This window comes from Mercenaria mercenaria, chromosome 3 (assembly GCF_021730395.1).
Source record: "Mercenaria mercenaria strain notata chromosome 3, MADL_Memer_1, whole genome shotgun sequence".
In the NCBI taxonomy this organism is placed as follows: domain Eukaryota; kingdom Metazoa; phylum Mollusca; class Bivalvia; order Venerida; family Veneridae; genus Mercenaria; species Mercenaria mercenaria.
The window spans coordinates 100,164,531-100,308,709 of NC_069363.1; the positions used below are offsets into that span (position 1 = coordinate 100,164,531).

Genomic DNA, 144,179 nt, shown 5'->3' on the forward strand with positions numbered 1-144,179 from the left:
AACATTTGTTGAAGGTTTTAATATTGCTCAATATAGGCCTACTAGAACTTTTCATTGAATCTATTGTTTTTATTAGCTCCCATTATGGCTCTAACTATAACAGTTCATGTGCAATAATAAAAGTAGTGCTTTTCTGACCATGTAAGTACTCAAAACATCTATTTGGAAAGCTGTTTCATCTGTTTATAAGATATCAAAATTTAAGCATTATGGATCTTTAAGATTAATATCACTTTAACTAGAAAAAAAAACAACAGAGTTCCCGTTCAATAACTTTACTTTGGACTGATGCATTAAATTTAAAGTTGGTCTATTGGTAGCTTTTACAAAATAATGAGAAAAAAAGCATAATTTGTATAATGGGCCAGAGGGGTCAAGTTCAAGGTTAGCATAGCGTAATAATTAATCTGCATACTTTGGAAACTCCACTGTGGTACAGTGGGCTAAAGCGCTTTAATTTGTAATGTTAAACCGACGGAATCGCTGTTTATATACCGGTCCGGACCTTCTAATTATTAACAAAAAAGGTCATTTCGATGCCATAGGGAAAAAGTCAATGTCACAGTAACTCTAAATAGAGAAAATGACTGTTGTCATCAAAATGGTGTTTTTCGGGTCATAACTTAAGGCCGACTTCTGTCACCAAAATTAGTGCATAGCAAGCTTATATTAAGAACTGGCTTCGAATTATATTTTGGGTAACTGTTACGAAAAAAAATAAAAAAAATATAATAATAATAAAAAAGGTCACAGAAATAAAAATAAATGGTTCCGTTCCAAAACCCTTTGTCAGGAATGAGATAACCTGTTTATTCTGCATACTTTCAAAAGTACACCTAAAACGTTGGCGTATTCTACCTTTCATGCTCTTGTAAATGTTGAATAGACTAGTAGTGGTTCAAATCCCGGTCCCAGCCTTACTTTTCTATAATGAAAAGAGCGATTTTGATTCCATAAGGTAAGGACTTTGTATATAGCAGACTTAATTGACGAACTAGCTTCGTCACTGTTATCAAAAATAGAAAAATATCCGCTCAGTATCTAAAGTTTTGATGAATCTTTTGTCAGCCAACTGTGTGTAGATTTCTATCGATACAAATGTTTTTATTGTGTTTGGGGTCACTTTGGGTCAAGGTCATTTTTATTAAAACAGAAAAAAAGAATCTACTTAATATGTTTGGTTTTGATATACCTACCGTCACCAAACTTGGTGTATAGAAAACTTTAAATGAGGCAGAGGTTAGGATGACTGTATTTCGGTTATTCGGGTCAAGGTCACCGTTACTAATATAAAGGAAGCGATTGCTGCAAACGTTGAAAACCTGGTTTCATGGCGTTGTCGCGTTTTATCACGTAATGTGCCTGCTGTTAATACAATTACATTTTAAATGCAGGAGAGCTAGACCGGTACAATATACTTTTGCATGGCAATACTGTCGTCGAAAGAGTGCCGAAGTTCCTGAAAGACTGTACATAATTATTGTTCCTACTTGTTTTGTATGGTAAACAATCAATAGTAAAAAAGAAGTTACAGACTACTTTAGAAATGAGTCGATAATGCATAGTTACTGACGTATGAGGCTCGAAATGTAGGTGCATTTGATGGATGAAGATGTCACACTTTACAACAGCAGTCCCTATTTAGATACGTTTGTAGCTCAGCATCTATCTTATTGACGTTATAGTGTTTTTTTATCTACCACCGGTCAATACTCCACCAACAAATTCGTGAAAATTACAGGTTTTCTAAGCTTTCCAGTTACCTCCCTTATGACCCTTATATTTTAAAAATCGCATTGGACTGTGTTAAAAGCATAACACGACCACATTTTTGACGCAACTGAGACGTCACTGGTGTAAAGATTTGTCAAATTCGATTAACTTCATTTGAGACACGGGCTGCACGTGCAAAATGACTTTTTCCAGCAATGTCGACATGTACGAAACTTCTGTCGCAAATCATTCATCGCACTTGAAAGTTAGTCGACAGACTAAAAGGAATACGTTAAAAACAGAATATCCTTGCTAAGAATGCCACGTTCAATGTTTGTTAAAAGACATAATAAATACAGATGGCAGTATAATTGATAGAGTAGAACTGGAAAGAAAAATTGGTACAAATGTTAATTTTCTTGCATTTGCAGCAATTCGAAATATTTTAAACAAACTTATCAAAACGGTAAAAATCAAACAAAAGCGGTACAAGTATTGAATGTTTATTTCCTATTATACCGCTGTACTTAAAAGCTATCTTAAACTCTAAGAAAGGAACGAATCATATATACAATATTCTTGTTAAAAACAGTGACATTCCTACTTGTCATGATAAATGGATGAATGTTTTTGAAATTCATAATTTGGAATGGGAAGTAATTCATGGCTGGGTTTTTGAAATTAGTAATGATCCTTACTTACAATGGCTGCAAACAAGAATTGTTCATCGAATTTTAGGAACAAACGTTTTGTTGTATAAAATGAAGATATCTAAAACAGAATTATGTTCTTTTTGCAAATCAGAAAAGGAAACTTTGCTTCATTTGCTCTGGGAGTGTATCCATATACAATCTTTACTTGGAGATGTTACGGATATAATTAAACGCTTTGATGTAACATTTTACCTAGATAATAAATCTTTTATTTTAGGATATACGAAAAAACAACAACTAACTTTTAACATTTTGAGTCTAGAAATAAAAAGATACATATTTTTGTGTAAACGACAAGAAATAATTCCATCACTGCAAGGGTTGTATAAGTACATTATAATGAACTGCGTATCTGTAGGTAGGTGAATATGACGTTTTGTCTTTTTTTTATATATTAGTAGTATATTTTTTGTACGAGTACTATATATGTGTTGAGGCTTCAGACCATAAACATAATTGCAGAATTATCTCCCAAGAACTTTGCCATTGCGGAATCTGTTTTTTCTATGTTTTTTTTTTATATCTTACATTTAACTCATTTGTATATGTGTATTTGTAAGGTTAGCATGGGATGGTTCCCCTACCCATGTCTAACCATGTGACGGGGAGAATAAACGGGGTTACCCATTGGGGCCTCAGACGAAAAGAAAAATTGCCACTTTTAAGGCACGATCATTTATTTATTTATTTATTTGGGTTTTACGGCGCACAAACACAGTATCAACGCCATCAGAACATTGGCATGGTTGACGCCGACATGTCGTGAAATTGCACGGCGTATGTGCTGTTCTCACCCGACAGTCATGAAATGGGTAAGGAGACATGATCAGACAGGGTCTATGAGTAATAGACCGCGCACACGCCATGAAAAAGTGACGTCGATATTGTTTAAAAAAGTAAAGAGGTATATATTAAGTGGTAACATTTCAATGACGCCTAGTATAATTCTCCCATACTGGCGGAGTACACAATATGAACGTTTGCGCTATTGTTTCATCCCGTTCTTTGATAAAGCTCGTTTCAAACAGAGCGACTTATATAACCTACTTTCCTGGGCAGTTGTTAGTCGGTGTGTTAATGGCGATATGTAGGTGGGCCTGAAATTTGCGCACGATTCTCTGTCTCATTAAGGAAAACATTAATGCCAATTAAAAGTAAAATTGCTTTATGCATGTCAAAGTTATGGCCTAACCATGCTCTAAAATGACCTTTGACCCCTAAGTGTGACCTTGACCTTTTAGACAATGGCTTTTGATTTGCATGCGACACTCGGGGTAAAGTTTTATGCCAAACGAAAATGAATTCTCCATGCTTGTCAAAGTAACGGCCAGGAAAAGTACTAAAAAGCCCTCTGACCCCTAAGACCTTGACGTTTGAGATTAAAATTGCACATGCAAACAGATATGCCAAATATAAAGAAAATGCTCCATGCATATCAAAGTTATTGTGTTATCTTTGACCACATGCCACCCCGCAGTGTGAATTTTGCCTTTGGGATAGGTACCTGTGGTTCAAACGCCCAAACTCTGTCTCACTGAAGTTAACATTCATGTCAAACAGAACTGCTCCTTGAATGTCGAAGTTTTTGCCTATTCAAGATCAGACCCCGTTGGCATTAGATTGTTTCACAAGTTTCTTTCGTATTTCTGTTCTGTGACCACAGCTAAATAAAGCTGGGACAGTTGAATTGTAAAATTCATTTTGGAGCCAACAAGTTGGTTCCCACTTTCAGGCACGTGTTTATTAAAAGCTTTAATTATAGACCTTTTCTCAGTTATTTCCTTAGCAACGGGAGACAATTTTCGCGCATGCGCACCCCACGTAGGGCAAAAAAACATGACCGCACAATATAAATTACGTTAGAGTTATACTGCATTTTAATATATTGGATCAATAACTAGTTTGTTTTATGGAAAATATCCACCGCAAGACAAAGGAAAGTATATGTATATCTTTGCAAGCCCACAGCTGATATGCGCATTATCATTGATGATTTTGGATTAATAAACTATTTTTCAGCAATTTTGATCTCAACAGATGTAGGTTAAGAAAAATGGAATAAAGTATTAATGAAGTTTTAGTTTTATTTCTTAACATGATCTCACAAAACTTATCGCCTGTCGCAATTAGCTTACATAATACTTGTAATATAATGAGAAGTCGAAGTTTAAAATAAAATGTACAACTTACAAAGTTCATCCTTTGATTTTGTATCCAATTATACCCCAAATGGGAATCAATTCATTCCGTATTCAAAAAATAATAATCATCTTAAAATTGTCATTTTTTATTTCTATCGATTCTTTGAATTTAAGTTTTTTCTGGCAATATCAAAGAAGTTAAGATGGTGAATGCAGCGGTCAGATTTAATGGGGGGGGGGGGGGGGGGGGGTTTGTAGCAGAGACAGGTATGAAATAGCATAGCAACCAATAGCTTGTGTAAAAAGGTCTATACCTATCTATCAGACACAATAGCAATATCAGACTTGCCTGCATTCATTTAAGAAATACGGAAGGAAAGCATAAGATACGTCAAATTTTAGGAATTTTAACCCGTGATAGATCAATGCGATTTCCTCCAAGTGGACTGCTGGAGCTGTAAATGAACCTAAAAGCAGACGACGGCTGTAAATCGTGACATCTTCATCCACCAATCTTACTGTAAGTTCAGATGGATCCACGACAGAAACAATTGTCCGTCTTTTTTCAAAATAGTTCCGGAACTTTTTTGCAGACTGCATACCACAAAAGAAATAAAGAGCGGATATATACCAAAGTTTAATTTTAGACCGCAGTCTTATCCACGACATGTCATGTTATAGTGAATATTTGAGACATTTTGTGAACGACTGGAAACAATAATTTGGGCCTTTGACCAAATAACAGGCATCTTTAGTTTTGAGTCTTGTGCATGCGACTTGTATGACATGACACTCTTAAAGTGAAATACTTCCCTGCCCATTATCAAACTGTGCGCCTGTGATAGTGTTGCCATTTTTTATTCTTTTTAAGTTTCATGAAATTGAAGTACCTTGGTGTAAAACATGTTTTTACTTAAAAGACTTTATGGCGATTCGGGTCACTACAAAATCTAGCAATTTTGACAAAATCAAGTACCATAACTCTTTGTGTTATATTAAATCAACTGGCGATACCGATTCTGTGTAGTTTGTTTCCATTCCTCAAGAAATGCGGCTTGTGTGTTTATAATTGGAAATACAGCAATTTTGACTAATTCATTAGTTACTGAAGTGATCTCGCACAATAGTTAACTCAAGAGGCATTTTGTGAGGCATATATATATTTAAAGTTCGCTCAAAAAGTGTGGCCTTTTATTTATTTATTTGGGTTTTACGGCGCACCAACACAGTATTGGTTATATGGCGCCAAACACGACTACAAATTTTGGTTCCACATCTCATTTTAAGTGCATGCAATGTAGTACAATAAATATTCTCTAAACTTATTCAAGGGTCAAAATTCATGTACAACAGACTTGTCCCAGATTTTGTGACGAAATACATTCTGCATAAAGTTTCAAAATAACTGCTCACGAAATGTGGCTTCTAAAAATACACGGGACATAACTCTGGTGTAACTGGAGCATCGTTGCTTATTTTCAAATTTGTGTCATTATACTTCTGTTTACATTTCATGCAGATTGTTCAAGATGTCAGGTCTACAATGTGTTAGAAGTAGCATTATTGACAGAAGGTTGGATTAAGATGGCCATTGGATGAAGGGATCTAAATAACTTATCCTGAAGTACTGTTCAGGCGACCTAATAATGATATTTCGATGCATTTTGTTTTACATGAATTACAACTTTGCTCATAAACTTCAGCAGAAAAAATAACAACACTCGTGTATGCTCATCATATCATATTTTATTTTTATCTTCTTAGTCTTAACAAGAAAGCATGTTTGCACTGTGTGGTGTCAGCAGGAAAATATTTGTCATAAAAGTCTAGAATATATTCTTCTGGTTTAAATCCGAATTTCTGATACAGTAACATGGCATTGTTGGTAGCGGAACAATGGAGAGTGACATCTTTCCCCATACATGTCTGCAAGAAATGTACAGATTATTATAACATATTTTTTGTAAATTATTGAAATAAAACAGTGAACAACAGCTGTTTGTACAACACATTAGCCTGTCATGATGGCCTGTTGGAGGTGTGTGTGTCAGTTTCAGTCACTTTGACATAAAATTTTGACCTTGTGACCACCCAAAATAATAGGGACCTAATAACTCTGTAAATATTGATGATAAGAAGCTAAAGGATCTCCAACTATTGAATTTCAAGACGTTTGAGCCATTCACCTGTGACCAAGTAGCACGCAAAACAGGGGTGGTCATTCACTCACCATAGACAAGTATTATTAAGTTTGCAGGTCATAGCTCCCATCATTTTGCAACCATAGATAAGAAACCACTATTTGACTCGAGGTCACTGGGATGCTTAGGTTAGCAACTGTCAAACTGTATAGGATGACAGCCTGTAGTCACCAGACAGCATCTTTTGTTTCTAGACTCGGTAAGGTAAAAGGTCATAAAAAAAGCTTTTGACGGGTGACTTTCCAAATGGTGCAGGAAGAACCCAGATGCTAAAGGGCATTACTTCAGATATGGGTAGACACCTGGGTAGAACCAGTGACGTTCAGGAAGCAAGTTGGATGGCATCCTCAAATGAAAGAATTCTACAACCAAAGTGAGGTTTCAAAACCCACAGCATTGAGTGGCAAATGATTCAAAAACAGCAACTTTAACCTCTAGATCATTAATTGAAATATTTCATGATATTTTTAACACATATGTTACCTGAATAAGATGATATAACATGAATGTTGCCATGTGAGCACGTCTCCATTCTGGATGTGTAAATATAAAGGAGATGTAAGCCTCATTCTGTTTTACGTCAGGTACCATAAATGCAAACCCTATCACAATTTTCCTACAAAAAAACAAACAAAATAAAGAATTCTCATTTGAAAAAAACTCCATCAAAATGCAAAGTATCTTGATTTGGCAGACACAACTATGTTTGCAGTAAAGTATATAGTTCATGAGCATAAAGACACTGATCAGAGGGATGCATATTACCACAAGTTCAACAGGATATGCTTCATTATGCATCATGAATAGAAGGCAGCTTTATAAAGTTACCAGAGGGCAGCATTGTATGTACCAATGTAGGTACCAACCTAAGACTGCTTGAAAGCTAAATAATCAAGTAACTAACTTGCTATATAAAGCCAAGTACAGTTCAACCTGTTTTAAGCAGTCACTCTTGGGAGCAAGTTAATTGATTTTACCAGCTGGTGGTTGCCTATAAAACTCAATTTGTTTAAATACTTAATGCCACAGATATGGCTTTGGACTGACAGACAGTCAATGTCAAAACTCATCTTTTCCACCTTTGGCGAGGGATAATTTGTGGACCTGAAAACATGACTGATTGCTAGAACAAGTTTGGCTACATACAATGTCCAGTTTCTCTGTAACAAGAACAAGCACCATAAACAACAAAGTCCCTACCTGTACAGAGCAACACAGCTGAAATCTGGATACTGCAGACATTCCGACACTGAAAATAGAAATTTTCTGCAACTGAGCCATTTCTAAATCAATTATGCAAACCAGGTCAGACATAATATTTAATTAATAGCACAATTTATTGATATTTCCAAAGCCTTAGGCGTTTGACTCTGATTTATACTCTGACTTACCATTACTGTTGTGGGTCTATACAGTTAATTAAGAATGTTGTTTCTTCAGTTCCTGTCAGAATACGTATGAGAATTGGAGAATAGAAGAATATTGCTTTTTTTATCTGCTGACACTAGAAGAAAGTTTATGAAACAACAAGAGGGCTGTAATGACTAGTTTCTACCATTCTTTGATGCTACCTGTGGGATTTCTCTTAGTAATAGCTATGTAATCTATATGTTAATTATGCATGAGTAAACATGTGCAAATTTAGTGTTAATTGTCATTAATCCATACATTTTTAATGATATATTTCTCTAATTTAGGATTTTATAACAAGCCAACTCATTTTTTCTAAACCAAAGTTTTGCTTAGTCATAGTCACTATTTTGGATAGGTTAGTCATTCTGAAATTTAACTGTGATACAACAGTAAGCCACAACACAACACAATATTAGAAAACCAAACATTTAATGCAAGGATAATAACCACATGCACTGTAGAAACACCTCACTGAAAAACAGACCTTTAACTATCAAAGCAAAATTTTCATTATAACAGCCTTTTGGAGCTTTCAATAGAATCACCTAGAAATATGTCTCATGAAATTCTAAAGACTGCTTTCTGAGATGATTGTCTCTGGGATACAGAAAAAATACTTCCCCACCCCTTCTGAGACAAAAAAAATCTCCCCTTAGAATTTTTTCTGTTATATCCAAATTTTCCATTCATTCCATTAAAGAGTTTATATTTGTGATACAGCAAATTGTATTTTTACAATTTTCCTTTTTTTACAATTTTAGAGCTTCTCTTTCGAACCATCTAAGAAGTCATATTGGAAACCATTCTTTTTCACTGCAGCCATGTTTATTTGCTAGGTCACACTGTGACCATTACCATGAAATCATCTAACCATTATCATGCTGGACACAACTGATTTTGCCTTTGCTAACAGTGCAGATCATGATTAGCCTGCACATCAGTGCAGTCTGATCAAGATCTGCAACTGTTCGCCATACAGTCAGTATCTTTTTGGTAAACACGCCTTTTAAACAGTTAATGGTACTATCCAAACTGAAAGATGAACAAGTTTGTTATAGAAATTTAGCAGGGTAAGGGTTAAATACTAATAACTTGATTCTGTTACAAAGCTGCAGAGTGAATGGTGATTTTGCGGAGAAGATGTTGGTTTGAGAAGGAATTGTTGAGATACAAGGGATCAAAAGTAACAAGAGGACCATGATGGTCCTGAATCGCTCACCTGTCCCCACATAACCAAATTTTGAACTGAGTATGACGTCGTTTTTTCTATTATTTGACATAGTGACCTAGTTTTTGACCAATTTTCATGAAGATCCATTGAAAAATATGGCCTCTAGAGAGGTCACAAGGTTTTTCTATTATTTGACCTAATGACCTAGTTTTTGAAGGCACGTGACCCAGTTCTGAATCTGACCTAGATATCATCAAGGTGAACATTCTCACCAACTTTCATGAAGATCTCATGAAAAATATGGCCTCTAAGAGAGGTCACAAGGTTTTTCTATTTTTATACCTACTGACCTAGTTTTTGCACACATGTGACACAGTTTCAAACTTTACCTAGATACATCAAGGCGAACATTCAAACTAATTTTCATGAAGATCCATTGAAAAATATGGCCTTTAGAGAGGTCAAAAGGATTTTTTTTAGACCTACTGACCTAGTTTTTGACCGCAGTTGATCCAGTTTCAAACTTGACCTAGATATCATCAAGATGAACATTCAGACCAACTTTCATACAGATCCCATGAAAAATATTGCCTCTAGAGTGGTCACAAGCAAAAGTTTACGGACACACGGACAAACAACCGACGCTGCGCGATCACAAAAGCTCACCTTGTCACTTTGTGACATGTGAGCTAAAAAAGGACAGATAAAAAAACACCTGATTCAGGTTGAATAGAAAAGAAGTTGTACACCTACCATCAATTCCTGGCCAGAAACATTCTCTGCACAGAGCATTTACCGAAGCTATATGTTGAGGTCTGACATAGCAATAGTCTATAGGAGGTAATGGCTCTGGTTTCCATGTTGGGTCGTTTCTGACATGTAAGAAAATTCAAGAAAACATTTTAATTATATTAATAAGTATTTAAAACATTAAAACTAATATATCAATAATCACAGTTCAAATGCGTTTTCTCTGTTGATAATACTAAACAAGAGGAGCATGATGGTCCTGAATCGCTCACCTGTCCCCATGTGACCCAGTTTTGAACTGAGTATGACGTCGTTTTTTCCTATTACTGGGGAAAATATTAACTTTTTTCAGCCAGGGGCCACCTGGGCCCCTAACTTTTAAAAACTAGGGGCCCAGACCAAAAGTTAGGGGCCCAGTTAATACAGTCAGGTATCTGTAGTGAAATATTGCATTTCAGGTTGCTCTCATACAAACTGGGTACATGTATGTTCAGTTGATTATCAACATTTACAGGGGATTAATTGATACAAGCTAATGCTTGTTTTATGTAACTGTACAATTGTATTTAATGGAAATTAAATCAAAACCTTTCAAAACTCAACAGGTTAAAATAAACATATTCAAAATACATTCAACATGTGACAGTGTTAAACTTTTCAACTTTAAATGTTTCTCAGGTCCCCCAACAGCAAAAACTGCAAATGAGACCATTATCAGTATTTTGCAACCAGAGCCTGTTTTCTTCCCATTTTTTGTTAATGTTCCTGGACCTTTTGTTTTTTTCATAATCTTGATAATATTTTCGCTTTTAAGCCGCCGTTTGTACTTGCTTTTCAGCGGGCTTAGTAACCCCATCAAGAAAATGGCACATTTTTTCCTCAGATTACTGGCTTCGCGTACATCACACATAGGGCGCCGCCATTACAAGGGAGATAACTCGCATCGGCGTGGTAAGTTCGTTCCAAAAAGCTAGCAGTTCATTGGCATCTCTACACGAGATGTGTAAATTAAGTTTGTGGTTCCGATAATAATGAAGCACATGCAACAGTGAAAACCGATGGCCACTTTTGCGAACCACGCTTTCAAATATTGCGCCACATTGGGAGGAAGCACTGCGCTGCACATGGGGTCACATGGCGTCGCAGTTTAAACGTGTCCGGTATAGACCGGTAAAACGGACTTTCTCTTGACAGACCTCCATTTTTAAATGGAGTCGACTATGTTTTCGAATGATTCATACTATTGCAATCCATTTCCCAGTAGACATAAACAATATATCCAGACAGAGCAACTCATTATATTCCTTTCAGTTCTCAAGAGAACTGTGAAAAAACGAAAAGAGGCAAAAAAACACCGAATTATGGAAAATTTTATTTTTTTCACCCTGGTCGCCTCCTGGGCCCCTAACTTGAGATTTTTAGGCGCCCAGCCGATTTTTTGGTCGCACTGGGCGACTGCTAATATTTTCCCCTGTATTACTTGACATAGCGACCTAGTTTCTGAGCTCATGTGACCCAGTTTTGAACTTGACCTAGATATCATCAATATAAAAACTCTGACCAATTTTCATGAAGGCAGTGGCTAGGGTTACGGTACCGTAATCCTAGCCTCCGATTCTAGAATTACGGAAGTTCCGTATTTCTAGACAACCCTACGAGAATAGGCTAGGATTACGGAAGTATTTAAGAGGAATCAAATATATATGTTAGGACATGCATAAATGATGTTGTTAACTTACTTGTTTCACTTAAAATAGCGATTTTTCATGTCTGCCATATTATTTCGTGTTATCGATCCGCCATTTTGGGTTAGTAAAATATAGATGGACAATTATTTATGCACTGTTGATGAATGATTATGAATGATAAAAGTTAAAATCTTCTTAATGAAAATAGTAATGTTTCAATGTTTACATAATTGTCCAACTATATCCGGGTTACATCACGAGGAGGTGCTCAGTTCATGGCCCATTTCTTTTTCTTTTCAATTTCCATAATAAATAATCGTTTTTTTTTTTTGTTTTTTTTTTTTTTAAATATTGTTGTAATTTTGTTTTTGTTTTCGAGTACGTTATTATTTCATAGTCGTGATTTTGCATTTTTTTTTCTTTCATTTTTAATTGTTCTTCTCTATTTTTTTTCTTTTCTCTTTCTTCTTTTACTAACCCAAAATGGCGGATCGATAACACGAAATAATACGACAGGCATAAAAAGTCGCTATTAAGTTTAAAACATCATTTACGCATGTCCTAATATATATATTTGACTCCTCTTAAATACTTCCGTAATCCTAGCCTATTCTCACAGGGTTGTCTAGAAATACGGAACTTCCGTAATCCTAGAATCGGAGGCTAGGATTACGGTACCGTAACCCTAGCCACTGCCTTTCATGAAGATCCATTGAAAAATATGGCCTCTAGAGAGGTCACAAGGTTTTTCTATTATTTGACCTAATGACCTAGTTTTGAAAGCACGTGACCCACCTTTGAACTTGACCTAGATATCATCAAGGTGAACATTCTCATAAATTTTCATGAAGATCTCATGAAAAATATGGCCTCTAGAGATGTCACAAGGTTTTTCTATTTTTAGATCTACAGACCTAGTTTTTGATGCAGTTGACCCAGTTTCAAACTTGACCTAGATATCATCAAGATGAGCATTCAGACCAACTTTCATACAGATCCCATGAAAAATATGGCCTCTAGAGAGGTCACAAGGTTTTTTTATTATTTGACCTACTGACCTAGCTTTTGACCGAACGTGACCCAGTTTCGAATATAACCTAGATATCATCAAGTTGAACATTCTGACTAACTTTCATAAAGATCCCATGAAAAATGTGACCTCTAGAGTGGTCACAAGCAAAAGTTTACTGACACACATAACCTAGTTTTTGACATCAGGTGACCCAGTTTCAAACTTTACCTAGATATCATCAAGGTGAACATTCTGACTAACTTTCATGAAGATCCATTCAAAAGTATGGCCTCTAGAGAGGTCACAAGGTTTTCTATTTTTAGACCTATTGACCTAGTTTTGGACCGCACATGACCCAGTTTCGAACTTGGCCTAGATATCACCAAGATGAACATTCTGACCAACTTTCATAAAGATCCCATGAAAAATGTGACCTCTAGAGTGGTCACAAGCAAAAGTTTACGCACGGATGGACAACAGACAACGGACGCTGCACGATCACAAAAGCTCACCTTGTCACTTTATGACATTGTGAGCTAAAAATGAACATATTTCTATTTCTGTGAACTATACTGTGAAATACCCAAGCATAAACATAACCAGAATATTCCCTGATCCATCAACCTTCCTTGGCCATCATATTTGAACACTATGTCAATAAGAGCTGTTTGTAAACCACATATAGGAGATAACCGAGTGTGAAAATTTTCAATCTCAAGAATACTATGACCATTTACTGACCACAGACAGTAACATTATGAAGGTTGACCATTGCAGGCCTAGGTTTTCTCATGCTATTTAAAGACACTATTCTAAATATCATAATCAAGGTCACACTGATCTAGACCCTTGGGTTGCTGACAACAAAGACATTAACTAACTTAAGGCCATCTCTTGAAAAAAGAAAACATAAAAAGAAGTTTGACTGCCCTAGGAAGCATTTTCTTTCTTTTTTTATTTATTTTGTTGGGTTTAACATTGCACTAACACAATTATAGGTCATATGGCGACTTTCAACTTTGATGGTGGAGGAAGACCTCAGGTGCCCCTCTGTGATCGAACCTACATCCATGAGGAGCAAGTGATTTGAAGTCAGCAGCCTTAACCACTTGGCCACAGAGGCCCCTTTCAATTAAAACAATGTCATGAAACATGTAAATTAAACATACTGCCCGTACGAAAAACTATGGCGGAATCCGCTCAGAATTAAAGCGTATTAAGGGCGTAATCCTGCTAAAATTGATATTCAAAGGCGGACTATAGGCGGACACGGATTATTCTAAAAATTACGCCTAACAGGAAGGCGGAATTTTTCTTAAATTCTGGTTAATGCTTTTCAAAAAAAAGGTGCATTCTCACTAGGCGTAATTCTCAGATAAAATAAGGGGAAATTTTGAACTTAGAAAAAATGGCTTTACTGAGATAAGGGGGAATTTCGGGAGGTGGTAATTGTATAATTATCAATTAATTTGAAATAGGATCACTGTAAGGGTCCAGTGAGTTTACTACATCCAGATGTTGTCACTTCTGTTTAGAGAGAAAGCACTTTCTGTAGGCATTTATACATGGGATGTTGTTAGTCAGGTAGACTAGACTAAGGAGTACATTATATATTTGTGGTAAGTTAGAATTTAAATAATTTACTTCTGTAATCCTTAAGAAATAGCAAATTAAAGTATAGAGAATTTAATGAACATCTTCCTGTTTTAACCAAATCACTATCTGTTAACTACTTACATTTCAAAAGTACATGTATAATGTATAGCATTTACAAAGTAGCAAACAATTTAAATAAGATTTCAATTCTAAATTAGTATTTAATTGTTATTATCTTAATTAGTATCATAATAATTGCCATAATTATAGACATTTATCACAAAAGTATGGCACTGGCAACACACCTACATTAATGATAATTTCAGTATAATAATCAGTAGTTCATGACATGTCCATGCTTATTTAGTGGAGGTTTAATTCTTTTTAAATCTTTCAAGAAATGTCTGTATTGTTGTGCATTTTCTTCAATAATTCTATCATTAAGCCACAGCTGATATATTTGTAAAATCGAAGCTCACAGTCTTTTTAATTGTATTTGGCAAAGCAAAATGAATCTAGTGAAATGTGAAAAGCTTCATGCTCAAGATAAATACTAAGGGTACTTTTTTATGTTTTACATAAGGCGGATTTTTTTCCGGTTAAGCTTTTCTGGGTATTTTTTTCCGCCTAAGCAGAGAATATCCTTAGACGGAATTTTTTCCTGCTTAAACATTTTTACGCCAATTTAGGCGGTTTCCGCCTTACTAACAGGAAAAAATTTGCATATTTCGAGCCCTATTCTCCCTAAGGTCTCCCTAAGGCTGATATTACGCTTAATAGCAACATAAGATGGAAACCGCCTTATTTTTCTGGGCGGTTTCCGCCTAAAGTATGGGCGTATTTTTTCGTACGGGAGAGAAAACATATTGATCTTGTAATAAGATAATTTATAAACTTAACATAAACAAATCTTTCCAACTGATTTCGCAATTAGAACAGCAACATTTTCATCATAGCTTTATATTTAAGTAAACACCATTTAATCAAAGCAAATACAATCTTGGAATGAATCAAGCAATATCAAAATGAAACCTAAACTGTAGTGTACATAACTCATGTAACTTGATTTGAGCAAACAGAAATTTGAAGATGTGTTTGTTTGATTTGTTATTAGACTATTAGTCCCATTTACCCAGGTCAGGTAGCATGACAACTTTCGAGCAAGAAGATTCCAGGTGATTTCTGGCAACAGCATGCACCTTGAAAGAAACACAAGCCTTCTGCATGACACTTCTGCTTAGTGAAGTAGTGACCTTCACTGTACGTACACATTTGCTACACTACTAGCAATGCTCAAGTAGTGAATTTCACTGTATGTACACATTTGCTCAAGTAGTGAACTTCACTGTATGTAAACATTTGCTACAGAAGTAGTGAACTTCACTGTATGTACACATTTGCTACTCTAGCATTGCTCAAGTAGTGAACTTCACTGTATGTACACTAGCAGTTATCAAGTAGTGAATTTCACTGTATGTACACATTTGCACAAGTAGTGATCTTCACTGTATGTACACATTTGCTACATCAGCAGTGCTCAAGCAGTTAACTTCACTGTATGTACACATTTGCTACATCAGCAGTGCTCAAGTAGTGAACTTCACTGTATGTACACATTTGCTACATTAGCAGTGCTCAAGCAGTTAACTTCACTGTATGTACACATTTGTTACTCTAGCAGTGCTCAAGTAGTGAACTTCACTGTATGTACACATTTGCTACTCTAGCAGTGCTCAAGTAGTGAACTTCACTGTATGTACACATTTGTTACTCTAGCAGTGCTCAAATAGTGGGACTTCACTGCACACATTTGTCACCCTAGTAGTGCTCAAGTAGTGAACTTCACTGTATGTACACATTTGTTACTCTAGCAGTGCTCAAATAGTGGGACTTCACTGCACACATTTGTCACCCTAGTAGTGCTCAAGTAGTGATCTTCACTGTATGTAAACATTTGTTACTCTAGTAGTGCTCAAGTAGTGAACTTCACTGTATGTACACATTTGTTACTCTAGCAGTGCTCAAATAGTGGACTTCACTGCACACATTTGTCACCCTAGTATTGCTCAAGTAGTGATCTTTACCGTATGTAAACATTTGTTACTCTAGTAGTGCTCAAGTAGTGAACTTCACTGTATGTACACATTTGCTACACTAGCAGTGCTCAAATAGTGGACTTCACTGCACACATTTGTCACCCTAGTAGTGCTCAAGTAGTGATCTTCACTGTATGTAAACATTTGTTACTCTAGTAGTGCTCAAGTAGTGAACTTCACTGTATGTACACATTTGCTACTCCAGTAGTGGACTTCACTGTATGTACACATTTGCTACTCTAGTAGTACTCAAGTAGTGAACTTCACTGTATGTACACATTTGCTACTCTAGTAGTGCTCAAACCAACAGCAGAGATTGACCCTGAACCACTTTTCTTCAAAGCCCTATACACATTTAACACTTTTGCTTGACTGAAAATATCTGTAAGTACATCTGTACTTATTTCTGTTTCATGCACAGACATTATTTACACCACCAGTAAATGTTCACTACTGAGAAACCTTTTTGAAATGATATACTGTCATTTCAAAATTCGATAGCCATTTGAAAAAAAGCATTAGATAGAAATAACCCATTTACAGACAAAATCAATTTAAATGTTTTCCATTTACCACCAGTTATATTTCTGGTGTCAACGTAGTTGTTATGTCACTAACCTGTGAGGATAAGCTTTTATCTCTGCCAATAATCTCATCTTCAATGGTCTTGACTCATAATCTCGCCAGATAAATGGCTTCAGAATTCTGTCAATCATTAATAATGCATGTAAATTGACATTGGTCTATATACTGTCAGGGGAACCATTAAAACTGTATTAGGTAAGAACATGAATTAATGATATAAACAAATTTGCTTGTAGCATGTAGACGTTATGCTGCAAATAAAGTAATGATTATTATTGTCAGAATGGAATTTTACTACCGTATATTCCCTTATTAATACAGCCGGGAGCGCTAAATTTTGCAGCAGGTGGGGCGTTTAAAAAAGAACCTAAAAACGTAACATATAATGAAAGGATTTTAACACTACCAAACTGCTGGTATTTTTTAATGAGCTAAATTAACTTAAATATGTAAATGTTTTCTTGAAAACAGGTAATGTATAAAGGGGAGAGCATTAAGAGGAGAATATAAGGAGGTAAAATATGGCATCATAACAAATAATTGTTTATGACTTTTATATGCTACAAACACGAGCCTTTAGGGCAGAAGGAAGCAAAATAATAAATACTGAACTAAAGTATGAAAGATTACTTGTATTTTATTGAAAAATGTATTTATAAATGATAGGAAACGTTATCAGAATATATTTTGAGCAAAATGCTAATTTACTGCAGTAACTCTGTCCCAATGCAAGCATTGCAATTGTAAACTTTAACCTAACTAAAGATGGTCTTCAAATGACCAATACAATTCCTATGAATCTCTACACAGATATATTGAAGTATTCTATGGTAACTTATCCGAAATCACATTGGTTAGAAAACATTTTCAAGTTCAGGAGAGAATTACATTCATCTATTTAGGAAGAAAAGTTGCTGAAGTAGTCCACGGCCATTCGTAATCCCGCTCGAAAATAGTTGAGAAATATAGCCACATATACCAAATTATTCCTTGGGCCAAGACAAAAATAATATGTATGTATCTCTTCTGGGGACCGCGACTGGATCCGGAAATGACGTCATCAATATGGCGACCGTTTACGAAAATAATACTACTGAATAATGATTGAAAATATTAGTAAAATTGCTTATAATATCGGATATGATGTTATTAAACAAGCCAATTGGGCATATCAAATATATTTTATTTGCACTTTCTCAGTAGAAAGTATATTTAAGTTATTTTAATTGTTTATTTTGTACCCCACCCACCTAATTTACAATGCATTTTTACATGTCGCTTCTACCTCTTGAAATAAAATATTTTCGACTAATCTTATGGCGTTGAATCTGAAATAAGATTATTTCCAAACGTTACAAGAAATATAACATACAATAAGGGAAATTGCGTTATTAATATCTGGTTTTAATCAGTACCTAGAAGGAAAGGATTTTATCGAAAATGCAATACAAATCAGTGTCGGCACAAATAATTGTCTATGCTGTTATTATTAGAACCTGTGCATATTACATGCATTGTTTGCAATTTTATTTAAACAAGATTTAAGTACGATCAAGACGACTATGCCGGTGGAAATTTAACAGATATTTTCTTAAAGTTAGATTCATAATAGTCGACTTAATTACTCAGAATTACTGGTTAATCATATGCATTCAAACTTGACATCAACACTGAAAGCGTTTTACTTAATTTGTCTTCAGCTCCGCGATAACAAAAGTATCTATAAACAATATTATTTATCAAACCTGCATTTAAACGTTTATTATGGGCTTTCCGAAATTATGTTTAGCTAATTGCAGGAGGAGGGGCATCAGGGGCAGGGAATAATCATTTCATTTTCTTTCTTTCATCATTCTTTTTCTGAAACTGAAAATATTTCTCAACAGATCCGATTTGTGATAAACTCTGATTCATGTTACTGCAACGCATCTTTGAACCGTAAAACTCTGCAGCAATGCATGTATAGGTTAGAACATGATAAATACATGAACTAAGTAAAGCCAATAGATAGAAAGCTTAAAACGTAAAATAAAGGAACGTAGTGCCGCAAAGCCTTGGAACGGTCAGTTGCAAAACAATGCTGGTGTGCTTAAACAGTAGTTTGGCAATAATGCCCACATTCTATATCTCCACCATATTCCCATGTTATAGAACATTATACGTTAACTCAATCCCCCGACTGCTGAGTGTCTTATTCACGCAAGGGAAACTTAGGGCACGCTATTAATTGAAACACATAAATGATCGAGTAAATATCTACATTAAATATGTAAATAGCCTCTGGTCCTTTAATATTATGAAGTTCGTTAAATATCATTATAATATAACTCAGCTTAAGCTGGAGCTAAAGGGCATCAGATTTTTTCACCTTTCTAAACCTCTCAGGAACAAACTTAGTCAAACCAAGTCTTTTATTATCTTGATTATTTGCGTTCTATACTTTCAAGGGATCTTCTTAAAGCTTTTAACAAATCATTTGCGCATGTTCTCCATGCCGTTACAGAAAGCAGAATACCAGCAGAACATTATTAAGGATCCGAAAGATTAGGAAAGTAGAAATATATCAAAGCCACTCAGTCCCAGTGGCTTTTAAGAACCACCAGTCATGGCGTGGTCCACCTCTTTCGTTGGTCACGATCAAAGAGGAAAGTGTAGCATCCAGCTGACAAAAGAATGAACACCGAATATGCAACATATCTCCAAATAAGAGGGGCAGAACCGCATATGATAAAATATTTCATCATTTGTGAAAATTTTCATTGAAATTGATAAATAACTACTGTTTTGATACACTTAGCAATAGAAGTGTTTTTAAATTGCTATTAAACTTAAAAAAAAATAACCCACACAAGTCTTAATTACAATCGTGAAATTTAGTAGAATATTCTTGCACTGGGTAATAGCAGTATATCTGCAAAAGGACATAATGATAACGTTCATTGAATTCTTGAAAATCGCTCTTGCAAATATATGAAGATTATATAAATGTTAAGGAAAGTGTATTTATTAAACGTCGCATTTAACCGACAAACAACATGACCTACAGCTGATTGTGACAAACTACGTATCTAGTCACAGATAGTTATCTAAGCTGATATATTGCAGAAGATTGTATGGGGAACATCCTCATCTGAATAGAGAAAAACTCCAGTAAATAAATTTGAAAGTGTAAATCAATTTAAGATATGGAGATATATCAATCCCAAGCGATGCAGTATTGTAGTCTTTGAATTGTTAGTTTCATTTAATAACTACACCTCCCTGACATAAAAAAAATGTCAACTATTCGAGCAACAACTGATTGTTTGTATTTGAAAACTTCATCAAGAATGCATTAATTATTTTTCATATAGTAGCCACACATAACTGTGTTTAACGTTTTCTAAATCATACGACAAGCTAGGCAGAAGTAGTTCTCGTGGATTACTTATTATCTCTCGAAAAACTGCATTCCCTTACCGGACATCGTTTAATAAGGAGATGCTTTGACAAACTGTCTCACAGGTTCACATGGAAATTATTTTTAGCAATGTTACAAGCAGAAAAATGCTTAACTGAAATTAAATACACAAGAAAAGGCGTTTAATTTAAGCAGTTCCTTTGTAATTCATTGGATTATTTGGTAAATAGGTATAAAGAGTAAAGGAATCATATGAAACGACGAAACAGCACACGCTGTAATTGCTGGATTTTAATTTTTCTGGGAATGTTTTTCAGAATCTGCATATACTTTGTCGCAATATATTTTTTCACATAAGGTAAATATCAGTTCGACATGAAGTTATACGATTTAATAAATTAGAAGTGGTACATGTATGAGAGGTTAAATTATCTATGAAACGAGCATAATCTAATTGTATATGCAATTAAGGAATCGAAAATCATATTGCTGATCATATATGCGAGCTTTACTTGAAAATACAAATGAAGGGATGTGATTAGTGACCAAATCCTGTTCATTGAAAGGACTCAAGGGGTAGTTTTTAGTATTATAAATTTTCTTCTGTAAAACGTAAATATACTGTAGCGCTAAACGACGATGACATCATAGACCACTAGTATGCTGGACAAAAACATTCTTAGAGAAATCTTCTGATGATTCCTTTCGTAGATGTCTTTAACTTAGTTTTACTGGGAAGTATGTATTAATTGATTGGATTTATCAGTTTCAATAGGAGGATCCATCAACCTTCCTTGGCCATCATATTTGAACACTATGTCAATAAGAGCTGTTTGTAAACCACATATAGGAGATAACCGAGTGTGAATAGCTTTGTAATCTATTTGTTAATTATGCATCATAACATGAGTAAACATGTGCAAATTTAGTTTTAATTGTTATTAATCCATACATTTTTAATGATATATTTCTCTAATTTAGGATTTTATAACAAGCCAACTCATTTTCTAAACCAAAGTTTTGCTTAGTCATAGTCACTATTTTGGATAGGTTAGTCATTCTGAAATTCAACTGTGATACAACAGTAAGCCACAACACAATATTAGAAAACCAAACATTTAATGCAAGGATAATAACCACATGGACTGTAGAAACACCTCACTGAAAAACAGACCTTTTACTATCAAAGCAAAGTTTTCATTATTACAGCCTTTTGGAGCTTTCAATAGGATCACCTAGAAAATATTATGTCTCATGAAATTCTAAAGACTGCTTTCTAAGAGGATGATTGTTTTCTGGGATATGGAAAAATATTTCCCCGCCCCTTCAGAGACAAAAAATCTCCCCTTAGAATTTTTTCTGTTATATCCAAATTTTCCATTCATTCCATTAACGAGTTTATATTTGTCATACAGCAAATTGTATTTTTACAATTTTCCTTTTTTTACAATTTTAGAGCTTCTCTTTCGAACCATCTAAGAAGGCATATTGGGAACCATTCTATTTCACTGCAGCCATGTTTCATTTGTTAGGTCACACTGTGACCATTACCATGAAATCATCTAACCATTACCATGCTGGACACAACTGATTTTGCCTTTGCTAACAGTGCAGATCATGATTAGCCTGCACATCAGTGCAGTCTGATCAAGATCTGCAACTGTTCGCCATACAGTCAGTATCTTTTTGGTAAACACGCCTTTAAACAGTTAATGGTACTATCCAAACTGAAAGATGAACAAGTTTGTTATAGAAATTTAGCAGGGTAAGGGTTAAATACTAATAACTTGATTCTGTTACAAAGCTGCAGAGTGAATGGTGATTTTGCGGAGAAGATGTTGGTTTGAGAAGGAATTGTTGAGATACAAGGGATCAAAAGTAACAAGAGGACCATGATGGTCCTGAATCGCTCACCTGTCCCCACATAACCAAATTTTGAACTGAGTATGACATCGTTTTTTCTATTATTTGACATAGTGACCTAGTTTTTGACCAATTTTCATGAAGATTCATTGAAAAATATGGCCTCTAGAGAGGGCACAAGGTTTTTCTATTATTTGACCTAATGACCTAGTTTTTGAAGGCACGTGACCCTGTTTTGAACTTGACCTAGATATCATCAAGGTGAACATTCTCACCAATTTTCATGAAGAGCTCATGAAAAATATGACCTCTAAGAGAGGTCACAAGGTTATTCTATTTTTATACCTACTGACCTAGTTTTGGACCGCATGTGACCCAGTTTCAAATTTTACCTAGATATCATCAAGGTGAACATTCAAACCAATTTTCATGAAGATCCATTGAAAAATATGGCCTCTAGAGAGGTCAAAAGGTTTTTTTTGTTTTTTTTAGACCTACTGACCTAGTTTTTGACCGAACGTGACCCAGTTTCGAACTGACCTAGATATCATCAAGATGAACATTCAGACCAACTTTCATATAGATCCCTTGAAAAATATGGCCTCTAGAGAGGTCACAAGGTTTCTTTATTATTTGACCTACTGACCTAGTTTTTGAGGGCAAGTAACCCAGTTTCGCACTTTACCTAGATATCATCAAGGTGAACATTCTAACTTTCATGAAGATCCATTGAAAAATATGGCCTCTAGAGAGGTCACAAGGTTTTTCTATTTTTAGACCTAGTGACCTAGTTTTGGACCGTACGTGACCCAGTTTCGAAGTTGACCTAGATATCATCAAGATAAACATTCTGACTAACTTTCATAAAGATCCCATGAAAAATGTGACCTCTAGAGTGGTCACAAGCAAAAGTTTACGGACACATGGATGCACGATGGATGCTGCGCGATCACAAAAGCTCACCTTGTCACTTTGTGACATGTGAGCTAAAAAAGGACAGATAAAAAAACACCTGATTCAGGTTGAATAGAAAAGAAGTTGTACACCCTACCATCAATTCCTGGCCAGAAACATTCTCTGCACAGAGCATTACCGAAGCTATATGTTGAGGTCTGACATAGCAATAGTCTATAGGAGGAATGCTCTGGTTTCCATGTTGGTCGTTTCTGACAGTAAGAAATTCAGAAAACATTTTAATTATATTAATAATATTTAAAACATTAAAACTAATATATCAATAATCACAGTTCAAATGCGTTTTCTCTGTTGATAATACTAAACAAGGAGCATGATGGTCCTGAATCGCTCACCTGTCCCCATGTGACCCAGGTTTGAACTGAGTATGATGTCGTTTTTTTCTATTATTTGACATAGTGACCTAGTTTTTGAGCTCATGTGACCCAGTTTTGAACTTGACCTAGATATCATCAAGATAAAAATTCTGACCAATTTTCATGAAGATCCATTGAAAAATATGGCCTCTTGAGAAGTCACAAGGTTTTTCTATTATTTGACCTAATGAACTAGTTTTTGAAAGCACTTGACCCAGTTTCGAACTTGACCTAGATATCATCAAGGTGAACATTCTCACCAATTTTCATGAAGATCTCATGAAAAATATGACCTCTAGAGAGGTCACAATGTTTTTCTATTTTTAGATCTACAGACCTAGTTTTTGACCCCAGTTGACCCAGTTTCAAACTTGACCTAGATATCATCAAGATGAACATTCAGACCACTTTCATACAATCCCATGAAAAATATGGCCTCTAGAGAGGTCACAAGTTTTATTATTTTGACTACGACCTAGTTTTTGACCGAACGTGACCCAGTTTTGAACTTAACCTAGATATCATCATGTTGAACATTCTAACTTTCATAAAGATCCCATGAAAAATGTGACCTCTAGAGTGGTCACAAGCAAAAGTTTATGGACACACATGACCTAGTTTTTGTTCGCAGGTGACCCAGTTTCAAATTTGTCCTAGATATCATCAAGGTGAACATTCTGACTAACCTTCATGAAGATCCATTCAATAGTATGGCCTCTAGAGAGGTCACAAGGTTTTCTATTTTTAGACCTACTGACCTAGTTTTGGACCGCACATGACCCAGTTTAGAACTTGGCCTAGATATCATCAAGATGAACATTCTGACTAACTTTCATAAAGATCCCATGAAAAATGTGACCTCTAAGAGTGGTCACAAGCAAAAGTTTACGCACGGACAGACGCACGGACGGACGACAGACGACAGACACTGCGCGATCACAAAAGATCACCTTGTCACTTTGTCACATGTGAGCTAAAAATGATCATATTTCAATTTCTATGAACTATACTGTGAAATACCCAAGCATAAACATTACCAGAATATTCCCTGATCCATCAACCTTCCTTGGCCATCATATTTGAACACTATGTCAATAAGAGCTGTTTGTAAACCACATATAGGAGATAACCGAGTGTGAAAATTTTCAATCTCAAGAATACTATGACTATTTACTGACCACAGACACTAACATTATGAAGGTTGACCAGCAGGCCTAGGTTTTCTCATGCTATTTAAAGACACTATTCTAAATATCATAATCAAGGTCACAGTGATCTAGACCCTTGGGTTGCTGACAACAAAGACATTAACTAACTTAAGGCCATCTCTTGAAAAAAGAAAACATAAAAAGAAGTTTGACTGCCCTAGGAAGCATTTTCTTTCTTTTTTTATTTATTTTGTTGGGTTTAACATTGCACTAACACAATTATAGGTCATATAGCGACTTTCAACTTGTGGAGGAAGACCTCAGGTGCCCCTCTGTGATCGAACCTACATCCATGAGGAGCAAGTGATTTGAAGTCAGCGGCCTTAACCACTCGGCCACAGAGGCCCCTTTCAATTAAAACAATGTCATGGAACATGTAAATTAAACATAGAGAAAACATATTGATCTTGTAATAAGATAATTTATAAACTTAACATAAACAAATCTTTCCAACTGATTTCGCAATTAGAACAGCAACATTTTCATCATAGCTTTATATTTAAGTAAACACCATTTAATCAAAGCAAATACAATCTTGGAATGAATCAAGCAATATCAAAATGAAACCTAAACTGTAGTGTACATAACTCATGTAACTTGATTTGAGCAAACAGAAATTTGAAGATGTGTTTGTTTGATTTGTTATTAGACTATTAGTCCCATTTACCCAGGTCAGGTAGCATGACAACTTTCGAGCAAGAAGATTCCAGGTGATTTCTGGCAACAGCATGCACCTTGAAAGAAACACAAGCCTTCAAACTTCACTATATGTGCACATTTGCTACGCTAGCAGTGCTCAAGTAGTGAACTTCACTGTATGTACACATTTGCTACTCTAGCAGTGCTCAAGTAGTGAACTTCACTGTATGTACACATTTGCTACACTAGCAGTGCTCAAGTAGTGAACTTCACTGTATGTACACATTTGCTACACTAGCAGTGCTCAAGTAGTGAACTTCACTGTATGTACACTAGCAGTTATCAAGTAGTGAACTTCACTGTATGTACACATTTGTTACTCTAGCAGTGCTCAAGTAGTTAACTTCACTGTATATACACATTTGCTACACTAGCAGTGCTCAAGTAGTGAACTTCACTGTATGTACACTAGCAGTTATCAAGTAGTGAATTTCACTGTATGTACACATTTGCACTAGTAGTGACCTTCACTGTATGTATACATTTGCTACATTAGCAGTGCTCAAGCAGTTAACTTCACTGTATGTACACATTTGTTACTCTAGCAGTGCTCAAGTAGTGAACTTCACTGTATATACACATTTGCTACACTAGCAGTGCTCAAATAGTGGACTTCACTGTATGTACACATTTGCTACACTAGCAGTGCTCAAATAGTGGACTTCACTGTACACATTTGTCACCCTAGTAGTGATCTTCACTGTATGTAAACATTTGTTACTGTAGTAGTGCTCAAGTAGTGAACTTCACTGTATGTACACATTTGCTACTCCAGTAGTGGACTTCACTGTATGTACACATTTGCTACTGTAGTAGTACTCAGGTAGTGAACTTCATTGTATGTACACATTTTCTTATCTAGTAGTGCTAAAACCAACAGCAGAGATTGACCCTGAATCACTTTTCTTCAAAGCCCTATACACATTAACACTTTTGCTTGACTGAAAATATCTGTAAGTACATCTGTACTTATTTCTGTTTCATGCACAGACATTATTTACACCACCAGTAACTGTTCACTACTGAGAAACCTTTTTGAAATGATATATTGTCATTTCATAATTTGATAGCCATTTGAAAAATAGCATTAGATAGAAATAACCCATTTACAGACAAAATCAATTTAAATGTTTTCCATTTACCACCAGTTATATTTCTGGTGTCGACGTAGTTTTTATGTCACTAACCTGTGAGGATAAGCTTTTATCTCCGCCAATAATCTCATCCTCAATGGTCTTGACTCGTAATCTCGCCGGATAAATGGCTTCAGAATTCTGTCAATCATTAATAATGCATGTAAATTGACATTGGTCTACATACTGTCAGGGGAACCATTAAAACTGTATTAGGTAAGAACATGAATTAATGATATAAACAAATTTGCTTGTAGCATGTAGACGCTATGCTGCAAATAAAGTAATGATTATTTTTGTCAGAATGGAATTTTACTACCGTATATTCCCTTATTAATACAGCCGGGAGCGCTAAATTTTGCAGCAGGTGGGGCGTTTAAAAAGGACCTAAAAACGTAACATATAATGAAAGGATTTTAACACTACCAAACTGCTGGTATTTTTTAATGAGCTAAATTAACTTAAATATGTAAATATTTTCTTGAAAACAGGTAATGTATAAAGGGGAGAGCATTAATAGGAGAATATAAGGAGGTAAAATATGGCATCATAACAAATAATTGTTTATGACTTTTATATGCTACAAACACGAGCCTTTAGGGCAGAAGGAAGCAAAATAATCAATACTGAACTAAAGTATGAAAGATTACTTGTATTTTATTGAAAAATGTATTTATAAATGATAGGAAACGTTATCAGAATATATTTTGAGCAAAATGCTAATTTACTGCAGTAACTTTGTCCCAATGCAAGCTTTGCAATTGTAAACTTTAACCTACAAACTAAAGATGGTCTTCAAATGACCAATACAATTCCTATGAATCTCTACACAGATATATTGAAGTATTCTATGGTAACTTATCCGAAATCACATTGGTTAGAAAACATTTTCAAGTTCAGGAGAGAATTACATTCACCTATTTAGGAAGAAAAGTTGCTGAAGAGGTTATTAACAATTCTGTAATGTCTATAAGCAACACTCACCTAGCTTTGTAAAGAATAAACACAACACTTTCTTCGAACATACAACACTCGTCCGACTTTGTAAAGACATCATACGATAATCATCTGGCAATGCCTACACAAAACGCTCACCTAGCTTTCTTAAAACTAAATACTAGACTTAATTGATTGTATAAGGACTATATACAACAACTAGCTTTGTAGACTAGAAACTTAACTGTGTAAGAACTACACACAATACCAACCAGGCTGTAAAAGGAATACATAAAACAGTCACTAGGCTGTGTACAGATCAACATAACACTTGACAGGCTGTGTAAGGGCTACAAACAACACTCATTGAACTGTGTAATATCTTGCTGTGTAAGGACTGGACACAACACTCACTTAACTGTGCCAAGACTATCCATCTGACTGTGTAAGGAGTTTACACAATACTAACCTGGCTGTATAAGGACTACATACACCACTCACCACACTGTGCAAGGACTGCACACAACACTCACCTGGTTGGGTGAGGACATAACACAACACTCAACTGCCTGGGCAAGGACAGCACATAACACCAACCTGACTGTGTAAAGGCTACACATGTCACAACACTCACCTGGTTATGTAAGGACTTAACACAACAGCCACCAGGCTGGGTAAGAACTGCACACAACACCAACCTGGCTGTGTAAAGGCTACACATGTCACAACACTCACCTGGCTAATCCACAAGATTTTGAATGGACTTCATGGAAAAGTCACCTTGATGAGTAAAACCTACATGCACCATTTGTTAAGACTTCATACAACAATATGTATGGACTATAGACTGTATGTAAAAACACTCACCTGGCTGTGTAAGGACTACACACAGTATGTAGTTGATCATCCTCATATCCAACAAGTCTGTTAAGGAATGAAGGTTGCTGATGTAGCTGTGCTCTTGAAAAGTTGCTTACATTTGTCTACAAAGAAAAGATCACATACTATCTAGCTTTAGCTGAAAACTCATTTAAATGTTTTGTTCGAGAATGACAGACTTGGTTTCAGCTCAAAATTTAAGGAATACATTGTATATCAAAATTTCATAAGGATAACAATGATATTGTGAGTACACTTATATTAATTCAAATAAAGGGGACCTTCATGACTGAGTGGTTAAGGCAGCTGACTTGAAATTACTTGCCCCTCAATGATGAGGGTTCAAATTATAGAATTCTTCATGTGAGGAAGCCATCAAGCTGGCATAAGGTCTGTGGTTCTAACCATGTTCACATTCATGCCTTAAAGAATGCCCGAATGGGAACTGGGGTCTTCCTCCTCCACTAAAAGTTCAAAAAGCCATAATATGATCTAAACTATGTGGTGTGATCTAAATCCATCAAAGATACAGGTTGTTAGCAGACATCCAAGCTCACAGCAAAAGATATAAAATTTCACAAGACCATGTTCTGGAAGTCTGTACATGCAGAGCGGGGTCAACCTTGACCATATGACCTTGCTTCTGACCAAATTTGCGGAACATCTTTTAAGAATGTCATCAATATTTTCTTTCTGTATTTTGCTGTGAGAGCCCAAAAATGCATTACCATTATAGAACAAATTTCAAGATAAGAAGTCATTTAAAAATGTATACAGGTTTAACTCTGGTGTCCTCTATAAAAAACCAAGCAGAACCATTTGAACAAATTTTGAGGAGGACCTTAGAATGATGCTACAGACAAAATTGATGATTATCCATCAGGTAGCTTATGAGAGGTGTATCTATTTTTAGCTTTTGTTGCCCCTAAAAGGGGTGAAGTGCTCCCATTTGAACAAGTTTGGGAGATGATGCCATAGACCAAATTTGATGAAGAACTAACAATCGTTTTATGAAAGATCTAAGTCATTTAAAGGTTGTTTTCAATTTTTAACTCCTGTGACCCCTAAAAGGACCAAACACACCTACATGAATTGGAGAGAACTTAACACTGATGCTACAAACCAGTAAAGCAGGAGGTATTGGAACAGCACTTGTGACTCGTCACAGGGAGCTAACAAAGAAAATTAAAGATTAAAATTTTTCTATTCAAAAGATTTTTTTATAATTCTAAACATATTAAACATTTCTGTATACCTGAAACTTGTCCAGGATTCTCATATCACCATGGTAACAATTTCCAGGATTGTTGATGAGCCTTTCCTGTAACAAAAAATACACTACACTTTAACTTCGGTAGGGGGATAAACCCGCAACCAAAAACAACAACAATGACTATAACATGCATACTTACCCTAACCTGTATTTTCAATAGTAAATGAAATGGAAAGGACTAAAATGAAATGTTTATGACCTTGCATACGAACTTGTTACCTTCTTTATTCCATTCCATTTGAAAAGACTGAAACAGAGGCCCAGCTATATATACTTTAATTGCAGACATGCCAGATAGTTATAACAATCCCTCTAATTCATTGTGACCTGACAAATGCACAACAAAATCAGTACATTATCCCCAACCCCTCTACTCAATCTGAATGAGAAAGACACAACAAAAAACAATTCTCCCTTTTTGGAGTGTTTGAAACTACACTCATCCATCACAATGAAGCAACAAGTGGCCGAAGGTCTATTTAATAGAAGTCAAGCTATGAAAATAAAGCAACTTGCTCACAGTATGGGTGATATAATAGGGTTATTATAATAGTAGCACTTTCTAAGATGCTGTATTTGGCTCTTGTGGATTTTGCCAGATCAGAACTCACACAAGCGCCGAGTGTGATCTGACCTTGCACAATCCAAGAGAGCCAAATACAAAATCCCAGACCTGGGAAATATGCACTCATTCTTTAGCAGAACAACACTGAGCTCCTGAACTCACACAATATTTCTACTACAGAATTTCTGCATATTTCTTGATAAAAAGCTAATAACTAACAAATAAACCATATTAATTTTAACACATTTCAACAAAATGTATACACCAGACATTAAGAACTAAATGAGGTCAAAACCCATATAAAATATCTTTCAAAAACCCATTTAGAATGCTTTCTTTTGATCATTAGTTCAAAAATATCTTTGTTGCTCTCCAACTTTTGAAATACTGTATTGTTATTTACAGAGTTACATTGCAAGAATTGCATGTCAACCAAGTCCCACTTATATAAAACATAATTTTCTGAAAATGTGTGAGTGACTTTAATACAGCTATAGACTTTCTTGTCATTGCACCTAAATCTGTGACCTGAACCAAAATATTATAAAAAGAAACTTCAAACTACGATCACTCACCATGTTTAAACCAAAGCACCTCTGTGATAATTTGTTCATTTCTGCATCCAAATCAAACTGGGGAACACCATGCTCTCTCTTCAACTGAAATTTGATATAGATGTTAATATCTTGTATTTCATAGGTACCTGTATGACATTTTTATTTATTTCGACAAGTGCAAATATTCAGAAGAAAGCTATTTAAACATAACTTATTAATGTAATTGCACTTTATACTGTATATAAATAATGTTTAGTAGCAGGAACTTGCTGCTATCTTAAGAGACTACCTAACTATTACATCTAGTAACACACCTGCAACTTCTGATTCAGGGGAGACAATAGCTAGTAGCTTTTTACATTAGCTGTACATCAGTTGTCTTTTCCTTGAGCAAAAGGGAATATAAATGTCTATTTTTAATTGCTTATGTCCATTCAGACAATGTTTGCAAGCAAAATATTTCAAACAGATTTAAATGGCAAAACATTGAAAACTTTTGTACTGGTAAATTCTCTGAAAACTGCAGACATTAAAGACTGACATAACTATATTAAAGGTTTAAGACTTACCTTACATTAGTCTATGGGGACAATGACTGAATATTCACCCAGTTCTGTTAACTGACAAAACTACTGCTTAATGACCAGGTTCTAATTTGGCTAACAAGGATAAATATACCAAACAAAGATTTACTACCAAACTTGAATACATAAAAAGACTTATACAACAAATCTGATATTCAAGTTCTTGTCTCACAGCTTTTGTTATCATACTGATTGTATCTAGCCCACACTAAAATAACAAGAGCTTGTCGAACACGAAATGCCCCTCTTGATGCATTCAGTAATTGCACAAGGAACAGAAATTATTTAGTCACTGTGCACGAAAGTTCTACAGTTCTTGGTCAAAATAACCTTGGCCTTTGACCTATTGACTTCAAAATCAATAGGGGTCATCTGCTGGTAATGATCAACCTTTCTATTAATTTTCGTGATCCTAGGCCCAACCATTCTTAAATTATCATCCAGAAACCATTAAAGTGTTCCTGGTCACAGTGACATTGACCTTTGGCCTACTGACCTCAAAATTAATAGGGATCATCTGCTAGTGATGAACAACCTCCCTATTAACTTTCATGATCCCAGACCCAAGCGTTTTTGAGTTATCATCCGGAAACCGTTTAACTGTTCCTGGTCACTGTGAACTTGACCTACTGACCTCAAAATCAATAGAAGTCATCTGCTAGTCATGACCAACCTCTCTATCAACTTTCATGATCCAATGCCCAAGCGTTCTTGAGATATCAGGAAACCATTTAACTGTACTGGGTCATTGTGACCTTGACCTTTGACCTACTGATCTCAAAATCAGTAGGGGTCATCTGCTGGTCATGATCAACCACCCTATCAACTTTCATGATCCTAGGCCCAAGTGTTCTTGAATTATCATCTGGAAACCGTTTAAATGTTCCGGGTCACTGTGACCTTGACCTTTAACCTACTGATTTCAAAATCAATAGGGTTCATCTGCTGGTCATGACCAACCACCCCATCAACTTTCATGATCCTAGGCCTAAGCGTTCTTGAGTTATCATCCGGAAACGGATTGGTCTACATACCGACCGACAGACATCTGCAAAACAATATACCCCTCCTTCGAAGGGGGCATAAAAATCTGTCGCATTATCTGTCTGAAATTGCATTTTATTTTTAACTAGTTGAGGTGTGGAGGTAATCTACAGTTTAAAGACCTACCTCCAGACCTTGAATTTTCTTTTTTAACCTGTCTAGATGTGAAGGTAATCTACAACACAAAGATGTACTATTTTACCTGCTTGACCTCGAGTTCTTTTCAACCAACTGAGGTGCCAAGGAAATCTAAAAGATCTACCACCTTACCTGCCAGACCTTGAGCATTCTTTTCAGCCTGTTGAGTGAGTGAGTTGGGATCTACCACTTTACCTACATGACCCTGAGTTCTCTTTTCAACCAACTGAGGTGCAGAGGGAATCCAAAGTATAAAGATCTACCATCTTACCTGTCTGACCTTGAGTTTTCTCTTTAGTCTGTTGAGATGTGGAGATAATCTACAGTATAAAGATCTGCAACCTTACCTGTCTGACCTTGAGTTTTCTTTTCAGCCTGTTGAGGTGTGGAGGTAATCTACAGGTCTCAGATGCGGCTTCCAATTTCTTCAGTAACTGCCTTTCTTCAAATGTACTCATCAACTGATATCTAAAACAAGACAAACACTCCTGTCAGTTTTTATGTACAGAAACAAGATTACATTCAAACCTCTGTGAAAGGCCTCCCCCTGAATAAAGACCATGATTATAAAACCTGCTTATAACGGCCACAATAAAAAGTATAAATTTACCTGTGTTGAGAGACCACATCTCAACACAAACCATGTTTTTTCATTTCCCAGAGATGATTGTTTCAGACAGTGTTGACTGTATTCAATGTGACATTTCTTTTAAAACAATCAACGAAAAAGGCTGAATATTGTTTCCATCAAAGAATTACACTGACTGCTTAATATTTAGCATGAAAAATGAAATGTCTAGCTCCTCTATACTAAAACAAAAGAGTAATATATTTGATGAAAGTCATTATCAAAGGTTCTTGAATAAACTCAGTAATAGAATGAAACTGTTTTGAAATTTATATGGATTTTCTGGAACAATACATAGTTTAATAAGTTTACACCACTTCATACAAATTTCATTTTCATCAAACAAGAATATGAATGAATTTTTTGTTGACTGCATAAAAAGTCTGAACGCCTTAAGTTAACTACACCTGATGACCGATTCCCAGACCCATGACCAGTACTAACACTTATGTATGGGATTATGAAGACTGTGGACAGATTCAGCTCTCCCATTGATTTGAACCAGCTATCTGCTGTTAGGAGTATGACACTCTACCCATAAATCAATGTACTTCATTACCAGTATGTCCCAGTTCTTAATCTCTGCACCTCCTTGAACATACTTACTGACATTTAGGAAGTACCACAGCTGTTGGTTGTTCCTCTGTCTCAAGTTTTCTCTTTCTTCTCCTTTCATGTTTTTCTCCTGTATCTCCATCCAACTGTGAATCCTCTACCTAGACAAGAAAATGTATAGTGCTACTGTAGGGTACAACAATAACAATTGTACAGAAAGTAAAGCATAATGCAGACATGGTCAGATTGTTCTACAGATATTGTATAGAACACTATCATTTAATGGACAGTATAATTACTAAAGAAAACTTTTGTAAACATTCTATAATTTGTGTTGAAACTATAATACTCTACACTTTTATTGAGATATTTCTTCTGACTATCTTATTGGTATAACTCACATCATATATGACTAGGGAAAACAACTCATATATAGAAACTAGGTTACATACATGGTTTGTAAAAATATTAAACTGAGTTTGTAAACCAATCATAAAATGCAACCCCGCCATTGGTCAATTTTAAAATTAAACCAAGAACCAACCAATCAGCTGCTGGTATTTGGAGACTGGTCCCCAAACTCACTTTAAAAAGGCTAAGTTATAGACCATTTGACCCATTTACAGGTCCTGTAGCTGATGAACATATACTATCAGTTAAAACTCAAATATTCCATCCTCTGTAACACAGTCAATTCAATCTATTATCTCAAGTTAACTTACCTCGGATGATGAGGAAGATACACTGTCACTTTCAGAATCCACTACAGATCTGGCAGTATCAATCTCACCTGTAATGTATTATCCTTCAGTTTAAAATGAAACTACATGTAAATCTGGACTTCCCTTTTCATTCAATGACAAACAGACAATGCTGCACACACTCAATCTTGCTTTCTCTTCTTGACATTTCCAAAGTCATGGGCCTATGTCATGTGGAAAAAGAGGACTGACCTTAAACAATGCAAAATACTTGTACTGCAGCAGTACAATGAACTTGTAAAGCACCACCTTAAAGATATTCTAACCACAAAAGTGGACCTGGCAGTGCTTCTTGTGAAAAAAGGAAGAAAAGCAATAAGATTTCCAAAAACCTAAAATAAATAATGTAAAATCATTAAATTACGCGGGCATGAAATTTCGTGCTTTTGGTCAAAACAGCAATTTAGTGGGGATATGAATTCATGGATTTCAACTTTTGAACATGAAATGAATGGGAATTTTACTTGTTTGTTGAGGTTAAATTTGGTGGATTGACTCAACCACGAAAATAAGTTCCCCACGAATATTAATTATTTCACAGTATGATCCAACAGAAAACCTTAAAATGCCAAAAAATATTTAAAAAGTGAAATTTTGTTACCTTGACTAGTGTTGCTGTCAATATTTCTAAAGAATGAAAAGTTTGCCTGGTTACTGCTGCTGTAGAGACTGTCTGGATTACTGGTATCCATGGATGTACTTCCTTGACAACTGTTGTCAAGGTTACTGTTGTCAAGATAACTACTCTCATCTGAAAATGAAAGATGCTCATTCCAGTAAGTGTGTGAACAATAGTCGATTCATTAATACAATACATATGCCTCTTTCAATCCTAAGAACACATTTTATAAATTTTAACCATCTAGCATTCATCAAATACTGTGAATGCTAGATATACCTACCAGAGGCAAGCTTTTAACCTTTTAAAGCTTTTAAATGACTGGAAAGTCATCTCTTTTGTATGTATGGCTTTAGGTAGTGGAAATGTAATGACATTCAGTATTATCAGGTGATTACGTATTCTCCTTTGGCAACTGCACATTACCTGGAGGCATTATAGCTGAACAAACATGGTTTTCCATAAAAAGTGGAAAATGCTGAAACTGCATATGAAGACTACATAATTTGCAATCATTTTCTAACCTCAACGATAAGAATCTTTGGTATTTCTGCCTTGGTTCACTGAACATTGATCATTTTTTTTAATCATTACCTTCTAGTTTTCTCATGAAAATTTAGCTGGGTCCCATTTTACCTATTTTCCTATCAGCAAGTAAGGTTCTGTTCTGGGATTAAAGTAACTTCAATAGCTTCAATCATGATGCATCCTTTGAAGCACTTGTTAAAGCTCAAGCTTGCACCATGGTAGAGCCATCAAAATATGAAAAATGTGCACTGTCAAATCTACGCTAATTGACAAATATTAATGTGATGCAATTTATCATGTCTACAAGCAAAATAACTTTGTTAAGAATTACCTATGGCAGACAGCATTTCCTGCACCGTTGGAGATTCTTCCATTCTGAAAGGGGAACCAGGAGGTGTAATGGTTCCCGGGTCAATCTCAAGGTCACTTTCATCAGCATCATGAGCTGCTGCATCATCAGACAACAGCAGGTTTGGTACTGTGGCTGTAAAGGAGTACTATCAGCAACAGATGGCTCACATTTCAATACCAATAAAGTCAGAAATCTAAAAGTACATTTGTATTTCATATAACTGTGTATAAATACTTATTTACAGTGCACAGGTTTTGGGAAGTTTTTTTTATTTTTTTTATTTAACATCGCACCGACACATGATAGGTCATATGGCGACTTTTCAGCTTTCATGGTGGAGGAAGACCCAAGGTGCCTCTCCGTGCATTATTTTATCATGAGTGGGCACCACCGACCTTCCGTAAGCCAGCTGGATGGCTTCCTCACATATAGAATTCAATGCCCCGAGTGAGGCTCGAACCCACATCAATGAGTGATTTGAAGTCAGCGACCTTAACCACTCGGCCACGGAAGCCCCGTTTTGGGAAGCAGTCTGATAGATTACTATGTCTTGAAACAATTACCATTAAAATTAAACTGTGTACAAGTTGTTAAAATTCGCCTTCTAAACATCATGTCAGCATCTTCCATTATTGAGAAATAAGCTTTTTCAAGTACCTTGAAACTGGAGATCTTTCTCTGTAAGATAGCTACTCTGTGAGATATTACTGCCTTCATCACTGCAGTCAGCTAATGACCCTGACCTTGAGGATACCATTGACCAACTGGATGTAACAGGTCCACTTGTAGTACCATCCATCAATAAGGTTCCTGAATCACCTGAAAAAAAGGCTTCTAATTTGTAGTTTGGGACTTCTGGAACTAAATAATTACAAAAATTTAAAGAGTATAACTTTTTCTTAAACCTTATAGGTTCTTTTCTTTGTTATAATCTTAACACAAGCCAAGGAAAGTATTCTTAAATTACCAATCAGAAACTGTTTTCAGCCACAAGGTCAATACAAACCTTCAACTTTGACCTACTGATCCCCAAAACTATACTGGTCCTGTATTGACCACAGTCAATCAACATATACAGTTTGATGCCTGTAAGCCATAGCATTCTTCAGTTATAGGTTTTCAGTTTCATTGTCACTCCGACCTTGACCTACTGACCCTAAAAACTAGGGGTCATCGACTGACCACAGGCAATTATCCTATAATGTTTGATACCTGTAGGCTTAAGTGTTCTTTATTCATCAAGCTGAAATAGACAGACAGATAATCAGACAGATGGTCTGACTATATGCCTCCGTGATGGGGTATAAAAATACTTCGACATTTAACACTGTTAACCTTACTTGGTACGGAAATGGCAAAGCATACAAGAAAATGCATGGAAGTAAGATTACTTTTAGAGAAAAGTCCTGTGAATGCTAAAAGTTTCTCTGGACGAGCCAAAGTTTTCTCCCTTGGATTGAGTGGTGTACTGCCATCCTTCTGCGCTACATACTGCACATGTTCTGATGAGTGACCTGATGACTGTGTATTTTCTGTAGACTGGGCTGAAGATTGAAGACAGTCTATGGACTGGTTCACCTGGGATTCAGTTTGACACTGTAAATTTTCAGCTGACTGGTTCAAAATTTGCGACTCATCTGCCTGACTTTTAGCTAATTTTGTTTTCCTTATCTCTTTTGCTTCCTGAGAAAAAGAAATGAATTAATCAGCATTGATACAAATTTATGCAAACCTGAAATGCATCAGATTAATATTTCTTGCACACCAGACTGGCGTTTCCAGTGATTTTACCCATGCCGGCAAAACCCATCTGGCACCCCCATGCCAGAAGACTCTCATGCTGTTAATGACAACTAGTGGTTCATGCACTGATAATATACTGTTTATGTAAAAATATGAAAAAAGCAGGTACCTTGATAGTTTCTCTCCGTTCCTTATAGTATATTTCTCGATTCAAAATATGTTAGTTTACCATAAGAACACAATGTTAAATTTCAATTACATTAATTGTTTTGAATTATTCTAATTTGGATTAATATTTGAATTTCTTTCAATGGCCATGTGATTTTCAAGGTCATGCGGTTTTTGTGACAGCAGTGATTACTGTAGTACTAGGGGAGATAATCACAGCTGACAGTTTGTCAATCATCATGAAGAGCATATGCCTCACCTGGAATTTGAACCTAGGAATTCTTTACTAAAAGTGTAATGCCCTACATTTTGAGCTAACAGGACAAGCAGAACTAAACTACAATCATAATATTCTATTTTGAGCATAGCTTAAAAGTGTGTCTCAGTGCAGACTATGTATAGCATACATCACTGAAAATGTTAAACTGTTTGATTTAAGTAGGTTTCAATGGCATGCTGAATAGATTACTGTACGAAAATTCTAGTCTTATATAAAAGAAAATATTTAACTTTTTAAATCATATGCTACACCTGGGATTTGAACCTACAACTTCCTGGTTGGAAGTGTTGTGTTTTACATATTGAGCTAACTTGATAGGCAGACCTACAGTAAGAGTAACATTTCATTCTGAGCAAAATTACTTAGGAGTATCTCAGTGAAACCTCATTTGAAAGACTGAAAACTGACTTAGTTATGATGCTATTCTAGAAGTTTATTGTATGAAGAAACTACTCTAATATAAAAGAAAATGTCTGACTTCTTAAGGTGACATATCAATGACATGATATGCTTTTTGAGGTGTTGTTAAATTCTAAGACAATAAACTGTGTCTTAAGGAGTAAACTCACTGTCAAAGTTGATCTTTTAGCTTTAAGTTCCATAGCTGCCTCTATAGATGTTTTACCCCTTCTACTTCTCAGACCTTCTTTTGGAGCATCCTTTGGGGTCGGGGAAATCTCTTTCTTCTTTACAGCTGGTTTGGTAACAGGTGTACCTGTTTAATAAAGTATTCATATCTTAGATTCATTTCAACAATTCATCACTATTTCTGTGAAAAGGTCTGTTCATCTGTGGGTCACTAAGAACCACTTATCTTCCACAAGACAGCTGGATGGGACTTCACATATAAAAAAGTTAAATGATTAGTATGGTTGTACCCACAGTGGAAAGGAGAATTAGTGACTGCTAGCAACCATTACTATTGTCAAATTTATTTGAGCTGTCAAAAAATGGACCCGGCTTTCATTATATTCTGTTCGAGCCTATATAAGATTAACATGAAAGCCGGGAACATGTTTTGACAGGTCCATTAAATAGTACAATACTTAGCCACAAATGACCAAACATGTAAGGTAGAGTAATGCCTGGGCATTATTCCTTGTTTTAAATCCACCAAAGAAGAATAGATCAGATCTGAAACATGATCTGATAATTTTTGAAGTACTTTTTCCTATATCACTCGTATAAGCAGTGACCCCAGGATGGGGCCTCTTTTCACCCTAGAGGCATTATTTGAACAATGTTGTTAGAGATCCACTAGCCAATATTACATACAAAGGTCTAGGCCTTGAACTTTCAGACAAGACAATTTCTATTTTTTATTTCTATATATGTCTAAAAAAAAAACTTGTGACCCCCAGGGCAGGGCCTCTGTTCATCCCAGGGGCATAATTTGAACAAATGTGGTAGAGGACCACTAGGCAAGGCAACATACCAAATATCAAAAACCTATGCCTTGCGGTTTCAGGCAAGAAGAGTTTTAAAGTTTATTCTTATAAATTAAGTCTATGTCAAACCTGAGAGCCCCTGGGTAGGGCCTCTTTTCACCCTTAGGGCATAATTTGAATGACTTTGGTACAGGACCACAAGGCACTGCAACACATGAAATATCATAAGCCTAGTCCTTGCAGTTTCAGATAAGAAGATTTTAAAGTTGTTTTCCTATATAAGTCTATGTAAAACTTGAGACAGGGTTCATACAGAATTATGTTACTCAATTTCTATGATATTTCCATGATCTTCAGTGATTTTCCATGATATGGTAAAGTATCGCTTTTACATAACATTATGGCAAATTATTGCATATAACTAAATATTAAATAGATTCACCACAATACAACGTGCGATACAATGTTTATGCAGAACTTACGTTTTGTGATATTTCTAATCAAGAAAACTAAGTCTGCAAGACAAAAATAATGAATGCAATCTTAAAACAAACAGTAGATCTTATGTAATTATTAAACAAACAGGAATAATGCTTTTTGCTGTTTTTTTTTCTTTCTTTTTCTTTCTTTCTTTTTTTTTTATTCGAATTCACTGCAAGTTTCTTCTAGTGCAAATCTGAATACATTTTCAATAAATGTCATTATACATTCATCATATTACTGAGCATACCGTTGATACTCGTGTAAAATGTGCTGGTTTATGACCTCCGGGACCACCCCTGAGTTGTGAGTGCGTAGTATTTACAGGTATAGATCTAAACCAATTTCCAACTTCAAAATAAGTTTCAGATTTTCACCATTTCGATAAAGGGAAACTACTCTCAGCGCTAACTCTAAGACTGCCGTTACATACCATAAAAGACTGAGTGTTTTTTTTTCCTTTAATAATTTTAATTTCATATAAAAATGTTATTTTGATGAAAGAAATATAAAAAAATCATAGATATGATACTAATTAAAGATGGAGGATTATCTCCAACCAAGATCAAATTGTGAACAACAAAACTGACATGAGGTGTCACGCTAATTGCCCATAATTGCTGGCCATTTAATAAACAGCAGATTGTGTTCTAAATTATATTTTCTCTCCCATTTTAATCTGTTTTCCTGTTTGCAGACCTTTCTAATTGTTGTTTTTGCACTTCAGTCGGTCTGACATCGTCTCTTAATCGTTTAAATTACTGTTACTCAGCATACATGCCTCGGGCAAATACAAAGCATATGTGTGAAGTCGCCGAGTGTCATATCTGCATATCCCGTGACAGTTAATTCAGGATGTCTCCTATTTTGACAAATGTTTGACGGGTAATGCAAAGGGGCGGTGCTGAAAGGGCGAAAGGGCGCTGAAGAAAGAAAAAGGGCGGCGATTCAGACAGAAAGGTGGCGCTAAAATGGAAGGGCATGGACGAACGAAATAGCCGTTAACAATTTCATTTTCGCTTGTATTCACTCCAGACTATTGGCAGGGAAAATATAAATAAAATTAGCGAAAATCACTTTTATTTTTATTTCAAAATCGGATCAGCGCTCCAGAGAACCAGGAAATAAAAAAATTCTGGCCCAATTTCAAGATTTTCCATGATCTATTTGGGATTTCCATGATATTTCCATTATAAAATCTATCTTTTCGAAATTCCATGAAATTTCCAGGTCTGTGCGAGCCCTGTGAGACCCTAGGGACTGGACCTCTTTTCACCCCAGGGTTATAATTTGAACAATATTGGTAGAGGACTACAAGGCAATGCTACATACCAAATATCAAAGGCCTAGGTCTCGTGATTTTAGACAAGAAGATTATTAAAGTTTTTTCCTATATTATATAAGTCTATGTAAAACTTGTGACCTCCGTGGCTGGGCCTTTTTTCACCCCAGGGTTTTAATTTGAACAAAGTTGGTAGAGAACCACAAGGTAATGCTACATACCAAATATCAAAGGCCTAGGTCTTGTGGTTTTAGACATCTGAAGAAGATATTTAAAGATTTTTCCTATATAAGTCTATGTAAAACTTGTGACCCCGGGATGGGGCCTCTTTTCACCCCAAGGGCATAATTTGAACAATCTTCATAGAGGACCATTAGATGACCAAAGGGGGGTAATTTGAATAACTTTGGTAGAGGACCACTAGATGATGCTACAGATATCAAAGATCTAGGCCCTGTGGTTTTGGACAAGAAGATTTTTCAAGTTTTTCATTTCGGTTGGGCAACCAGAGTTTTGCATGGAATTCAATTCTTTGAACAATTTTGGAAGCAGGCCATCCAAGGACTATTCCTGTGAAGTTTAATTCTGTCCAGTGGTTTTCAAGAAGAAGATATTTTAATAAAATGTTGACAGACACACGACGCACAACGGACATTGAACGGTCACAAAAGCTAACCATGAGCCTTTGGCTTGTCACAAAAGCTCACCATCAGCTCAAGTGAGCTAAAAACAAATTAATGTAAACCTCATTTTGCTGTTCAAAGCAAGTACATCCACATAGCAAGATACTACAATAATCTAACTGGGTATTTTAAAGCAGACTTTCATTACTAGGAATCTGCTAATATACATATAAAACAGTATACACTTTGAAATCAAACAGGATACTAATTCAGGTTTAATACATTTCAATGGTTTAATTACTTTGTAAACAATCAATGAATATACTTTGTTTATGAGGATTTGGAGGCTGCAATTCCTTCAGTCGCCACCACCCACTTTCCTTCAGTTCATTGGCACCAGACACAAAGATTGCTGGACATCCCTGGGATAACACACCAGCTACAGTACCATGCCATAGTGATGTCTTCTTTCTGTAACATCAATATAAATCAGATCACTTTAATACACAGAAATTATAAAAATAAAAATTTCATAGATCATTTGCAAATTGAAAACATTGTTGTGTTCCAGGCATACCTGAATGCCATATTTAGCTCAGTAACTGAGTGTAAACCTAGTGTTAAGTTGGTCGAAGGTCCAAAACCAAGCATAAACTCTTTTCACATACCCTTTACTTCATTCACTTCAATGTTGGCCAGACGTACTGGTCAGAATTCAAGCAAAGCATACAGGGAGCAGTAACACCATATACCCCACACACTCCTGTAGGAAGCTGTGGAATTAATGCCTGCTTCCAAAACAGAAAGTAAAATCACCATAATTATGGTTTAATTTGGACATACTCACCTCTGTGAAAAGTAAGAGGAGGAAAAGTCTAGTATTTCCATGAAATAATCGATTGACCACCCAGTCAGCTTGGTCTGTTAGTTCGGTAAGTTATTGTTAAGGTGGTAGTGGACTCAAATCCTGTGTTAGGCACACTTAAGGCACACACATTTTTACCTTACAGTGATTTAGTTACTTTTCAACACTCCTTTTATAAAAATTATGTAAGAGCAATTAATTTTGGGACTACTCTTTTATTTTCAATATCAGTTAATTGTATTTTTCATAAACAATTTATAAAGTAATGGAACATTATTTTTTGTTTAAAAGCTGGCCAATGTGAAAAACATTAAAAAAAAACTAATGCTCTTATTATTATAAAGGTAAGTAACAACTGACTTACACAATTACATGATATGTCAGAGTTACCTACCCTCTGTTAAAACAGAAAGAGGAAGTAAAACAAAAAATTCCAGAAACCTACAAACATAGAACAGGAAAAGATAAATTTGTCTTAAAAGGAAATAATTATTCAATTTGACAACTTCACACAAAAACAAAGGTATGCACTTTCACTATACACAAAGTAGAGTTGATTAATAAAAGAAATACAGTCTTATGCTTTAATATGTCCTGTTAAACATTTTAATCTTATTCAGTAAGAAAACACATTGGTAGTCCATGGCTACCAAGTAAACAAATGCCCTCTATTGTGACTCTTCTTCAACTGAAAGCTCAAGAGATTAATATAAGGGACCTTAAAAATATTTGCTGGAGTATTCTGCAAAATTCTATGAAATGATCAACTTAATTAATATATACTAAATTTGTAGGTTATTCTATTTTCAGAATGTTTCAAGCACCAGAATATACAAGAATTGTGTCAATGAGACTCTCGGAAGTCCTTGCTGATATAGGAGTGGATGAGAGAATTATACTGAAGACAAGAAGAACATTCCTGCTGGGAGAAACTATGAAAACAATTACAGCACAACTACATGATGCAAAAGGGTCACTCTACTATTTAGGCAGTCAGTGTGAAGGCTCAACAACACCGGGACTTGATTCAGATCTTGACCAACTTCTCTGTACTAATGATATAAATTTGATACAGGACTTTGCAGACTGGGAACCTGGTATGATAAATAAGTTGATGATCCATGATGAGACTGTATCACCTGGTTATTGTCTGCTACAATGTCTTAGAGATGATGCTCCTCTTCCATACAATCATGTACCTATCGGTAATAAACATTTCTGCAAAGACAGAACAGGAAGAATACTGGTAAAGAATACATCTATGTCTGCAACATTAGCTAAATCTTTTGAGGGTGGAGTAATACATGGTCCAGCATATGCAATAGAAGGACGGCATGGGTTATATGATTCTGATGTTGTTGGTGCTATCCACTGTAAATCATGGCCTCTACAAGCTAGACAATGGTTAGACCAGCAAGGTGTAGGTCAGTGGCCTTCGGATGACACGAAGAGATATTGTAGCAGTACTGGATGTTTTGTTGTTGCCGTTGGAAGCAAAGGCAGTGAAAATGAAGAGTTTGAATGGAGAGTATCAACATCTCTAGCTGAAAGGTGTCTAATGTTCAATCTCAGTATTACACAGATCCGCTGTTATGTCTTGATGAAGATGATATTAAAAAAATTCATCAAGCCACACTTCCAAAACACCATTTCAAGTTATATGTGTAAAACAGTTCTGTTCAAATGTATTGCAAATATACATTCCAATGTCTGGAGAGAAAATAATTTACTTGCTTGTCTATCATTGTGTATATTTGTCCTGTACAGCTGTATTTTGAATGAAAACTGTCTTCATTTTATCATACCTTGAAACAATTTGATGAGAGGACATATTTCTCATGAATCAAAACCTTACATTCTTGAAATTCTGCAGTATATTATAAACAGTGAAGGGAGAGCATTACTGGAGATTGAATGTGATGATCTTGGTGCAACGATTCAGAGGAAGTTGAGTTATTTGCACTCAGTCAAAGCAAATGCCATTATTTCAGGACATTTATTAAGATCAACTGCAGCATTTATTGATGGCAACATAATGGACTATCTAACTGGAATCAGAAACAGTAGTTATGAAGAAGGCATACAAACACTACTGATGTTTATTTTCAAACTAGTTAGTATATCTAAATACTGCCAAGGACTGGTCAAAAAAGCCTGCTGTCTTCTTGTACCACGTCTCTGTACAACAGTGGGATTTGTTCTAGTATCTCTCAACATTTGTTGGTATAATAATATACATGCCGAAGCTCTCTCCTGGATTTCACTGGGTCTGAACACAGATGTTGCATCTGGAAAACTGAAGCTAGCCTCCATGTTATACTGTATAGGGGATACTCAAAGAGCAGAACTTGTTCTCAGAGATATTGAAGGTAGCTGTGATCTAAACATTGTTGAGCCTATTTGTTCTTGTCATGATTTCATCTCTCAAGGTCTAAGACGAGGATTCTTGGCAGTAGCTGACAATCATAATGAAGAAGCTATACAGTATACTACAGCATTCTGTGTAAAATTTCTGCCATGTGAAATTAACTGTGTTCCACATGAACTAAGGCATGAAACGTTTAGATCTACACAAGAGGACCTGGCATTCAGAGGAGAAGATAACTGGATGGACTTGGCTGTGATAGATTCTCTCCCTTACCTCTACTTCCTACAATACAAGACATACAGCAATCTTGGGAGACAGGAAGATAAACAAAGAGCCCTTTCAAACCTTGTGAGATCAACTGATCAGGAACCAAACCTTGGACACAGGGAAACAGCCCTGAATATATTGGGACAGTGTATGGAACAAGAAGACCGAGCTGTAGATGCATTTCATTGTTATTTATTGTCCCTAAAACTAAGGGAGAGAAACAATGCTGCCAAGTTCCATATTTGTAGACTGCTTTCAACAATGGTAAATGCCAATTAGTTTTAAATGAGCAAAAACATTCTTTGAAACAATAAGTGGAAATTTCAAAATATTTGAATATGTAAGAGTTTAGTTTTAGTTTAATCATATTCTATTGTAAACATGTAACAGTAAATGTACATCAACACATGAATATACAGATATACAACAGTGAACCAACAGTACATCAAGACATATACTAGTAGTCTACAGTAGGTCAATATATAAGTAAAGGTGGTGACTTTGCAAGAATGAAAATACGAAATGGTTGGACCATATGTTTTACCAACATTAGAAATCAGTCCGTCCCTTGCTGTCTAATTTATACAATGCATTAGATTAAACTAGATTTAAATGTGTTACAGTCTGCATCGCCTAATTTGGTCCATTGATAGTTTAATGATATTATACATAAAGCCACAGAAAACTAGACTGTTTTTCATGTAAAACTATTCTCCCTCCATGTATCACACAGACATTGTAGAATGCCACAAAAAGGGGCAATAATTCCAGTAAAAACAAGTGAATGAAGTATTACCATGCAATACAAAGTCCCCTACTGGAATGCACCTAGTTTTTTCTACTGCAGTATAACATAATGAACTGGTATCTGTCAATGATGTATATAATAAACAATATTTTATTATATATACAGTCAATATGTTATAACAAAACACTTGGATTAAAATTTAAAATATAAAAACCTCCAGTTGTTTTCATATTGAATTTTTTTGGCCATTTATAAGAAAGTTACCATACAAGCTATTTATAGTCACAAGAAAGGAAAATTAATCCTGAAAAAAAATTCTATTGTAAGTCCACACAAAACTCTTTACCAGGTAGAGATAGGTCAAAATACACCTAAATATTCGATGTAACATGCATGTTGTACCACAGAAAAGTGGTCTCTATTTTTCCCTACAGCCAGTAATAAAAAAGAAACAATAATCTATTTATATTAAAACAACATACATGCCATATTTCCCGCCGGGAGACTTTTTCTCCCGTATTTTCAGTATATCTGAAAACCTCCTGTAAAAAAATTAATTAAAAAAAGAAGTCCTCTGTCGAAATCTTATGTCAGACCCAATGTAGACCTTTAGACAATACTTGAAATTCAATATCAGGTAGCCAGGAAATACTCTTCAAACATAATTTTGATAGTTGTTTATAATCCCGAGCTTAATTGTTTATCGAGTGATACACACCTGAGGCATTAATTGTCTTACCACCTACTGTCACCATCTGCAAACAATTAACCATTTAATCTGACCTGTAGGCAATTGTAAACATGTGCACGTGAAATTTTAGACTGATTCAATAACATCAAAGGCGCTGATCAGTAGTTTTCAAAACAATATGTAAACAAGTCTTAAATTACGCCAATTTACCGCCATCTGCAAAAGTGTACTTTCGTTTTTGCTGACCTCGATATTTATCCAGCCATCAGAGGATGAGACAAGTTAGTGCTAACACCGAGTTTATGTTTCTCAATTTAAATACTTGCACAACATGCAAAAAATCAACTAAGATTTAACACAAGAGCCGACGCGAGTAGGATAGCTCCCCTATCCTTTGAATAGTCGAACTAAAAATTGGTGAGTTAATGTCAGACTACACAGAATTTTGGACAAACATGAATTTGGATAAGTGAATTTTATGAAATAAATTGCAATTCATACTGCCCGAAGAATTGACTGCCATTCCTTTGTGATATTGTCATGTTGTAATAATTAACAGGAGAAGAATTCCCAGTTTAAATACATGTAGTTTTAATCTAAATATATGGACAATCCAGCAAAAGAAGGACTTTTTTTTTTTTGACAACTTCATTTCTGAAAAAAAAAAAGACTGCCCTTAAAAGACTAATTTGACCTGAAATCTCCTCAACCTTTTGAGTATTGTATACTTAAAAATGTCAAAATAATCACTCTCCCCAGATGCAGAAGCATCAAGGTATAAAGCAAAAACAAAGCAGTTCTTTTGGTTCTTTTACGTGCCCAACGTAAAGCATTGATACACCAGGGATAATTTTAAAAAGCTAAACCCCAGAGCTTCGAAACAAAGTGCTAATAATACCTGTAGGTGGTATTTTCGCTATACATTAGTATGTATGAAAGGAAATTGAAATTTAGTTATATATATAATGAAACTTAAGCATTTTAAAAAGCTTTTCAAAAGTTATAAAATAATATAAAACAACACTGTTTTTGATAAATGACCTTAATTAATTTTGAAATAAAAAGTTAAAAGAATAAAGAAATAAATATTCATGTTTTAAAAACATCTATTTAGTGAAAAAGACCATTAAAGGGAGATAATTAAAAATGGCAAACTATATAAAGGGATAATTTTATAGACTGAACAATTACTTTTGTTTAGAAAATGTTCCTGAAAATCGTTGAGGCAGAGTTAAGGCCAGACTGGAAGAAAGCCCTGTTGACCTTTGACCCCAAATAACTGTGACCTTGATCTTTCAGCCAAGGCTCAGGCTTTTGTGCATGACACGATGTCTCATCATGGGGATTATTTGTGCCAAGTGATATCAAAATCCCTTAATGAATGAGAGTTATGGACCGGACACGAAACAGCAGACCCTGTTCATGCCATGTTAACATTTGACTGCTAAGTGTGACCTTGACCTTTGAGCTAGGGGTCTGAAAGTTGTGCAAGACAAATCATCTTATTATGAGGTACATTTATGCCAAGTAATATTAAAATCCCTTCATGGATGGCAGAGTTATGGACCAGACATGAAATGTCATGTAATCATGGGGAACATTTGTGCCAAGTAATATTAAAATCCCTTGATGAATAACAGTTATAGACCGGACAGGAAACTGCACACGGAGGGAAGGACAGAATGACAGACAGACAGAATAGCGCATTCCTATAGTCCCCGAAACTGGTTTTCAACCAGTAGGGGACTAATAAATGAACCAAACATTCCAATTATTTATACAACTGGGCACTTACTTCTCCTCTTAAGTTTGCTGTAATTCCAACCAGTGGTACAGGCTGCTGTAAGGTTTGGTGGAAACCTGGCCAATGTTTCTTGGCCAATTGCAAAAATTTGAATAATTTTTGAAGAGGGTCAAAGAAAGAACTTTTCTGTGAAGTTATTATGAAATCTGGCTAGCAAATAATGATTTTATACATTAAAGGGAAAAGTGCCTATGCCCTCAAACAGCAATGTTTTTCGACAAATCAAATTAATTCAAACAATCTTGGTAAAGAATCACCAAAAGAAAATTTCTGTCAAATTATCTTGAAATCCAGTTAGTGGTTTCTGAGATTTAAAAAAGGTTTCCTTCCTATTGCCATGGGAACTAGAGTTCTCCATGGAGTAAATTTCTTTGAACAGTTTTGCTAGAAGACTATCAAACCATCCAGCACAAGTTTCATCAACTTCTGCCAAATGGTATCAGACGCGATGCTATTTGAAGGAAAGTACTGACAGACAGACAACTAGTTATCACCAATGCTCAACCCAAGCACATTGTCCTCTACCAAGTAACTAAAAACAAAACATTTCCATCAGATTTTATATAGATCCTAGTATAAAATTATGCCTGTTAACAAGGGTTTCTTACAATTTGACTAATTGACTTAGTTTTGATTCCAGATGGCCAATTTTCAAAACTGACATATACTTTTGAAGACAAACATTTTGACCAGGTTTCATATAGATTAATTAGAAAATATGACCTCTAAAGTGTTAACCAGGTTATTCCATAATTTTACCTAGCTTTTGATCCATATTAGAAAGAATCAAACTTTACCTAGATTTTATGAAGTTATCGATCAGAAACTAATCAGAGATGTAAGATTTTTTTTCATTGTAAAAATGTTGTTGAAAATCATTATATATTAGTATTTAATTTGTATAGAACATTTTAGAGAAAAATACAGACCTATAAGGTTCTATAAAAAACTATGCATTCAAAAGCTCAATACTTTGTTGTCCTTCAAATATGCAAATATTATAAGAAATATTGCTATATATATTTTTTTAATTTACATTTGTGTGAGTCTGGGACAGTTTAATATGTGTGTTATATAATGTTTTACGGATTTCATGGACAAGCGTATCTTGTATATATATATATATAATAAGTGTTAGAAATTATATACAAACCTATTTTCTCAAAAATCAAATGTATTTTACTGATATGAATGATATAATTACTTACCGTATATTGCTATATACATTTTTTTAATTTACATTTGTGTGAGTCTGGGACAATTTAATATGAGTGTTGTAGGACGTTTTACAGATTTCATGGACAAGCATATTTTGTATATAAATAATAAAAGTGTAAGAAATTATATACAAGCCTATTTTCTCAAAAAACAAATATGTTTTACCGATATGGATAATATAATTACTTAACATTAACTCCAATATCTCTTATATCTAATAATTGTTGTTTGTAAATGTTTGTATGTGAATAAATGTTTAATGAAGCATAGGCCTAAATAATAGTGAAGATTTGATTTAATTACCTCTCTAAAATCTTCATAAATAAATAAATATATCGAGAAATAAAAAGCAATAACAGTATTTATTTATGCTTCTGACTGGCTTCATGATCATGATAACCCTAACTTGAAGGAATTAAAAACATTTTTATTTACCTATCTACTTACACATAACAGATGGGCAGGTAATGGACAAACTTCATTTAAATTTCAGCCATTTTGTAAGGAGTCCAATCAGAAATCATGTTATATCACTCTACTTGTTTCTGTTTAAGGTATCGCCACAGTCACAAGTCAGTATCAGTTCATATTTTCAGGCCGAGTATTTTTCTCTTGAAAATTGCACTAAAGCCTTAACAGCTGGTCAAATTATCATCAACATAAGAAGCATATGATGATTTATTGTACATATGCTGCTTGTAAAATGTCTGAGTCTCGTTTAGACCAAAAGTTTACCCCAAAATATTGAAATTTTATGTGCAGTCAAACTCCAATATAAAAAATATTACAAAGACAAAATTTAGTTAATTTCATAGTACAATATGTATACTGCAAACTCATATGGATTTTTGTCGAAATTATTCCTGGTTATTGCATTAGACACAAAAAGACAACCCCATGTAAATTTAATTTAAAATGTTGTTTGTACATGCATTACTGACCACAGGTAGCCAGGTAAACCTATACATAATCCTATAATATCACCTGTTTATATACATGTAAATTATGTCTGAACAGATAACACAAATTGGATAAATTGATGGTGTTGGGATTTTTGTGTATAATTCAGTAATCAGGTAAAATTTCAAAATAATTTCTGAAGACTTTATTCTTCATGGTCTGCTTTACAATTGGCTGTAATTATCTTTGAAATGTATTGAATATATATTGAGTTTGACTGCACGTAAAATTGCAAAATTTTGTTGTAGAAAAATATCGAATAAAGGTATAATACAGGTAGTGAAATGCACATCCTTTTACTTGCATATATTCACATAGATATTTAAAACATAATTATGACAAATTTATTGACTTTATTGTTACCACTTAGTCATCTTTTATTTTTATGAAAATTTGCATATAAAATTTTGAGTCAAATGGCCGCCACTGTAGGCGATGCCTTAATCTAATGCTGTTCTTCAATCTTTTCTCCTAAAAACCCTCAAACCCATGTTTTTTCGTGCCTAATAAACCTACCTTTGAGATCCAAAGAAAGTAGTCCAGTGATTGTCAATGAATGTACAGATATGTTCCTTCCATCTGAAATATCCACACATTCCTGACCCCGCCAGCTGTAGATTGTACAATGTTAGGTGGACTACTTGCACCCTAGATAAATATATAAACATCTTCTTAGAGGTACAGTGAAATCATTAATATTCATGGGAGACTAATTTTCGTGGTTTTCGTTGTAGAGTCAATTCACAAAATTTAATTCAAATGAAGAAGTAAAACGCCCATTCATGTTCAAAAGTTAATCCAAGAATTCATATCCCAAAGATATTGCCATTTTTACCAAAACCACGAAATTTCAATTCCACGAAATTAAATGATTTTACAGTATGTCACAACAGTGTCTGAACAATGTTTGTATAGTTTTTGTACCTAGATTTCCTAGGTTTTAAGCCACCAGCACAGTTTACTGGTATGTTGCACCACGACTTTCCAGCTTGACTGGTGGAGGATGATAGGTACTCCTTCAGGCATTCGTTCTTGCACAGGCTTTTACCTGGGTGCAAGCAACAACCATCAAGTCAACTGGATGGCTTCTTCACAAGACTACATACACCCAAAGCGAGATTTAAAAGTGTTCAGTGACAAGTGATTCAAAGCAAGCAATCTTAACCACTTATACATGTAGCTATTGAGATTCATCTGTATACAATTTTGAATTTGTATTTGTATACAATAGCCCTGCTACCAAGATACCTTTTCAACAAAATGCTGGACTGCTTGTTATAAAGTCTGTGCAAAGAGCTATAAAAATAAATAGATCGGTAACTTGAAAGGCATATAGAGCAAATCTCGCCAAAAAACGTGACAACTGAATGAGATCTCGTTTACCAAGAGTGACACGTTCTCCACGCGCCATTTTGTATGCAAAAGCAATTATTCAGCGGTAAATTAATTATCACCGTATGACCATGCTTCTTTTGATGGTAAGAAACGTGTACTTTGTGTCTTAAGACTATTTCACATTAAACTAATGTTGTTTTAGAAGCTAACATGTATTTTAGATGTAGTTTCAAAGGTACAAATTGTAACTCCATGCTCGCTGATGTTTGTTTTTACTAAGATAACATCGATTCACGCTCTGACACGAGATCACGCGAGATTACAGCCAGTTGCCATTATGTGTATTTTATACTTCTTTGGTCTGTGGTACAAGTTTAAAGTTAACTGACTAGATATTTTGAGGTTTTTTGTCTACACACTTAAACTGATATGAAAAGCACTGAACAAGAGGTCAGTGGAAAATTTTCAAATTCTGAGTTGAAATATTGAATAAAATGTTGACAGCAAACAAAATTTTTTCGAAAAATTAATGCTGAAAAACACACCACAAAATATACTTTAAATGAGATACTTCACATTCTTTACATTTTGACTAGGACTCGGGGACAATTACTCGGTTTATTGGATCCGATTCAATTACTAGAAGAAACCGATTTCAATTTTGCAAAACCGCTGATTGCTCTCAAACAATAAACATCACGAATTGAACCTTATCTTTATAAACATTTCTTTGAGCGGCACAAAGACCCGCAGTATTTTTCCGCTAAAACACATTGAACATAGTCAATTTAGTGTGTCTATTTATATTCTTGAATTGTAAGATGTTATGTTTTGATGACAAGCCACAATTACATTATATCATGTTATTTTAAGTTACCATTGGAGCCTCATCCGTGTTAGTTCTTCCTCGCCACCTCCACACATCTCACATTTGAAACGATACAGATAGTCTCCCTTTAATGCTGATGCTGGACCACTCTTCAAACATTCTGAAATTGTTTGATATTAAACATGCATTAAGCAAAAAAATAATTGTTTAAAAATACAGTCGACATTGTATTAAGAAACTACCCAAGGGAATGCTAAATTTACAAGCGTACTATCACAGATCTAAACCTAAATCAACATAAACAAAAAATTATTGGTAAAACTGATGGATGCTGGCAGACGTGCAGGTTGATTATGATCTACACTGGTTGCAAAGGCAGAAACAGTTGTGTCCAGCATAAGGGTTAAAAGCCCAAAAAGTGGAATTCACTGTCTGGGCACATATAGTTTACAGATGTTGAATAATCAAAAGGCAAACATTCAGTGAAAAATCATCCAACCGGAACATAAAGACAACTCCTCCAGGGTGTGAAGCTTCCAGATGAAATTCTGGTGAATTCTAGCTAATGGTTGCTGAGAAATACTCTTGATAAGAAATGTTACTACAGTAAAGCTTCCTATGAAGTTTGGCTAAATTTCAACCAGTGCTTAGGCCAAAATTAAAAATATGTTTGTTTTGTCGTAAACCCCAGTCCCGGGGTTAAACTGTTCAACGAGGACCTAAAATGTGGTTGTTGCAATGTTCTTATTGCTCGAGTTTTGGGGGTAAATGTTCAGGATGACCGACACCACTGGCTTAATTAATTTAAGGAAAAGCCAGATTCCTTATAAAGCCACTTTCTGGGCTATTTTAAAGTTAATATAATGCCAAGTGCTGTAATAATAAGTTTAATTATTATAACACCACTTAGATTATAAATTGGAGAAAATCAACACATGTAGTAGAATTAAATGAAGACACATGAGTAAGTCCAGTTTTATAAATCTATTAAATCAAAAGCACTCTCATAACCACACATTTACAACTACAAAGATCTAAATTATGTCTACAAATAAGCTTCTACAATTACTATATACACCAATTATGCAATTTAGTTCCTTTAAAAATATGTCAAAATTATCAGAAAAGTCCAAATAAAATTAATGTATGTAAATTCCAATAATTTTCTTAAGCAAATGAACTAAACTCCAAATTTCTAGTTATTCCCCAATAAAAAATAAAGTCCAAAGTTCCTAAAATTGGCTCCAAATTTTCAATAATTTCCTAACTAAGAGAAGTGTTTAATCCAAAAGTGTAAACTAGAAGAGCCCAGAAATAACTGATAAGCCCATATTTATAGAGAAGCACCAAAAATGCTGCAATCTGATTGGTCAATGACATTTTCCCAAATATGTAAAACTTTTCTCACCAAATGCAAGAAACAGAATAAATGTCATCAAAAACCAATTACATAAACACAAACTAGAAGAAAAACTGCACCTTATCAGTATATTTCAAATTACAAATAAGGCTTTAAAAGCACTTAAATCAAGTGTCAAAGAGTGGACACACAAATTCTCCCAAAGATATCCAATATGGCTGCCAAAATCAGTCTTCACATCTAAGGGCCATTTTTAAAGGATTACAACAGAACAAAGAGCTATAAAATAAATAGATTGGCAACTTGAAAGGCATATAGAGCAAATCTCGCCAACCTCCCGTGACAAAAAAACGAGATCTCGTTACCGGAAGTGGCGCTTTCTCCACGCGCCATTTTGTATGCGAAAGCAATTATTCATCGGTAAAATAATTATCACCGTATGACCACGCTTCTTTCGACGGCAAAAAAAACCCCTGTACTTCGTGTCTTAAGACCATTTCTCATTAAACTAATTTTGTTTTAGAAGCTAACATATATTTTAAATGTAGTTTTAAAGGTACAAATTGTAACTGCATGCTCGCCGATGTTTGTTTTTAGTAAGATAACGCCGAATCACGCTCTGACACGAGCTCACGCGAGATTACAGCCAGTTGCCATTCTGTGTATTTTATACTTCTTTGAACAGAACAAGGATTCTAAAAAATCTACAAAATTTCACATAACTAAAAATTAATATCATTGACATGACAGTAAAGTTTCAGACCTGAACAATATCTCTAAATATTGTTAATAAATATTTTCATTGGTCAGCTCTAGTCTGTAAGAAGTGGACTAGCAAAAATGTAAGCAAAGTAGATTTTTCATAATTACTTTAAAGCTACATAATGTCATGTCCTCAAACTTTACATAAATGTTAAGACATATATTTACAATATATTGAAAGTGGATATACCATGGCAAAATATAAAATATGTATTTAGCATTTAATGGTTTCTGCTGATAAACTTTCTCAAAGTCGGGAGTTTTTTAGGTATATTTTTGGGAATAACTCGAACAATATTTATTCAATCAGGTTCAAATTTTCAGCAAAGCTCCGTCTTAATGTATTCTTTAATATATGATAAAAGAACATGGTAACGTAAACTATTTATTCAGATATTTACAAAAAGCAAAATACTTCTGAGCCAAAACCCAGGTTTACCACACAGCTCCGCCCTTTGGAAAGAATGCATTTGACCAAAATGCATTCCATTCCGGCCTCGGAATGTCACATGCAACATTTATGTAATACTGAGGTTTTGGCAAAAATACAGTATTTATAAATTGCATGAAACTAGCAATAATCGACATCACACAAATATTAGCAATATGCTATCAGCTGGTTATACTCCATATCAGCTGAAATAATTCTTACTCCTTACACCAGTATCTCGCAAAACAAATGGCACCATTGCCATGACGTACACCTTAAAATGTACTTGTACTGAATAATTTGTATTTCACAATAAAAATCATTAAATCTCAAACCAAAATAATGAACAAATGAACATAATCAAGTATAAATGTACTTTTACCATATGTAACATAATGAGCACCTGCAGACTTACAAAGTATTACCAATCTACTGACAAACTTCAAACAATATAGAGACAGGTAAGTGTTCAACCTGGCAATCTAAATATTGAATGATCAGTCACAAACTTGACATACACAGAAATGCATAACTTTTGAATGCATTAATTTAAGTGATATCAAAAATACCAAACAGTAATATCTTTAAGAATCACATCTCTAACCATATTGCATCAAAAGTATTTATATTTTACACAGTATATAACTGTTGGGTACACTATGAATGCAAGATAGAAATACTCAAAATAGCCTTTCATACAAATCAGAAGTAATCCAGTCCACCAGTGAACGGTGCAATGGTAAATCCTAGCTCAATTCCTTTGAACGGTACCATGTTTAATCCAGAATCAGCAGGCAGGTGGTCTTCTCAACAAATCCCAGCAAAACCTACAAACTCATTAACAAAAAAGTTAATAACAGTTGGCTAGACAGTCTTTAAAAATAGACACACCCAATCCATCACAAATAGAAATAGCAAAAAATACTCAATAAAGTTCAAAGTCCAATAAAACCATAGTTGAACTTTATAAAGAGTCTTAATTTTAGTTAATTAGTCTGACTGATCTGAAAAGTTCTGTCCCATTTGCAACACAAAATTAAACTTCTGATGTCTTCAACTTCACACACCAATAGCTCTCAAAGTCTTGGAAGTTTATGGATTCCAGCCATCAAATCTGTTGATATTTTTCCTACATGGAAACATCATATAAAATGTTACATGGTCTTAGCTGTCTAAATAGCACACATCTGAATAGACAGCACAGTTCTGCAATTCTGGTCCTATAGCATCAAGTTTATATTTACACATATTTACAAAAGAAGTCACTGTCTTCAGCAAAATTCATCATATATGGCTATAATGAAATAGTCAAATATAGATGGAAACATGTTAAATTAACATTTATAGTCACAAAGTCTTTTTGATGAGTTGGTCAAAAGTTGTCTCCTCTGCTTGTCACGATCCTTATTAGATGGTGACCTATACTTCATTGTTGGTATGCTTGAGCTTGAAGTTTTGTTCTTTTCACTTTCCTCGATTCTTGAAAGGGAAGTTGTTAAGTCTGTGCAAAATGTTGATAACACACTTTTGCATTGATTGTACTCCGTCATAAAGTCCTCTCCCTGGCGCCCAACATGAGTACTTTTAGTGTTATTTCTAGAGCGACGCAGCGGGGCGCCCCGCCCTGCCCTTTTTTACTGCCGCCACGCTGCCCGTAAAATGTGCCCTGTTGCCTTTGATCTTATGCTAAATCCCGCCAAATTCCCTGTTGAAATGCCTCGACGATTTTTGATCAGCAAATTACGTCACGGCGAGTGCACACAGGTAATGAGAATCAATGAAGTGTTAAAACAAATTGATAAAGAGTATGGATCCTGTGAAATGTCAAAAAAGCGTGCGTAAGCTGCCAGCTGATTACCGAGCACGTGAAAAGTGCCCTAGATTTCTTTGGGCAAAATTTAAATTAGACCGTCGTTTAGTATATCAAGTATATATCAGTGCAGTTTGATTCTACTGTAATTTAAACTAGAAAATGCACACATTTTAATGATAATCGAAAGTAAAAGAAAGTTTAGAATGTCCGTTCACGAGTCTTATTACTCCCGATGTCATATGCAATTTTTCCATATTTCCTTCAAAAAAGCTGACAGTCCGTGTATTTTAATTGATGAGAAACATCAAAATATGTGGAACTATCTCTTGTTTACCCAAGTGGGTCATTTAAACTGAGTAAAAACTACTTTCAGACAACATTCCGAAAGTGTACCAGTATCCGGATAGTATATTTTGGATATGCGATTTAGTAAACTTTAACCTTACTGTAATAGCACTTTTCTGTTAATGAAATATTGATGAAAGACCTGGTAAATACATTAGGACTTTTGATAATTATCAGTTCACAATGTGACCTGAAACAGGCCTTTAACTATGTTGTTTACAACATGATCTTGGTTTCAAGATTAAGCTTATATTAAGGCCATCCACTATTTCACATTCATATGAATAAGCTGACATTCTTGGTGACATTTTTAAGAGAAAGGCTTGAATGGTTTAACCTATACTATAAAGTAAGTAAAAAGCCTTTGTAAACTTTGTTACTAGTTTTGGGAAGATTTAGCACTTTATTCTGTGACATTTCTTTTAAGTGTGCAATAAAGATAAATGGAATACATACATGTATTAACTATAGACATCTAGAAATGCAACTACTGCTATGGTAACCTTCACATCTAAAAGGGCACCCTGCCCCTTTCGGACAGCACCCTGCCCCTTTTTGGCAGCACCCTGCCCTTTTTGAGCTCTAGAAATAACACTAACTTTTCCCCATGAAACGAGTTGTATGAAACGAGTTGTATTTTTCTTACAGGTCTCAAACCATGTAATCATCTCTACAGCTTGATAAATGTCCCTAGGTTTCTTTGTAAGGACATCGTAAGCCAGTCTTTGGTCTGGAAGTCCTCTTAGAAAGTGTTCCACAGCAAGTTGTTTGTATATTTGAAATCCAATCATCCCTGGATATGCCCTTGCCATAAGCTGATTTACCCTTGCACTGTATTGTTGAAGTGTCTCAGAAGGGTGTTTTTGAATACTGTACAAATTAATCCTATGGATTTCTGGCACCGCACTCTGCCCAAAACGAGTTGTTAGAGCCTCAACGAGTGTCTGTGTGTTTTCAGGTAGAGGCAAATTTCACAGCATCACCTTTCAAGGCCAAGATTAACTGTAATCTATATTGTTCATCTGTCCATGCATAGTATTTAGAAAACCGTTGTAGCTGCCATAAGAAAGCCTCAAAATAACCTTGCTTCCCATTGTAGGTAGGTAGTCTGTATCTGGATTCATAAAAATCTCCTTCATACTGGTTCAGGTAGCTTGGAGTGTGATTCCAATCTTGGTCACAATTTCTCATTTTGAAATTAATTCCTACATACATTCCAGAATTAAAGTCAGTATTCATTCTAGAATCCATCCTTATGTCACTTATTAAATCCATTTTAGAATCACCATGTCTACAGATTCTACTCCAAAGCCTTAACTTTTTATTACTTGTCTCAGAATTGTGGAAATATTCTGGAGTGTGATTCCTATCTTAAGTCACAATTTCCTATACTGGTATCAGTTTCAACATAACATCCCAGAATAACTGTTAAAATCCATTCTAGAATCAACTTTAAATCACTTTATTACATACTTTCATGAATCACTTTGTCTACTCCATTAAATGATATATAGCTTTTCTGTACATTAGATACAGATTTTTAGCCTTTGTCACAAAATTTGGGTTTTAAATCCTCTTTCGATGTAAGTATCCCACAATTATGATAATCCACTTTAGAAAGCTGAAGAAAGAGCATCTATGGGATTAATTATAACATTTAACTTAGTAAAATACATGGAAAAATGTAGCAGACGCACCGATGCTGTGCTCCCCTGCCCTTAACTCTAAGGTTTAAAGAAAATGTAGCAGGCACACCGATGCCGTGCTCCCCTGCACTTAACACTAGATTAGTAATGATCGCAGGTGCACTGATAACGTGCTCCCCTGCTCTTAACACTAAAGTTAGGAAAAAATGTTGCAGGAGCAAAGACTAAGAGCTCAACTGCATCTACAACAAAAGTTATGAAAGAAATGTACAGGCGCACCGATGCCGTGCTCCCCTGCCCTTAACTCTAAGGTTTAAAAAACGTTGCAGGCGCACCGATGCCGTGCTCCCCTGCTCTTAACTCTAAGGTTTAAAAAACGTTGCAGGCGCACCGATGCCGTGCTCCCCTGCATCTAACAAAGTTTGAAAAATGTAGCAGGCGCACCGATGCCGTGCTCCCCTGCTCTTAACTCTAAGGTTTAAAGTAGGTGGCAGGCGCACCGATGCCGTGCTCCCCTGCCCTTAACCCTAAGATTAAAAAATGTAGCAGGCGCACCGATGCCGTGCTCCCCTGCTCTTAACACTAAGGTTAGGAAAAAATGTTGCAGGAGCAAAGACTAAAGGCTCAACTGCATTTACAACTAAAGTTAGGAAAAATTGTAGCAGGCGCACCGATGCTGTGCTCCCCTGCCCTTAACTCTAAGGTTTAAAAAATGTTGCAGGCGCACCAATGCCGTGCTCCCCTGCTCTTAACTCTAAGGTTTAAAAAATGTTGCAGGCGCACCAATGCCATGGTCCCCTGCTCTTAACTCTAAAGTTTAAAATATGTTGCAGGCGCATCGATGCCGTGCTCCCCTGCTCTTAACTCTAAGGTTTAAAAAATGTTGCAGGCGCACCGATGCCGCGCTCCCCTGCACTTAACACTAAGTCTGAAAAATTGTGGCAGGCGCACCGATGCCGTGCTCCCCTGCCCTTAACACTATGATAGGATTTGGGAATTCAGAAAAAGTGAATGACCTGATTTAATAATCACAGGCCCAATCACCCAACTGAAGATTTGTATAGCAATAGAGGAAAGCCTAGTTCATTCACAGGCCTTCCACACACTATCACCACAAGAAAGAAGGAGTTGTGATGCAATAAGCGATAGAAGAAAGCCTAGTGTATAATACAGGTCTTCCCTACTATCACCTATGTTTCAAAGATAAAAGTATAATCCAGAGGTCCTGTTGAACTGCTGAGGTCCGATTCTTAAAAATGATTCCTGCAGTATGAATTATTTCCAAATAATATTCCTGTATGAAATCCCACTTCTGACACCAATTTTGTCGTAAACCCCAGTCCCGGGGTTAAATTGTTCAACGAGGACCTAAAATGTGGTTGTTGCAATGTTCTTATTGCTCGAGTTTTGGGGGTAAATTTTCAGGATGACCGACACCACTGGCTTAATTAATTTAAGGAAAAGCCAGATTCCTTATAAAGCCACTTTCTGGGCTATTTTGAAGTTAATATAATGCCAAGTGCTGTAATAATAAGTTTAATTATTATAACACCACTTAGATTATAAATTGGAGAAAATCAACACATGTAGTAGAATTAAATGAAGACACATGAGTAAGTCCAGTTTTATAAATCTATTAAATCAAAAGTACTCTCATAACCACACATTTACAACTACAAAGATCTAAATTATGTCTACAAATAAGCTTCTGCAATTACTATATACACCAATTATGCAATTTAGTTCCTTTAAAAATATGTCAAAATTATCAGAAAAGTCCAAATAAAATTAATGTATGTAAATCCCAGTAATTTTCTTAAGCAAATGAATTAAACTCCAAATTTCTAGTTATTCCCCAATAAAAAATAAAGTCCAAAGTTCCTAAAATTGGCTCCAAATTTTCAATAATTTCCTAACTAAGAGAAGTGTTTAATCCAAAAGTGTAAACTAGAAGAGCCCAGAAATAACTGATAAGCCCATATTTATAGAGAAGCACCAAAAATGCTGCAATCTGATTGGTCAATGACATTTTCCCAAATATGTAAAACTTTTCTCACCAAATGCAAGAAACAGAATAAATGTCATCAAAAACCAATTACATAAACACAAACTAGAAGAAAAACTGCACCTTATCAGTATATTTCAAATTACAAATAAGGCTTTAAAAGCACTTAAATCAAGTGTCAAAGAGTGGACACACAAATTCTCCCAAAGATATCCAATATGGCTGCCAAAATCAGTCTTCACATCTAAGGGCCATTTTTAAAGGATTACAACAGAACAAGGATTCTAAAAAATCTACAAAATTTCACATAACTAAAAATTAATATCATTGACATGACAGTAAAGTTTCAGACCTGAACAATATCTCTAAATATTGTTAATAAATATTTTCATTGGTCAGCTCTAGTCTGTAAGAAGTGGACTAGCAAAAATGTAAGCAAAGTAGATTTTTCATAATTACTTTAAAGCTACATAATGTCATGTCCTCAAACTTAACATAAATGTTAAGACATATATTTACAATATATTGAAAGTGGATATACCATGGCAAAATATAAAATATGTATTTAGCATTTAATGGTTTCTGCTGATAAACTTTCTCGAAGTCGGGAGTTTTTTAGGTATATTTTTGGGAATAACTCGAACAATATTTACTCAATCAGGTTCAAATTTTCAGCAAAGCTCCGTCTTAATGTATTCTTTAATATATGATAAAAGAACATGGTAACGTAAACTATTTATTCAGATATTTACAAAAAGCAAAATACTTCTGAGCCAAAACCCAGGTTTACCCAAAGAAGTATAAAATACACAGAATGGCAACTGGCTGTAATCTCGCGTGAGCTCGTGTCAGAGCGTGATTCGGCATTATCTTACTAAAAACAAACATCGGCGAGCATGGAGTTACAATTTGTACCTTTAAAACTACATTTAAAATACATGTTAGCTTCTAAAACAAAATTAGTTTAATGTGAAATGGTCTTAAGACACGAAGTACACGTTTTTTTTTGCCATCGAAAGAAGCGTGGTCATACGGTGATAATTATTTTACCGATGAATAATTGCTTTCGCATACAAAATGGCGCGTGGAGAAAGCACCACTTTCGGTAAACGAGATCTCGTTTTTTTGTCACGGGAGGTTGGCGAGATTTGCTCTATATGCCTTTCAAGTTGCCAATCTATTTATTTTTATAGCTCTTTGGTTTACCACAGTTTGCTGTCTACCTACCTACCCACATAAAATGCTGCGCCCCAAAGTTTTTATTGGACATTATGCTGGTCAAATGTTTTTTTTTTAAGTTGTGATATGACAAGTGCCGCATATATTTTAAGTAAGTAAAATAATAAGTAAGAATGTTTAAATTGTATTATTTAATTTCATTATTTTATACAACATACATATGTAGATTTGTCTTATTTGTACAGAAGAAATATTCTGTAAGAAACGATCATATATCTACTGGTAAAAGTATAAGCCCCCACAAGAAAAAAAAAATTGCCTACCTACCTACATTTGTACCCAACTTTAATAAGTGTCGGGAGACAGCAAACAAGGACTTTTTTTAAATGTGGCCTTAATCATGAAAAATACCCCGGACAAGAAGTGTACACTGTACTACATGCATAAACTTCTATTGAGTAATCAAAGTGAAAAATCATCCGACCAAAATATGGTGACATGCCCAATCTCCTTTTGATAGTGAAGCTTCCAATGATGTTTCCCCCAATTCCAACCAGTGGTAATAGAGAAATACTCCTGACCAGAATTATACTGTAGTATACTACTGTCAAATAATCAAAGGGCAATAACTCTTTGAAAAATCATCGACAGAAACACCAAGACAATATATGTATCTCCTAATTGTGAAGCTTCACATGAAGTTTCACTAAATTTCAACTAGCGGTTGAGAAATACTCCTGAGAGAAATTTTACAGTAGTATACTACAGTTGAACAATCAAAGGGCAATAACCCATTAAACAAGAGCTGTCTGTAAATTTAGACCTCATGCTATTTTTCATAATGAGAGTCTTTGGGAAAATCATAACTTTCGTAACATTTTTGCGAATAGAAATTTTTCTACAATGTAGATTTTGATGAAGCATATATATCATGACCTATACAGCGATGAAATAAAATGTATAGGTCAGTGTGTATTTTTGAGATATGTGATCATGATTAAAGTGAACCAAATATTTCATGCTGATTTTGAGACATTATTTGGAATTATTTAATGTGTCATAGGTTTTAATAACATATTTTGACTTTAGAAATATAGTAACAGTGCCATTTTAATAAATTTACGCACAGGTTGTCATTAATTCCTAAAATGATGTTCATTTACGTACGCCGAATCAAGGCTTTATTCTACATTTTCCGGATAAATGAAGTTACGCCATCACTTCCGGTTAAACTTTATCAAACGTGCAGAATTACCTAAATTCCAATAAGTGGTTGATGAGAAAAACTCCAGACACTTATTTATCACATATCAACGAGTACTAAATAAAATTCATAATTTAACCACAAGATGATTACCTTCATGAAACTTTCTTTTACATTTCTCACAGGAGAAGTAGTATGTACTTGTAATGTCTGGTATTCCACAGTAACAATGTCCAGCAGCCTCTGCAGACATCTAGAATGCAAATATTCGTAGCATAAAAATAACAGCATGCATGTGAGGCATGTAAAATCAGAGCTAGGAAGACACAGTTAGGAGTTCATGGGTCAGTTGTACAGATATTTATTGGGTACAACACCCATGAATTAGTTTGCAGTTCAGTTTCAATTCAGCATTCAAGTTTTTGCTTCTTTTTCTCTCTTGGCTTGCACTGGTTTCACACTCACTATCGAATCCAATAGAATATTCAATATACCTATTACTATGTTTTAGGGAATCATTTTTTGCTGGTTTAAAGAATTGCTAGAGCGCTTGTTTACTTTTTACATTTTAGAAAGAGACGTACATATTTGTTGTTTCCTCTGCACCAGAAGTTGATATTTTAGATCAACACTGCTTTAAACTACACTATCTTACCATCAAAATCATTTCCTATCTATTTGATTTACGCACACTTTGAGTGTATAATATAGTTTTTTCTAGGTTTATATAGTACCATTCAATGTGGGAGAATGAATGCCGACCGTGCTCTGTTACGTAAAGCATCCAGACAATTCAGATTTTGTTAATGCTAGTAAAAAGTCATTGCGTGCATCTGACATCTACATCTGTATGTGATGGTGTCAAATTTGAACATTGTATCATGGTGCGCAAGAATAAAAGATAAATGAAAAGTGAAGTATGAAAAGGCTCGGAAAAGTGCAATATCTAGTAAAAGTAAGGAAGTAAAAGTAAAAGATTGCCCAGTTGTAATATTCCTTAAAATTCTATATACACTCAGTCAAGCTTGCCTAGCGCTATTAGGGAAGTGTCCCCGCCAGCACAGCTCAGGAGTTATATTTTTGGAAGTAAACCACAACTGGAGGAAACTCCCTGACCCCATGCTATTTAGCAGGCTGGCCACATTGCCCTATCGGGCTTAAAAGCCAAATCGAGCTATTATTGCCTGATCGGGCTTAATTTTATGAAAAGAAGTGTGAAATTATGCCCATATCACACAGGTTACAGAATGACTTGACGGCAATTCTTCAAAGTCCTGAACTTTGTACATTTTGATTACCGGTGAATAAGTGCATTTATGAAAAAAATATCTTGTTTGATGTGCAGCTATACTTGAAAATTACTTTTTTATGCATATAAACATATAACAACTAGCCAAAACAACGTTATCTTTGCAAATCCTGTATCCATTCACTCATTTGTTTCAGGAGGCCGCCGTCTTGTCTTCCGGGTTATGTTACAAAAATTGCAACTATTGTAAAAACTTATATGCATATATCGTCAGCATCCTTTTGTTTCACTAACTGGTACGGACTGTGCCAAAAATATTTACTGTAATTAACATTAACTTTGAAGCCGATGAGTCTGACAGGTTTGACCATTTTATGCGAGTTTGCTGGTTAAACTGAACGATAGTTAAATAAATGTAGACATATTTTTTTTATGAAATAAACTATAGCATTAAGAACCCGTTTTGTTGTATATCTAAACCCCAATAACTTTCTCTTATTGATTGTGTATGTCCCATGAATTTCGTGCATTTTCAACATATAATTCTTGTTATGTTATTAATTATAGACGTCATTTCAAGGTTGTATTTCAAAGAGAGACATTTTTCAATATGGCATCTAAAGCAAGTCCCCAACCAGGCTGTTACAATTTCTGAACCAACATGTAATTACCTTTATCTGTTTAGTGTTGAAGACCAAGGAGACTTATTAACTTAGAATGTCCGTCTGTTTGTCATGTTTTGCTTTTTATCAAATTCACATGAGACTTTGAATGTAGGGAAATTATCAAGTGGACTGGACATGACATTGTGTATATTGTTATGAGTTTCATGTGCGATCATTTAGTTCTGTCCAATTTTTAAAACATATAGGATTTTTCTTTAGATAATTTAAGGGGGAGAAGTGCCATTTGATGATGACATTATTTTCTTTAAATTTACTCCTTTTGCAATGTTATTGAATGATTATTTATGAAATATATTTTTCATCTATTTCATCTATGGGACCCCCACACCCAATCCAACATCAACAAGCTCGAGAAAGTCCAAAGGAGGGCACTCAGGGCAGCCCGGTTCTGTACTGGTGACTACAGACACACCAGTAGCGTTACCGCCATGATGCAGGAGTTGAACTAGGAGACACTAGAATCCCTTTGTCAACAAACCAAGGCAGTAATGATGTACCGGGTCATCAATCACTTGGTGGACATCCGAGCCCATTTACTGGTTCCACACACCAGAGGCCATGCAAACAGAATGAGATTCCTACAGCCTTTCACCCATGTAAACGCATTCAAGTACTCGTTTTTCCCTTCCGGAATCCAAATTTGGAACAGGCTTCCAGAAGAGGTATTGTCAGCCCCGAACCTAGATGTCTTCAAGACCAGGATGGGCAGGCTACACATGTAACTCTGGAGCAGAATGTTTTTATCCTGTTTTTAGATGCACTGATTTTCCCTTCACACATGTACATACTCATAATTATGCTCCAGAGGAGTCCAGCACATTATCCGGAAGAAGAAGAAATACCCTATTAAAAATATGCAGTCCAATATTTTTTATGTAGACTGTAGAAATTATGCAAACAAAAGGATGCTGATGATATATGCATTTTACAATATAGGTGGCAAATTTGATAACATAACCCGGAAGTCAAGTTGGCGGCCTAGTGAAAAAATTGAGTGAATTGGTTCAGCATTTGCACAGATATCATTGTTTAGGCTGGTTGTTATATGTTTATTTGCATAAAAAGGTGATTTTCAAGCATAGATGCACATCAAACAAGACATTTTTGAAAGATTTTATTTCATAAATTTTATGTACTATTTAGTCAAAATGTACCAAGTTTCATAATATTAAGCCATCGGGCAATAACAGCTCAATTTGGCTTTTACGCATTGGTTGAGAGGGCTAAGACGCTTTCCTACGGAGGTGAAGGCCCCTGGTTCGAATCCTGGCTACTCCCATTGCGGTGTGTCCTTGGGCAAGGCACTTTATCATGATTGCCTCTGTCGACCCAGCTATAAATGGGTACCAGCAAATTGCTGGGGGTGAGGTATAATTGGTTTTAACTGTTCTTAATATAGGGTCATAAAACTTACCTTTACCTTAAGCCCGATCAGGCAATGTGACCAGCCTGTTAAGAAGGGTTTGGTAGATAATATATTCATATTAAACATTATCTAGCAAATTCGACAAAATAAGTATGAAAAGAGGTGCCAAAAAATTGGGGACGAAATGACAAATTTGAAATCGTCATGGAGGATGAATGACCAAAATGGGGACGTGTTGACTATGGTAGTACAGAACGAGTTGACTGTAAATCCCATAGGGGTTTTGCTCATGCCTAGGTCCAGGCCCTACCCTATGTTTTTCTTATAGGGTAGGTCCTGGACCTAGGCATGAGCACAGACACTGGGGTCTGGAACACCAAACCCCTCCAGCCCAAACCACTATGCATCTGTATATATTTTTATGATCATCATGGTATATCCAGGCACAGACTTTAATCACACGAGCAATGTTAAACTTATTTAAACTAATTTGAAAATATATAGAATCTCCCGCTAGCTTAAAAATACACAAGATATAAATGTTCGCCAGAAATATCTCGCACACCCACCTTGAAAAATCGTCCCATGTTTACTATTTATGCAACTTTCCTATAGAATTTTGGTGTTCTTTAATACAATACATTTTTTTCTTCACGATGATGTTCATGATAATACTTGATCTTCACTGCTGTCAACAAAATACGCGAGAAATATTACAATTGTGAAAAGTTTTGTTCCATTTACAAAATCTTTTGACTACGTAAGCTGTGGCTTCCGGCTTCGTACGATAAATAAACATCGCGTAATGAATGTGGGAACCAGCTGGTTCCAGTATTCACTGCGCGAAAAATATTTACCATACGAAGCCGGCAGCCATAGTTGACGTAGTCGAAAGATTTTGTAAATGGAGTGAATTTTTTGACAATTGCAGAATTGCTCGCGTATTCTGTTGACAGCACTGAAAATCCAGTACTATCGTGAATATCATCTTGCAGAAAAATATGTACTGTACAGAAGAACATCAAAATTCTATGGGAAAGTTGCATAAATAGTAAACATGAGATGATTTTTCAAGGTGGGTGTGTGAGATATTTCTGGCGAACATACTATCCTTCGATCATCTGTTTTGACGCTCATGAGTTTTGACGCCCTTATTTATTTTGCGGTCAAATAGGTATAAGTGACCCTTTATGATGCCAAATTACACACGTTTGCAAAGCAGGCAATATTTTACCTTGCTCAAATAAAACATTAATGCATTCGACAGATTTACAGTAAGATTATATTATTTTTTCGTACTTTGGTGTATTTTTATGTCTTTATAATAATGCAAAAATCTCCAATCCTTTAAAAACCTAATTCTTACAGAAGCAACTGGTCAGGAATTCAGATCTTGGTTTTCTCTTTCACCCAGCTATTTTTCAGTCACAAGACAGTTCTTTGACTGAAATTTTGAATAAATTTTAGATTTTTCACTCTCCTGTACCCTATACACCTTGTATCATTTGAAAACATTAAATTAATTTAATTGAATATGGTTTTGCTGCTCTTTGGCAAATCTTGTTGTAAATAAAGAAGGTCATGCTTCTAATAAGTTTTCACTGAAAGTACCAAAGTTAGAGCTGTTAAAAAGGGTTATATATTTTTGTGTCCTCACTGTTTTGATAATGAATGACTGCTATTAACAATATGTAAAGTGAATAAAAAAGATCACATTTTACAAAGAAATAGTAAAAAGGTCACTTAAAAAGATTAATATTAATTTGTTTATTGTCCTTTTAAGTTTCAGGTCTCGACTGCATTCACATAGAAATATACCAGCCAAATATGATTTTGGTCATATAGGCTCCAGAAAAGTGAAGTTTTGGTTAAGAGAGCCAGCCAATCAAAAGGCGTCATTTCTCATGAGCCTTAAAAATATGGATGCCTCGATGGTCAGTCAGCAATAATACAAATATTGACACCTTTTTGCCCACAGAATTCACAAAACAAGAATAAAATAAAGGGAGACATGCCATAGTTTATAACAACACTATTTATTTGTTTAATTTATCTATATTACTAATGAAATATATGTTAGACTGCTTAAAGGCGTCAAAACTAATGACTCTAGGATATATCTTGTGTATTTTTAAGCTAGTGAGAGATTATATATATTTTCAAATTAGTTTAAATAAGTTTAACATTGCTCGTGTGATTAAAGTCTGTGCCTGGATATACCATGATAATCATAAAAATATATACAGATGTGTAGTGGTTTGGGCTGGAGGGGTTGGGTATTCCAGAGCCCAAGTGTCTGTGGGCATGAGCCGAACCCCTGTGGTAAATCCTGCATGCATGGAACCCCAACGTGCATTTGCAAAATTTAGTCTATGCTTTATAAAAACTTGAATATATTCGAGGTCACAATCAAGTGCATTAAGAACAATATTTCTGTAGTTTCTAGGCAATGAAATGTCTTGGAATATTAAACGAAGCTTACTTTCACTTCGCGTCTGTACAGTTCGTCTAATTCTCGTACAGAATACGGTATAGTTTCCGGGTGTCTTACTGGGGTCATACACGACTAAAAGTTAATTATTATTATTAGGTAGCAAGGTACACTTAGATGCGAAAATTTTGGGCACGGACGGTCTTACATGTAGCGAGTCGCAATATTGCACTTCCCCTATGAGCAAAATTTGGTTGGCTATTTTATAAATTGCGTGCATGTTTTGTGCTTTTAATTAATGGCAAGATCAGGATTCTCATACAAGAATAAAGAAAGTTATCAAAGCGAAAGGTTTACATCATCCATGAAAAATAGCGTGCCAAAATCATCAATTTTGCACCTTTTGAACAGCCTACAATGATCCCGCTGCAAGAACACTGTCCAATTTTACTGCATTTCTTAATTTAATAGTCCTTACTGAACGTCAGGACATAAACGGAATGGGGGCCTATCCAGCTCGTTTTTTTCGGAAAATAACGAAAATGTTCCTGAGTATCAATCAACAAGCACAGAACCCTTCCGTGAATTGAATTTTTCCGCGAAATGGTGTCTCATTGATCATACAAAGCTACCAGCAGTTAGTTTTCCAACTGACACCAGAATTTTACATGTATCGGCTGTATATATTTTCTAAAGAATTAATAATCATTATCTCTCACCTTAATTTACATGCATCCAAAATCACGATGTTCTCTTTATAACAAATATTGACGGGGGCCAAAATTCGAAAGTGTACCCTGCTACCTTAAGATTTTTCAGTTCATGAACAAAAGAGGGTTTTACTTGTTCTGAACTTTTATATGTCTTTCGCCAATTCAACCAAATAAAAATGTTTTCAATAGCATGAAAAGAAGTCTGTATGAGAGACTTTAAACTTGCCCACCCCTAATGCACAAATTTAGCCAAAATTTACAAATCGTCGCTACGAGACAAAGAACGTACAATACATCCGTTTTTACCATTTTCTGACATGATTTAACGTATTTTGTCATTAGGAATGATATAAGGGCAATTCTGCACCATTTTGCGAAAATAAAATGTCTCCACCCCTTATTTGCTTATTTCATGGGGTCCCCACCGTCCGACCATCCCCCTAATTGACGAACTGCATAGCTGGTGGGCCAAATATGCGCTGTGTGGGTTAATAACGATAAAAATGATGTTTTCACTGTACCAGAACCTTGTTACTGGAGCTGAGTATATATTGACTTTTATGCTTTTATGTGTCCTCACCGTAACATTTTTGAGCTGCTGTGTCGTCAGGTAGCGTTTTAAGTGCCCAGAAAGTTTGGAATATCGAAGAGATGGTTCTGAACTACTTGAAACCGCACAAATTTAAGAGTTCTTTCAAAATTTAATTTTGGCAGATTTTCCTTAAGGTAGCAAGGTACACTTACATGCGAAAATTTTGGACACGGACGGTCTTACATGTAGCGAGTCGCAATATTGCACTTCCCCTATGAGCAAAATTTGGTTGGCTATTTTATAAATTGCGTGCATGTTTTGTGCTTTTAATTAATGGCAAGATCAGGATTCTCATACAAGAATAAAGAAAGTTATCAAAGCGAAAGGTTTACATCATCCATGAAAAATAGCGTGCCAAAATCATCAATTTTGCACCTTTTGAACAGCCTACAATGATCCCGCTGCAAGAACACTGTCCAATCTTACTGCATTTCTTAATTTAATAGTCCTTACTGAACGTCAGGACATAAACGGAATGGGGGCCTATCCAGCTCGTTTTTTCGGAAAATAACGAAAATGTTCCTGAGTATCAATCAACAAGCACAGAACCCTTCCGTGAATTGAATTTTTCCGCGAAATGGTGTCTCATTGATCATACAAAGCTACCAGCAGTTAGTTTTCCAACTGACACCAGAATTTTACATGTATCGGCTGTATATATTTTCTAAAGAATTAATAATCATTATCTCTCACCTTAATTTACATGCATCCAAAATCACGATGTTCTCTTTATAACAAATATTGACGGGGGCCAAAATTCGAAAGTGTACCCTGCTACCTTATACCAGATTTGTAGAGCGCCCTTTTCACATGGAATATACGTTCAAAGGCGCTTACAATTAAACATGTGACACATCGCAGATATGTAGGAAAATAACAAAACATGACATATGCAATCACAAAACTGAAACTGAACAATTTGATTAAACGCCTTTTTTAAAAATAATATATTCAATGGCGTTGTACATAATAATAAAAATAATAGTTATTACAACAATATCATAAATGAACAATGATAATATTTACAGCCTTATTGTAACAAACACCCATGACCGCACCCCACCCTTGGGATCGTTTTACCCCTATTGCCAATACCAGTGCTTTAAACATCTGGTACGCCCAGTCGACGGCCTGCATATAGTGGTTCAACCTCCCGGTAAATGGTGCCATCATGTACTGTATTAGATAGAAATACCACACACTTCAAGTGAAACTCAAGTCTTGCGAAAAACACACACATAGAACGTCATAACCCTTAAAATGTGACATGATGAAATAAAAGCTGGATTGTCAATTTTGTTAATTACATGATGAATTGTACAGTTAAGAGATCTTCGTCAGCGACGAATGACTTGCTGTAGTTCTGTATTACAAAAATAACAATGGCATATTTATTATGGGTAGAAACACTCACAGTTGGTATCTATGTGTTGTAGAAAATTTTGAAAAGGTGTGTTTTGAGAGCTCTTTTGAATGAATTAAGTGATGAATCTTTTCTGAGATTGTAAGGGATAGAGTTCCATATTTTTGCGGCGGCAACCCTGAAACTTCTATCCCCGTAGGTAACCAGTCGACTTTTTTTGTGGCACAAGGGTTGTTGCTGCACTTGCTGACCTCAGATTTCTAGTCGGCACGTACACCTCCAGTAAGTCTCTCATATACACCGGCGACTGTCCATGCAAGGCCTTGAATGTTTGAATGAGAATTTTGTATTTGATTCTTTCTTGTATTTGAAGCCAATGAAGATCTTTAAGGATAGGTGTTATATGTTCAAAACGGGTTGTTTTCGTAATAAGACGTGCAGCTGTGTTTTGGACATTTTGCAGTTTGCTCGTTGTTGATAATCTAATCGTGAGGTCACAAGCGAGTTTATCAGGGGTTTTGTGGCTTCAGTTGTCAAATATGGTCGAATATGACCAACGTGTCGTATTTGGCCGTAGCATGTTCGAGTCACAGAGTTAACATGATGGTCCATGTGCATGTTCGAATCAAGCGTAGCACCAAGGTTTCGAACAGTTTTTGATGGTCTTATGCTCGATTCGCCAACTTTCAGTTCTAGATTTTCGACATGTTTGGAGTGTTTTTGACTCGAAAAAAGACTTACGTCAGTTTTGTCTGCATTCAATTTTAACATGTTTGAATTCATCCATGAGATGATTTCCTTTAGGCATTGTTCAACTCGTGTGATTGTGACTGCCTTAAATTTGATGCTTGGTCAACTGGTTTAAACGATAGAAAAAGTTGGGAGTCATCTGCATAAAAGTGGTGGTTTAGACCGTGGTTTCTACAGATGGACCCGACTGGCTTTGTGTACACCGTGTAGAATTTTGGGCCTAGAATAGATCCTTGAGGAACACTGAATTTCATAAGAACTGGTTCAGAGAGTTTGCCATCGATGCATACTGTTCGGTAGCGGTCTGTTAGATATGATGCCACCCATTGAAGGGGTTTATCGGCGAATCCAAAATTAAATTCGAGTCTGTGAAGAAGGGTGTTATGGTCAATGGTGTCGAATGCAGCCGACAGGTCCAACATCACAAGTACGGTGACGTCACCTTTGTCAAGGGATTCGAGAATGTCGTTCTGAACTTTTAAAAACGCGGTTTCAGTTGAATGAAATTTTCTGTATGCTGACTGGTTTATTTCATGTAATTGATTGTTCGTCAGATGTTCCTCATTTATTCTGTTTACCACTTTCTCAAGGATTTTTGAGAGGAATGGCAGATTGGAAACAGGCCTGTAATTCTTGAGTGTGTTTTGGTCAAGACTTGGCTTTTTTAACAATGGTCTTATTCGTGATGTTTTAAATGATTCTGGCACGGTTGCACTTTCTAGAGAGATGTTAACAATTTTCGTCAATATTGGGAGAAGTTCGTTTATACAAGATTTCAAGAGCCATGTAGGAAGAGGGTCTAATTCACATGACTTATTAGCTGACTTTTGAACAAGCTTTTTCACCTCCTCTGTTGCTGGACTGAAACTAGTCGAACGCGCGGTATCACATAATGATATGCGTCCGTCTTCTGGAGTAAATGATTCATTCTGATCCTGGGATGCAATATTAGTTCTGATTTTTCCTATTTTATCTATGAAGAAATCGCTGAACTCCTGTGCTAGTAGTTCTGGGTTCTTGCCTGATGGAAATGCCGCTTCACTTGGACCGTTCAATAGAGTTAAGATAAAAAAATAAAATAAAGGTAATCCATTTGTGAGGTTAACTATTTAAAATATATTGTACAGATTTTTGATGTTAATGATAAGCTTATTATAAATTTAATTTGCCAAGGTGACAAAACTTGTTAACGTACCTGCGCAAATAACCAATCTGCGGGATTTACCAAGCTCGCAGCGCATTATTCATGGACAAATTAAAGTTTATGTGTGGAATGTACACCCTTCAGTCCGTAAGAGCTGCATTTAATCAAAATGAGATAGATAAAACATGCAAATTGTGCATCCTAGAAGACGAAACAATGGAACACTTTATCTTGCGCTGTGAAATACTTTCTCTTATGCGAGACCCCATTCTTCTGGACTTAGTACATGAACTGAAAATGGTAAATTTTGCATTCTGGGAACAACTCCAACCGAAAGAACAAGTGCAATTATAATAGACTGTACCCACCTGTGTCAAAGACCTAATATCAAATACTCAAGGCTGTTTGTATTAGGAAAAGTCGAATTTCAATGTAGAAGGCTGCTCTTTAATTTACACACAGAAAGATATAGGTACTTAGCTGCAGTTAATAAACCAGAGAACTTTAGAGTGCACAAAACGGCGACTGCAACCAATGTATAATAAGTTTCCAGTGAATAATAGAACAGTCCATAAATCAGAAACTGTAAACTGTTTGTGACGTGTTCAGAACACGGTTTGTCTAAAGAGGCAGAGAAGACTTGGATAACGATAACGATAACGACATGGCCGCTACTCCTTCTAAACAGCTGATCGCATGTATTGACTGAGACCCGATAGGGATAGCCGAATTAGAAGCTCTATGTATAGATCTAGCAGCGCGCAGAACAAACTTTTGTCCGTTGGGTTAACTGAGCGACGATTTACCAATCTGTAGTACAGTGCAGAAAACCTCCGAAAATGCATTAATTACTATTGAAAATATTTTCTACTGAAAAAGAAATGAATAACATCAATAAGATGTTTTAGAAATGAAATATTCTTGAAATATCGGCATCATTTCAAGATTTTCAGACATCACGCACAGGTTACAGATTTGATTACATATAGTCCAGCCCCAGCTCGGTTCCAATCACTGAGAGGTTGTTAACTGTAACTTTCTAATCTATATCTATGTTTTCAATTTTAGTAACTGTAGTTCTTTTTAACATTGCACCTAATGAGCTTGCTCATCTTTTAATAGTCTATCCCTGACAAGCGTCTCCCAGTTATAATTAGTATTGATTGTTTGGCATGCAGTAAGCTGTAGATGTAGATGTTGATATTATAAGTAGTCAGGAATCGAACAATGTAAGGGACCTTCATGTCTTAGCATTATTGACTAATGCGTCTACAGTGAAAATTTTAGTACAGTTGTTTAATTTGTATATACTTTGAATGTATATTTTTTTTATCTGAACCCATACAGACTGTAAGTCAGTTTCTGGAGGTTTTCGGCGCCGGAAAAACAAGAGTTCTTTATAAAACACAAATGCCTCTCACAATGACTTGTCGGATGTATCTGGGTGTGTAGTTTACAGTCTTCAGTATGGTGTAGCCTTTTAGTTATGACATATAGACAGTAAGGGTCATCTGCTGACCATAGGCAATTATGTAGACCAAATATTCCTCTTGTTATTGCTCGAAAACGGTTTTCGGTCTCAAGGCCATCGTGACCTTGACCTTAGGCCTACTGATCTCAAAAACAATTCAGATGATCAACTGACAACAAACAATTTTTCTATGAAGTTTGCCTACCGTATGTTAATATAATCTGAAAAGTAGATCCCTCGGAAGCACCGAGAACAAGGCAAACAGTGAAAATTGCAGACTCGGTTTGATCGAGTCTGTTCATGTCGTTGAGCAGTAATGGAAAATGCAACACTGCCACGCCCCCACCCCCCCCCACCCCCCGCCCGCCCCCTAGCACCGGCTTAAGCGGTATTCACAACACTGAGATGAATTTGGGGCGACTTTTTACGGCCGCCACACAGCACTTAACGCCCGCTGTTGTGAAGTAAATATAATCTGAAAAGTAGATCCCCCGGAAGCACCGAGAACAAGGCAAACATTGAAAATTGCAGACTCGGTTTGACTGAGTCTGTTCATGAGCAGTAACGGAAAATGCTACACTGTCCACACCCTCTAAAGCATGCTCAGCTAATATTGGACCTCCGATAATTTATGTATATTGCATGTAAAATTATTGAAAACAGCATCATACAGTAGATAGTCTTACGAACATTTGTCCTCATTGGAGCGCAGTGTATGCACACTCCCAGAAACCTGAGAATACGACACCTTCGCCTAATCCAACCGACAACCTAGATAATACGAGGCATCCACATCAACAAAATAACGGATGTTTCAACACCGCATATGTAACAGACCCACACATGGCTGATATTTTAACGGTATACTTCACTATTAATTGGCTATCAATGTTGAAAACATTTGTCTATAACTTACTACATGTTTTCCCTATAATAGCCACACACAATCAGATCGTATTTTGCAATCATTTTACCAATTAATCCCTTAAAGGGAGGTAATTTAACTTAAGAACGGAATATGGCCTTATCCCAAAAGACATGTTGTATCTGGAGCTTTGAAACGTGATACTTTTCTATTAACATGTATTTTTCTACATGTTCAGATATCCCGTTTACATTTATATAAAATGTGTTATGTTAAATCCGAGGATACTGTCACTGTCATTTTATCATTATCTTTATTATTATTACGGCTACTATTATATTCATTTTTCATGTTGCGAAGACACTTAACAATGAAGCGAACATTTCGTATTTTTTTCAGTATCTTTTAAACTATTTAAAATAAAGCTACATATTCTTATGTGATCAGAGTTTCATCATCATTTCTTTTGTATACTTATAAAACTGTGTCAGAGTACACAATAACTTCAAATTATTTTGTTTTAAGATCCAACAGACAAGAAACAGCCTTCTCAAACGGCAACCCCGAAGCAGTGTATGTATGGACATACAGGCGAACGACATAAACACAGAATCACATTTACAAAGCAAACAAACAAAACAACAACACAGCAAAACAACAACAACCACAAACGAGGATGAAACGAGGAATCGCTGAAATCCAGTGGGAAACAGCATTGGACCCTTTTCTATCTAATTATAAACCCAACACAAATATAGACATTGACTTCGTCGTTTCTAAGGTACTAAATGGAAGATTCTTCTTATTTACATTCTGTCATGTCAATATAAAAGTGTAATGATAATTGTATGATTTTGTCTGCGTCTTCTAAAATCAGACAACATTTATCAGTTTCCAAGTCGTCGCGTTATCGTATTATACCAAATGTCTAGTACAATATTGTATCCTATTTATTATGACACTGAATATTATTTCACATTTAAAGCTGCCCGGTCATACTTGTGCAACATTTTATGGCATTTTTCAGTTTTCGCGTATTCTGTTAAAGGTTTATTTAGGGAACAAGTATGTATATTACTTGCACAGAGTTATATGTCTGAAACCTAAAATTTTGTAATAACCCTCCCTCCCTTTACTAAGAAAATATTGAAAATCTAAGAATATCTTTTGATCTCAAAAGAGGTTCTAGTTTTTCATTTACATTTGGAGAAAATTTGAAAACTTCAAAAACCTGAACCAAAACGCAAGTTTCGAATTCATTTATTCAAATTTACCAAGATAGACAAAGAGAGATAATAACGTTTTTACATACTCTAATGGCTAAACACACTAATGTAAATATGTAACATTCAGTGGTTGATATATTCGTATAATTACTTAGGCAAAGTATATCAAATTTCTCTATCTTGGTTGAACAATCAGGATAGGAGAGTCAAATTGTAAAAGTTCTTCAGTGAAAATATAACATGTATTAAGCACTCAAAGCCCATATAAGTGTAAATAATCGCTAATCCATTACTTTACCAAAACCTAAATAACAACCTTTAATATTTTAGTGCTGTTGATACTGTTGATAACAGCATTTTATCCGATACAGACTTGCATACAACAAAGCTTTTATATGGTAGGAATAAAAGTACCAAATGTTCCAACGTACAAGATACAATAAGCCTACATTTTATGTCAGAGTTAAAAGTACACTACCATTAATGGCTATTAAGATCATTATCCACTGAAACTAAAAGGTTCTTAGAATCCCTCGATTACAGAATCACTCTACCATGTATTCATTTTTATACTCCGCGTCAAGGAACTTTCTCCGTGTCATTGAACTTAGTTGGATACACAACTCTAAATAACAATGGTGGCAAAAACGAAACTGATTTTAAGATTTTATTCAAATATAACTGGTTTTCATTTACCGCGACTCCGAGTTTAATTTTGTCACATTTTCATTGTTCCTTATTTTGAGAAGGAATACTTAGATTTAGTAAGTCTCACTTGACTGAGCAACTGACCTCGAAAGCTGTTGTCATTACAAGCTGGCCAATCAAACTCCGTGATCTTAGAAATAACCTCTGACGTTAAAATTATTCTTTCCTAATTGAGGCGACTTTCTGGCTATTCGCTCCGCGGATTACATATTACTCAACCCAAGGGTGGAAAAGTGGCTTTGTTGAAAAATACCAAGCATCTTATTTGTCACAAAGGTTAACAAACGTCGTTACCTTCGAATGCATGTTCAATACGTGAAATCAAACCCAATAGCGACCCTCTAATTGCGCGCAACAAATTCACGCATCGAATGATACAAAATTCCTAATTGGTCAGTTTATATCGTATTACTATTTTGTTAATAATGCATATATTCATACGAAATTTCACATACCGACATTTGAATAGGTACTGCAGCTAATTATGATTTATTTTTGACGACTCACAACCAAAGTAACCGCATTAGGCGTTTTGACTAACATTACATATTTTGCACTAACATGCACGTGTTCGTTTACACTTTTGGCATTACTGACGAAAGTCCTACTAGAAAAACACATAAAATGGTGAAATTGACACAAAAGTAACGCGATCGAGCTGTCGGAATATTGCTAGCCGGGACACATTTACGACACATTTGTAATTATTTTTGCAATTTAAAAAGAATTTTGATATAATTTGTCTGTAGCTGTTACTTTGACAGTTATTTCCATTTTTAACCTTATTTCCGTTTACAAGAACCTTCAATCGTTGGTTATCTACCATCCGCATTCTTTTGGCAAAATTTAACCCAAGGACAATTCTTTGATGTGACCGATTTTGAGTTTTGTTGTAAAATTCCCACAGCCCGGGCGCGTTGCTCTTGTGTCAATTTCACAATGATATGTGTTTTTCTAGTAGGATTTTCGTCAGTAATGCCAAAAATGTTCACTAACAGGTGCATATTGGTGCGTATGCCCTGCAAGTGGAAAATATGCAATATTGGTCAAAACGCCTAATGCGGTTAGCTGGCCGTGAGTCGGCCAAAAATAAATCAATAATTAGCTGCAGTACCTATTCACATGTCTCTTGTAAATACATGCATTATTAACAAAATAGTAATACAATATAAACTGACCAATTAGGAATTTTGTTAAGTGTACATGTGGACATGGACTGACCGGGTTAATGTGTATAGCCAGTGTTTCTTAATTGCCAAATTAATTCAACTGAAAGTGGTTACGGATTTACTTTATTGTTGAATTTAACAACGTATGTTAGCGCAAATACTTTGGGAATAACAAACTTAAATTTTTTAGTTGAAAAAAAAACATGTGGTCATTAGAGCAAGGTGGTCTCAGCTCAAAAGTGGTCTTTAACACAAGTTTGACTGTATATTAAAACTGCAAATTACCAAACGCAACAAACAGAACTAATGTTTCTTTCAACTGGCGAAATTACTCTGAACTGGGGTTACATTTTAATCATAATTTCTCTTCTGGCAAACATTAATGTATCTAAAATCAAAACAAATATGATATTAGTCCTAATATGTAGCCAGGTTACACGTACAATCTGTTAGTGCAATCATACCATTATATTGATCAAATATATGTATGGGTTTGATATTTAAGAAATATAGGTGCACTCTGAATATACCACGATGTATAACGATGGACAAAAATATTGCTCAGTGAACATACCTTCAAAGAAAAACTCATTAAAATCTAAATGGCAAATATTGACGTTATAAAACAATCCTTACTTAAAAAGTTAAAATTGATTTGTATAACACGGTTATTGTTATTATACTCAAAGATATATGAACACATTTATATGCGGATATGGTGCCTGCTTTCCAATTTTGTCTTTTGGCAGTTTCTGTGATATGCAGGCACCATAACTACAGACCCACTCTCTAAATTCGATTTTGTTTAGGTCTGCCCATTGTTTTCCCGTTTAGGACAAAGACGCTTTTCATGGAATTGCACTCTGTGCACCAGTAAGGTAAGAATACATCTGTGGATATCTCTTAAAGATATTCTGGTACTTATTACATGTGTAAATATTGAGTTCTGCTAAATCCGGGACTAAAGGGCGTAGAAGGTAGCTTGCATTCCCACTACCATCCATGAACAGTCTCAATCAAACCTAGCATGCAACATTTTCGTTTATGTCGTGTTTTGCCACCTGTGGTTTTCCACTTTTTTATTTTCAAATATAATCTTTTAAGTGTGACATCTGTTCATAGACGTGGGTTTGGGCCTTGATTACTCGGGGCGTTAAATTCTTCATGTGTGTAAGCCATCCAGCTGGCTCCCGGAAGGTCGTTAGATCTACCCAGGTGCCTGTCCGTGATGAAATAATACAAGGAGGGGCGAGCAGATGGAGTCTTATTCCACCACCAAAGCTGGAAAAGCGCAAGATCATCTATAATTGAGCCGGTGCGACGTTAAACCCAACAAACTGTTCATATTAAGTATTTACCACAGGTTTTACAGTATATCGAAAAAGTAAAGAGAAGCCATTAATGTAATACATCGTTTGAGCACGTAAATCCACCGCTTTTGTTACATGAAAGACGTGTCTAGACAGTTTCTTAATTTATTTTAAAACCCTAAAAGGTTTTTCTTTGGTTTTTCTTCTAAGAATTAAGCCTTGATGTACGGTTAAAATAGGATGTAAAAAACTTGCAAAGCTAATTTGATGCGAGACTTGATGAACCTAGTATTGATTTTGTTGTCCGTATTCGCAACTAAATTTGTCAAATGAACATCAAGTGAAGCAGAATTTGTCTATTCAAAAAGCAAGGGTTGGTCTAAATGTTTTACCGTTTCCTACTTGCCTTGTAAATGGTTTTATGTAGGAAAGTATTCTATATCAATATCACAATTTGTTAAATGCATATATCGTATTATTTATTGTAAATGTGAACGTATTATGACGACTACTATATTGTATGCCTAAAAGTAGGTACACATAAATTGTGATGAGGTACATTAGAACAGCTGTGGATAACATACAAGTTACGTTTTATTTTCATAAAACAACATGTGAAAATCAGAGGAACATAAAATAAAATTGAAGCATATACGTATAGAATACAACCTTTGAGAAACCCAATAATTCAACACCATTGTAAAACCCCATGTTTTTGAATGATAACTTACTAAATGTCTAAACATTTTCTAATCAGTAACAAGTTATTTTTAAAGTCGATACCTTATTTAAACACTACTTGGTTGGAAATGTGATACCTAATGTTTGAAATTGCAAGTACAATGTATGCCACCGCATTGGCACACACAGTTGCTGACTTATAAATTGTCAAACTCGACAGCGTTATGTGTTATGAGATATAATTCCCCCGGCTAAATTCTAACAGAATATCAACTTGTAAGAAGTTATTATATACCAATATACCAATTTAGTTTTTATTCGTACAACAGTAACGCCTTATTGTAAGAACTTGTTTGCTTTTTGAACAGCACCAACGCAACCGTTTCATTGATTTACACTAGGAAAATTAGACAGCATACTTGACTTCAGTGTGGAGAGTATCTAAATAGAATAAACTAGCGGCTGTTACTTTTTATGACTCCTAATGAAAGTGTAATGTCAGCATCAAACTGTGTTTGGTCGACTGACTATGTGACAGACTAATGATTATTTCCACCAGTTAAGAATCAGATTTTTCCTCTATGAACCTTTCTGACAATTATCTGCTTTGAGTTGTCCCTGATAATAATGTACTTTATTCATTTATACCATTGACGTTCTAAAATTGTAATCAGTAGAACATGACTCTGCTCCAACTCCTCGTCTAACTGAAAGCATTTATTGTGGGGTAGCCATCATTTATCATGTGACTATTCTGTCTGCAACAGGTTTCTGTACTCGCCAGAAACATCCCAGATTACGATTTCATTTTACCCTGTTGACTTAGAATTTGTGCAGAATACTAAGAATTCTTTTTTTATGTAGCGTTTAAAAATTGGTGATTAACTGGTTTGAACTTAATGTCACTTCGTGTTGTATTTGATTTATCCATTTACCGCGATTACCAACGGACCAATTTATCGACAGCTTACATGTGATGTGCATATCAGAAACCCCCCTAACATTGTATTTACCAGTTGAAATATCGACTTGAAAGCCAACAGCAGTTATAAGGATTTGTTACTATAAATAATGTGTTTTTTTTTCAGTCTAAGAATAAAGTACATGGTTGTTTACGTTTTACGACTACAGAAATGTTTCCTGGGATAATTACGCTTCATCTGTGGATATAACAAAAAAGATGATAGGTAAGGGTAGATTTCTCGGAAGCACAGAGTACCACAAATACAGCCTAAGAGCCACACATTTGCAAAGTAGGCCCACAACAAAAAGCTGTAACGGAAAAATATTACAGGCGGGTTGCTTAAAAATCCAACAAGTAACATTTTAATTGTATGCAAAAAATAGATAGAGGGGGAGGAAGGGGTAAGGGGTAGAAAGGGGGTGGAGAAGGGGTTGAAGGGGAAAGTAGAACAAGGATGAATATACAAAGGGAATGCTACATTCCTTAATTAATGACAGTTACACGTAAACCACAGTAGCGCAAAACTTCACACACACACGCACGCACGCACACACACACAACTAAATAAAATAGATAAACAGACGAGTAAGATATAACAACACTTAAGGGCATCGCCCAAGACACACAGACGCACAAGCACACAAACGTACACATATAAGCAGGAAAAAAAAACAACAATCGGGCACCGCCTTAGGATTCCGGCACCCAAAATGAAGGTGGGCACAATAACTTAATCATAGTAAAGGAGGAGGCGATGCTAAAACAAGGGATCGCAATTGCAAGGGCAAGGATGGGGCGAAAGGGCGAGTGAGGAGAAAAAAGAAAGAAACTTTAACAACAAACAAGACAACATACGCAACAGACAGGACAGACAGAAAACAAATTGAAAATAGGGGCACCGCCTTGGAACGGTCAGTAATCTATATAAAGCAAACCGGGGGGTTTAAACGCGTTTAGGGCATGCCAACCTCGCACTTCTGATCCAAATACTTAACAACGTTGAATGACATTGTGTATGATCCAAGTACGTGTCAATGTTGAATGACATTTTGTCTTATCCAAATACTTGGCAATGTTGAATGACACTTATTCTGATCCAAATACTTGACAATGTTGAATAACATTTTGTCTAATTCAAATACCTGTTAATGTTGAAAAACATTAATTTTATTATGATCTGAAGACTGACATTTTGTCTGATCCAAAAGAAAAAGTGTAGAAATTTGCAAACCTTTGCAAACGTTGAATTAAAGAAATATTAAACGCGTGAAGATGTGAAGATTTTCAGAAAAATATTCTCCTCCAGTCCTTGATAGACATCCATATTTCGCAATATTTGAATCAGTGGAGGCAAGCGACCTTTATTATCTTCTCTATTTGAATGAATAGACTATTGAGAACACAATGAAAGAGACCCTTCAAATGGACCTTCTGTCAACATGTTTTCGAAGTGGATTTTTAAAAATTAGTTGCATCATTTCATTTTGATTCAGCTGTAATTTTGTTCAATAATTAAGTATGTAGGTGGACGGATAGCTCAGTGGTTTGCACACTGGCCTTCCAATCCTGAGGTCGGGGGTTCGATCCCCGGCAGCTACTCGGGAATTTTCAGAAACGCTTTTCAGTGTTTCCCACCCAACTAGAGGTGTACTGGTCAGGAACCCCAGGCAATCTTTGCGTGTATCTGTGCTATACACTGGGCACGTTAAAGAACCAGGCTGTCTATTCGCAACGAGCTAGGCTAAGTTAGCCGGACAAGCCTGTATCTGTGGGGGCTTTGTCTCACTCTGTCCCTCTGGTCAGATCGCTCTGTGTCTGTACTAGTAGAGGATGAATTATGCGCCCTGTGTGGCTGCATTTGAACTATGTAAAGCGCCTTTGAACGTGAAATTGATCATGAAAAGGGCGCTATATAAATCTGGTATAATAATAATAATAATAATAATAATAATATGTATATTTTGTCGGCAACATGTATCCATTATTTGTGAGAAATTCTTCGATCAATTCTCAAGTAGAGTAAGGCGGAATAGAACTAACTGAATGTAATATTGTGAAGGCTTCTATTAAAGCTCGAGATGAATTCTTCAATCTTGCGCGGTTTCCATATTCGATAATAACCAATGCGAACCTTCTAGAAGAAACCGAATTTTAAATGTAAAGAGAGTTATCTTAAACTGTGACATTTTATTTTAAAGAACAAATTCCAGTTGCAAAATTAGTTAATTTCAGATCAGCTTGTTAAAAGAAATATTGCAACACATTTAATCTTAATTGGTCTGTAAAGCAAGAACTTCTGCAGTTTTCCTGATACATAGAAAATATATGCACCCTCTCATATATTTCAAAAGATGTCGTAAATGGTTCCAAATGGTGGAAGCTTCACCTACTCTGTATATTGATTTTGTCATCCGCTTTCTCAGCAACATTTATTAAATCTATTCCTGTTATTCTTTAAAAGTCAAGTGAAACCCGGACAGAATTTATTCACTTATAGATTGCAGACAAGGGCTAATCAACATGTCATGTAGTGTTTGACTTTTTTAAATACGTAACTAGTAATCGTATAATGTAAACAATTTTAACATTTCTGGAAGTATTTGATTCAAAATTGTGATTTTGTCCGGTATTTGAAACGAAAAAGATATATACATGTACTTGTCATAAAACTGACACACTGAATGAATGAAAATAGTCTATCCTTATAAACAGAATAACGGGTTAAATGGATCAAAAATTAAATTTTAAATGACATGTTTCTACAGGCCCAAAAACTAAATTCTCTTAATATGCATTGTTTCGCATGCCCGAACATTGCAAATTATTACGTTCAACTTACTACATGTCAACCCGTCGATGACTGACATTTTATGTTCACTGTTGCGTCCCTTAAATTGATTTAAGGTTAACTGTGAGCTTTCCCAGATATCGCATAGAAACGAATTAAGACTTCTTCCTTCATGCATGTGTTTTAGCCGACAGAGAATGCTTTCAAGGGCGATACCTTTATACTATTCTGCAGGAGATACCAATTCAATAAGTATGCGTCTTTCTTTTTTTTCAGAAGACTAATTGCATCTCCTTTACTAAAGCCGGCAGAGTTTAGCATCTCTGAATACTTATGTCTATATAGAAGCAATATACAGACTGCTGGACAAATTCCAATCTTTGTTGAATAAGATAGTGTTGGGACTCAGTTTATGGTTCTTCAGTTGAACCCTTAACAGAAATGCCACGTACACTGGTAAAGACATAAGTTGCAAAGAAGTTTGAAAAATAAGGCACCATGTACATATCTACTACATAGTAGAAAAAATACCGGATCAAATTAATAGTTAAATATCGTCTTCCCGTTCAGCCGTGTAAATTACGTTGGTTCTTATAGCTTCAAGCTAATGGCTTCCATTTAGACTCGGCATGAAGAATCCTTAAGTGGAATATCTTAAGGTTTCTGCATTAAATTATGGCATTAATAATGGTTTTAGGAGAAAATTGATCACTAATGAGTTACCGTTACAGTTTTACAGTGCGAAAACCATACGTAAAATTACAGCTTGAATTACTGCAGGTAGACAAGTATCCTTATTTAGAATGTATTATTTTTAAGTTTTAACAAATAAACATAGCCTGCATTTAGAGAAGACATATGCTGTAAAACGACAGATGTTTGATATGAATGATAATTATCACTTTTGGTTAATACTGTTTCTTTCCAGTACACATCTTGATATTTAAATGTTTATACTAATTACTTTTTATCCGCATATTCTCTCAGTGTTTTGCATGATTCTGCCCTTTTCAGATTCAAACGGATTTATGAAAATGATGATTATAAAGTGATAGTATATTTTTTCATTAAGAATTTAAATATTTTAATCCCCCGCCACAAGTGGTGGGGGTTATAGGAATGGTCTCCGTCCGTCCTTTCGTCCTGCCGAGCTCACATTTGCATACTTAGGTGGCTATAAGAACAATAGGCAACTGTACTTTTTCTTTGATGTCATTCATACCGTAAGGCTTTTATGTGGCTATTTTTCTCTTACGTGGCTAAAAGAACAATAGAGAGAACAAAAGAGTAGCCACATAAGTATCCATATGTAGGAACGTCCGTCCGTCCTTCTGTCCTTCCGTCCTTCCGTCTGTCCGTAACACTTTCGTGTCCGCTCCATATCTCCTAAATCCCTAAAAGGATTTTCATGAAACTTTGGTCAAATGATCACCTCATCAAGACGATGTGTAGAACCCATGAGTCAGCCATGCCGGCTCAAGGTCAAGGTCACAACTCAAGGTCAAATGTTTGAGCCTTCCATTTTGTGTCCGCTCTATATCTCCTAAACCCCTTGAAGGAATTTTATAAAACTAGGGTCAAATGATCACCTTATCAAGACAATGTGCAGAACTTATGAGTCGGCCATGCCGGCTCAAGGTCAAGGTCAGAAGTCAAGGTCAAAGGTTTGAGCCTTCCATTATGTGTCCGCTCTATATCTCCTAAACCCCTTGAAGGATTTTCATCAAACTTGGGTCTAATGATCACCTCATCAAGACAATGTGCAGAACCCATAAGTCAGCAATGCCGGCTCAAGGTCAAGGTCACAACTCAAGGTCAAATGTTTGAGCCTTCCATTTTGTGTCCGCTCTATATCTCTTAAACCCCTTGAAGGAATTTTATAAAACTTGGGTCAAATGATCACCTCATCAAGAAGACGTTGTGCAGAACCCATGAGTCAGCCATGCCGGCTTAAGGTCAAGGTCACAACTGAAGGTCAAAAGTTTGAGCCTTCCATTTTGTGTCCGCTCTATATCTCCTAAACCACTTGAAGGATTTTCATCAAACTTGGGTCAAATGATCACTTTATCAAGGCGATATACAAAACTTATGAGTCAGCCATGCCGGCTCAAGGTCAAGGTCACAACTCAAGGTTAAAGGTTTTAGTCTTCCATTTCGTGTCTGCTCTATATCTCCTAAACCCATTTCAAGGAATTTTATAAACCATGGGTCAAATGATCACCTTATCAAATTGATGTGCAGAACTTACGAGTCAGCCATGCTGGCTCAAGGTCAAGGTCACAGCTTAGGGTCAAACGTTTGAGCCTTCCATTTTGTGTCCACTCTGTATAACCTAAACCCCTTGAAGGATTTTCATCAAACTTGGGTCAAATGATCATCTCATCAAGAGCTCATGAGTCAACCATGTCAACTCAAGGTCAAGGTCACAAATCAAGGTCAAAGGTTAGAGCTCTGTATCTCCTAAACCCCTCGAAGGAATTTCATGAAACTTGGGTCAAATGATCACCTCATCACGACGTTGTGCAGAATTCAATAGTCAGCCATATCAGTTCAAGGTCAAGGTCACAGCTAAAGGTCAAACGTTTACCCTTTCACTATCCATAACAGTGGCGGGGGATTTAGCTGTCTTTCCGACTGCCTTGTTAATTTTACTTTGACAATCATTTATTCCTTTACATTTTCAAAATATTATCAAGAAATTAACTGAGTGATTACTACATGTAATGGACAAGCACCGACTTGTTTTTGATGTATTGATATTGGATGTACTTCTAAAACCCCGATTTCATTGTTAAATGCTGTTTTAGTACTACCAGCACGTTGCACGGGAGAATAGTTTTGCACTGTTTTTTTTTAATTTACTCTGGAAGATAGAAGATTTATCACTTCTGCTTGATTTTATTCTAAATCAAGTGCCACGATTCAAATTAACACAGATTTTCTAAAGTAAAATATATTGAGTAATGAGGAGGAATCAAGAAGTTGTTTCATGCGGACAGCTCTTAATGGCCTTTTTCTTACTCTCCTGCCTTTGCCATGTAATTTAATGAATGCATATCTGGTGCGTTAGGTTTTGTTACATGTGCATTTCTTATGTTGTTTACATTTCGCAACTTTAGTTCAACATTTAACTGATCGGCTGGTGTTTTTATCACTTACTTTTCCAAGAATGTACTTTATGGTGTTTCCGAATTCTTTGTGATGTCAACTCTGTCTGAAATTTTAATATTCTCCTTGTATTTTTGTTCATTTCAAATCCATACATACACTATTACTGGAATAACATGAAATTTAATTTTCATAATCTGTTTTTTTTAAAATCGAGATCATAAAATCGAGAAATGTTGAAGTCGTAAAATTAAAATCAAGAAGTCGTGAAATCTTTCAGTTAAAACCGTAAAATCGAGAAGTTGTTACGTTCAAATCGTGAAATCATGAATCTTGAAATCGAGAAATCATGAAGCAGTGAATTTGAAATGCCATCACCAGTCTTTCGTAGTTTTCCTTACTTGCGTCTTTCAGATTCGTAATTCAGATTTGGGTTTTAACTTCAATAGTAAATAGACAAATGCAATACTTGAACAAAGAAAACAAAGAGTGAAAGGAAAAGTATAACTATAATGGTTATATCTTCCAGTCCTTTTGGTATCAGAGAGTCCATTCGATGTTTAATGTTAAGCCGGTACCAGGCTGCACATTTCATTACTTTAAGATTCTGCTATTATTTCGATTTGTTGCATTATAGCTCAAAAAGGATCTTCACATAGAATTAGTTTTATATGAAAGTTATACTTTACACGAGTACGCGGGAATTTAACAACGACCATGCATTCAATTCCGAAATGTGAATTCAAAATTCCCGCAATCCGTTTCCTGAATAACTCTTATAATTGGCCTAATATAACAGTTGTTATTGGGAGAGCGTGAAAATCAATTCGTTTTGCATTCTAAATGCATGCACTTTTTTCGTTTTACAGTGGTAGTTCTGAAAAAAAGAATCTAAATTATAACCTGCAAACACTTATTATTCATGCCGATTAATGACAGTTATTAGCTAACTCTAAAAAGAAAAAGAGATACACTCAAGATGACATTGGATATCGATCAGATCTCCTCTAAATAGGATTAAGGACATTATATACATAATTCAATATTTTCTGTATCACAAAATATATGTTATTTTATTACATTGTATACATATTTCATTTTGATGTTGAAATACCACGATATACCTTTTGAATAATTCTGATCAACGGAATCAATGTAACAGTTGCTATGGTAACAATATGACAATCTTTCAAATCCGTGATGAATGCAATCTTCACATTTGTTACTGTTTTTATAATGCTAAGAACCTGAAACACAACCCAGATACACTAATATTTTTTGCTAATGAATGATTATACAATGTATTAGCTTGCTGTATAAGAAAAAGTAACATTTGAAGAATATTCTCAAGAGGATGTTTGATTACGTCCAGTTCTTCTGTATAATTGTAAGAACATGTAACCAATTTACTGAACTTAAAAATACCATAATATGCTTATACTCTGTTCAATATATTTACTTCATCGAATAATATTTATCTTGTTATAAGTATGTGAAGATAGTATCATTATGATAGATGTTAATGTGATTAGCAACAAACTGTATAAATGATATCCATGTACATTAAGTCACGGACAACACATGCAGTTGCTTTTATCTCGTAAAACTGTACTTTAAATGCTTGTTCTTCCGAGGGATCTACTTTCCAGATTTTATTTACTTCACAACAGCGGGTGTTAAGTGCTGTGTGGCGTAAAAAGTCGCTCCGACTTCATCTCAGTGTTGTTATATTTTCTGGTCCTTCGGGGTCATTGATTCCAACTCATTTGGATTTGAAGATTGAATATTGCTTCAGCCGGTGCTAGGGGGCGTGGGCAGTGTTGCATTTTCCATTACTGCTCATGAACAGACTCAATCAAACCGAGCCTGCAATTTTCACTGTTTGTCTTGTTCTCGGTGCTTTCGAGAGATCTATTTTCCAGATTTTATTTGCAACAATAACATTTACATATTCTACCACAGTGCACATTATTTGTAGACCGAAGATATACGTGTACCTTTAATGCACTGTCCTTCCCCCATCTGAACCCGGTGTAGAGGGAAATTACTGCTCATTAACGAAACAGCATTCGATATATTAATGGTAATTGGACAAACTAATCAATTTAATTTGATGGAATCATTTCAGACAAATCCGCGGCGGACGTCATTTTTATCTCCACAGCATCCGGTCTTGGCTTACTTGCTTGAAACAGTTCCCGTTTAAGTAATAACCAATCACTGAACTAAAGGCGGTATAATATTTGTTTACGTTATCATATCTTAGGTAGAGATAGTACCTAGATTTTTAGATTATGAAAAACAATGAAAAAAAAATGCTGATTGTTAATATGTTACATTTAAGACTGAATACAATACTTATTATAAGTCTTGATTTGATCATTTTGAAGCATATTATTTCAGATTTTCTGAAACTTCTTATATGATTTCCATGTAGCTGCTCTTGCATCAAGTCGTTGATAAATATTTAATCCCCAGTTATACCTGGATTATTGCGGAAAGAACTTATCTCAATGCAAAAACGTTGTAAAATACATGATTATTGTGTCTTGTCGGAAAATGTTTTAATCTACCCTTATCATTACCTTTTTTAAGTCTAATAAAAAAAATTCAGATGCACTATTTAAGCTGAAATTTACATATATAATGTTATTTGTGACATATCATACATCATATATAAAAACATGAAAAATCTCTTTAGTATTTACCATGAAAATTGACCTTACAATGAAATGACTTATCACTAAGTTTTTAACTATACATTTACTTCATTATTCCTATTAACTTGTGTCATGCAGATGAACAGGTAAATGCAGGATAGGATTACTATTTGTGTATATGTGTATATTTGATACTATGTCTATCTTAGAGAGAAAAATCTTTTCCTGTTGAAACAGGTCTTACATGTCCTTTCTGTATCATTATAGTTCTGATATTTATAATGTAAAAAACTTGTTATGGTGAACGTTTAACCTCTGACTTGAAATGGAATGTAAGAGTAGCGTGTGTGGCCTACACATTAAGCGTTTGCCAGCCCTTAAAAAGAAAATATTTTGCTGTTAATTTGAACTATGTTCCGACATGTCTTACTTACATGAAACGAAACGCCATAATCAATGGAACTTTATTTTTGCTGTCTATTTGATATTGTAGAAAAATGAGTGTGCTCTGGATATTGTACCAGACACACGTATAATGAAAAAAAAACAACATGGAAAATGAGGTTTTATTGTTTGTGTATTGCTGGTCATACAATTATCATGTTTACAGGCATTAGATACTCTGAATGGTTACAGTCATTTAAGAGGACAATGTGGTCAAGTGATGTCACTAAATTAACCGTCATTTTCTATAAATTATGATATTTAGAACGAAAAGTCATTTTCAATCTCATAAGATGTTAAAACATGCAAAATATGAATCATAAACCTGGAAGAAACAAGAAAATTCAAGTGCTGAAAACTACAATATGTCACCCGTCTTTAATACTAGCTTTATTTAAAGGATATAAAAAGTTAAGTTTTTTATTTATCAAGAGTAGGAAGAATTTATGATAGATGCATTTTTTTGGTAAATAAGATAGTGAAATATACCACTTGGCCGCTGATAAGTCCATTATTAAATGCACTCTATCTCATTCAGCTATAAACCACCTGTACAGATTTAAATATAAAAACTGTATTTGAAAAAAGTGCACTGAACCACCCGCCAATTGCTTTAAAAGTGGCATGTATAGAAATGCTTACTAATATTGGAAGTAACCAATTTGAGATATTGTATGGATTTTAGACAGTTCTAAATCCTTCAAAACCTTTCATGATATAAAATACAGTGTACTCGGGTATTCTGAATCAGCCTAAAATGTGTTTTACTGCTGATGATAACATATTTTACGACAAAAGGTTAGAAAACTGATATTTCTCTAAGATTTAAGAATAGTTTCATATTCCAGAAAGATGTTCAGTCTGCGTTAGACGATAAAAGAAACATTGATGAGAAAAAAATCTAGCAGGGATTTCGCTCTATAATTTAGTTTACCTTTTGCTTTCACCAGACTCGGCCTTATTCCCAAACGATCTCTTTTATTTTGTATAGCCTCCATCTTTTATGTGTGTTTTAGGTAAATGAATCCATATGAGAAAGTTTTATCATCTGAATTGTGATCCAAAGGTATCTGAAATCAGTATTGAAGTTATGTATGCCATCATCATCTAAATGAAAAAAAAAGGATCGACTATGTCATGGTAGCACAGCTAACTTAGACCAAAGCTGTGTGAAGCAATCTTATTTTTCATACCAAAGACCAAATAGTCACTCTTTATTAAATCTTGGTTTAATCATATTTTGTTGCTATGATTATATTCAGATCTTACACTATTATAAATTATATCGTCCATCTGTTACTTGAAAAGCAGAATAACAGAACCAAACATCTAAATGTCCTCAATTTTTTTCCTTTATTTAAAAAAAAAGAAATATATTGATGTTTGCCCCATACTTTGACGCAAATATATATCGGTAGCACAGATTGTTGTCTTTCCATACCATACTTCACCTTCGGATTTTTCCTTTTGGGAAAATCATCTGCCTGGTGACAGTTGCATTACAGAAAATGTCATAACTAATCAATATAACTTATCAACTACAATAAATGCATTTCTCAATATACTTTGAAGTTAAATATATGAGATAAAGCAAACACAAAAGGCTGTTGACTAGTATTTCATAGTTTTTCTTAAAGTCTTTTTGTAGACTGTTCCTGTTGAAAATCTAACCTTTTAAAAGATATGTTGATAACATGAGCCATTATACACAATTTATGAATACATTTAATAAGCGACTTGAAACAAAGTAAGATACTCTCGTGATATCATACGTTTTGGCATCACGACACTCAGTTTGACTCTGTATAATGTCAAACTCTCAGACAGCACAATATAATCGTGCCAAGTCACCATGTGTCTAGCGAAACAGTCAAGAACTGTTAGGTGGAGACGAAAATTGTCGCACAAAATAAGATGTGGGCATATACACGTATTTGTTTGAATATACTATTTCATAAGTAAAGCATGTGCAGATGAAGGAATTCTGGTTAGAGGGACACCAAATTTAAGAGGGGAGTAGTCACACCGAGTTTCAAGACCGATTTTCTTTGTAAAATGCCCCTCTGCCATGTTATGGCTCCGTGCATGTAAAAAATTCAGCTATCCCATACGGCTAACAGGAAACCTCTCGCATCATGATATCATAGATCTAAAATTGTCTGATACTTCAAAAAAGATTCCGTCTTACTAGTACCATTTTATGTTTATAATCAAAACGCAATTGTCTTATTAAGTGTCCGGCAGAAACGGATTGATTCTATTTGGAAGTTAAAAAATTTTTTTTCCACCAAATGATAATCGCGCGTTATCATTTATTTTTCAAGTAAAATGACTGTCATGCCATGTGCCTCCATCCAGATTTCAGTCTTTGATGCCGTGTATGTGGACAGAGTAGATGTACAAAGACTGAAGTTTTGACTTTCGTGATATCACATCTTCGGACGTTCAAAACTTCACTTCTTACGACAAAAAGGCCCATCTGGTATAATCAATACCACCTGAGGACACAAATATGCCGTAGAAGTTAAAGTTTGAACAGAATCTCAAAGTTTCTCAAAATCAGTTGATAACTTCATACTTCAAATTCAATTCAATGTATTTAGTTAAAATCATTAGCCAAACAAAACTTCAATATTCTTATACTTATTGATAGTGTTTCGCATCAAATTTAGTCCAATTATACGTATGGATAATCGAATAACTTAATAAGCAGAAATCCTGAAACTAAGCTTTTTATTTCACATAGTAATAAAACGAAGTCTTAGGCTTACTTGAAATTACATGGAAAACTTTAGTAGCAACGTCTGATATAAATAAAATACACGCATATTGGTGACGTTTTACCCCAAATATATATGAGAGACGTTGAAAGTGAAGGCGAAGGTTGAAATCTCAAACTCTCTAATTTCATAACTTTTACTTTCCTATAACCCACTGATCAGTAACCAATAAGTCTTTGTTAAAAGAATATTCTATTGTAATTATACATGATTTTCCCATGTATAAAGCTAAAAGAGTGCATACTTTGCAGGAGATGAAAAGTACATAGTCACTTATGCCTATAATAATTGTCCCCATGTTCCAAAATATTAAATACAGGGTCATTTCTTTCGGCTCAAATAAATCTTTTCCAGAAATTGATCCTGTTTTTTTTTAAATTGTGAAATTTTTTCGCATTTTATACATCTAAAGAAAGTAGTGCCTTATGGAATTTTTTAACTTTAGATTAAGTGTCTACATATGTGACATTATATCTTAATGTAAAATTATCCATTTATTAAATTTATTCATGCTAACAACTCGTCTTTCTAATATTTATCTTGCTCAGCAATATCTATTCGCCTGACAAGGACATTTTGAACAATTTTAAGAGCCTTACTGCATTTCATTGATTAGAGCGTCTTGTTATTCTTGTTATGTTGAAGTAAGGCATGTTTCTTCTCAATCTAATGCCATTAGAGCTTTTATAATTCTGCCTGCAGGTCGTGTGAACAACAAAGACAAACAATGTTAAGACGTTAATGTACCTTTTAAGTAAACGGATATTCAATTTAAGGCCATATTCTAAACACTGTTCCCAGACTTAAATTCCATTAAACTAAAATGACAAGATGTGTAACCTAACGGAATATTTATCTGCAGAAACATTTTATCCGGAGGTAATTTAACAGGGATGGATAAAAAGAAAGACTCATAAAACACGTAAACATTTCGTGCTAGAATTTCCCTTTTTCACAGACTGGACCAGCTAGGGACCGAATGAGTTCGTTTGACGTATGTTTGATCCAGCTTTTCCATGAAAAGTTATTTACTTCATTCTCTTTAAATATAACACAATGCCATCGAGATACTCCAAGTGTTGACATAGGAATCTTTCTCTTGATAAGTTTTGCATATGTTATCAAAACACTATTTTTTGTGGGGTGTTTCCACTGTAGGGCATTTTGCCATGTTGGACTGTGAAAAAAAAAGTTTGGTTTTATTCGTAGATGGATAACTGTAAAACTGCATTATTGCTAAAAGATGCCAGTTACTCTACTCTATTTCATGTGTTGTTGTTTTTTTTTGTATTCAAAAATTAAATACTTTGTTGTTACTTAGTCACAGTTAAATACCTCATTAAGACCTATCTACAGTATACAAATACAATGAGTAATCAAGACATCTTTCTTCAGAATAGGGAAAAAGGTAAGAATTATCTTTATTGAGACAAATGCAATAATGAAATCATTAACATTAGTTGCACTAGAAAAGCAATGCAGACATTTTTATAGTGAACATATTCGCGAGCGGCGCAGCCACAAATGAGAATGTAAATAATAGTGTTCATGAGTGAAATAACTGCTCTTATTATATTATGATTTTCAATGATTTCAACGATATTATACGCATTTTACCAGCGTGCATTTCATTATGACGTCATAACGTCGTTACGTCATGATATCTTTGTCGAAACATTGCCAAATTGTTCTAAAACTGTATAAAGTTCCCAGATTTCTTTTACGTTTTATTATGGTGGAGAGTATATTTTTAAATTCTTATAGGTATTTATAAACATCTATATCTTTACCGAAGAAATTCCGATTATTTTTAATTCATTCTTTTTGTTCGTTGGTAGTTCCAGTACCAGGAAAAACGATACTTTTACAGGTTTGAAACAGTGAGAATATCAAAGTGTCACATATATATTCTTTTACTATTACTTTACTGAAAAGCATTACATAAAGTTTTCGATTACATTGAAATAACACGGAAAGGGTAAAATGTCTTTCTCTTGATATTTTTATATTCTTGAAAAAGGTAAAGAGTGATAATGGTAAGTCATGAAAACAAATACTTTGTGAATCGTATTACTCCAATAGAAATCTTAAGACCACTTTACTGCATAAGAGGAACAAGATAGGATGAGTAAAGTGTCAGAGAATCTAACTGGTGTGATAATAATGAGCTAGTTAATACCTCAAACTGATATAATGTATATATTTAAGGGAACTCAAATGTACACATACAAACTTTATTTCTACACTAGATAAGAAATTATTTACGAAAGTGTAAAATATAATGAACCAGTAAATATAATAATATTTATGACAGAACTCTATTTGTGTTGCAACACACGGTACAGGAATTACTTACATTGTTATGTTTAAAAGTTACAGTTGCTAGTTACTTTATGTATGAGAGGTATCTGAAAAACAATAATCTATTAACAATAACAAAATTTATTTTTGAAAGTAACAGTTCAAATACTTTGAAATATTAAGGTGATGTCACGTTTTGAAATTCCGATGAATAACAATAAACAAAGAATATCCAGTTCTTTCCAAAAACCGTTAAGTTATGAGTCAACCTAATAGTTTCCTCTGTCTACCAGAAAGGAGCAATTCTTATATCTTAATATTGAGATTTGGTACCTTTATAACAGACAATAAACTAAAACAATAGAAATTCATATGTGACTTCGGTAAGCTCAACAAAACAATTTCAAGCATAAATATTAATGTGGAATGTAAAGTACGTTACACACTACAATATCCCACCAAAATACTTACAAAAACAATGCATTTGCAGAATGGAGAGATACAAATAATTTTGACAGACCGTGAAAACTAATGACAAATTTTGACAGGTATATGATGACTCATGACCTAATTAATTTTTATCTGTTATTTTTAACTTCCAATTTGATTTTCATAAAAATGGGTGTTTTACATTGCAGCTTACAAAATTAAAACAATAAAAGAATATATTGTTACCTCACTGTCGTTTTGTCTATCCAAGACACGTACGAATTCCTATTGACATGTTTCAGTCATTTGTCACCAATTAGAGCAACTCACAGTTTTGCAATCATACAAAACACATTCCTTATTTTCATGATATTGAGAATTTATCTAATGAGCACATGTATCGGAAACACAATTTTAATACCGATTTTGTAGTTCAATAATCCTGAACTATCACAGCCGTGACGTGTCCTTAACTGACCGTAACGTCCAATTTTGATATATAAGTCAAATCCTGACCTGGTTAAATTTTCATTCTGTAAATATTCCATCATAACGAAGTGGTCGCTGGAATCCCCTTTCCATTTAAACAACATAAACATTATAAAAGGGTTTCGATAAAATTTTAAATCGACGTGTTGTATATTTTTTTTTGTGAAATACGTCTTACATTTCGCATGATTTTTTAGCTTTATCTCTGCATATTACACAGTGTGTGTATTATGTCATTGAGTTTTACCTTACCAAAGACGAAAGGGTTCCATTCATAAAGACATTTCATTCAAAGGGAGCGAATTCATTCACCTTCATTATACAATATTTTCTAATGTTTCCTTAAAGGATAACAGAGAGATGCATGACATAATCATTTACAGAATCACGTAGAAATTATAGTATTTTATGTATTTTGACAACTATACATGTTTATATGCCATATATGTTATTACTGTTCTGCGGAAATGTTAGGACTATTTCGGGGGCGATTGTTTACTGTTGCTTGTAGGCATATGGCATTAAGAGAATCTGAACCGTGTTGTTCACTGAGGGGCTAATCGCCCCAAAAACTTAACTACGGCACGCTAGAAAATAGTCAAATATTCTGAATAGAATTTTATTTCAGAAAATAGCTGATCCCGTAGAGAGATGATGTTACAGTCCGACATGTTCTGCGTGATAATTTCACAGAATACATGTGTATAATAAGTTTTTCTTTTCCCCAATGCAGATAGTTTCCATGAGAACTTCTAGTGTGACAATCGTTTCATAGCTCTCCAGGCCTGGTGGATATTATTCTAGCCTGGGAAAGGTGTTCAGAAGCTCGTGTGAAAATTAAAAAAAAATCCTTTGCGAAGAAACTAAATCACAATTTAATCTTTTTTATAGTTTTGCTGTTACTACCTGCGGGCAAATATAAAATAAATTAATCGCATGTGTCTAAGAAGTACCATTTTTAATCCCATGAGTGTAGGATTAAAGATCACAGGGCTATAATCAATGAACAAATGCACTCTTGATAAAGCTGGATGTGTCCTTGTCAAGCATGTAAACGTGTCGAACCAGAAAAACAAGGATACACGTATCATTTTACTACGAGATGTCACGGTTACAAAATTACATTTTTTAATGCAATTTAATGATACTGTTTTTGTATTTTTTTGTTATTTGTCTAAGAAATAATTTATAGCAATACTTATCTTAACCGCCCGGGTGTATAAATAGTATTCAAACACTGTTTTGCTATAGATTATTTCGATTCTGTTAATATGTCTTTTATTGTAAAATTTATCAATTGTTCCTTCGCGCATGCATGGCGCCAAATCTAAGGTTATCACGCTAATTTGTTTATACACACCAGGACCGGAAGTGATAATACGTGTTGCGGGATGAGTTCAATTTGGGCGAAAATGGTGGCGAACTATTCTGCAAAAAAAAAAGAACAGGTAAGAGTAGTTTTCTCGGAAGCACAGAGCACCAAAACACAGCCTCAGAGCCACGCATTTGCAAAGTAGGCCCACAACAAAAAGAAGTTGTAATGGGAAAATATAACAGACGGGTTGCTTCAAAAATTCAACAAGTACATTTAAATTTTATGCAAAATATAGACAGAGGGGGAGGAAGTGGTAAGGGATAGAAAGGGGGTGGGGAAGAGGTTGAAGGAGAAAGTATAACAAGGATGAATATACTAAGGGAATGCTTCGACATGTGCTTTACGATTTTCGCATCGTATGCTCTTTTGATAAATCTTTTAACACATTTTACAAATATCTGATTTAAATAAGGACGATGTATAATTTTCCGAAATTTATAAACTACATCTCCATAGTATTCTAGGTGTGAAGGTCCAAGTTTTAAAAGTATTTTAGGTTAGTATAGTTCAGACGATCTGTAGTAAAATTTACTGAAAGCTTTCCATAGCTTATGATAGCGGTAACCCTGTTGTAATAATGTTTTGGTGATATGAAGATTCCTATCGTTAAATTTCTATCCCTAATAGATTTCTATTTATTCTTTGCCAAGCGAAAAATCAACTGAGTATGTGTGTAAATTAATCAAGACTGCTGTGCAGTATGACATTTCGTTTTAAACATACTGTTAAGTAAAATATTTCATCAAATTTGAAGACGCTATTTCTAGATGCATGCACTGCGCTAAATATCACGTCGACGTGATGTCAACATAATATCATTGTGATGATGTAAGCATTGCCTAGTCATATTAGAATAAAAGTTTTTTTTAGTAAAACGTTTATTTTTGCACCCAACTTAAATAAAACAGTTTTACTGGAATACAGTGTTTAAGGGGTCACGAATAATTCTTTGGCCTGCAGTTATGTTCACAGAAATCTCTTGCAATGCTAAACATTATACAGTGTCTGGATTAAAATACGTCTGCCAAACAACTCGTAAATACTACTGACAAAAAAAAATCAGGCAAATTATTCTGTAAAAGGTAACTGATTTCCGCCCGGAACTGAATCAACTGCGCGAAGGCAAAAACAAACTTCCGCTAGATATGTATAATCGGGCATCTACGAGAAATCTCTTTTGCAAATTGAAAACAGCGACGGTATATAGCAACCAAAGGCATTGCACATAAATGTAGAAAGTGTCTTCGTCACATTGTTTTGGGTCTTTTGTTTATTAAGACAACTGTCCCAGTAAAATATTACGAAATCCTAAAATATGATTGATTCGGACCATTTCAAGTTGGTTGTAAAGTAATCTGAAAAATCTAAGCCAAATTCTGTTTCTATTTGTTGATATAAAATTTCCTCTAAGTACCTCAGAGATAGAGTTGCATAGACAGGAGCGAACTTTGTTTCCCATAACTGTTCCCTTCAAATGATGATAGAAGTTTCCTTTGAAGCAAAATTTGTTACTTTCTAAGATAAACTTTGCTGTTTTTATTGTGAACTGTGTTCACGTACCTAGAAAAGTGGAAATCCAGAGGCTTCCCAACATGACATTATTGAAAATGTTGCAGGTTCGGTTTGACTTAGCCAGGATAAGACGTCTTACAAGTTGTGGGTTCGTGAAGAACTGGACATTATATAAAAGTAAAAATGAGATGAACCTGCAGTGATGATGTTAATCATTGCCTTCAGTCTGAAACAGCAATCTGTAGCAAATCATTGGATAACAGATTTGATCAATTTTAAGAGATTTCTCCACATTTAAAACTATTTCTCCCTTAAAGAATACGCAATTTTGGTGTCGTTGATAAACAAATACCGGCTCCGTCCTCAAATTATTGCTAATTAACTGAATTATATTAAATAAATACGTGTATTTATATAACTGATGCAAAGTGTAGCTAAAATTAAAATAAATTCATAATCATCTACTGCAACAGTCTTTTATCGATAAAAATATTTAACATGATACAATTTAGAAAAAAATATCCATACCCTATTTTCCAATTAACGATAAAAAAAATGTCATACATAACTAAATTTGTGTCAGTAGTGTACGATGTTGGATCTCTTTACATCTAAGCCTCTTTTATGTGTTTGAAATGCTTTTCAATTTAGCAGTTCCTCATCATGAGAAATATTTAAACAATCAGAAGTTTTGAAACTGTTTTCTGATGTTTTCTGCTCTTTATTTTCAGAAAGCTTCATTTTCAGAAAAATCTGTACCAATATTAAAACGGGTTTGTTTGCCGTCAGTTACCCAGTTTTCGATTTGTTTTCTCAGTAGTAAGGCAGTCTGTCAAGCATTTTGCGAATCCTGCTTTTATTTGTAGAGGGTTTTAAGGTGTAAGTTTCTGACAGATAGGGTGAAAATATTTGCATCTCAATTTGTTTTATTGTATATCTTACTGACACTTACTGACTGCAGGACTGACATTCTGAGCATCTTTGTGTTGTTTTTTTCGCACAATAACTTTATGAAAACTAAGGCGTAAAAAAATTGTTTGTTTCCGGTATCCCGACCTACCCTAAATTTTTGGCCCGACCCTAAATGTTTTTATGGCATAGGAGAATATTTTTTTCAACTTTTTAACAAAAAGATGTAAAACTGCACTTTTTATGCTTTAAACATAGCCAGTGATGTTAGAAATCAACTTACTGATGCTCTAAAGGCATAACCCCCTTATTTGTAATCATTTTTTTGACCAAAAAATAATTTCCGAAAAGCCCCCCTTAATAAAAAAAAATTCCAAAAAAAAAAAAAAATAAAAAAAATTCCAACCTACCTACCCTAATTTTTTTCAGCATGTTACCGGAAACAAAGAATTTTTTAGGCCTAAAGCTACCTGGCGGGGACAAATTCAGTGTGTGCATATTCAACGGAACGCAGTGTTCAAAAGGATTCTAAAAAGCTGTATGATTAGTAAAAAGGATAATTTATTCTTTTTATTTACAGCAAAATACAATAGGTTTTACGTTTGGTTGCATTTTTTTTTCGTCACAAATAATCAAATAAAAACAAAAGTTATCCGTTAAAGATTAAATCTGTGTATATGTATAAGCAATCTGCATTAATATTAAATGAATGAAATTTCAGTAACTGAATGTTTTACAAAAATATTATTTTATACCGATTTATAGTACGAATTCCTAATATGTCACGTTCTTTCAATATCCGGCTTTAATACAAACTGATTTTATTGGGGCGGTGCGTAAGCTCCGCCTCCAATGGAATTAAGACGGGAAAATGAAAGCCCGTCACTTCTTAGTGCAAAACGGCAAAGCGCATCCACTTTCTACATCCTCTCATAAAAAAGAGCACCTAAAACAAAGCGGATGAATATGACCTATATTGCGGCTATTTTAGACTTGTCTGGTTCCCGTCGTACTATGTATTTTAGTACGACAGTGAAGGAGGGGCCGGTAAACCAGACTTTTTTTACACTCTGACGTCATGAGGGAAACCCCCACTTGGTTTTAATATGAATTGTCTAAATATATACAAGTCAGTGATTTGTAGCCTGGCGGACTACTTTTTCATTTTTTTCTTAAAACGACGCCATCTTGTTCTTTCCAATAACTGTGTATGCATACCGTATTTGCAATTACTACATAAAAGCTTTTATAACGGAAACGCTTGAGGAAACGGAAAGTGACTCATGTTAGAATTTATTCAGGATTTTAGCTTTCTGCAATTCAAATTAGGAAGATATTGCATCTGGAATGGAGTGTTATTGAATAAAATCATCGAGGATACGGGTTGCCTATTTGTTCTGTCAAGCGGCGTAATGGCGTGTGTATAAGTCACGTCATTTGTTTTGCTTGGTGAAGATGGGTAATTCGGTAAACAACTGAACTTCGGACAAAATTTTGCATGGCAGCAAATCAAAATTATTCAAGAATGTTAAGCAGAACAGAGAGGTCGGGCAAAAAGCTAAACATGGTTAGAGTTTGTTTATTAGCTCATATTTTTAGTCCTATCAATAAGACCTGACATAACATATTTTAACATTTTGACGTCTATCGGTTATGTCCGGTCTTATCGGATCGCCATTTATAACATGTAGCTAGAAGTGAACACACATCATGACGCCTTTATTCTTCAAATTACGAACAACATAACCCAATCCGAAGTGAAAGAACACTACTTACACAGAAAATAATCCTTTTTTCAACTGCATATATAGTGAATAATTACAAAATAAAAGTTACTTTTCATGTATAAATATCGAGTTGTTTCTTTCAACTGTATGTATCGCTGTGTAACGTGGTGTGCAACATTGCCGGTCTATTCCGAATGTTGTGTAAATACAATTTATTTTGAGAATCAATTTTAGAAGAAATATTTTCGCTCTAAATCAATTGGCAAATAGTTCACGTTGTTTTTCGTCTAAGTCGCATCTAGATATATTATAACCTGCTGCATATGCTTGAAAAATGGCGAAATGTGTATTGAAAACTGTACACAATTGGCATACATTGGATATAAGGGTTTTTAAAGGTAAATTTAAACGATATATTTTACTAGAATATGATAAATAACGGTAGGCTAAACTGTTTAAATCTGCGTACATCGTATATTTTACGTTTGAGAAAATGCTACATTCTACATATTAGGGCCCTTTTAGACGTTACAATGCAGATTAAAAGTGAAATATAAAATAATAAATGTTGAAGGTAAAATGAGCATGTACACATCTAATATTTTGGACTACTCTTATTTTATAATATTTTTGATTTATTTCAAACGCTCTATTCAATAATTTAGCTGTTTGTGTATTCTAGTATTCTACTGTCAATTCTACTTTTAAATTTCTTGTACAGGCGCGCAGCTGCACATAATACTCGTAAAGAGGGGTAATGCAATATAAATAGATAGATAATGGCAGTGTTCGAAATTCTCGGTAGTCTGACAGCCCGTGGCTACCAAATTTCAGCTCGGGCTACCGATTTGCCGCAGGTACAAGCCAGACCCGGCTACCGAATTTTCCTAATTTGTTTAAAAAATCATTTTAAGGTATTAAAGTTCGGGTTAGTGAAATTGGTGTCGGGCTTGGAAAATTTCCAATCTGGTAGCCTGAACGGGCTAGTTGATTCAAATCTGAATTTCATACACTAACGGTTTGACGTATTAATCTTCAGATTTTTATGCAAGGTAGCAGGGGTGGCAAAATCTGATTTTGACTTGTTTGTCCTTTTTGTCAGTTGCTATTTTGTACTTTTCCGTATAGTAATTATATAGTAAATTCTAGTCAAATTAGACTGGTCCGTACAAGCTTTGGGACAACCTGGGCAATACAGACAATTGAATTTGCCACCCCTGGGTAGTCAAATGTATTTGATGATGATCATGAACGAGCATTAAATTACATCGTCAAAGGTAGTTGTTCTTTGAAAGTCATCAGGTGTACGGCTGCAGTCGCATTCGGTTTAATAATTACAAAACGCACATTTTTACAAATTGGTATCCAATCAATTTCAGCTCATTCTATTAGTGTACAATGAAAAACAAATTGTTTGTGCAACAAATACCACTCCAATTAACTGTATCCTGTCGATTTGCCATTTTCGGAATCGATAATAACTTACCGGTAGGTATTCCGTAAACCACATGACCGATTTTTGGTTTCACAACCTTTTCCATGTCGAAATTAAATCTTAATCAAGAAAGAAATCAACTATTGTTTGTAGCCACAGTTTTTCCTTATCAAATAGGATAGATCACCCTGACGTCACGCATCAACACCTGTTTATCTGGTGGTGGGCAAAAAAAATAATTTTAAATCGGTCACACATTAAACCGTAATCCACCTAAAAACCGGCATACACCGGAATACACTTTCCATAACCGGAATACACCTGCATTTTTTAATTAATATCTAAAATAAATAATTAATTTACAAAAGGAAATTAAAATGCGCATAACGTTTTATAGGAGGTTGCAAATTTGTTGAGCGCACGGGAAATTTGCGCACTCGTGGATGAACCACAATCGCCATAATTTTGTTAGATTTTACTTAGGTAGGTAAATTTCTTTCAAGTTTCGATTTTTTGGTTCAAATTATTTCGAAATAGTCTTTTTATGCTATAATATAATATTCCTTTATGAAATATAGTGTAACCATATCAGCTCCTTCAATTTGTTAAAAGTTTCGAAATGATAACGATATTCATGTTTCGTTATTCAAATATCTTTTGAAAATGAATAACCGTTTTAAATGTCATATGATTTAAATAGCGCTGTAGATGCCCTCAACTTTTAGGACACCATAAGTTATGTTACACTAACAACTTCTTTCCATAATTAAATGGCATTTTTTCCCAATCTGAACAGTTATCACGCAGAAATTTTCACACTTTTGAGCAAGTCTCAATGAAACTTAGTCAGAATGTTACCCTTAATAAAACGTTTGATGAGTTCTTGATTGGGTCATCTTAGCTCTAAAACTAGGTCACCAGGTCAAATCAAAGGGAAAGCTTGTAAACACTCTAGAGGTCAAATGTTTGGCCCAATCTTAATGAAACTTGGTCAGAATGGAACCCTCAATAAAATCTTAGAAAAGTTTGACATTGGCTCATCTGGGGTCAAAATCTAGGTCACCATTTAAAACTAAAGGAAAAGCTTGTTTACACTCCAGAGGTCACAATTTGGGCCTAATCTTAATGGAACTTGGCCAGTATGTTACCCTCAATAAAGTCTTTGACGAGTTTGATATCAGGTTATCTTGGGTCAAAACTAGGTCACCAGTTCAAATTAAAGGAAAAGCTTGTTGACACTGTAGAGGCCACATCTATGGCTATATCTTCATGAAACTTGGTCAGAATGTTGATCTTAAAGATCGTAAGGTCCAATTTGTATCTAGGTCATCTAGAATAAAAAAAACTAGATCACCAGGTCAAATCAAAGGAAAAGCTAATTTACACTAAAGAGGCCACATTTATGAAAATATCTAAATGAAACTTAGTCAGAATATTAATTTTGATATTCTTTATGTCAAGTGCAAATTTGGGTGAGGTGGGTTAAAAAACTCGGTCACTAGGTCAAATCAAAGGAAAAGCTTATTGAGGCCACATTTATGACTGTATCTTCATGAAACTTGGCCGGAATGTTAATCTTGGTGATCTTTAGGTCAAACTCGAACTTGGATCATGTCGGGTCAAAAACTGGGTCACCGGGTCAAATCAAAGGAATAGCTAGTTTACACTTTAGAGACCACGTTTATGACCATATCTTAATGAAACTTGGTCAGAATGTTAATTTTGATAATCTTTAGGTCAGTAGCTCAGGGGAGCGATACATGGCCTTCATGGCCCTCTTGTTTTATTTTCTCTGACTCACTTAATAAATTTAAATTTATATGACAGTAACCTAATATTCTCGATTTATTACATATCTGACGTTGCAGGAGTGTAATACAGCCATTAAATAAAAACGATACTACACTTTTGTAATAAAGCTTTGACATTGACGTGATTTATAGTATAGGCGACGTCGGTCAAATTGACTTGTTTATATAGCAGAAGAAAGTCGAATATTTGGTGTTCGACAAGAAAGGCTAACATGTGATAAAAAAAATTCATCTTAGATTTGTGACTATCCACGTTGAATTTATTAAACTCTTTGAATATAATTGATAAAATGTGGCGTTTCACATTTTATCATGCAGTCTATCTTATATTTGGCATGACTGTCATCGTCGGTCAGACGAAGTCTCTTGCGCAAACCACAGGTTCCTATCTCAATATTTGACTTTCATCTAAGAATGTTACAAAAACAGCTGAAATGCACCGCCCCATCAGTACTCTCAGTGCTTTGATTTAGTGCAGCCACGGCTCAATACACCAACGAAACTATAAATAGTATAATATGACGTAAAGTTATAAATAGAATTATCTTGGATTCCAGAAGATAACAAAGGTAAACATTTATATAGAGGGCATGAAAAAAAAAGAACAACAGAAGGTATGTAATTATTTAAATACACTCTCATCTTTGTATAAAACTGAATTCTGTATTATGTTTGTAACTTTTATTCTTAACTTCTGATAAAATGTAGGTGACAGAACAGTAACTAGGTATATATATTTTTTGTAAAAGTAAACAAAAATTCATTTTATGTAATTTCGTAATCAGTTTGACCTTTCATAATATTATCAAACATAAAAAAGCAATCATCAATCTTCTCTTTGCTGTCTACGAATTACAACATGTACGAAGTACACAGCAAGAAATGTTGTTGTTTTTAAATAAATAGCTGTTATTACGCATTGTTCAATATGTTTTAGGCCAGGGGAAATAAATTTTAATAAATGGGGCTGGTAGGCGCTTTTTATTTTAGTATTGAAATAGGGGAGACTTTTAGATAAAATTCGTATTGATATTATCAGTGCATATTTTAGTGTCATTCAGTAGCCTTTATAATAGAATATCTTAATGTATATAAATTTAATTGAAAAAAAAATGTCAGCCGTACTTGATAAGAAACTAATTTTATTTGTTTTAAATGCAGTTCATGCAATGATACTGCATAGTGTACTCGAGTATTCCGAACCCGGCAGTTTTCATAAAATTAAATTGGGACCTATGCTGTCAATAAAAGATATTATCATAATATTTTTCCGGGTATCAGTTGTCTACCTACATATACTTCGGTTTAAGCTACAGTACGGACAGCCTCGGATAACTACGTTCAGCTACGGATCAATTCGCATGACTACGTTTGCATTAAAGTTTAGTAACGGGTCGGTAAGTTTCATATAAATAGGCCACGTTTTGCCAGCGTTTTCATTACGATTATCTTTAACATCATGTCAAACTACGGCAAGGTACGCTTCAGTACGGATAACTACGTTTAGTACGTTTAACTACGGATGAATAAGTTTCAACCAAGTTGGACTAAATTCACGCTCAAATGGCTACTGATCGCTCAAACTTTTGTGCATGTTCAAAAGTTGGAGAAACTTGCACGTTTGAGATAAGTCTTGAATACGTTATGACCAAGTGTTGGTACGGATTGATACGGATTACTATTTTGAGGTACGGCTCAGGTACGGATCGATACGGACTACTACGTTTCTATCCGTAGCTAGTCGTAGTTATCCGCGCCGTATGTGTGACTGGGGTATTAGTGAAATCAAGTTGAATATTTGACCAAACCATTATTCAGCGTAACACATATTAGCGTGTGAGACGATCAAGGCTAACTACTGACATAAGTTCAAAACAAATTCAAATGAATGCGATAACATTGGCAAATATTTAAGGGTGATGAAAGAGAAGTGAGTCACCAGTTATAAATAAACAACTATTTGGTACAGATTAAAAACCGCTGAAAAAGTATTTTGATTTGGAATATTCCATATTTAATGACTTTAGTTTAATTAATATACATAAATTTTCTATAACAAATATTTCAAAACATATATACACACTGTGATAGGTATATAATATTTATCTTATCAATGTACATGTATTTATAAGCCCAGGGATATTCAAATATAATCCGTCATAAAACTAACTTGGGGCTATATTGCAAAGTAATTTAATAGTTACCTGTATTGGAAAATAAACTGTGTCGATCGTATTGAGGTCAGCTGCCACATTATCAAAGTTTATTAATACTAGTATTATATATTTGTGTACATCACCGGAAAATAAAGTAAGCGTCTCTTGAAAACAGCACTGAAAAAAATTGGACAAAATATGTAAATGTTATAATCTGTGGTTGATTAATGCGCACAAATATTTAAGGTATTTTCTATCTTTTGCCGAAGTATTTGTTGTCCAACTGAGTGGTGTTGTTCTTTTTATTATCTGATGTCAACAACAAATTGCTGGGTTGCATTCTATGCTTCGAAATGATAATTTATTAGATTTCATTTCTAATACTCGATTTTGTTTGTATTCCGAAAACGAGTTAAAAGATTTTTGGTTTTGTTTCTTCGATCATGACACTTTTAACGATTTAGCATTCAACTAGCAGATTTCCTTCTTCCTTCTCTTATAGCTTTTGTTTTATTCACCGAGTAACTTAACAACATCAGATGAAAACTGTTTTTATCACTATTTGTAATTAGGTGACAGCAAAGAGCTATAATGACGCAGAAAACCCAATAAAACATAACAGTAATTAGGTCATTTTAATTTTACCATTGAAAAGATAATGGATAACTAAGCTCTGTCTAAATTATTTTAACAAGTTTCAAGTTTCATGTTTATTGGCACATTCAGTAAAATAATTTGCGCTGAGTAATTTACTAGGTATACACGTGACCTACGACAAAACATAAAATATGAATAAATATTAGCATTAAAATTTGACATTACATGAAACTGAACATTTCAAGGGTATGAATTTGAATTTAAAAAAATAAACTTTAGCAATATTGAAAACAGCAATAACTTCTTTTGACTCTTACAACACGTCCGAGCATTAAATTATAAACTGATAATGCAGAGACACATGTCTAAGTTTTTACGCATAATGCCCCGAGCAAAAGTACACAGGTCAGCGCATACTAGGTTTTATACTTTATTAAAGTCTCTTCCAATACAGTGTCATAAAATACACAACAAAAATTAAACATACAATACACATGTTGGGCAATTCTTTGTCTAGAATGACAATAGACTATAGATTAAAAATACATTACGAATTACACTATAAGAAATATCTTTACACATACATTACATAGTGCACCAAAATGCAAATTTTATCATAATTGTATTTACACGATAAAAGATGGATAACCAATGCTAATCAAAATATAAGAACTGCCATAAAAATAAGTAGTTAAGGCACTGAAAAATGTAAATCGGGGCCCTAATGCGCTTGATAAGAAACATTTTAAAATACCATGTATCATCCCTGATCAGATCAGGGGTGAACAGATTAGCATTGATTAACTACACTTATAATAAAACGTTACGTTCATCATTCATAAAACATTATTGTGACATTATTTACAAATGAATAAAAGACGGCGTTGCAAAATATTAAAACAGGTTTTGGCACTATAACGTATCATTTCTTCTTTGGTGAACAAAAATTTCAATTGATCAGTTTTAGACATCGTACTGAACGAACTATCAACAGTATTTGCCTTTGCAAATAATGACTGACGCAAGTCATCATACAAAAAGCAATCAAGAAGAACATGGCTCTCATCTTCAATATTGCTACAGAAAGGACATTTCCGTTCCTGTACGCCTAATCCTTCATAACGCCCAGTTTCAATGCGAATTGGAGCTACGCCACAACGAAATTTACTAAACGCTACGCGATGTCGTGGAGACATAATAAGTTTACAATACCTTTCTGCACGATATTCGCTTTTAAATAACCGATAAGTACGCAACTTATTTCCACCTCGACCGAAGAACCTGTAGCACTATTCAAAGATTCAAGCCAATCTGAACAATGATTGACCTTTAATTTTTGCGTGACTAAGTTGACAACTGTTTGTTTAGGAATAACAATACTGATATCACAATACTGGGGAACACCACAACTAGTCAGCAAAGACTTTACATAAAAGAACCAATTTTTACACGACCTATTTGCCCTAGATGCAGACCAAAGTGCAACCCGCTTATTTATTCTACTCTCATGCATTTTGGACATTCTAGCCAAATGGATAGAAATGGACTTCCAATGTCTTACATCTGGGGATACCCAACCCATTTCGCCCGATACCGCTATCTTCGACGTGTATCTACCGACACCCAAAAAGAACCGCATCGCCCGGTACTAAACCGCGTTAATACAGGAGTATGAACGGTATCCCCAGATTGCAGACTGGCCAAACTGTAGAATCATACAAAGTAGTATACACACTATAAGACAGGCCGCCAACTGATTTACTATGAAAAGTGCTGCAATAGTGTTGGACACATTGATAATCTAGGTTTATTCGTTGATTAATCATATCACTTTGATCTAGTATATAAATAAAAGTACAAAACAATGAGTTTAACATTCCTATGGTATTTATACGTCATTTAACATTTAATGACGTAACTTTATCTGTCAACGTCACAGTATATCGAATATACAAGAAGCACTGTTCATTAACGTGATTACAAAAGTTTTAAGTAAGAACATCCGTTCTGATTGTTGTTATTACATAAACTTTTTTCAATAATTATTAGGGAATCGATCCCTCTACGGTAACATGCGATATACCGAAAGAGATATATACTATCGAATTAAAAAATGTGTACTTCCAGCACGTGCAAAAAGCGCCTGACTTCGGATTTTTAGCCCACCATCATCAGATGGTGGGCTATTCAAATCACTCTGCGTCCGTGGTCCGACGTCCTTCCGTCCGTCCGTCCGTCATTCCGTCCGTCCGTCCTTCCGTTAACAATTTCTCGTTATCGCATCTCCTCAGAAACTACTAGGGGGATTTTTACCAAACTTTGTCAGAATGATGTATTGGTACCCTAGTTGTGTCCCTCTGAAAATCACACTGGTGCAACAATTATTTAGTAAGTTATGGCCCTTTGTTTATTTCTATAATTTACATAGATTTATATAGGGAAAAACTTTGAAAATCTTCTTGCCCAAAACCACAGAGCCTAGGGCTTTGATATTTGGTATGAAGCATCATCTAGTGGTCCTCTACCAAGATGATTCAAATTATTTCCCTGGGGTCTAATATGGCCCCACCCCGGGGGTCACATTGTTTATATAGACTTATATAGGGAAAAACTTTGAAAAACCTCTTGTCCAAAACCACAGGGCCTAAGGCTTTGATATTTTGTATGTGACATCATCTAGTGGTATTCTACTAAGATTGTTCAAATTATCCCCCTAGGGTCAAATATGGCCCTGCCCCGGGGGTCACATGGTTTACATAGACTTATATAGGGAAAAACTTTGAAAATCTTCTTGTCCAAACCACAAAGCCTAGGGCTTTGATATTTGTAATGTAGCATCGTCTAGTGGTTCTCTACCAAGTTTGTTAAAATTATCCCCCTAGGGTCAAATATGGCCCGGCCCTGTTGGTCACATGGTTCATATAGACTTATATAAGGAAAAGTTTTTAAAAACTTCTTGTCAATAACCTACAACATTCAGATTTGGACCACATGTATGGTTTTGAGTGGCAAGATGAACCTTGACATGAGTTGACCTTGATTTTGACCTAGTGACCTACTTTCACATTTCTGTAGCTACAGCCTTCAAATTTGGACCACATGCATAGTTTTGTGCACTGAAATAAACTTTGACCTTAACATTGACCTAGTGACCTACTTTCACATTTTTGAAGGTACAGGCTTCAAATTTGGACCACATGCATAATTTCTTGTTCCAAAATGAAATTTGACCTTGATTTTGACCCAGTGACCTACTTTCACATTTCTCAAGCTGCAGCCTTCAAATTTGGACCACATGCATGGTTTTATGTACCGAAACAAACTTTCACCTTTACATTGACCTGGTGACCTACTTTATCATTTTTGAAGGTACAGGCTTCAAATTTGGACCATATGCATAGTTTTTATTTCCGAAATAAAATTTGACCTTCATTTTGACCTAGTGACCTACTTTCACATTTCTCAAGCTATAGCCTTCAAATTTGGACCACTTGCATAGTTTTGTGTACCGAAATGAACTTTGACCTTAAGATTGACCTAGTGACCTACTTTCACATATCTGTAGCTACAGGCTTCAAATTTAGACCACATGAATAGGATTGTGTACCGAAACAAACTTTGACCTTGACATTGACCTAGTGACCTACTTTCACATTTTTGAAGGTACAGGCTTCAAATTTGGACCACATGCGTAGATTGGTGTTCTGAAGTGAAATTTGACCTTGATTTTGACCTAGTGACCTACTTTCACATTTCTCAAGCTACGGCCTTCAGATTTGGACCACTTGCATAGTTTTGTGTACCGAAATAAACTTTGATCTTAAGATTGACCTAGTGACCTACTTTCCAATTTCTCAAACTACAATCTTCAAACTTGATGCACATGCATAGTTTTGTGTACAAACCACTTTGTCCTTGAAATTGATCTAGTGACCTACTTTCACATTTCTCAAGCTACAGCTTTCGAATTTAGACCACATGCACAGTGTTGTGTACGGAAATGAAATTTGACCTTGAGCTAATCAGTAAGTCTTGAAATTTGGAACACACAAAAATGGAACATTGGTGGGCGCAAAGATCACTCTGTGATCTCTTGTTTGGAAGAATACGCTTTTTCCTTGTGCCTAGTAAATTGTCACATAACTTGTCCGAACCGCAACGTCTTGCACATCAGTACAAATATGGATATATGGTATATATACACGTAGTGTGCACACCTAGTGAGAGCACATTTCATATAAATAAATAGGCGGAAATTACCATACAATATGGGCAGTGTTGTTTTTATTTCAAAATCTACCTTTAAATTGATAAGGAATCGATCTTACGCGTAGCGACGAAAATTGGGATCGACATGCGATAAACCGAATGTGATACAATGTATATACTATTAAAACATGTGTATTTCCGTGCTGTCATCAGACAGTTCTTTTCAAATGTTATGGGATGAGTTGAAGCACGTCGGTTCGATTCCCGACTGAGACAATGCCTTATTTCATACTATTCATATTTTAGGTTCCTCCTTACACTTGGATGTACATGTATATAACGTTGAAGTGTCTTTTAACTCTGCGGCCGATAAAAATGATTTTCACATCTGATTAGATCTATAGCTGATTCAAGTACCAGATTTTTTTCTCAGCTATAACACTTATGCACTATTAACTTAAGGATAGATCTGTTATAAACACCAAACCATTTCCTGATAGATGCCTATTTAACGGCTAGTGTTGTTGCAATCGCATTTATAACAGTATTTTTTTAATATTTTGAATGGATTTAATTTTAACGTAATACAACTTTGCAAATACTTTTTTTTTAATTTGAAGGACTTGGTAAAAACTCTAACAGTCTTATTATATATTTTAACTTTGAAAAATTATAGCCTTGGTACTCTCACATCACTGCTTTTGTTGAGAAAATACGGAAACGTATTCGGACAAAAATATTCTTTAAATCAGTATTTGAACTCAATTACATAGTTCAGAATTGTACATATGTTTAAACACTTACTTAATTTGTAGGACATTAGATCGTAGATGGCTGGTGTGCTACCAAGAACAAATCTTCCGGTAGAAATTGTGGATTATTTTCGGAAAGAGAGAAGACGGCATAGTGAAAATGTAGATACTTCAGTCAACACGTCGCGTAAAAAATCACCAAGAAACAGTCACAATATATCTAAGTGTGATACTCTGGGAATACTGATTGACAAACCAAAATACAGAAAATATAGTACTCTTCTGTCACGAATTGCTTCTTTTGAAAATTGGCCACAGAATAAAACACAGGAAATAAAACAGTTAGCAGAAGCTGGATTCGCGTATACAGGAACTGATGACTCTGTTAGATGTTTTTATTGCAGTAAAGGACTAAGAGACTGGCCAGAAGGAGCATGTCCCTGGGAACAACATGTTCTAGCCAGCCCCGACTGTGGTCACGTGATTCAATGTAAAGGTAAAGGATATATTAGAAAAATCCTAGGAGAAGGACACCAAGACTCTGATGTTGACGTAGACGATTCAGATGAAATAGTTGATACTGTACAGCTAGCTATAAATAGAAATGAAAATGCTGTTTCTGCTGCAAGAGAGTATTGTGCAGACGAAGGTATTTTGAAAAAGGCAATAAAAACACTGATAAAACAAGATCTACAGAAAGAATTCTCAGCTGTTGAACTTGTAAAGGTAATACAAGAAATTGGGGAGACAAGCGAAAATGCAAACGCGACATCACAGCTTTCCGAAGATGAAGAGCAAGACGATATAGAAACAGACGGAGAAGTTTCTGAATCAGACGAAGAGGATATGGAAGAAGCAAACAGAAAATTAAAGGAGCCAGTAACGTGTAAAATATGTTATGATGCAATTGCATGTATTATTACGTTACCCTGTGGTCACATGGTTTGTTGCTCCCAATGTATTTCAGCACTAACTAAATGTGCAGTCTGTAGAACCCAAATAAAGGGCACCGTCCGAGCTCTGATGGCCATTTGAAATAATGTACTAATACATGAAAATGGCTGACCTTGGTAAAGAAAGAGGCTTCTAAAGGTGACGGCTTTCTTTCATTTTCAATATTATGTTTCCTATAGTTTAAGCATCACTACATACACATAAATCACGTAGAATTTCTTGTGAGTATATTATTATCATTTGTGAAATGTTGATTTAACTCGTACATTTTTGTAGACATTTGTCTGTGATTTCGTCATGTAAATTAAAACTAATATTAAGGCATCGCCACAGTCACAACTCAATATCAGTTCATATTTTCAGGCCGAAAATTTTGCTCTTGAAAGTTGCACTAAAGTCTTAACAGCTGGTCAAATTATCATCAACATAGAAGCATATGATGATTTATAGTACATATGCCGCTTGTAAAATGTTTGAATCTCGTTTAGACCGAAACCTTACCCCAAAATATTAAAATCTTACGTGCAGTCAAACTCCAATATAAAGAAATATTACAAAGACAACATTTTGTTCATTTTAAAGTACAATATGTATACTGCAAACTTTTACGGATTTTTGTCCAAATTGTTCCTGGTTATTGCATTAGACACAAAAAGACAACCCCATGTAAATTTAATTTAAAATGTTGTTTCTACATGCATTACTGACCACAGCTAGCTAGGTAAACCTATACACAAAAGGTCCTATAATATCACCTGTTTATATACATATAAATTATGTGTAAACAGATAACACAAATTGGATAAATTGATGGTGCTGGGATTTTTGTGAATAATTCAGTGACTAGGTAAAATTTCAAAATAATTTCTTAAGACTTTGTTCTTCACGGTCTGCTTTACAATTGACTGTAATTATCTCTTAAATGTATTGAATATATATTGAGTTTGCCTGCATGTAAAATAGCAAAATTTTGTCATTTTGGTCAGAGAAAAATATCGAATAAAGACATAATACAGGTAGTGAAATGCACATCCTTTTACTTGCATATGTTCACATTGATATTTAGAACATAATTATGACAAAATTATTGACTTTATTGTTACCACTTAGTCATCTTTTATTTTATGAAAATTTGCATGTAAAATTTTGAGTCAAATGGCCGCCACTGTGGCGATGCCTTAATGAATTGCCCGAATAAGGTCTGCAGCAATTACTTGAATTAAGTTCCCCCATATCATTAAAATAACTTTAAATCTATTTTTATAAACACATCTTAAATATTTAAAACAAATGAACTGTTCCTAAGTTTAGACTATTTTATTGCGCTCTATCTACCCCGTAATTACTAAATATATATATACGTTAAAATCGCCGAGGAGGTAAATCGATTATGTGTACATGCTATTTGATATGTTTCTGTTATTCGATATACCTAAATGTAATTGTGTCAATATATTTTTCAAATTTGTACTGATTTGGAAAGTATTACTGGTATATCTGTTACCCCGCAGTCGAGGACCAGGAGGACGTATAGTGTCCATGAGTCCGTCAAACATTTTGGTGTATTCAACTCCTCCTATAATTTCAATCATATTTAAAAGAAACTTTCATAAGTATGAAGTAGACAGGAGCATATTTTCAAAACTTTATTGTCTGAATTTATTTACTTTAACTTATGACCATTTTGGACTTTAGTAATCCCCCGCCGTGGCGGAGGGATTATAGGAATGGTCTGCGTCCGTCCTTCCGTCCGTCCGTCCGTCCTTCCGTCCGTCTTTCCGTCCGTCCTTCCGTCTGTAACACTTTCGTGTCCTCTCCATATCTCCTAAACCCCTTGAAGGATTTTCATCAAACTTGGGTCAAATGATCACCTCATCAAGGCGATGTGCAGAACCCATGAGTCAGCCTTGTCAGTTCAAGGTCAAGGTCACATTCAAGGTCAAAGGTTTGAGCCTGCCATTTTGTGTCCGCTCTATATCTCCTAAACCCCTTGAAGGAATTTTATAAAACTTGGGTCAAATGATCACCTCATCAAGACGATATGCAGAACCCATGAGTCAGCCATGCCAGCTCAAGGTCAAGGTCACAACTCAGGGTCAAAGGTTTGAGCCTTCCACTTTGTGTCCGCTCTATATCTCTTAAACCCCTTGAAGGAATTTTATAAAACTTGGGTCAAATGATCACCTCATCAAGACGATGTGCAGAACCCATGAGTCAGCCATGCCAGCTCAAGTTCAAGGTCACAACTCGGAGTCAAAGGTTTGAGCCTTCCATTTTGTGTCCGCTCTATATCTCTTAAACCCCTTGAAGGAATTTTATAAAACTTGATCAAACGATCACCTCATCAAGGCGATGTGCAGAACTTATGAGTCAGCCATGTCGGCTCAAGGTCAAGGTCACAACTGAAGGTCAAAGGTTTGAGCCTTCCATTTCGTGTTCGCTCTATATCTCCTAAACCCCTTGAAGGAATTCTATAAAACTTGGGTCAAATGATTACCTCATCAGAACGATGTGCAGAAATTATGAGTCAACCATGCCAGCTCAAGGTCACAGCTAAGGGTCGAAGGTTTGAGCCTTCCATTTAGTGTCCACTCTGTATCTCCTAAACCCCTTGAAGGATTTTCATCAAACTTGGGTCAAATGATCACCTCATCAAGAACTCATGAGTCAGCCATGTCAACTCAAGGTCAAGGTCACAACTGAAGGTCAAAGGTTTCAACTCTGTATCTCCTAAACCCCTTGAAGGATTTTCATGAAACTTGGGTCAAATGATCACCTCATCAAGACGTTGTGCAGACTTCATGAGTCAGCCATGTCAGTTCAAGGTCAAGGTCACAGCTAAAATCAAAGGTTTACCCTTTTACTATCCATAGCAGTGGCGGGAGATTTAGCTGTCTTTCAGACTGCCTTGTACTATAACAACTACACCTGTACCACGTGTGCTCAATTACTCCTACAGTTTGCATTCATTTAACTGGTATACATCATCAAATGACAAATGGAGTTGTCTTGCGCAAATTTTTAGACGTTCATAATCGATGAATATTATTGTTATTTGGTTTTCGAAATGCTCCACTCTACCTTTTATGCTCGACTCATTTTGCAGTGTCTATCCATCTAATGCACCAATTTAAGTGAAAAAAAAGAATTATTTGGAATTTGAAATGCCCCATCTCTTCCTTGCATACTCCACTCTTCTTGCAGTGTCTTTCCATTTTATGCACCAATTTCAAATAAAATAAAATAATAAAAAACAAATAGCCCGCCCGCTTACCTCAATAGGTAGAGCGCTGGTCTACGGATCGCGGGGTTGTGAGTTCGATCCTCGGGCGGAGCGTATGTTCTTCTTGACTATTTGATAATCGACATTGTGTCTGAAATCATTAGTCCTCCACCTCTGATACATGTGGGGAAGTTGGCAGTTACTTGCGAAGAAAAGGTTTGTACTGGTACAGAATCCAGGAACACTGGTTAGGTAAACTGCCTGCCGTTATATGACTGAAATGCTGTTGAAAAACGGCGTTAAACCGTAAAAACAAACAAACAAATAAAATAAAATAATATTTTTGAATTATTTGGACTTTGAAATGCCCATTCTCTACCTTTGTGTGCTCAACTCCTTTTGCAGTGTTTATCCCTTTAACGCTCCAATTCAGATAAATAGGATAAACTTCATTAACACCAAGTGGAAATACCCATACATAAGTAGTCGGTAGGTTAATGTCCAGTTTTTAGCTCGATCGGTTATAGAAATGTCGAGGTACCGTTATTCATTCTGCATAAATGATAAAAACCTTTTCATCAATTTTTAAAAGCATTCTCAAAGTCTTTGAGTGTAGGGAGAATTAAACTGCTTCGTTGGCATGGATCATGTATGGATTTTGAACCTTTGATTTTATGCTTTATAAAGAATTCCCCTGCATTCTTGCTCAGTGCATATTTCTTACAAACCTGCTATATTCTCCGTGAAAATTTAATGCAAAACATTGTGTCAGAAATAATTTGTCCTCAACCTCTGATTCATGTGGGGAAGTTGGCATTTACCTTTGGAGAACAGGTTTGTATATTACAGAATCCAGAAACTCTAGTGATGTTAACTGCCCGCCATTACATAACTGAAATACTGTTGAAAAAAAACAACGATGCTAAACCTAAACAAAACAACACAAGCATGACCACTGCAAGATGAATAAGACATTTATTTTCACATTGCTAAAGCCGTGTTTACATCTATATTGATTGAGCAGTTAATGCCATATAAAATAATAGATTAATATTATAATGAATCAGAAAGTATTTTCACCTGTCTAATAGTACGATACTTAACGCATTTGACTAATTTCTGACACAAGCAATTATTTAAGCGATGGACGCAGAAAAGCGGGGAATTGCTTCGAACAACAAAAAATACCTACAAGTGTAATTCTTGTAATATCACGGCATTTTGGTAATCAATCAATATGTCACCAATTCAGAGTTTTGTTTGTTAAAAATGTTAATCAGAAATATTTTTGGGCATGTCCTGGAATGGTCTCCATAAAAGCAGAATTCTTGAAATTATGCTAATGATGTATTCTGAACTTACAAATATTAATAGACATAAGTAAATACGTTCATCTCTACCATATGAAATCATTGTGTACAATGTATTATCAACTACCTTACAATAAACAGTAAAAGAATTGCATAGGACAGCTTTGGCCTGTCCAACCTTGTAACTGAAATCCTAAACCAATATTGGCACCCTAGTGTATACATTGTAGGCTAGTCATGTTCATACCCACTTTAATTCAGACCAATCCCGATTGTTTAATAAGCGCATATTGTTTCATTTATGCAGTGATATGTTTAGGTCATGCAATTAAAACACGACATTTTATCTCGAGCGCACGACATCTTATCTCGAGCGCTCCACATCTTATCTCGAGCGCACACCATCTTATCTCATGCGCACGACATCTTCAAGAAATCTTATCCCGTGCGCACGAGATCTTATCTCGAGGCCACAACATCTTATTTCGATCTCATGACATCTTATGTCGTGCGCACGACATCTTATTTCGAGCGCACGACATCTTATCTCGAGCGCACGACATATTATCTCGAGCGCTCGACATATGATCTATATATATTGAGGCCCTTTGTGTGTTTTCATGTCATCAGTAAAACATGCGACTGCCGTTGTTTTTGCTTTTGTTTAGTTTATACTTGCCAACTATTTCACGGGTTTGCAGAGTAGCGATTTCAATACAAAAACGGATTAAAACAGGCAGCAAAATTAAGTCCTTGACATAAAAATGATTAATTATGTAGGCTTCGCCTATATTAAAGAATTTCTCCGTTTCCCCCTTATTCATGCATGCAATTTTATAACTTTTCTCACAATATGCAAATTGATATATACTATCAGTTGAACTGCGATTTGTTGTTATTCTGTTATTCAAATATGCAGTAAGCTTCATTTATTGGATTACCAATTACGTGCAATGGTCTCCCAAATGATTGATAAACTTGTATTGTGTGACCTTTAAACAACATCTGAATAGGCGGGACCCTTATTATCTACTTGTCCGTTTGATTTTACTATTGACCTTAACGCACAAAAGGGTCCTAATATATATAGATAAAATGTGGTGTGCTCGAGATAAGATGTCGTCCGCTCGAGATAAGATCTCGATTGCACGAGATAATGTTATGTGAGTGAGTTGGGTTTTACGGCGAATCGACACAAAATGGTCATATATCGCCGAGAAGAAGTCGTATTGCAAACGTCAATTGTAAAGCCTAAACATTGATGTAAAAATGTATTTTGTTAGCTTTAAATGAGGTTGTGTTACAAAATTATGGCTCGGAGACACGGTCAAATAAAAGGACGGGAAAACACACAGGCCTTACAATTGTCCATATTGTATGTTGCTACTATAGTTTCTTTATTTCAATAATCATTTGATTTAAGAATATAAAGGATATATTTCCAGAGTACGAAATTCATACTGCAGAAGTGTGTCAAAAATTACCATCTGCATAAAAGCTTTCATTTGTGAACGCATTTATAAAGTGGTTTCTTTTGCGTTGTTATACGGTTTTGGCCATCAACTAATATACCCACGCGTTCTAATGGATGAAAGACGATGCTCATTTAAATTTTAATTTCATCTGAATTTGAACTTCATCTGAACTTGAACTTCATATGAATTTGAATTTAATATGAATTTGAACTTCATCTGAACTTGAACTTCATATGAATTTGAATTTAATCTGAATTTGAACTTCATCTGAACTTGAACTTCATCTGAACTTGAACTTCATTTGCATTTGAATTTCATCTGAATTTGAACTTCATTTGCATTTGAACTTCATATGAATTTGAACTTCATCTGAATTTGAACTTCATTTGCATTTGAACTTCATATGAATTTGAACTTCATCTGAATTTGAATATAATCTGAATTTGAACACCATATGAATCTGAACTTCATGAAATGCGAATCTTTAAAAACAAATAAGACTATTTATGATACAAAAAGTGACAATTCTAAATGACTTAATCAGTTATAGACTAGTTCGGCTGCTAGCCTTATAATTTCCCACGATTCGTTATAACAACTAAAAGCTTATTTTAATGTCAAAGATGTATAATAAAAGTATAATTTGTACAGTAGCTAGCGATATTAGGTCAGTCGTGACAAAAACATTAGAAGACCCACTTAAGCTCGCCTTCATTTCTAATACAGCCAACTATTATAAAATACAGTTACTCAGTAAGCTATTTTGAATACTGGTTACAGCCTATGCTCCCAATGATTTATATTGATATTCTCTTTGTTCTGTATCTGTCTGAATTTTAAAACTACGTAGAACCGTTCTGTTATATCAAAGACGGAATAAGTGTATAAACCGATATACATTTGAAACTCAAAACAGCTTATGTTTTCGAATGGTCCCCGAATGACTTCTATATGTTACTAGTGAATACGGCATTTTATTTTTGTTAAGAGTTATAGAAAAGACTTATTTGAGAAAGAAACACGTAATCAGGAAAACTTTAATGACTTTTTTTTGAATATTTGGAGAATAAATACCATATTCAATTTGAAAACTTTAAACATCAGAAAGAAACCAAGCGCATTTTTCGTAAAAACGACTAATGCTTGCAGAATTATGTCTTTGCGTTAATTTTTGAATTATTTAAATTTTCATAATGTGTTCTCGAAAAAAAATCAGAAATGTAACTATTCGTACTACCTCTTGCTTGTAAAATCTAAATTATTTTATCGATTTTCTGCTCAAGTCTTATTCTTTGCAAGATAAACAAGATCACAGTAAGACTGTAATTATTTGCTAATTATTGAACAGACAGACACTGCATATGGTAAATAAACCTTAAGATCTTCAGTAATGATTACGGTAAAAGGATATATCAGACAGACTCTTGTTTAAATGACTAAACTTGGACATGAAACAAATTCTTATATTCTGAGCATTGGAAGCGGATTTTGAAAGTAAAAAAAAATGTATAATAGAACCAGTTGCCTGAACCCTTACTTTCCTGCAAGCACACACGATCGCAGATTCGGTATCAACAAGAAAAGTTCAAGTGCTTTGTAAATGTAATGAGCATGTTGTGGTTTAAGCAACGTGAAATATTATAAAGCATATCTGTATTGGAACTATTTAACTGCAATTAGCTTTTATTTTTCAACTTGAAATCTTACTATTATGAATAATGACAAATGTCTTCCAAGACATACATTGCAAACCAGTGGATTAGATGTGTCATTTTTTTCATTACTGTTCCGAACGCATAATTAGACAGCGCACCTATAGTAACGTTTGAGAAGGTCGAGTTTCGTTGGGCGTCATCAGCACAAAAGATGATTGACATATTTTGTCAGTCTTTACCCCTTACCTTTAATGTTTTATCTCTTGTTTTATTGCGCTCAGGCATTAACCAGTCCGTCAAGATACTGCAGCTGTTACAAATATGGGTTATCTCAGCATTGATATTGTTTAATTTAGAACTGAAACTATGCAGTCCGTAATTTATTAAATGTCGTTTGCGTGAGACCTATCAAAGAATTGTATACCATTATTCTTATAATATACATATAATATATGAATTGAAATGACCTTCAAACAGCTGCTGCAAATATACATATTAATGTATATTTTTATATGTTATTTATTGCGAATACTATGGAAACAATCTGGGAGTAGCTTTGATTTATTGTCATCTTTGTAGAGAGAACATTCATATGTGCCCGCTATTGCATTGTAGTTCTGAACTTTACCGCAATAAATTGCAGCTAAATGCGTCAGTTTTAAGGTTCCCAGACGACCTTGGTTTATTTACGCTGTAGCTGATTTAAGGTTAGATACAAAAAACGAAGATTTGCTAAACGTAGTTTGTGCTGTCAGTATCTCTGAGAAAATCCAATATACTTGTAAAATTAAAATACCAGTGCAAAGCAGTCGCTTTTAATTCTTAAAACAATTCAATTCTGGCTAGAAATGTTAAAATATTAAGAAAGTAAAAGAAGAATATTCTTATTCAAAATATGGTAATTGAAAATGACCAGTGAGTAAGTTTGATAATATAAATTAAGTTTCAAAGAAATCAAAAGCTACATGTAACATAATTAAATAATAGTATGACTTGCAAACAGTGAGTAAGACTTGCTTCCAATACACCCGCTTTTATATCTTTGGGTATTGTATAATCACCCCTTGGATATGGTGTCTGCTTTTTGATTTTGTCTTTTGACAGTTCCTGTGATACGCAGGCTCCATAACCTCAGATCCCCTTCCTAAATTCCAGTTTGTTTAGTTCTGCCCATTGTTTTCTCGTTTGGGGCAAACCCATTATTTTATCTGGGGACCAAACGCCGCTCATCATGTAATTACACGCCTCAACACGTGTGTCATTGAAGGTTCCATGTTCACCGCCGTTTGATTACATCTGCGGATGTCTCTGAATTGCTTTTTGTACTTTTAGCATGTGTAAATGTTGAGTTCTGCTCAACCCGGGGCGGCTAGAGGGCGTGGACGGTAGCATGCATTTCCACTACCGTCCATGAACAGGCTCAATCAAACCGAGCCTGCAACATTTTCGATTTTGTCGTGTTGAGCGACCTGTGAAGTTTCCACTTTTCTCTATTTTGCTAGAGCGTGACATAATGTAAAGGACTGTAATGGACGTTATCAATTTATTAACAATACTACTAGAGCTACCGTCATGATAAACTACGAAATATGCTACTAAACTGTATCTTAGTGTTTGAGATTTGGCTATCATAACGTAACTTAAACACAGTTTTATTACATATATTATCAATACCTTGCTGTTGTGAAGGCGATGTTTACTAACTTACTGATAAATGGTGTGTGTATTTATGTGATATATTTCAAACACATACCTGAATAATAATAATAAGCTCTATGAAAAGATACTTTGGAAGAACAGAAGGCAAACAACCTACTAGCAAGGCAAACTTTGTTTGATTGTGTCTGTTAATAAGAAGTAATGAAATGTGCAATACCCCTCACATCCAACTGCACAGGCTTAAGCCTAATTTTATCACAGTAAAACTGAGATAATACCATGATCCCAAAAGATCAGAAAATGTAACAACATAAAGTCAAAGTCCGAGGAGCAATTTTAAAGCCACAACACGGCACTTAAAGACTGGTGTTGTGACAGTTATTGAAACCTATGAAAGTTGTAATGTGCTACTAGTCATCTTGTATAAGGTCAAACAGGGTCACGTTTTTTTTTAGTGTAACCCATAATGCGCATTTATCACACTAATTTGCAACATTACAACGCTTCTGTCCCAGACAAACTCTAAAAGCGAATGGGTACTAGTACCTAAGTGTGTGCTTTACCTGCATTTTGGAAATATTGACTGTCTATAGTTAAGCAATTGGAAGACTAATGAAGGCGAGTTTTGCCAGACTTTTTTCCTGTTATATCTCTGTGGCTGTGTATTCGTCGACAGTTCAGACGAGGCAGAGAACGACTTATTTACAGTTTGTGTGTTAACAGTTGTTCATTTAAAAACAGTTTTACAAAACCTTTTCAGATCACATTTCATCTGAAAAAAAAAATGAAACAAATAGATAAAAGATCAGTACCTCCAGAAATGTATGAAAATAGTACTCAGATATATTGTGAATTTAATAGAGCACATATAAATAATTATTGAACTATCAAATTACAATAAGTAACACAAAACAACGAAAATATTCAAAACTTATCATTTGATTTCAGCAAACCTAAATGTTCTCTAATCATTTAGGAAATCCAGTTTATTAAACAATATCTTGTTGTTTTCAGATCAATTGTTCGATGCAATGCTAAATGGATAAGACAATCTTGGTGGACAAGGAAAATATTAAGTAAAATGAATTGTAATAAATTACAGTTTGTTATTTAATATTCTTTGATCGGATTCGCCTCTCGCAAATTTATGCATTCGTAACGAGATTCTCGTTATTAGATAAAAATCAAGTGAAACTTGTGGAAATTATCCCTGTATTGATTGCACAAAAGGGTCGGTCAACATGTCATGTCGGTTTTAACTTTCCCGCACCTGCTAGTTTATTGACGTATGTATAAATATGTTCGAACGCACGTTGGATTTCGCTGTTAAATATACAGAGGTAGATATTCAGTTGGCAAGGTGAATACATTTTTTGCAAATTTATACTAAATCAGCCTTCTGAAACAAAATGGTGGCGTTAGCAAACAATATGAAGTAAAGATTTATTTACTCCTAATGGATGCTTTAGTAGACTGTCCACATATATCCTGAAAACTCGTGAACCTAAAAGTTTTCGTTTATACAACAATTTACAAGTTAATGTGTTCATTAGCCGATCTATGGCATCCTCGTTCTAAATTTTGATTTAATTAACTATAAAACTCAGATCAATGTTTTCCAATGAAATCACTGTCTACGTACAGCATTGCAATTTGCTTATAATTCGGAAAGATAGACTGGTAGAATGATTCGGAATCATACCTGCTATATGACCTTTATCCATCTCCATCCTTATATAGTCTGTTAAATGAATTAGACATGTGTCTGTTGAGAAACCACTTCTGAACCCAGACTGAAATTTGTACAATAATTTGTTTACCTTGAAGTATGATTCAACTTGGTCGTATACAACCCTTTCATAAATCTTGGATACAATACTCAGAATTGAAACTGGGCGATAGTTACCTACAGAAGTTTTGTCATTCTTCTTAAAAATGGGAACAACCCTGGCTAATTTGAGATCATCTGGTACCACACCTTGAATGAGGAACAAATTTATGACATGACAAGAGGTTCAGCAATAATGCAAGCTCCATCTTTTACAAAACGGGAAGGTATACCATCTAAACCTGTAGCTTTATTAGCACCTAGCTGAGTTAAGTATTTCAATACCTGATTTTCAGAAACTAGTGAAAAGAATAGTTATTCAAAAGCACACCTAAACTGGCATAAAATTTTGTCACAAAAGATTTACCAAACTTATTAACCCTAGCCGGCAATTTTTCAACAAGTTTTGAGGCAACTGAAGTGTAGAATGTATTGAAAGAGTCAGCAATAGTTTCCTTATCAAAACAAATATTACCATCAATATTCAGACATATGTTGGAGCTTGAAGAAGATAACCCTTTCTTAGAAGGTAAGCCAAGATTTTTAAGTTATGAGATTATTATGTTATTATGTTGTAATTACTATACATGTTGTTTTTAATTGTCCATGTATGTGCACTCCTTACCGAAATAAATCTATCTATCAAAATCTATCTATCTATATAAAGCTTAATAAAATTAATACGTATTCTTATCATCATTCAGAGTACCACTGGCAGCTGTAATTTCTTACGTTTCCCTGATCATCAGAAATTCTGAAAGCCTTTTTGTGCATAATTGAATACGAACATGTGACAGGCTAACGATTGTTTCTGTCAACCTTTAATAAGGGTTTAACCTCATTACAAGCTTTCTTGAACAAGCTTTTTGCCCCAAGCCCAAGATGATGAATGTTGATAATACACACTGTTTTTTTATTCAAGAAATCGAACTCTATTTAAGGACGTCCTCTGTTAAAAATGACTGTTTCCTCTCCATGACGAAGTGGTGAAGGGGTGAGGGGATAGGTTCGCACCCTCGTTTTTGAAAAAGTGTATGCCATTTGAAAAATAGGATCTGAGTGAATTTGGCGTGATTCAAATTATAAATGATGGGAAATCATTTTCATAATGTCTGAGCGTGTGTGTGTGTGTTCGGGTTTAACGTCTTTTTCAACAATTTTCAGTCATAAAAAAGACGTTGTCTACTTGTAGCATTGAGCACAATGCCCAACTTTATAGTGCTGCCTCACTGGAATATCACGCCGTAGACAGGTGGCCAGTCACATTATACTTACAACGGGCTGACCAGTCCTAGTACTATATGACGTACAGTTTGGATCAAAAGTCTGAAATCGCTCGAGCGGTCCCATAATACACGGTTAGCGTGTAAATTTACACACTTACCGTGTATTTCAATCGGTAGATCTATAAAAGTACAGGCTCACCGTGTATTGTTACGCGTTTACCGTGTAAAATATACGCTTAGCGTACAAATTTATGCGCTTAGCGCGTATCGCTCGCTGGAGTTATACTTTTAAATAAATCATATGACGTACCATAGGGTCAAAAGTCTGAGATCGCTCGAGCGGTACCATAATACACGGTAAGCTGACCAGTCTTAGCACTATCCTCTTGATGCTGAGCGCCAAGCGTGGAAGCTACTAGTACCATTTACGTCTTTGGTATGATGCGGCAGGGGATCGAACCCATGACCTCCCGCACTCGAAGCGGACGCTCTACCACTAGGCTACCGAGTCTGAGGAATAGAAAAGTATATAAAAACAAAAATTAAGATCAAATATTTTTGTTTATTTATTCGAAATTTACATTTCAAAATACACTTTTGCCCTACGAAACAGCTTGTTGGTTGCAAGTTTACAAGCGAAGGGCATCCGTCGTAGAAGAAGCCAGTGTTATCATGCATAAAAAAACGAATATAGTTTGGAAGCGGCAGGTTTTTATCCCGAATTTAAATACTGACACTGTACCACAAATATCGAGACTTTTTCCTGTATTGAACGAAATCAAATTTTACTCTGTTGTTACAACCGAAATATGCTGATAAATTATTGTACGCCTTCAGAGCTGATATATTTCGATCTCTTCAAATCGTTCAGCACATCATTTATATCATGTTAGAGTTCTTCAACTCGAACACTTTGGCTTGGCTGGTTCGAATATTCTCGCTTTAATAGATTTGAGTATTGTTTAATCACCCCTTGGATAGCCCCATGTCTGCCTTTAATTTTGTCTTTTGACTGTTTCTGTGATATGCAGACCCCCTAACCTGCGACCGCTCTCTAATTGTTCAGTTATGCCCATTGTTTTCTTGTTTAGGACAAACCAATTATTTCAATTGCGGTACATGTAGCTAGCATCTCCACTACCGTCCATTAAAATGCTAACTTAATCTGAGCCTGCAACATTTTCTTCTAGGTCGTGTTGGTCAACCTGTGGCTTTCTAGCAATGTCTGAGACTTGTTTTATACCCTTGCATTCCTATCTGATCAAACATAATTAATTCTTACATTAAATGAGTCGCGCCATGAGAAAACCAACAAAGTGGGTTTGCGACCAGCATGGATCCAGACCAACCTGCGCATCCGCGCAGTTTGGTCAGGATCCATGCTGTCCGCTTTTAAAGCCTATTAGAATTGGAGAAACTGTTAGCGAACATCATGGATCCTGACCAGATCGCGCGGATGCGCAGGCTGGTCTGGATCCGTGCTGGTCGCAAACCCACTATGTTGGTTTTCTCATGGCGCGGCTCAAATTATCTTTACATTATCACCAGATGAACTGGAAATATGATCTGATGAGCAATGAATTATCTAATAGCAAAGCGAGGTCACATGGTTTTATTGTCGACATGTATTTGGAGAAGCTTTGTAAGCATGAAAAACAAAATTTGAAGAACAAATATAATCGAATGCGATTATCTGTCAGACTACCTACTTGGATACTCAAGAAATTTCATATATCCAAGTTTAGGACTACTTGAACAAAAATAGATACTAAAGTTTAGTTTTAATTCGATACTGACATAAAAGCTATCCTTATTTCTTTTGTACTTTTTCGACTAAGTAGATTTTTTGTCATCCAATAGAATGGAGTCTACAGAGACTTTTAAAACGACGTTTCGTTTTTGAAAAATCAAGACCATAGATTTGTTTGTGTGACAAAAAAGCTTTCTGTTTTTATATCTTATACTAAATTATTTTAACTAAATGAAATTTAGGAAAATAACACTACATCAATTGTGTATATCTTGATGTTAAGAGCAGAAAAAAAATTGAGACAAAACAACAACAACAACAACAACAACACACGTCATGCTTTTACAGGAGACGTTGTTTGAAAATGACTTTGGCTCAATTTTATTCCCCGGGAGCTCAAGTCATATAAAGCAAACAAAGGATACTATTTCTATATTTTTTTTTGTTTTCAAATGTCTATTTATGGCAGTATGATGCACAAAATAAATGATAATATGAATGTTTTCAATTTTTTTGATTGGTAAGTATTCCCCATTAGGATGTTGATATTTCATAGGCAACATCTTATCAGGTATATAATACCAAAATAGTTCGGTTTGCGAAAGCGTGTAGGCATGTTGAGGATTTTGATGTTTTTGTAAACTATTTAAATATGAGTGAAGACCATTGATTTCAATCGAAGTTAAATATGGAATAATTGTCAGCTGTTGTTAAAAGTTGTACATGGAACACCGATTGCTAGTAAATACTCTTTGTTGAATATTGAGGCCTATCAGACACATAAAAAATAAACAAATCAGAAATTCTTTAAAAGATATATGTAAGTAGTACACAGCAGCTTTACTTGCAATTCCTTTATCAGTTTTGTGCTGCTAGACAGAAATACCACGAAAATCTGTCAGTTTTCAAATGTCAGACAACGTTCAATTACGTTTGTTTTAGCAGCAGCTGTTTTAAGAGCATATAATTATATTTTGTACTTTTGAAATAAAGATGTTGAAATTAGTTTGAAAATCCTGTATCAAAATCAAATTGATGAAATGAACATTCAGAAGTAAAGAAATTAAGAATCTTTAATTATGTCGGCTCTGTGAGCCTAAGGGATAATAACAGTCGTTTAAGGATAACATGGTGTAATAGGCCTCAATTTCACCAAAAGCGTACACACAACTTGATAATTTAAGCTTTAAAAATGTCAAACGATAGAAATTAAGGTCCATATTGACAAGTTATATATATTAACAGAAGTTCTCAAAAATTTCCTTTAGATTACCTCCCCTGATAATTTTGGGTTTTCATAAGTTATGTCCCCTGAAAACTAGAAAAAATTATTTTCTCCTTTTCCCTACGGGGAATTTTAGATTTCTTTTTGATATTTGTATCAGTATCATATAATGCAGCTTTCTACCGCAAAATTTTCTCGAAACTCAAGTTCAGATTCTCATAATCCAAGAAATTATATATTTCCCATAGGCATCAATGTTAACTTCAATACCGATTATCTCCCCCAAAAAATGATAAAATTTGAAAATTCTCTCGGTGAAAAGTTTTTAATTTTGAATGTCTTTAAGTGACCAAATTTCATTTAAATATTACCATCCAGTTACAAGATATGAAATATGGCTATTACACCATGTTATCCTTAATATGATACAACTGCAATGTTATAAAAGCTTTCGCCAAACGGAAATATTCTGGCATTTAAACTAGCAAATAAGGAGTTTCATCACTTTTAATTGCTGGGTTTCTGCTGCAGAATATTAGTCAGCTTACGCTAAGCTTATTTTACACTATAACGTTATTTATATACCTTAACACGTTTCCACACTGGATGAATGCGATAGAGGCTCTATGCCGAAACAATTTACTTTGATAATAATATTATCATATTTAGAAAGCCTAGAACATGTTCAAAACATTCATTAGGAAATTTATTATCTTGCAAAGTTTGAAAGATCTAATATTATATTGCTTTTAAGCACACAAATGGTTAAAACGTTATTTTGTCATGAGGGGTAGAACAAATAGTGTATTTCTTCTAACAATACACTATTTATTCCAGTAAACTTACATTGAACCAGATAATGTACAAATAGATGGTTGTTTTCTTATGTGTGGCGGCTGTAAAATTTCTCCCCGTAGGTCAGATCTTGTCTTGTCATTTAAAATAGAATTCCGCTTAAATCGATGCCGGGGCCTCCGTGGCCGAGTGGTTAGAGTCGTTGACTTCAAACCATTTGCCCCTCATCGATGTGGGTTCGAAACCTCATTTGGGGCGTAGAATTCTTCACGTGAGGAAGCCATCCAGCTGGCTTACGGAAGGTCGGTGGTTCTACCCAGGTGCCCGCTCGTGATGAAATAGTGCACGGAGGGGCACCTGGGGTCTTCCTCCACCATTAAAAGCTGGAAAGTCGCCATATGACCTGAAATTGTGTCGGTGCGACGTTAAACCCAACAAAATAAAAAAAATAAATAAATCGATGCCTGCCTCACATGAACAGACTGAATCAAACCGAATCGGGCATTGTGTTACTTGTTTGCTTTCTAAGCTTTTTTTCACATATTGTATACATATAAAAATAAATTTAAATGTTAAATTTGAATTTTTTTTCAGATATAATGCCGATATGCCTTTCACAACCATCTATTAAAATAATATCCCAGCTGAGTTTTGGTCTTCTCTAAAATTATTTCTCTCGTGGTATAAAATTTCAATCGATTTCTACTTTAGTTACATAATTCTCTGTAAAGGGTATTTTCACTTTTCCTTGATATTTTAGATGTGCCCATGCTTTCTCGCGTATTAAAAGATGTTTATTATGTTTTAACGATTTACTATACACGTTAAAAAGCAGTATATGAAAAAATATTTAATGTTTATGAGACAAACATACACAGGAAAATGATCACAACCCCTGACAGCCATGTTTTATTTACAAATATCAACTTATGTTTATCATGAAATTATTTAATTATAAAAACGTTTAAAATCGGGTTTCTGACAAACACATCAATTGTTGTGTTTTCATTCCAAATTTTATATATACTGGGAAAAGAGATAACGCCAAAGACCATCATCATCATCATCTAAAAAGACTTTGTTTGAAAAAGCCTATGACTCGGAAGATGTTATTTAGCCATTTTTTAACATAACTTTTTAACTTTTGTGTACATTTTTCTAACGCAAATAATTTGAACAAATTTTGGCGTGACTTTGAAAAGGCATAGGCCAATCAGTTTGTAATAAGATTTTAGAAGTTTCATATTTTAGTATAATGTCGTCCAGGAAACATTTATGGGAATTTTTTTAAAAGATATCCCGTGCTCTTATCCTTCAATAAAATATTTTATCTTCAGATATTTTCTTCAAATGTTGTCAGCTATCACATGAGTTACCTAACACTTACTGAGTTTAGCTATACAAGTATGAAGTGTGCTGTTTTAACTTTTAGCCTGCTAAATATCTAAAATGGACCGGTCCCTTATTCATTTTGGGCAGTACCATTTATTATTAGAAGTGGTGTTCACTGAAAATTACTGAATAAATAGCGAACAGTGCAGACCATGATCAGCCTGCTGGCAGAATGACTTGCCACCAGCAGGCTAAAGGATAAGCATTATTCATAACACTCTTGCTACACATAAATTTATAAATTCTATGTTTACATCCTTAACTATATATTATAATTGATCGAATGTTCTTAAATGAAGTCTGGGTCTACTGCTCCTTTCAATTAGGTACAGACCCTGCATAAGAAGACTTTTCTTTTCTTAAGTTTCCACACTATGCATATCAGGAATTGTGATCCCGATTTATTGCGACTATGTTTTATTGTGACAAATCAAATCAACTTGAGGTAGTTTTGTACAGGGTCACCAAAGGAACATTTGTGAAATATCATTTCTAAATTGGACAAGCAGTTCGTGACAGGATTTTTTTTATTCCCATTATAAAGTCTACATATTGAAAAGTGGCCAAACTATTTGGTTTTGAAGAAAAAGAATACTTTGTATACTCTTTTTAGAGAGTCGCCAAAGGAATATTTCTGTAGGGCGACAAGAAGTGTTCTGCATAAGATTTATTTACACAAGTTTGGTAGAGAATTATTCATTTAGAATTCGGGCCAAATTTAATTAACTTTCCTCAAACGGTTTCACAGAAAATTTCTTTTGAAGGAATATGTGGAAGGACCAACGGACGTACACCAGACAGTGGGTGTTCACAATGACCTCCTAATGAGCACTTTATTCCTAGTTGAGCTAACACAGAGAAATACAAAATGCCTCCATTACCTTACTTCCCACCACCTCGTTTACGCCAAAGGCGCAGCAATGGATTAACGATAAAAATTATATCAATTTATACATGTATATGAACAGCGGAGATATATGAACGAAACAAAACAAAGAAACTAAATTTAACTTAGCAGTTGCACGTATTGCTAGAATTAACCTTCATCAAACAAGAAGATTTTGTGACGCCTTGGATTGTGAAAAATTGAGTTCAAAGATATATTCAAGGTGGTTAATTTGACTTTGGTCGAGTTATGGATCTGTTCGAAATTTCAACATCTAATCATTTTACACTTGGAAGTACTGAATTCTGAAGCTACATGCATTTTAAAAGTCTTGTATTTTGGTTCCGAATGTTTAAGTTTAAAGTTTACAGAGGTATTCACTTCACTATAGTTCCGATCTTTCTTCATAATACAGTTATCTGCATTAAAATAAACTTAAAATACATGCAATTTGAGTTGATTCTCGAAAATGATGACAAATTAGCCAGGATAGTCATTTGGCTCTAGAAGACATATAAATGTACAAAAGAGTACTCAGATATAACATTTCTTCAATGGTCTGTTAAAAAAAAGTAACAATAACTTCATATATAGTTCGCGTAAACATAAGATTAATAAGTTTTTGTGTATTATAAATTAACAGTACTATGCATTAGGTTAAAATGCTGAATACATGATTGTATAGATAAACACGGTATAAATGTGTATTTCCACTAAAAACCTGGCAGGTTTTTTTAACAATCAGCTGTTATCGCATGACATTTAATTATGAATGTAGCTCCATATGCAAACTTAATTTTAATATTTAGTAGAGTTAAACACATTTGATGACGGTTTTATACATTTTAAGTAAATATTTACAGATAACATATTTAGTGAAAGATACCCATTAGATAACTTTAAGCTAAGTATCGTTTTTTCTAGGGCACAACAAGTATAGTAATACTTTAGTTGAATTCAGGACACGTTCCAATACAACACTTATGGTTATCAAGCATATCGCTTGTATGATCTCAAACGGCAATCTTAAAACATAAATACAAATGTCCGCGAAGTAAGGAGTTTCTCTCGGAACTATTAATAGTAATATGTTTCTAGAACTAGGAAGTAAGATACTACGGTCATTTGTCAAGACTGAAGTTGATTATATGCCCACTATTGACCAGAACGCGAGAAAACTATTGAAGATAATTTGATCACACGGACATTCAAACTTGTTAACTAGATGTGGCTCGGATAGCATCTAACATGTTAATGACTTCAATTAAAACTCAAAATAACATTTACAGATTTTTAGTTACAAAGATTTCAACGCATCTTCTCTAACATCACTTGACTGATTTACACCAAATTTCACATGAGTGAGTAAGTAAGTCAGTAAGTAAGTAAGTAAGTAAGTAAGTAATAAGTAAATGTTTTATTAACGTGACACGTGCATAAGTATTACAATACATATATACAAAAATAGTACAGCATCCGGCCCAATGGGCCTATAAGTCACCTAAAATCATATATATAATTATTTTAAAGTAAATATAGTGTCCATGTATTACCCTATATTCTGTGGTTCATATTTAATATACAAATTTACTATCAACTGAGAAATATATATCATTGACATATGCGGACAACAAGTAACTAATAAATAAATAAATAGATAAAACAAGTGCATGTAAACGATGAAACAAAAGAATTTGAAGGATTACGTGTTCAGAAAAAAAAACGTTTGATTATATTGATAAAAGTATATTCTATAAGTTTCTGTGGTTAATATGCTTCCTTAATAGCTATCGTTCATATTTTAAGTGAACTGGAGAAAAGTCATAGTTTCGTTGAGATTTATTGGCTTGTTACAAAAAGTCAACCTTAACACAAACCATTTATGGTAATAAATACTGTATATATACATAATAAAAATGCAAATATTCTGTTTTTGTATTAACCATTACCAACACACGTTAAGTTAAAAGTGGAATACCTTAGACCAAATACAAAAAGTTACATGATAATTGTAAATAGTAATGAGTTCAATATATCACATATTAATTAAATCATTAAACATCATCAATCATTGTCATCACATTTGAAAAAAAAAATGAAGTAGAATCTTTAATCTTTGTCTACCTCTTTTATTAACGAAAACAGATCGAAAAATGTTATGAAAGAGTACTCAACTTTAAAGATTCTAACTATTTACGTGAAATGATTCCAGAAATATGTATATACCTTTCATGTTTAGAAACCTTGTTAATAACGAAATTGAAAATATTAACACATATTTAGAACAACTGATTGAAAGAAAGGAATTGTATTATGGTAGGTTTGTATTCTAAGATGGATTCACGTTTCTTTATAAGATATGAAGACTTTATCTTGAAAAGTTAATGTACATAAAACATATATAACTCGTGTAATTATAGTATGACCTAAGACAATATGTATCCAAGGTTAAACAAAATGCAAAATAACAGTTATAGTAGTGCGTTTTTATACAGTTTGGTTAGCAAATAGTTCAGCTTTGTATGTTTAAGATAGCAAAGGCAATTCAGAGAGAATGCATGACAGAACGTCTGCGAAGATAAGCACTTACAACAAATTTAGCACATTTTCTAGGTAATTCACATATCAAATGTTTTAATTTGTCATCATCTATTAAATTAACAAAGTCTTAGGATAGCAGTATGTCCCCAAATATATTTGTTCTTAAGGTAGTGTACCCATCACAATTTTGTAGAAAAATGTTTCTGATCTTCCACGGAATTTGAGGAGCAAAATCTACAGATTATTGGGTGGGTGAAAACCAGGAATCCTAACCACTAGACCAAACCGGATAACTCGTTACACGTACTGAGAAAAAGTGGCATATATAGTAAATAAACAGTTAGACATATACTAGTACTGTTATTTCGTTGTCTGATCAAGACAACAATGCTTGAACACGGTGTTCAACACCTTTGATGAATACCAACAAAAGATCGTGCATTAGTCAGTCCGGCGGTATACAAATACTTCCATAGCGTAACAATTTAGCATCCACAAACTATACTTCAGACAAGAAACTAGGTTCCGTTAACCGTTCTGTTTTCAAAACGCTGGGAGAGATATTGACTGACTGACTGACTGATTGTGACCATGTATTCATCTGCTGATATCATTTAGGGACAATGAAGGCAAGTGACTTACGGTTGATTACTTTCAACTTAATAGAACTGTTCACAATACATGAATGCGAGGATTGTTAAAATATGAATGCATCTAAGCACATAAAAATGTATCCTTAATAGATTTCAATGAAAATTTTATTTGGTCCCCTCGAAGTATTCACCTCCAACAGATATGCAAAGTTTCAGTCTTCTTATCCAATCCATAGTTTTTTCTAGGTATACTGTGAAGACACTGGAATATTGCAGAATCGATGTGTTTGCGCTGCACAAATTTTCGACCAGAAAGGTACTTTTTGAGCCTTGGGAACACAAATAAGTCACAAGGGGCAAGGTCAAGCGAATAAGGAGGGTGAGGGAGCACAACAACCTTTTCCTGCTTCAGAAAGTCTTGTACAATAGACGCCTTGTGTGATGACGCATTGTCATGTAGCAATCTTACATTGGCCAAACCAGTTGCGGGTCTTCGATTTTTGAAATATTTCTTCAGTTTTCGAAGAACTTTAGTCTTGTAAAACTTCGCATTTACGGATTTGCCTTTAGGTACAGCAACCTGAATGGCAGGACCCTGAGTTGTGAAGAATATTGCATACATTACCTTCTTGACACTCATGGTCCGCTTTGCAATACATGGTCTTTTGCCAGACTTTGTTGCCCATGTTGCTCTGAATCTTTCGTTTGGGCTAAAAACATTGAACCTATGTCTCGTGACCAGTGACGACATTTGCGAAAGACCGTTCATTGTAATTTGGAAACTGTTTAAGCAACAATATTGCGCATTGCACGCGTGCCTTTTTCTGCTTTTTTCTGTCAACAGATGGGGAATCCATCTAGCACATATTGTTCTCATTTTCAAATTACGTTTCAGAATTTTATGAGCTGCTCCTAATGAGATGGCAACCATACTAGCTATTTGCCTAGCGGTGTATCTTGCATTAGTAGCAACTATTTCTTTTACTCTAGCAACCATCTTGGCAGACGTTGCTGTTTTCGGCCGACGGCCATGTGGTGCATCTTCTGTTGAAACTAACCCACATTTGAATTTCTTAAACCAACGAATAACTGTCGAAAAAGACATTTCATTATGTCTTTAAACAGAACATATTTCATCAAAAATGTCTTTACACCCTATGCCAAGAATACAACGATTCTTAATATAGGACCGTATTTCAAGGCGTACGCTTACCTTCTTCCAACCATTTTTGTATTAGTATACACGAGTAGGCAATGTTTAGCGAGCAATAGACCCAGCTAAAGTGAACGGATTTTAATGGGTGTGGTATCAATGTAAAGCTAACATGTTTATCTACCCAATAATCTTAATTTCCTCGTGATTTTCGCATTATTGAGCGAGATAACGTTCTAGATGCATTCATATTTGAACAATCCTCGTACATGAGCTTACATATGCACCAAGATCTGCGATAAATGCGTATGGAATCAGCTGGATTTAAGCACAACTGTTGAAATATTTATTTGAATAGCTAACATTAGGACATGTTGCGTACATAAGCCAAACAATTAAATGTTCAGTTCGTATACATACATAATGCAGTAGTAAATACATAATACATGTATATTAAAGTAAACCGACTACAGTAAATATAGAATAGTAATAATTATTTCGTACAAAGAAAAATCATGTAGAAAAAATTAATGCGATAAAATGAAATACCGATAAAAATGATTAAAGATACAAAGATAAAATGCAGTATGTTTTAAGTATGAGAAATCGCCTTGTCGAACATATACGTGTGGTATTCATAGATCTATGTACAATACATGTATGCAAACAGCAAAGCCTATTTAAAGTTCCTATCTTCAAAAGCCACTATATATAGTCAGTGAATACCATAAACTATCGGGAGGTCCGGAGGTAATGGGTTATCCAATTGAACTATTCCCATTCCACATTTGACTTTCTATTTTTCCACGTTCTGGTAAAGATCTCTATACAACTGAGCGGTTCCACGTTTGAAATGTTTCCTCTACTTTAATTCTCTCACATTGTATAGTAGTCGCAACTTGACCGCGATGGTTGACCTTTGGCTGATTATTCATATCGATTATTTCATTGTAGAAATAAGGGGTGCTTAGGGTAACCGTGTGTATTTATATGGAATTAGTTTGTATACAGTGCAGTATCAAAGTATGTATACTTACATTTTACCAGTTAAAACTTTCCAATACACTAATTTATATTTACACAAATCTATATTTCCATTTTCTCGTGCAGCTCGTGTTTTCACGTACACTCCTTTTCAATATTAGGTTGTGCCTCATTATGTATTTTAATACAAAGGTCAACCATCGGGGTCAAGTTGCGTCCACTATATAGTAGTCGCAACTTGACCGCGATGGTTGACCTTCGGCTGATTATTCATATCGATTATTTCATTGTAGAAATAAAGGGTGATTAGGGTAGCCATGTAATAGTTATTGTTCGAGGAATAGGTTTGCATTGTGTTTATAGACCTGTGAGATATTTGTGAACCGAGCGAGCGTAGCGAGCGAGATTTTCAAATCTCCTCACAGGTCTATAAACACAATGCAGACCTATTCCGAGAATGATAACTGACTTACCTACATGCTTCTTTGTTTTACATAGTCCAGATTGGTTTCGGATTTGAAGAACGTTTGTAACGTGTATGTATGATAAAGAAATAGAAGAAAGAACAAGACAATATGTGTCACAATTTATTTGATACTATTGATATAACATAATGCCCAACGTGCTACGAACCTGTAAAACTATTTGTCAGCAATTAGGACATAACATTTTGTATTGCATGAAAAATCCGTGCACATTTGGAAAATAGTCTCTCTCTGAAATCATCAATGTGTGTCTAGTCAATCAGTCAGAATTTGACGCGAATGGTATTTTAGGTTGTTGTTTATTTTTTCATAATTATTTAAAAAAAAAGAAGTTTATTAGCTCTTTAATTTGACACTTAAATATACATTGCCGTATAAAAAAGTATTGATATAGATTTATTATTACATTATCACAAGAAATGCGTATCATAATGTACCATTATTTAGCACACGCCAAAAAGGCACAACGAAATGTGCTAAAAACTGTGCGGACAGCATCGGGAAGATATAAAAAGCTTCAGTTTTCTTGACAATGAAAGTATGAGTAAAACAAATTAAGATGTTTGTATTAGGGGCCCTCGTTTTGTTGACTGGCAAGTTTTAAATAAGCATTATATTTTTAAAAGTCGTTTTGTTTCCCCACCCCCTGATTCCGTGTAAAAGTTGTCTATACTTGTGGTTTCATACAAGTATAGAATAAAGAACCTTGTACAGTCAAAATTCTAATAATATTAAAAGGCTAAAAAGTAAAAATGTAATTTCGAAATAAATTTAAGCTTTAGAAAATTTTAGAAAATTTTTAGAAAAAAAAATTTATTTAACCCAGTTTTTCATAAATTTTCCCACTACCTAAAAACCCCTTTAAAAATTTTTAAAAAATGTCAGTCTTTTTTCAGACACCTGGAATGTTTTTCCATTTAATTGACAGAAATCGCACAATTTTTTTTTCAGACTGTTTTTAAACTTGGAGGAATGTTTATTTTGTTTTTTTGCTTATTATTGTCAATATTTTTCTATGTAAAATAAAAATGTCCTGTTTCTGAAGCTTTCCCACTCGAGGAAGAGTTCCCCTTTTTTAACTTTCTGCAAATTCAAGACCTGCTTAGAATTAAAAGTTAAAATTTTAAGAAAAATTATTTTTAAAGATAAATTTTTAAAAGATATGTAAAAACTGGTCAAAATTTTTTTACTTTAAAAGTACTTTTTTTGGAAACAATTGATGCTTATTTCGGAGTCAATCACGCGTTTCCCCTTTAAATGTCATGCACGGATTTCATGTTCTACTGCATTGTTTCTCGCTTACGCTAACTTTAAATATTGATAGGTACAACTCGTCCCTTGTCTACGGGAATATACAACGGCAAAGCGAGTTGTTTTATACCCCGTAACAACGGCAGAGTTGTCTATCCGATTAACCACGGACTAAAAAAACTGCAATTATTAAAAACTCTCCCACGCGTTCTAAGAAAATTAGGATTAAAACGTGTTTTTAAAGAGTGATTTTTTTTGTCCCTTTAGCGCTTTTTGTCTTGGGGCATATGAAAGAATGCGGTTATTTATATAAATTCAGTTTTACTCAAAATGGATTTATAAGTTTGGGGACGTTCTTTAACATTTGAGCATTTGCAATCAAAAATGCTAACAGCTAAATATAGGTTCTAAAAAAATGCAAAAATTTTGAACTGCATGCTGAACAATTTTTTTGGTAATTTGCATTTGGGCGAAACACGAGGCAGAAGTTGTTTCAAAAAAGATAGCCGGGTTTCCAAAACTACCAAAAAAAAGGTGACAGCAATCGGAGGAAAACAAGTTTGATAAAAAAAATTGTTTTTTAAAGTAATCTGGTATTTTAAGTAGGATTAGTGTTTACCTGTATATACTAATCATAAAATTATCAATTCCAAAATTAGAAATCACTTTTAAACAATGTTTAAATGAAAAAATTAATTAGGGTTATATCATTTTTTGTTCTTATTTAAACAGGAACCAGTGTCGGGGGTTTTTTACTTTTATTTATTATTTGTTGTTAGTTCTTTAGGTTTTTTTTTTTATTTTTTTTATTTTTTTTTTTTTATAGGAATGTTTTGCGTAGTTTCTCGTAGGACTAAAAACATTTTTTCTATATCGTCCCTTCTTGTAAGAATGGTAGTTGTTTACTTTCTAAAACTGGGCCAAGTTCTTCGAAAAACTTTTAACGGGTTTAAAATTTAGTTTAGTTTAGGTTTAATTTATAAAATTGTTTTAGCTCGTTGGATGAAAGTTTTTAAAAAGTTTTGTAACACCCCCTAGTCGTTTCCTATAAAAAACCGTACTGGGGGCATTGAAAGTCATGATCTGCCCCCAATGAGCTCAAACCCCACGACCCTGCATTAAGCTTTTTAAACCAACCCCCTGTTAAATTTCTTTAAAGATACTAGTCTTGGATGGGGGAAACACTAGTATGTTTTTTTAATTTTTACGTAAAGATGATTTATGTTTAAAAACCTTAACAAGTAATTTGATTTTCTATGTTTTAAACTGTCGAAATTACGAAAAGTTAATGGGGACCGAAACTCAATCCCCTGTTAAAGTTTCAAACAAGGGATCCGTTGTATGAAAATGTAAGGATGGCTGACAGGTCTTTTTTAAAAGAAGGGAACATAAAACGTTCAGTGTTTTATCAGTTGGTTTTTACATAAAATATGTAGTTTCTTGTAATTCAATTTACAATACCCCAAATTTAAAATGGGGTATTTTTACGATATTAATATTTAACGTTGTCAACTGAACTAATCCAAGTCGGGTCTTATTTTTTTATCCCTTTATACTGGTGAGAATATTGCAAGGTATTTAACCCCGGCGTTAGCCTATATTGTTAGATGGTAAATTGACACAAAATTTAACGCGTTTTTTTTTGCCATTTTTCCCCCGTTTATATATACAAAGTTATGTTGTTATGAAAATAGAGGGGTAAAGTCTGCTTTGCGATTGCTATTTACGGTTTCGTGGTTCAAATTTTGTATTATAATACAAAGGTCAACCATCGGAGGTCAAGTTGCTTCAACAATATATAACGGCTAAATTTAAATAAGGAAAAAACAAAAAAATTATAAGATGTCCTCGTTATGCTTTTTTTTATTTTGGGGCCAATTGTTAGTGGTTTTTGCGGTAAGTTGTCGACTGTTATTTTGTTGTTTTTTTTTTAAAGATGTAAAATAGTCCGTTAGTCACGAAAAAGTGGTTTTAGAGCCGAGACTTTAATCTCGTGGGTCGGGGGTTCGAGCCCCAACTTAGGCGCAACATTTTTTTTTCTTCATCTCCACCGTATTCGTTACTAGAGATTTGTAATTTTCTCGGCCAAACCTTAGAAAAACGCGCTTCAAAAAGGGATGTTGCACAAAAAAAGGGTTTTCAATGTTTTCTGTGGGACACATGCACTTTATTTTTCATTTTTTGGGGTTTATTTCTTTTTTTAAACAGAGAACGTTAGTTAGATGCATGTAACTACGAAACTCCCTTCACCGCCAAGATTAGCTGACTGATTAAATTGATTGATTTTGATTAACTGATTGATCGTTTTGTGCCAGTTTTCATCTGTGATATTTTTTTAGGACATTAAAAAGAAAATTTGCTTACGGTTGATTACTTCAACTTAATAAAAACTGTTCACAATACATGAGTTATATTTGCACCAAGTTTCAATTTAACACGCGTGGAAGTACTGGAGTTTTAAAGCACAGCTGGTTGACCTATTTATTGGAATAGCAACATTACGACATGTTCTTTAATAGCAAACAATTAAATGTTAGTTTTCTATAATTCCCATGTATACATACATATGCAGTAGTAATATATCAGTAAAGCGAAACGATAAAATTTCGATTCGGTTAATATTAATAGTAATAATTTATTTCGTCAAAGAAAAATCATGACGTTTAATTATTTCGGAAAAAAAAAATCAAATCCCGATAAAAATTTAAAATTTATACAAAGAATAAATGAATTGCCTAAAGCATGAGAACTCGCCTAGTCGAACATTTACGTGTTTTAATTTGAAAATCTATTACAATACTGTTTGCAATAACAAAGCCTTTTTTGTGAATATCTTCAAAAAATTTCACTTCATATAGTCTTTTTGAAGACTATAAACTATCGGGAGGTCCGGGGCAATGGGTTTCAATTTAAACTATTCCTTCCCCAATTTAAACCTTCTATTTTTCCATGTGCGGTAAAAGACCCTCTATATACTTAGTTTTTCCACGTTTGAAATTTTTTACTTTTTCATTCTTCACGTTGTATTTAACGACTAATTTTTTTTAAATTACAGCGACTTAACAAATTCATCATTTGCCTTTTCGCTATGCTTTTCTTAAATTTGGGCGCCAATTTTTTAGTTTTTTGGGGTAACTTTTGTCGCCTGTCTTCGAGTTTTCTACTTGATTTTTAATGTGTATATACTTTTTTCCCTGTTAAGCTCACGCTAGTCGGTTTTTTTAGAGGGGACGGAGAACTTTTAAATCTCGGGGTCTGGATTCGGCCCCCCCTGAGGCGAAATTTTCTCATTCTCAACCGTAGTTGAGAATTGTAATTTTCTCGGGGCCTCTTATTAAAATTAAAAACAGAAATTTAAAAAAAGGGGTTACTGCAAAAGGAACGGTTGCAAGCTTCTGTAGCAAATACGGTATAAGTCCGATTTCTGGAGTATTTCATTTTTTAAGAAAGGAGACCTAGTTAGAGGGTTTTTGTAAACTAAGCCTTAGCCCGCCTCCGACTGTACTGACTTGATGATGACAATAATTTATGAATGACTGTTTGTAGATATTGATTAAATGATTTTGATTTTTTTGGGGATTTTTTGTCCATTTTTCTTGCTGATATTTTTAGTAAACATTAGGCAAGTGACCTTACGGTTGATTCTTTTCAACTTATAGAACTGTTCAATACAAAACTCATGAGCTTATATGTGCACCA

General features: G+C 34.8%; 3 protein-coding genes across 5 annotated transcripts; 2 read left to right on the plus strand and 1 right to left on the minus strand.

The window, feature by feature from the left end:
- Positions 1-6,293: 6,293 nt before the first annotated feature.
- LOC123523869 (cysteine-rich protein 2-binding protein-like) lies at positions 6,294-69,760 on the minus strand. 3 transcript variants are annotated; one of them, XM_053539474.1, is made up of 21 exons: positions 69,709-69,760; positions 64,079-64,178; positions 53,230-53,341; positions 51,534-51,665; positions 42,422-42,567; positions 38,893-39,038; positions 37,524-37,815; positions 36,790-36,951; positions 36,112-36,264; positions 35,235-35,384; positions 34,595-34,662; positions 33,924-34,033; positions 33,037-33,157; positions 30,942-31,025; positions 29,784-29,849; positions 28,517-28,632; positions 17,113-17,199; positions 10,106-10,224; positions 7,969-8,017; positions 7,252-7,384; positions 6,294-6,493 (listed from the first exon to the last, which is right to left on the minus strand). In XM_053539474.1, the coding sequence occupies exons 2-21, from the start codon at positions 64,176-64,178 to the stop codon at positions 6,320-6,322; spliced, it is 2,520 nt and encodes an 839-aa protein (XP_053395449.1). In that variant the 5' UTR covers positions 69,709-69,760; the 3' UTR covers positions 6,294-6,319. The 3 variants fall into 3 exon arrangements, with proteins under 3 accessions (XP_053395449.1, XP_053395448.1, XP_053395450.1); XM_053539473.1 differs by lacking the exon at positions 17,113-17,199 and adding an exon at positions 26,768-26,854; XM_053539475.1 differs by lacking the exon at positions 17,113-17,199.
- LOC123523865 (uncharacterized) lies at positions 42,977-46,878 on the plus strand. Its single transcript, XM_053539476.1, has 2 exons — positions 42,977-43,484; positions 43,772-46,878. Exon 2 carries the CDS (start codon positions 44,781-44,783, stop codon positions 45,873-45,875), a length of 1,095 nt encoding a protein of 364 aa, XP_053395451.1. The 5' UTR covers positions 42,977-43,484; positions 43,772-44,780; the 3' UTR covers positions 45,876-46,878.
- Positions 69,761-106,919: 37,159 nt separating the features above from the next.
- On the plus strand, positions 106,920-116,517 carry LOC123523870 (baculoviral IAP repeat-containing protein 7-like). The gene is made up of 2 exons (XM_053539477.1): positions 106,920-106,995; positions 114,159-116,517. The coding sequence occupies exon 2, from the start codon at positions 114,174-114,176 to the stop codon at positions 115,128-115,130; it is 957 nt and encodes a 318-aa protein (XP_053395452.1). The 5' UTR covers positions 106,920-106,995; positions 114,159-114,173; the 3' UTR covers positions 115,131-116,517.
- The last annotated feature ends 27,662 nt before the right edge of the window (positions 116,518-144,179 follow it).

Bases quoted from the DNA above. Each gene is read 5' to 3' on its own strand.
- LOC123523865 (XM_053539476.1), top strand. From the start codon at position 44,781: ATGAGAGGACATATTTCTCATGAATCAAAACCTTACATTCTTGAAATT.
- LOC123523869 (XM_053539474.1), bottom strand. From the start codon at position 64,178: ATGTCTGCAGAGGCTGCTGGACATTGTTACTGTGGAATACCAGACATT. The intron at 29,850-30,941 runs GTGAGTGATCGT...TTTTTGTTACAG, and splicing joins GGTGCTTTGGTTTAAACATG to GAAAGGCTCATCAACAATCC. The intron at 6,494-7,251 runs GTAACATATGTG...CATTTCTTGCAG, and splicing joins TGTTATATCATCTTATTCAG to ACATGTATGGGGAAAGATGT.
- LOC123523870 (XM_053539477.1), top strand. From the start codon at position 114,174: ATGGCTGGTGTGCTACCAAGAACAAATCTTCCGGTAGAAATTGTGGAT.